Raw genomic sequence first — 101,450 nt, forward strand, 5'->3', positions numbered from 1 at the left:
AATCCTCCTCTGCAGTCCCTTCCACCTCCCTCCCCAGGCTTTAGCTGCCAGCATCGCAGACGAGCACTAACACACCACAGCTGGATAGCTTTTGTGAAAACGGGTAAGGGGGCGAAAATTCTCACCTGGGGCCTCGGCAGCTTCTGGCCCTGGGCGGGGAAGCTGGGTGTAGGCTCAGGCCCCTGCCCTTGCTCCTTCCTTAGTCCTTGCCTAAGAGCTCTGGTGGGGTGGCTGCATCCAGCCTTGTAGATCATGGCCTGGCCCTGCTGCTTTGTCCTGACTTTCAACCTGCCTCATTACTATAGACTCGACTGCTAATTACCAGGCTGTTGACCAAACTCTATTACCATCACTGGACTCACTCAGCTCTTCTTGTTGGGGTGCTGTGGGACTGCACCCCGGTGGGTCGTGTCATTGCCCCTGCCTGCCTTGCTGTCACACCTATCTCCTGGCTTGCCTAATTAAGGTCTGTATTTAACTTTCACGCATTGGAAGATGCTCAGTCATTTTACAGAGTTATAACGACTGATTAAGCGATGTATTTAGCATAGATTTCTCAAGTTGTGCTGTTCATAATCATCTTTGCTAATAAAATCAAAGCAGTACCTCCCTCAGCTGCTATCAAGACAGTCCAAGGTGACGATCATAATTCTCCTGCACATAAAAGCAGAGAAAGGCAGAACAAGCCTGATGAATGAGAATTTTTGTACTTTGAAGCCAGTTTGAAGACCCTGTCCTCATATTTCAAAAGCTCTATAAATTGCCATTAACAGGGTCAAATGCAGCACTGAACACAACTCTGTCAGGAATGAATTACGATAGTACTCAGAGAACAAGCACAGATGACAGGATCCTACTTTAGTTAGCCAGGTTTTAGCTCTACAAGAGTTTTTACTTGAGAAGTAAGGTGGTAAAGCCTTTGCTCAATGGCTAGTAATCAAGAGTCAACTGGATTAATTCACGGTAATAAAGAACGGGTCAGTACTGAGACCATCCATCTTTTCTCCTTTCCATTCTACATAATACAGTTATATGCACCCAGGGCTATACATAAATTCGGATTTTTTTTTAAAAGTGTGCCTTGTGGGGCTTCACTTATCCTGCAGGTCCTGAACTTTTATGCTTTCTCTGTGAACAGAGACTTCCCCCTGACCCTGAGGGGACTTAGCAATGTGTGCAGGAACCATGATAGGACTGTTGCAAACAAAAAAAAATTTGCTTTGTTAGAAGTAGTCATTTTGATTGCTCCAATAACCCATCAGGTAAGAAGGCTCTTTTCTACTTTGGACTTCTGTGTGCCTTCATATACAGCGTAAGATTTTATCACCAAGACCACCTAGAGCTGCTCCCTAGTGCAGAGCCCCAAATCCTGTAGCAGCAGCAGCAGCACCGTTCTCTCGCCACACCACAGCATGGAAGACACAGTGCACGTTCCCAGTAGGAAACATAAAATGAACTTGGGACTTCTAGTAGGAGCTTCCCGCCCACCCCCTTTCCCTGAGAGTTCTGGGTGAGAAGGGGACAGTTTCTTCTATTTGTTCACCTTTTTCCCCATCACTGTGCACCTGGAGGGAGAGTTTTTCTATCTAGCTTGTGAAGTGCTTCATCTCATAGCAATCACAGTTCCCCCCACTTCATTCACATCATGTGTCATGGCCACCTTGCTAAGCTGAGCTTGACTGACGTTTTCTGCAGCAGCAGAACATACTTTTCACAACAAATTGCATGGTGATAGAAAGTGAATTATAAGGCTATTATTACTTCTCATTTATAGTTTAAGCTTCTAACCTTACCAGCCTGAGCTGGGAGCCTAGTTTTTCTGCTTCCCACATACTAAGGGAGGAGACCGAATTCAGATCAGGAGCCTGTCTGTCTCCTCTGGCTTGGCATGAGAGTTAAACTCTTAAAATAAACAACGTGAACCCCTCTGTGTCAGATGTTTTGACAGCAAATGAGTATCACAGTGTAGACACTTTCCTAAGAAGCTGAATGTAAGGCATTACATGTTGCTGAAAACAAAACTCGGTGAGTTTAATTAATTAATGTGTTTTTATTGTTTATATATGAAAAACTTTAATGTTTAATAATTCACAACATCACGTCTATTCCAAATGGAGCACAAGAAGCAAAAGCATCACACGGTTATTAGGAACTGCATTCACTCCACGTTTTAGAATACAAAGATTTATTGTTTTGATTGTAATCCAATTTAATCTCTTTAATGCACCAGCAAATAACTTGCATATCTTGTGAAGGATCTTGAAGACTAGTCTATAGATAGTTTATGTAGAGTTACTATACTTAAAACAGTCTCCTCCGAGACACAGACTGACTTGCTGAGCAGTATGTATGTACTCTTGCTGCCTGTGCCATAGCTGTTGATGAGACAAACTACAAGGACTGTAGCTTTAATAAGTGTTAACCTACTTCAAAATTTAAGGATCATCATCTTTGATCCTGACAGCAATTTCAATATATAAATATACACATTCATTAATATTTCCATGTTTTGGGATGGGACCTGAATAAATGATCTATTTATTACATTTATAGAAGAAAAAAGGAAGAGAAAATACCAACAATATTAAGCAGAATTAAAAAAAAAGTAAATATAACTGTATTAATAACTGGTAAGTCTAATACGTATTACAATCACAGTTAAATATTTCATTTCTTTGTCTCAACCCTTAAAAGGAGAAAGGGCAGAAATGTTGAAAGTGTCACTGAAGGACTAATTATCTTCTAATGATATAAATACTGCTGCTGACAATTACATTTAATTAAATTATTAACTAGGTGTTGACTAATTAACTAGGGCTTTGTAAGCGTGGAACACTCCAAATAGCTATTATTATTGTACTGCTTGTAACTAAATCTTTGCTAGAGCACGTGTACACAGGATTCTGCTGCAATCTCTGTGAACTGATATCCCAATTATGCCATTGCCACTCATTGCTCATAAAACGCACAAAGACATATGCAGTGTTATTTCCCTCACAGAACTGTAAGAAAGATAAACGATATCCAATTACTAGCTGAGAACATGACATCAGATCCAGTTGTTTGATTCCCCCAGTAGGTAACTGCATAAATTCCCGTGTTAGTGAATATTTATTTTATCCCATTTCTTTTAAGTCTATATGGAAATTGAGACCTTCATACAGCAATAATAGCATGAAATGGAATATTTTGATGGCTCTCTGTTCTTATGACCTGTTTAATATGGACCAAATCCCAAACTGCTGAAGTCAACAGAAGATTGACTTGAATAGACTGTTGGAAAGAATATAAAGTGTCGAGATCGCATTTCCAAAAGAAATACTTTCATTTGATATCCAGGAGACAAGTGTACATAAACAATTCAGAAATATAACTTTAGGACTAAGATATATTGGGGCTTATTTTTACCCTCTTAATGTAAGTCTTGAGAATAATTCTTGGCTTCTGTTTTTCCTCAAAGGACAACCAGGTTTTATTCAATTCACTAGATCTACATGGGAATAATATTTCGGAATACCATTGGAAATAAAGATTTTTCATCAGATAAGACTTTTTTCATACATATGATAGGATATTAGCACATTTATCTGGATCTGACTATCTGTTGTATCACTAGTACAGTATTTAAATTTCCTGACAATGTTTAACTTCAAAAATTAGTTCCAAGATACTGTCTCCTTTTAAAGTCCAAATAAGTTCTGTATTCAGTTCCTGTATAATATAAAAGAATAGACTATATTACCATCTGTCACCAGTGTCAGTTCAACTTAGTTTCGTCAGCCTGGGAACGACTTTGAATAGATTCAGGACAAAAGTAAACCACCCATGTATACCATTACTCATATCACGTACTTTAATTCCATCAGGGAAATCACTTACGATCATCTGATTTTTACCTAACAGTTACAGCATCAAGATTAAAAAGCATTATCGAGAGATGCAGCTTTAAGGCAAAGCAGGATAAAGTCAGCAAAACTGAGCCCGTAAGAACCTCCCCAAGTAACCGAGTGTCGAAATGAACTTTTTGGGTCAAGTACGAGGTAGGCACCGCTCATTGACTGCCTTCACGGCCTCTTTCTGCAGCTGCCTGCAGGCTCGCTCTCCGCCCGTCGGAACAGGGAGGGCAGGCGGGAGCTGCCCCAGCAGCGAGGTGGCAGGAGTGGAAGACTGGAGCCGGCCCGCGTCACCTTCCCACTGCACGTAGCGCGCATCTTTGCAAAGCCATGGGCCTTTTTTTTTTTTTTTTTTTGTTCTCACTCATAGGTCAGCAAAAAGTGCAGTCTCGGTGATGGCAGTACAGATTCTAAGTGCTCCAATGGCTTATGATTACAGGCAATTAAAAAAATACCTATCGTCTTTGATATCTCGCTCAATGATAACTCACATTTCCATTAGTCATGTCTACATATTTCCAGTTTTAATTTGGCCTGCTCAGACTTCCATCCTTTCTTTATCATACCTGCTGTATTAGAGACCCTTATGGTAGCAGGAATTTGTTCACATAGATAGTAATATACATTAATGCTGCTCTTAATCTTCTGTTTAAACAGGCTAACTACAGTGAGCTCCTCCAGTATAAATCAGAAACCTCAGTAATGAAACCTTCTTCCCCCAGGAGTGCACAATAAAAGTCATCATTTCAGTGAGAGAGTTTCACTTCACCGATTTTATTGAGACAGGATTTCACTATCTTTTAATCTAATGAGAGGGATGAGGGGTTGCAATGCCACATCAAATACATACAGGCAATAATAAATAGTAATGATCAGGATTTTGCCCCTGTTTAAATCCTTGCAGTGGGCACACAGCATAGCACACATAGAGCAGAAGTAAGCTTTTTTCCTGGGATACAGGGGTCTTTTACTAAGGACATATATATATATATATATTATATATATCACTCTGCATATAGGACCCCTCTGAGCATTATTAAAAATATTTTTGGATTGATGTCCTGTAGATTTCAGCCAGATTGCTTTGAAACATGTAGTTTTACAAAGAAGTATTGGGATTTTTCCAGAAACTGAAAACTGGCACTGCAGAGTTTTCTTTGTTGATAATAGTTGACAAAGACTCCTGTTTCAAAGACTACTTATCACAGTAACTGCAGTAGAAATGGAGCCAGTATCTTCTGTGAATGCTAATAAGCAAAAGCAGATATAAAGTCTCTTTGGTGTGTTTCAACAAACTAAACAAAAAGCTTTTTCGTTCATTTCTGTTCAAATCAGCTCAACGCAATATGATCAAAAAGCACTTTTCCCCATGGTTAAGACGCAGCCCACCCCATGATTCTATGATCTCAGGTCATGTTGCAACCTGAGGAAAGCCTGGGCCACCACCTTCTAAGCTGGATCTTGAAGAAAGCTAGGAAGCCCATAGAATTGAAACCTACCCTGAAGTGATGGGTCAGCAGATTGAAGTTACGGGAAAACCTTTTCTCTGGAGCATCCATTTCTAAACTAAGGGTTCAACACGCATGTCCATGACAAAGGAAATCTCTCTTTGTTGGAAATGCAAGTATACACGGAGCTAGCAGTTAAGCAGAAAACAAAAGAAAATCCTATCATACTTAAAACAACTGGAAAAGAAGGGATACATGGATCTTTACATTTAGGTGGTAAAATCTCCCAGCTTCCCCATGCAAAACTCTTACTTTTATGACACTCACTGTTCCACAGAAGATGTCTTTAATATTGTGATCAGCAATATTCTTGCTTTGTATAGTTGGATTACAATGCCATTTCATACATGACAATACCTGCTCAAATAAGATAATGCTATTCTTTAAGCATATCACACTAGCTGTCTTGCTGAAACACAACTTCTTTTGTCACGACCTGCTGAAACATCACTGTTAAGCTGAAGGGGAAAAACTCAGCAAGAAACAAAGTGGAGACTAAAGTGCAAAGTCAGATGTCACATTTTTTTTTTCCCCCTTGTGATGAAAATACACCTCTTAGTAGTTTCTGTGGACTCCTAGCATGCATATTACTGAGGAAGTACATACTATAGCTTTAGTTTCAAGTATATCAATTATATTCAACATCATTGTCCTAAACAGAGGGAAATCTAATGCTATTTTAGATGCCTCAAATAATATATATATTCTAGGGCTTTGGCTAAACTTTCAGCTGAGTCCCTTCTACCTTTCCCTTTTTGTAAGTCCCTGCTGGCCCTAAGGAACGGGAATACTATAGGCATGAAATGTGTTAGGTAACATGCTAATTTATGGAAAGACAGGTCTCATTCTGCCAGTACAGAAAGTCCTCAGCCCCAAGACAAGTGTAATACACCAAGCAGGTTTCTTAATGCATGAAATCGTATCTAATCAATCCTTCCAAGTATGTAAGAAAAAGATTTGAACTGGTTCTCAAAAACAGGTGTGTTTTTCTCATTTCTAGTCCTTTGACTACTAAAATCTTCCATTGAAAGGCTGGATCCTTAGAAACTTCTTGAGAAAGAAATATGCATTGTATTAATCCCTGTATTTCATAATCCCAGCGAGAGGGACATGTCCATTAGGCAACACCGGTAAAGCCTCCCTGGAACTTTATTTCCTGTTTGAGATACTACACTTTAAGAAAAAAATGTGGCCTGTTCAGAGAGTCTTCAGGAGAAATTAAAAAGAATGTTCAGAGGCATGAAAAAAGACCTATAAAGAAAGAATGGAAACAATAAAGTTACTTATTTCAAACAAGTCAATAAAAAACAGTTAGATGGTAAGTCCATAAAAAAAATCCATTAAAAAAAAACCCTTTGCATGAATAAAGGGACCAATTCTTCCTTCTCTCTCATACTATAAGAGATAGGAGTCCACAAGTGAAATCAGTTGGTAAGTTCAAAATAAAAAGGAGATACATTTTCCCAAAGCAGGTAGGTAACCTGTGGATCCTATTGGCCCCAGATGCTATAAATTAAACAACAGAAAAGATTACCTAAAAGAGTACGTACCAGTTATTACCAGTCTGATCCAGTAAGATTCTTCTAATATTTCTAAAGGGATAAACTAACTGTTCTCTAGGTTCAGTGGATAAGACAAGAACAGATGTGTATTTCACCACAAAACAAAACAGTTTGAACTTTAGAAAAATCTTTTTAAAAAGTTTGAGAATAAGAAGCATTGAGCTGGATTGTCTGGAAAGATTAGAGAGGTCTTTAAGAGTCAGGAGTGCCGCAGGTTTACAAGAACCTGCCTGGAAGATCTTACTGTGTTAGATGTTCTCTTAAATGTTTCCCTTTCACCAAGCATCTGGTACAATAATGCTTGAATTGTTTAAGAATTGTCCCAAATTGTAGCTATTTCATTTAACAAGGCAGTACATTTAGCCAGGTATTCACTGTATTAACTGGCCATTAGTCAGGCAAATTGTCCAATCTTCGGTGAACAATAAAGAGCTCCAGAGTTTTGTTTAGTCTGTTCAGTGACCAGAGAGGGGTTTAGGAAGGCTGTGGCATCACAAACATATTTGGTAGAGCCACCTACCCATCTCTAAAGAGACAGAACTAAACTACATTTGTGTCCTTTTGACTATAATGTACAAGACAGGTTCAATCTTTTGTTCGATGTGCTACAAATTCCTCTTCCAAATTAAAAAAAATTTGTCAAGGACTCACGCCCTTATAAGCCAAAAAAAAATTTCTACCTAGCACAAGACACACCGTAAAATCGCAGTAACCACACAGTGCTTCCTAATAATTTTTGCATTGTAATTTAGCTAGCAAAAGAAGCAAAGAAACAGGTATTTTTGCTGGAAAAAAAGAACATATGACAAAGTTTACTTTTACTCGTTTGTAGGCAAGAACTTATTTCACACTCCTTAAATCTTGGGCTATAAAGCAGTACACCACCAATTAATGAAGGCCAAACAATGCTGTATCTAATAAGGGCAACAGAGAATGTCTTTTTGTGGTCCCATCTTCTGCTGGTAGTTTTTTACTCTAGTAGGGAAGCCAAGGCACAGGAATGGCTATGTTAACAAATAATGTAGTGGATCATCTTTAGGGTGAAACAGTTGCCAAGGACCTAGCACCCACACCATATGCAATTCAGGGGGTTTAATTTCATACTACCTTTAATTTGCTGCCACAGCCTGAATGCCCTTAAACAGTTAGAATGTATTTGGTGTATTGCTAACTTATGCTACTCAGTTCAGTCTTATCCAAATGAAATGTTCAGTTCATATGCTCTGTAACTGCTCGATTATGTGAGCCAAAACAACATTTAAGCAGGTGTGATCAAGCAATTCCATTCAAAAAGCACATTTCTGGTCTAAACTAAAACTGTAACATTAGTAGCATGTTTTCTGGTTTTGATTCCCTTCCCGGGCCTTGGCTTTTTACTGCCGTCCTGCCTTGGGAGCAGTCTCATTCCAGTACTCCACTCAGACAAGGACGGATGAGGAAGAAACATGCATCTAGCCTGCTTGTAACTTACTCAGGTATGATATGTAACTTACTCAATAGTATGAATTGTTCCAAAGGTAACGTCAAAACAAGCTGAAGAGACAAAGTGTTATACTAGTGAAACTAAGTGCAGCGAGCTGGAGGACAGAGAGCCAAAGATTCTCTAGACATTAATTTGCTATGCCACACACTACTGTATTTCATTGGTATGGTTTGTGTCGGCAATACCGCGTTCCAGCCCATAGCATTATTTAGTCTTTTTCTACGATTAGAAAGAGGGGAAAGTAATCCAACCAGATCTACTATTTGGCTCAACACCTGGGGACTGTTTAATCAAAACACGAGGCTTCTTTTATATTCCCGTTGACGGCCACGTCAGCGGGAGAAGCCGCGACCCACCGATCCCCACACGACCTGGCTCAGGTCTCCCAGACCCCCACCCGGTGCAGCCCCCGGGCAGCCCCGCTCCTTTGCTTCCCCCAGGCTTCCACAGCACTATTTCCTCAACAAAGAGCTTTTCAGGCATCAAAAAGTCAAAACCTGCGTACAAGAACCATATCAAATCCTATTTCTGATAACTAAATTCCATTTAATCTAGTCATAATCCCTCAAATACTGGAAATAGTTGTATTTGATTAAGAAAAAAACCAAAACAAAACTAAAAAACCCACGGGGTTTGGTTTAAGCCCTTTAAAGGACTCTCCCACCGGGCCCTCAAGCCCGAGAGCGGAGGGAAGGACGGAGGCCGAGCAGGCCGAGCGCTCGGAGCCGCTGGCAGGGCTGTCCCAGCGGGCCGCAGCCCCCGGGACCGGGCCTCCCCAGAGCCGCAGACACAAGGCTACATGGGGCAAGAGGCGCGGCGCGGTCCCGGCCCGGTTGCGAAGGGGCTGGAGCCGGCCCCGGCCCGGCCCGCCCCACCCGGGCCGCCCGCGGCCCCCAGCATCGATGGCTCGGTGCTCAAGCGCCCTGACTTCTCTTAGAAGCACGGCCGCATCGCTACCGCGGAAACCATCGAGGAGTCGGCGTTCGACTTCCAGTGGGGTCTCCGTGCCCGCGGCGCCATCTTGGCGCGGGGGCAGAGCGGTACCGGCGGGGGCCGGCCGGGCGCCCCGGGGCCTTGCCGCCGGCGGGAGGAGGCGGACGGCTGCGCGCTGCCGCCTGCCCGCGCCCGCTTTGTCGGCCGCTTGCGGCGGTGACCCAGTAAGTAGCGCATGCGCCCGGCCGCCGCTCCCTCCCCACCGGGTTGCGTCACGGCGCGCCTGCCCCGCGGCCGTTGCGGCGCTGGGTCCGGGCAGCGGCGCCGGGCATGGGCGGGCAGCCGCAGACCGTTGCTCGCCGTGGCGCATGCGCGCCCGCTCCCCCGCTCCCTCCCCCCTCCCTCCGCCGCTGTGCTGTGCCGTGCCGTGCCGCTCCATGGGACACGCGCTGTTGTTTTCTCCCTGCAGCCGGGGGGAGGCGGCGGCGGAAGATGCCGGGGAAGCTGAAGGTCAAAATCGTGGCGGGGCGCCATTTGCCGGTGATGGACCGCGCCAGCGACCTGACCGACGCCTTTGTGGAGGTTTGCGGGAGGGGCGCCGAGCACCGGGGCGGCGGGGGGGAGGAGGAGGAGGAGGGCGGCCCCGCCGGCTGACGCCTCGGGCCCGCGCACCTGCCGGACCCGCCGCGGCGCCCCCGGGGGCGGGCGCAGCTCCCGCGGCCGCGCCGCGGTGACAGGTGCCGCCGGCGGCCGGTAGGCTGCGGGGAAGCGGGCTGCCCGGGACCCTGCCGGCCGCGGCTCCCCTCCGCAGTCCCGCCCTGGGACGCGGCGTGCCTCCGGGCTCGGCCCGCAGCTCTTCGGGCGGGTGCGCCCCTCTGCGCGGGGAGGGCGGGCCGGCCCCGGCCAGGGCCAGGGGGGCGAGCGTGCCCCGCGGAGGGGCTGCAGAAATGGCGAGGAGCAGCCTGAGCCCGTGTCCGCGGGGGTGTTTTAAAAGCAGTTTCTGGTTTATCCGTGGGTGTGATTTTCAGCTGACAGCCACGTAGAATTTGAATGGCATTTTAGAAATACCCTGCTCTGTTTCAGCCTCTGTGGGCTGAAGGTTGTTAATGAATGGCCCTTGTTGATATCGCAGCCGAATGGAATCCATTTCAGGATTCGATAGATGCGTTGTAAGCAGGGTGGAGAAGTAGTAAAAGTGTGTTGAAGTCATTTGTATCTCTGAATATATGAAGTGCAGAGTGGTTTTACAGGCTGTACTTTTAAGGCCGGTATTCGGTTTTCTATTTAAAGTATTTGAAACACTAAAATATTTTCAAAGAGGATTTTCATTAAACAAATATTTAATGTTGTTTGCACGTTTAAATTACTTTATTGCACCAAAAGTATCTAACCTCAACCTTCTTTACTATCACATAGTTAACAGGCAACATATAAGACCTTTCTCAGGAAGGGGGTATAAAATAAGTTGACGTGATCCTTCCGGTTTATGATTCATTATTTCCAATATGAATAACTTGGAACGTTTCAGAAGCGTTCCACAGATTCAGAAATCATACTCGCAGAAAAAGCAAAGAGGTGTTTAAAAATGGAATGCTATGTAAATGCTTACTTGTACCACAGAGAGTAATTGAGGTTGGCACAATACTGGAATTAAGGTAGGAAGACAGAATGCCTTTCTAGAACTGTATAAATTGAAAAGTCTGATAATAGTAATATGAAAATAGAGTTTTGTATGCAAGTCCTGATTTGGTTTAGTGCTTAAAAATTTGATTGACATTAGACACTAAGTGCATTGCTTAGTGGGACAGTAAGTTGGTAATAAAGTGAAAATCTATTTCTCGTGTGCTTTTCAATGGAGCTGAAATAGTACACAGTTCTATTTTATTACATGAATGACAATAATTTAATATCTTAGCATTTGGTTTCAGATGTTTCATCAGTCAGTTTCAGATGTTTCATCAGTTTTTAGTTTATAAACATTTCTCTTGTAATTTTAAATTCGATTAATAGGCAGCCTACAATAACTTGATGCGTGCTACTAGGAGACAGGGAAAACAGGAATAGGAAACAGTTCTCTGATGAGTTTCATTTGGCCTGTCTTTATGCTGCCTTGAGGAGAAACAGCTCTCCTCTCCGTCACTTGTTCCCAACGCTGCTCCGTCTGTGCTAGCCCCACTGTCTGAGTAGCTGTGTAGCAAAATAGATTTGGAAGTTCATCTGGTTAAAGACTAGCTTAGGAAAAAAGGAAAATAAAATTTTTCAGAAACATCAATTAGCTTAGCTGGGCTAATGTGCACTTTCATGAATGTCTTGGCACAAATAAGGCTAAAGAAATACGGTGGGGCCTTGCTTTTAGGACTGTTCCTTAGAAAGGCTGTGGGAACTACCCTTTCCACATACGAAGTAGGCAAGGCAGCAGGTGAGACTTGTGTCAAAATAAATTGAGCTTGAAAATATAGTTTTATTTTTCAGTATAAAGTTGCAGAAAGTCTTTACAAAACATTTTCAATTAAATAAAAATGAAAAGCTGAAGTAATGTTAAGGCACTAGTTGATACACTAGCCTTTAACTTCCTTGTTAAATTTCCTAGTTAAATCTAGAATTAGAACAGAAAATGAGAAAAGACTTTAGAGCTCTTACCTATGCTCAGGTTATGCATAACTTGGACTTTGCCAGCGTGTGTGATCTGGAGCAAATTAGCACAATTTCTTCTGTAACCGTGCTTCTAAATTTGTACAGTGGACAGCAGTGTAGTGCTTGATGATCTCTACTAGCTTTAATGAACTAGCTTGACGACTGGAGAAGTTCAGTTACAGCTGCCTGGGGCTCCAAGGGAACTAATTTACTCCCTAGATAACATGTAAAAATAGGTTGGGTGGAGCTCTGGGCTGTTGCATCTTGGCAGCTCCGTTAAAACTAGCGTTAGTATCACTTTGTTATACTGCTTTGTGTGATGAACACACATTCTTAGTGGCAATGCTGTTAGTTTTCTGTGTGCGCCTGGGCTGCATCCACCTTTTGACAGCTAGATTATTTTTTACACTAAGATTGCTTAGTCCTGTGTTTTCATACCACTCTGGCTTTTAACTTTAAAGCTTATTTTGAGGTAACTTCTTTTTGAAAAGCATTACTGTTCACTGAATCAAGTAGAGGGCCCCACCGTTTTTTTTTTTTTTTATTATTTGTTTCTTTGGTCACAAATGCGGTGTAGAGTTCTGTTGACTGAGGTACGGTTATATGGATGAGTATGAACTCATAGTCCAGTTCTGCAGTGCTTTAGGCTTTTTAAATAAACTGGGTGTACTTAAGCAAGTGCAGAATCTCTTCAGAGTTGGGGTATGCACCTATGCAAAATAATCACCATATTACTGAAATGTGTAAAGTGTTTATTTAATACTTTCTTGAGCAAAAGTGTTTAAAAAATTACTATACAGTTTTCAAAAGCTAAGCCTAAACTTAGTCTCTGAAATCCATTTAGACTTTTAAAAAGAAAAAGGCTTTCAAAATCCATTACTGTCTTTGACTGCAGCATTTCTTTTGTATCAGCCCACTCATTATTTTCTTAAGAATCTTGAGTGAATTAAAAAACATAACTTTGGGTATTTGTAAGTAGCATCAGATAGCTGGTATGAGTTGAAGTACTAATTATTTTGAGGGGCAACATTAAGAGAATTACAAGTGTTTGTAAATGGTTTGGAATGAAAGCTGCAGTGAAATAAAGGCTCTTGCATTGTGCAGCACGGTTTCTTGATCTATGGTGCATCACAGAAATTCAGTTTCACTTTAAAAAAAAAAAAAAAAAAAAAAGGGGGTCATCCTGAAATAGACTCCTATGGAGTCCAAATGGAGATTCCTGAAATAGGCTACTATGTGGTTGAAGGTGCATTAATCAATAGAAGTATGGAGAATATTTAATCTTCAGTAACTGGAGGTTACAGGGATGTATATAGAGAGATATGTATGTCAATATGGAGTCCCTCTAACCTTTTTGTCTATATGCATTCTGGAATCTTCTATATTTTAAGAAAGGAGTAGAAACTGGTAAGGTGCTTACCCCTTGCTGCTCTGAATTTACTGACGTGTGTCCAGCATATCAAGATTGCAGTTGATGGAGATGGTTTCAGTTATTTTCTGGTGTGTATTTGGGGAGATTTCTTAAATTTAAGAAATAAATTTACCAATGTTACCAGTTTATTTCTATTTTTTTTTATAAATTGTCAATAAAACTGATGTAGAAACCCTAGAGAGAACAGTAATAGGACATAAACTATCAATATTTAGATAGAATACTTTTGCTCACAGTATTTCTAAACAGAAGGCAAAAGAGTGTACCAAGTGATTTTGAATAGCCAATATAAGTAACATTTTTACCTCTCAAGTGATTGAGGAAGAAAAGAAACGATGTTAATAGTGGAAAAGAGAGAGATTTATTGGAAGTCGTCTTGATATGTGGAAAGCTACTTACTGATACATGTGAATCAATTAAAAAAGCCACTCTAGCTGAAAAGGATTTGTTGATATTGTTGAAATACGTATTTGAAATTATTTGCATGTGTAGATTTAATGAGTTTCTGAATTTATTTGTTAATATTTATTATTGATAATGGAATGCTTGTATTTTTAGGTAAAATTTGGAAATACAACGTTTAAGACAGATGTGTATCCCAAATCGCTTAATCCTCAGTGGAATTCTGAGTGGTTCAAATTTGAAGTAAGTATTTTTTTAAGAGTTGGCCTGTATCTATATAGACACTCTGGTTTAGATGCCCTTAATGAAATAATTTCATTTTAGGCAGAAAATGAGTTTTGAGGAGTGAAGTGTATTTCTGTTTAAATACACACGAAGCCTTTTCAGCAAACCTATCTACAGTCAGACCTTGTTTGTTGTCTCATTGGCTTTTTAGGACTGTTTGTAAAGATAAAAGCTTGCCAGATTGGATCCAACTCAAATGTCATTCTGGGTAATAATAAAGACAAGACAGAGGTAAAAGGTGGGGGGGGAAATAGCACTATGGATTAGGCTTTCAGATATCAGTATGGGTATGCTTGTAATTTTTTTTTTTTTTAAAGCGGTAATTTTGAGTAAGGAAAGTTAATTGGGATTTGAAATGTTACTTTGGGTTGCAAAAATAACATACTTGACAAAGAAGAAAATGGAGAATTCCTATGAGAAAATTACAAAATAAAGAGCTTGGACAACAATTATTGGACACTTTCTTTTCCCATTTCCTTATATAATAATGAAGGCACTCACCATTCTTCTGTAATTGCTTGTTGCTTGCCAGGATCTGATTTGTTGATGTCCTTTGACATTATGCCCTGAACAAGTATTCTCGTTTGTTTTTTTTTAATTTTTTGTTTGGCTACTGCTTTTTTTATTACTTAAGAAAATGTAATGATATTTAGAATAAATTAATTGTTAAAACACTTTAATATATAATACTGTTTCATTTATAGTGTTCTAAGATAATATTGCAGTATAAACATGGTTGTATATATGTACGTGTAATGAGTGATGTAATAGCTGGTAATGTTAGACGTATTTCAGAGCAAATATAAAATAGTAAGGTTAGGCAGATGATTAATCAACATGGAATGCTTGATTAAGAGCATCCCTTAATCAGCAATCCATGTTGATTAAGAAAGTAGTACCGTGGTATTGAAATTCAGTTTTCTTTTCTTAGCTTCCTTTTCTTTTCTGAGCTTTCCTGGGGTTGTTTTTCTGGGGGAGCTGATCTGTGTGGAGGGTTAACTCTGTTCATACAGGAAGAGTTTTTTTGACAATAACAGGAGCCTCAAAATTCTATCTTTTCGCATGGAAAAATGGATTTGGGAAAGAGCCAAACAGCAACATTGAGGGGGGCGGGAAGAGAATTCCACATTTCAAGGAGTGGAAAAACACTTAAGTGCTTAAGACATTGTGTGTGCGTAGTTTGATCTTTTTGCAAGACTAAATGTTATAATTCTGCAAACGGTTACATGAGTCATCCCATTGCGTTTAGCAAACCTGATTCTTGGTTTGTGACGTTCAAGACAAAAAGTTGTTGAGTGTCTATCTTTGTACGTCCTAAAAAATGGTTGAGGTATCTGCAGATGGATTATTGCATTTATTTAGGAAAGTGCGTGTCTGAAATTACTGAATTTTTACGAGTTGTATAAAATGTCTTCTTTTAAGGCACTGGCCAGTTTGGAAGGGTGAGAACACCAATAATCATAACTTCAGAGTATAATAGTCCTCTGAGATGCTTTATCTTAAGTTTTCTTTTTTTAACGAAAAGTATGTTTTGTGGAGATGGGTAGACAGCCTAGGGAATGTGACTTAAAACAAATCATGTGGCATTTTGAAATGTGTAGTTGCTGTGTTCTTCTCCCAGTGATAACTCTCGCTCCAGGATCTCACCAGTCTGTGAAGGGTAAAATCAAAATAAGTGAATGCGTTGTTTAGATACAGAAAATTGAAATTACCGATTTATCTGTGTCAGGTCACTGTACATAACTAACTCTCCTCTTTTTTGCATTTGTTTTTCAGCAGTGTTTCCCTGCGGTTTTTTTTAAATACTGAGATTCCATGTTAATATTTGTTTCTAGGTAGATGATGAAGAGCTACAAGATGAGCCTCTCCAAATCACAGTTCTTGATCATGATACCTACAGTGCTAATGATGCCATTGGCAAAGTGTACATAGATATTGATCCTTTGCTCTACAGTGAAGCAGCTACAGTTATTTCAGGATGGTTTCCTATTTATGATACCATTCATGGTAAGAATTGCTAATTTAAAAGTAAAAAAATGTTGTTTGAGATGTAATGTGCTGCTTACAATCTTCACTTCTGTAAGCTGTCTTCAGAAATTTGTAATAATTTTAGCCTTGGGAGCTGGAAAGCTACTTTTCTGGCACTTTTTTCCTTATTTCTGGCATGAGAAAATTTCTGGCATAGTAGTTCAGACTAGTGCTTGGCAGAACGCCTTTCATAGAACTTGTGACAAGTGGAAGAAATCTTTATATGGTATTGAAAATAGTTACTGCAAAATTCAGATTAAAAAAAAGAGCCAAACATAGTTTTCCAATTACCACGTGTTTACTAAAAGAATATACTTTTGCTGAAGTCACTTGGGGTGTTCCTTCCTGGGATGCTGGATAAACTTCACTTGAGATGCAGGGACAGGATGTGTCCTATCTTCAACATAAAGTACAGGATGAAATTCCTTTTCCCTGCAGAAAATACTCTCAGTGCTAGGTAGATTTCATCAGAATACCTTGAGGTTATGAAAATGAAGTTAATCGTATTTTTGCCTTTGATTTTAATGAAACGCAGCTTTTGTCCCAGAAAGTCAAGGTCAGTTTACAGCAGTTAGCTTGCTTCTTGAATACCGTATTGCAGAACATCTGTGTCGTTGTGATTACCACCCTTGTTCATTATCCAGTGTGAATTAAATGACCTAACTATGTTAGAAGCTAATTATAAATCATTGTTGGGAAATAATTAATGGTAGTTATTGGATGATCATCATAGCTGATGCAGAGTATTTTTTACATTTAAAACAGTTATATTGAAAAGGGTTTTTCTGAGAAATATTGCATGTATTTTTCTTACTTATCCTATTATTCTATTCACATTTTCCTATCATACGTTTTCTTTTGAAGTTAAATTAGGTGAATGCTTATCTCAGGATGTGTACAACTTGTATGTCAGAGAGAATTTTCTAGATCTGTTAGTATTTCACAGCTTTTTTTCTATTTAAGTAAAATTAGAGTTCTTATATTTTCATGCTCATAGCAGTAGATTCTAGTTATCTTGATCCTTGGCAAACAGTAATTGAGGCTTCCTTAAAAAAATAATCAAGATAATGTTTATGAATTTTTATTAAAAAATTTTTTTTGCACCTTAACATGATTATTTGTGAAAATATATGAACCTGATGCACTTCCTGTTGTAGTAACTGAAGGCTTCTTCCTATTGGTGTTTTGGAAGATAGATCTAGGTGACTTTATTGCAGTAATGTCAGAGTCAATCTATGAACTTAATGCTTTTGTTTAAATGTCATATATTTATGTGATAAAGGCTTCTGAAGACACTAGAGATCAGACTCATAAAGAAGTTTAGTCCTCAATATGTCAGAACCTATAATATGTGAAATGATTTTGTTACTGGGTGGGGAAAAAGAAGAAAAAGCTCAGAATAGAAAAGCAGAAAAATCAAAAAGGAATGGCTGTGTGTTGAGGAAATACGTGATTATTAGCAAGGTTTAATTGTGGCCAAAAATTAAGCTTTATCTAAAAAGTGTGCAATACCTTATTTTTAATATATTTCTTTTCATAATCAAAGTATTTTACAAACTTTTACTGTGCCACTTTGTGGTTCTAGAAAGAACAATAAATTTTCTCATTGGATTGAACTTCAGAGGGTAGCTTTACTGTGATTTTGAAACTCTTTCAGGGAGAAAATGTAAAAGCTTTTTGCTGTTGGTCAGAGCTTTTTGATGTGGACAGGACTCCAGTTTCAAAGCACCTATACTCAAAGTTAGTACTTCTGACCTTTGTGCTAAGGATATCTTGGGACAGTCATGATACTTAGAAGCTGATTTTATACCCTTCCTGCCTTGATGGTACAGGGCAAAGGAGCAGAGAGAGCACTTGCTCACTGCAGCAGAGGCCACTGCAGTATTAGGAGGCTGATGGCTTCATTTTTCCCAATTCCATCTTTCTTCTAAAGTCCTATTCGGTGCAGCAAGTATTTTAGGACTGTTGCTTGCATAGCTTCAGCCTCAAAGGCTGGGCAGAACTAGAACCTTCCTCTGAGAGGGCATCTCTGCACCAGACCTGAGAGGCAAGGAAATGTCTTTCTGCTCCTCTGGCCCAGGCTAGAATTGACACATGAACTGCCAGTTGAACCGAGCGGTTGTCGCAGGGTTATAGTACATTCTTTGCAGAAAAACTAACTCACTGGTAATAGAAAGTGCATTAATTACTAATAACAGGGAAAAATTAACAGGGCTAGTTTTGTATTTGTTTCTGATACAGCTTCTAATTTTTCATGGTTTTTATTGATAGGTATACGTGGGGAGATCAATGTGGTGGTGAAAGTAGATCTCTTCAATGATTTAAACCGATTTAGGCAGTCATCCTGTGGAGTCAAGTTTTTTTGCAGTAAGTAGAGGAAAAAAGTTTATTTGAACAGAAAACTCCCCCCCCCCTCCTTCTTTTCTTTCTTTACCTATGCTGTCAGTTTCCCTTCTTTCACCAGCTCATTGCATAAGCCCAGTGGAGATTACATTGAAGCCAGTAGCAAATGTGGAAAAGTGTTTAGTTTTCTTTTTTTTAAAATAAATTTTTACTGTTCATATTTCAAAACAATAGAAGTAACTGATCCCCCCCCCCCCCTTATCTTTCCTAAGTTGCATTTCAGTGCGTGTGCATACGCATGTTGTGCTACTTTGGGTGCATATCCTGTTAAAGAGGCACAAAGTGAAAAGGTTTCATAATGGTACGTGTTGAAACTGATACACTGGACAGTTATCTTATCAGTGTTCCAGAGTCTCCCAGAACAAAACTGCTTAGAGTATGTCCACATTTTAAGAAAAAGTCACGTGGATTACTTTATGGAATTGTTCACATCACTCTTTACATGTAATTGTACGTTTTTGTTGGAATTCTTGACTTAGACTCATGCTTTACATCTTCTATTTTTTTTTTTTTGTTTTAACAGCTACATCTATTCCTAAGTGTTACAGAGCAGTAATAATTCATGGATTTGTAGAAGAACTTGTAGTTAATGAAGACCCAGAATACCAGTGGATAGACCGAATTCGTACACCAAGGGCATCGAATGAGGCTAGACAAAGACTTATTTCACTCATGTCAGGTATTAAACATGTAGGCTGTAATGGTTATTGCTGCTTTTAAAAATATTCACCATTTAAAGAAGTGACTTGCTTAAGACAATGTTGTATATGATTTTTGGTATTAATTATGTTTATTTTTTCAGTTAACAGTGTCTTCTGTTTCTGAAGATTCTATTGTCCTAACTGATGGCCAGTATGGCTGACTTTAATTCTCCCTTTCTCCCTCCCTCCCTCCCTTGTGAGGCAATGCTGCTGTCAAATTTGTTGATTGTTTTTAGCAAGGTCTTAGAAACCTGTGGAACTCTCTTAAAGATGTTCTTAACCCATATGGGGAGTATTACTAGAATTTTGATTCAAACAATTAAAATAATAAACTACTTCACTCTCTTTGAACTACTTTAAAGTATGTGAACAAATATACACCATCTCAGATACAGTGTGTATTAATACTTACCTTGCTCATCCCATGTTCTCAAAGTCAAGATTGGTTCATTGTTTCTCAAGCATACTTCTGTGTTGCCTTGCATCGATTCTGCAGGACATGCCTGCAATTCCTGGAGAGACCAGTGATTAGAGTCAGTTGATGTCTCTGCAGCTCCACAGTATCAAGTATCTTCACAGATTTTTTTTTTTTTTGTATTACTGATGCTTATGAACAGCAGTTGTGAACTAAGATCCTCCTGTTTCAGTGCTAGTAGAACAGAACAAAACACCCCTACTCTAGAGTACGTACACACTAAGACAAGAGACAACCATTTGATAGAGGTGTGATAATATTGAAGGTGTAACGAATACAAAGAGATGAGGAAAAATAGCCGCTAGCACGATAGGCAGTGGTTTCAGTTCTCTAATGGGCTCTTAATGTTGTCAGGTTTCTTGTAGATACAGCTGTGTTTTAAGGAAGACAGTAAAAGAAAAAGTGAGTTGGGTTTTGCAGGCACATATGGAGATCTTTAGTAAGTGGGGCAACATAAGAGATCATGGAGGTGTTACTCATTCACTACGAGAGCCATCATGTTTTGAGGAAAAATGTGAAAAAACAATATTGTAATAACTGACATGAATTCACTTTTTATGAAGTTCTTAATATAGCTTCCTGGTATGTCAGTTTACAGGATTAACATTTGCATATCTCTTGCCTTGCATAAATGGTGAAAGTGGATAAAGTAGCACATGTGGAAGTATTCTGCTAGATTTTATTAATATTTTTATTCATGGCAGTGGTTAAGAGGAAAAAAACCCAAAAGACCTCATAGCAATACTGTTTCATGTAATGTAAGATAAGGCTTCACATTGCAATCATTGTTACTGGTGGCCACACCTAAAGAACCCTGAAGAAATTTGTAGCTTCTGAGAATGACCCAGGCTGTGTCATAGTTCTCTGTCATATTGTGTGTTGTATCTGTAAAAAAGAATTCAGTCTCAACCTTGGCTTGAATGGAATCCATAGCAATTTTCACTCAGCTAGAAACTTGCATACTTTACCTCAATCTTAGAGATTTTTCAAGACCAGTACATGCATATTTTCAGCCTCAATTTTACTCAAATCAGTAACCAGTTTATAATAGGAAACTGTTCTGGTAGTGTTAAAACCAAGCTTCTAGAAAGCAGTAGTGATCATTTCATTCCACTTGATTTCTTAACATCATTGACATTGGGACTGTTAGGCTATCCTTTGTGATGGTGAGGCTTTTTCAGTTTGCTAACAGAGGATTTTGGAAATATTTTGATGAAAATGAAAGAGAGATAATATTTCGTACCTAGTATTACCAAGGCTATCTAGCTACATGGATCAATGAACTTTTTTTTTTTTTTTTTAAACTTCCTGCTAAGTAAGCATCTATAGCAGACCATTGTCTTACAGTTACAGTGTTTCAGTCTTTGTGTGCAGGTAATAGAGGAGAAGTGGCAGTCTTTTGTTTGCCGTGAGAGTGTGGCATATTTGGTATTGTGTTTTGTTTATTTCGTGTTACATTTTGTAGAGGAGGCTGTATACTAAACACTATTAATTTAAAAAGAGCAAAAAGTATGAATTAGGTTGAAATATGCTTAAATAAGTTTGAAAAAAAAAATTATAGATGCCCATCCACATGGATTACAAAGATGTTGCATTGTTCTGAACTGTATGAAGGAGTATTATGATACTTGTGTGTGTTCCAGCACACATCTTGACAATCTCTTTCTCTCACTAAAAAAGGGAAAAACCAATGAAAATAAAAAACAGAGAAAAACATTTCTGAAATAACATGTTGCAATCGGAGTAGATTTGGAGAAAAAAGGAAAAAGCTGTGCAAATCATGAACATCACACTATGTTATAGGAGGCAGAGATTGTGACCAGCTGCTTGGCATAATTATGTAAGATTGGATCTATTACCTGTTTTACTGACTTGGAAATTCCAAAAGCAGAGGCCAAAGACCACAAAAGAGAATAAGGAAAGTTCACTGCAATTATGAGCTCTTTACCTTTTGTTTTGTAGGTGAATTGCAAAGGAAGATTGGCTTGAAGGTGCTTGAAATGAGAGGAAATGCTGTTGTTGGTTATTTGCAGTGTTTTGATTTGGAGGGAGAGTCTGGACTAGTAGTACGAGCCATAGGAACAGCCTGCACGTTGGATAAATTAAGTAACACATCAGCATTTTTACCTGCATGTAACTCCCCATCCAAAGAAATGAAGGAGTAAGTATGAATTAATAATTTGTAGGGAAAAAAGTTTCATCTCTCTTCTTTTCATACTCATTCAGTTTTGCATAACCAATGTGATTTCTTTTTTTTCCCCAGAATTTGTTTTTCTTTTGTAGTTTTATTTGTCTGCAACTCAGTTTATATTCCACAATTTTGAAATGTTTTAGGTTGGATTACTGATGTTCTTTCTTTAGAAGCTGGAGTGGTAAACTTTAATATGACTTCTTTGAATTTATATAGCAATGTTATTATGTATCCTTGGGTTGTGATCAACCAGTTTCCTAATAATTAGTTCTGCCTTGACTCCGTGTTTGTACAATAAACGTTTTTGTGAGGGCTTCTTATGATATACGTTCTGGTCAAGATTTTCCAAGTTCAGTAAAATCAGGTTTGAGTGTTTATGCTGAGCGTATAAGACAAGATAAATTTTGAATTCAGACAGTTGCGTCAGTGATTTAGAGAATGATCCTGAAGTAGCCTCGTCTTTTCTTGTGTGCTTTGCTTTTTACTGTTGCAAAACAAGTAGGGCTATTGCAAAACAGGTAGGGTTACAGTGTACTTGCAGAGAAAACTTTTTATGATGAGAGGTAGAATTTCTTGATCTTTGTTATATCTACTGCAACACCAAACACAGTTTGAATGCAGTTTCTTAATGTGTATACAAATTAATAGAAAAATACTTGCAGTCTTCTTCGAATTGGTACTACTTTGTTGCTTGGAGTGATCCAATTTCTGAAAGGAAAAAACAGAACCAAAAAGTATACTACTTATGCTATGTTTCCAGAGGTATTATTTGAATTAGCCATTTTCATTAACTTGAACTGTTGTGTCATTACAATAGTAATTAGGTATTTCTGTCGTGCAGGCATCAGTATGCTCTGAGTTCTCAAAATTACGGGTTTCTATTTCAAATCATAGTTTGTTTAACTTGTTTTAGTTTTAAAAATTTGCCATCAAAAGAGCTTCTGGATACACTGCATCATAAAATAACAGTGGTGATTTAAAAAAAAAAAAAGGTGGATGTAGTAACTACCAACTTAAAAAGCATTCATAAATAAATCAGTAGCTTTCACTCTGGAGCAAAACATGGAAATTCCACCCCCCCAAATAATCCATGTTCAGCTTCGTGGTGGATATTGTCAGAATCATTTCCCATTTTTCGGACTGATGGGACATGTTTCTCAAAGCCAGCACAATCAACTAATGCTTCTTATTATTGGCTTTACTAACTTGATGCCCTGTTGCCAAAGAATCAATTACACATTCACAAGCTAGTGCTTAAGCTGTTCCTTTCTCTCTTTTTATTTCATCTGGACTCTTGCATGCTAGGAATTAAAATTCTTAGAGTCTGCTTAAAGTAAGAGATCTCCTCTAGCTAAACTTCCCTGAAATAATATATAACATAACTTTGCAACCTGTTTGTATGTATTGTTTTCTTTTCTTCCACCTTGGCTGCAAATTCTCTCAGGTCTCCGCTGGTTCATCCGCCAAGCCATGGATGCCGCTCGACTCACAACAGCCCAATTCACACTGCTACTGGCTCACGACTTACTCAGAACTTCTCTGTGTCTGTTCCCACTCTCATCTACACTGGTACGAGACTGCTCAGACTCAAGAGCTGGGGAGAGGCAGGCCACAGGCACAGTGGTCGCAAAGTGCAGGCAGGCAGGCAGTGTAGGCAGGTACCACCCATCTTTTCTCCCTCATTTTCTCATGGAGACACCTTCTATTGTCAGTGAAGAACTGCTCTGTGTGCAGCTGCTGAAACAAAGGCAATAGTTTCTTGAAAATGCATCAGTCTCTCTTCCACAAAGCCACACTCTTCATTTCTTTTTAACTTGCTTACTTCCTAAGAAATTAAGTAAAAATAAGTCGATATATCTGAGGAACATTCACTATTTTACAGTCATTGGAGGAAATAATGTTTTGATTGGAGTTCATAGTTGCTTTCAAGTGTAATTCAGATATGGTATTTAGGTTTTAAAATGGTTATAGGAAGGGTATGTGCCATTTGTGGAAGAGATGGTTTTGGAGAGCAGGTAAGTCAATCTGTGCATAAGTGAACGGTTTGTCAATATAGTTGTTCCCATAAAGATTCTCCTCTTTGCTCTGTTTTTAGCTGTGGCATGCTGCTGATGCTATAGGATAAGGAAACATTTTTTTTTTCCTTAAAACGCATATGTGTGTATATACATAAATGTATGAATATGTATAAACACAAATATAATTTGAAATCATTTTTTCTTTATTAAACTAACTCAAAGCATTGTGTATTTGACCAGATTTTTAAGCCATAAACTGTTTTCAATTTTTTCTTTTGCATATATATACTTTTTTTGTCACATCTCATGCCTTTCATTTGGCTTAATTGTTTCATTGTAGATTATCAGCATCTATCTGTAGAATGCTGAAAGGGTAAAACAGCATTTCTTTGCCTCTGGCCTCATCCCCAGTCTCGCACCTAAGGAATAGCTGCTGGCCCTGCCCCAGTCCCATCCTGGTGTTTGGATCATGCTGCTGTCAGCCAGGTCCTTTGGCACAGGATTACTGAATATGTTTCCACCTTCTTCTGGCAGGATTCCCTTCAATGAAGATCCCAATCCCAATACTCATTCATCAGGACCCTCCACCCCTCTGAAAAACCAAACCTATTCCTTTTCACCTTCCAAGTCCTACAGTCGACAGTCCTCTTCTTCTGACACAGATTTGAGTTTGACACCCAAAACTGGTAAGGCACTTCCACCCACTTTTTGTTTAATTTGTGTTTCTCTTTTTATATTTTCATTCAACCCCTTTTTGCTTTTTGGCATTTAAGTTATCAAAATGATGTGGAAATTGGAGAACTCAGATAGCACACCTCAAGCTTGAAAGGGTTTCTGTAGGGCGAACATTTAAATCCTGCCTAAACTTCCATTATTCTGGTTAACATTAAAATGGCATTTGTAACACAACTGTATTCAAGTCGAAATAAAACATCTCAGAGCATTAAGGGAGTCCTAAGTAATTGCCTTTTTCTTATTTCCTCCATTTCATATTACAAATCATGGGAGTACATTTCTCACCAGAATATGTTAAGGACAGTGTTACTAAAACTTTGTAGTCTTCAAGCCTCATGTGTTGTGCTCCAAGTATATTGTATACATTTCTCTGTGATTTTTAACTCCTTTTTGCAAATGTGATACTAGAAGTGTGGCAGCTGCTATCTTTTTATTCTCCTTGGTATATGGAAATGGCTTTACATACACAGAATACATTTTGAAAATAACTTAAATTGTACTCCAGCCATCTTCAAAAAGCATTTTTCTTTCTCCGTTGGTCTATCATCACTTCTTCAACTTGTTGTTTCCTCCCGCCTTATATTTTAGTCTGTGGTTAGAATCATGTCAGTAATAATGTCAGCACAACTCAAAGACTTATTGTCTGTTTATTCTCCATTATGTGACCAATGCCCTAAGTTTTGCTACTGTAGGGCAAAATATTTTGCAGAATTGTTTGGTTGCTTTTTAAATGGTGTTTTAAATTGTGGTATTTGAAGCTCAGAACATTCTTGTCTCCATCTAGTCTAGACAATTTTTAAGCATGTTAAAGTAGTTGATTCAGCTTTACTTGATAGCACTCCTTTCAAGAATTTTTCCATGCAGATAAGTTAAATGTTGCATTCAAATGCAGTTATATTAAATATTTTACCCATTTTATTCTCTAGATAACTGTTAAAAAATGTTCTCAATTACGAAGCTGTCTGTCTTAGTACTATCTTCACTGTCCTGTTTTCAAAACAAACAAAAGCACATTTTTTTTTTTTCAGTCCTTTGATGTAAATGATGACTATTTTGTGGATAACCTATGGTGGTCACTTGTTTAAAGGACCTACAAATATAAATGGATGCTTATTATGTAGGAGACCCACAAATTCATGTATTTGGTTTACTGAATATTTGAAAACCTCTTTGCTTTGATCAGATTTTTCCATTGTAAAGATCATGTCATGTAAAGGATTTAAATCTAATCTAGATGGTCATCTTTATAGATGTAAATGTTCTGAATTTATGAAGGTAGTAATTCACTGTGAATTTGTCAAGTTATTAAGGCAGCAACCTTATATAATTCCTGGCAATGTTACGTAGGTGGATGGGCCCTCTCGTCTTTAGTCAGTTCATTCAGAACTGAAACAGATTGTGTAATTGGTACCTCTTATTTTTAGGGATTTTTCAAGAGACTTTTTAGCTATCTTTTTAGTATTAAAGCTAACAATGGGCATACTTTTGCTTACTAGCACTGTCTTTTTAGCAGCTTTTAACTCTGCTACTGAAACTTGTCTTAAGAGGATTTCCTGGTTGCATTTAAAAATTCTGTATCTTGGTGTTATGTACTAGAGTTTGAATCTTAATAACTTAAAAGGACAGTATCTCGAGTCGTTTGTTTTACCTTTTACCAAAAATTTGATGATGTGCAGAAGATACTTCCATAACGTACTAAATTCAGTCTGTTGTTTTTAACAATTCACTGTATATGTTTAGACCTCTGTCTTCATTTCCTAAGACTGTTATTAGGTTGGAATATTTCAGCGTGAAAGTTGGTGGTGATAGTGTTTAAAAAAAAGCAAACATCTTGTGTGACACATTAAAGATTATCAGATTGGAGATACCCATTACTCCAATTGGCTGATGTGAAAAATGAAGTATTTTCTGATATTTGTGCAGTACACTATATTCCTCTCTGTTTCTCAGTCAGGTAGCTAGTGTGTTCACATGTCTGAGATGGAGACTAACGTGGAAAAAGAGTGCAGATACCACAATTTCACAATATGAATAACTAAATAGAGGAGTTTGAAACTTGGATCTGCTTAAACATCTAGTTTTCAGTAGCTCCAAATCAGGAGAATATTCCCTTAATGTCTTTTATAACATACAGTTGTGATTGCATTATCCATTCTGGTCTAAATATGAGGGGAAATTATTCTATGCTGAGAAAGCTTGTTTTGGTTTGAAGTTAGACTTCTGTGAATAGTGATATATTTTATGCCACCGCAAACTAACAATATCAGGCTGACAAAAAGCGTGACATATTTTAATTTGGTAATATATTTTGATGTGACATAGTATATGTTTGGAGGAAATTGAGAAGGTGGGAACTCCTTTTCTTTGTGGGAACTTAGAATTCTACAAGATTTACGACTCTAAAAATCATAAAACAAATCCATGGCTTCTCTGGAAAATAACTTTTTATACCTAAATAATAAAAGTAATCAGATTGTGCGAGAGGACTGTGTTATTTAGCCTTTACTCCATAGTATGTTATCAAATTTTGTATAAAATTTAAAATAAATGGTAGATTACCATGGCTTTTTAAAAAATTAATTTCAAAATACAATTAATCCGGTCATGATTTTTGAGATGCTTCTCATTCACATTGTGGAGCTGTATTGTCATTCCATTTCTTTGTATGTTGAGAAATAATTTAGCAATAAGTGCTGGTCATTTGGAGAAAAAAAAATTGCTTCATTTTGATTTCTTCCGTCTGTTTCTTTAGTCATCTTCTGAATCTACATCTCTTTGTCTCTATTACTTTCCTCCACAGCACCTTCCCCACAGGGACCTAGGATTTTCCTGTTTCCCAGCTCCCCTACACTCTCTTGTGATTCCCCACATCTTAAAAAGTCCTGTCTCCTCCTCTCGGGGTCTAGCCTTAACCCTCTACACACTAGCCATGTCAGCCCAGTTGTTCTGAGGAAAAGTGTTTCTTTCACTGAAGAGCTGCTTCTGGCTGCTTCTGGTAGGATCAATCTATTATGGCCTTTTAAACAAACTTCTAAGAAAATGTTGTTGTTGTTTGATATGGGGGCATTTAACACACAGCCTTCTATAACCCTATGTTTTTGTTCAGTTAGCCTCTGAAAACTGCTGGCTACATGACTATTCATACCATCTCTCACTTCTGCCCCAGAAGCTTGAAACAGCTTCAGAACTTCTTACAGGATTTGAAACATATGTAGTTTATGCTACAGAACTTTCTCCTTTTCCCTCGCAAGATTTCCTTTGGTAATTGGACTGAAATAATTTACTTTCTTTTTAATCCCCCTTAAGCCCTTCACTTTATTGTTCCTATATTTTGCATGGAACAAGCACTTGCTCATTAATTTATTCAGCCATTATTTCAATAAATTATATCAGATGGCTAGCAACTCTGCTCTTTAAATTACTCTTTTAAACAAAGCCCGTACAAACTTTTTATTTGTACTGCCTCCTTTTCCATTTCACTGACATGCATTATTTTCATAGATTTAAATTGAATAGTTGATATTGCTGCTTTTTTCTGTATAAACTATTTTGATTAGTTTGTATTTTTTGAGTTTGTTTCATGTCCAGTATTTATGCTATGTTTGTCTGTATTTAATATTGTATAGTCCCTGACAATGATGTTTAGAATCAATGCCAAATAGTAAAAGCAATTTAATCTTGTTTAATGGGACTATACAGATAGTAATCTTTTTGTTTCCTTATCCAAGAACAGCTAAAAATATTTGTTAAAAATTGTAGTATTTTTATATATAATTATATGGTAATGATAGCCTAGTAATTTTTGGAAATGTTATGAATGAATTAGCATACATTATTAAGTCCGGTATTATTTCCAGATCTCCCAGTCTTTGGTTAAAACAAATAACTGACCTTTGATGTATATGTACACTCTCATTCATGTTTATTAGATGCTTGATCAGAAGAAAAAGGAAACTAGCAAGGAATTGTTATGTTAATTCTGTGAAAGAAAATCTTGGCTTCGTTCATAACTGTTTGCACTGTGGTGTTTGTATTTCATCTTGCTCCTGACACTTCTTTTTGTTCTTTATCCTGTGCTTTCCTATACAATTTAGGTGTTTATTTTTACTTTGTCAAGTTAGCACTGATGGTTTTTAGATACAAGAAATACCAATAATAGAATGTTTTTAGGCATGAAATATTACCAAGAAAATCTGATTCACCAGCATTGTGTTTACTTTAGGAAAAACACAATCTTGGTATGTGCTTACTTTTTATTTTTGTGATTTCTAACCATAGAACGAATAACTTACTGTGATACATATAACCTGCATCTCGACACACTCAGTTAAGAGTACAGTTCCTTGATAGCAGATAATTCAATAGCAGAGATATTTGTGTATCTGGTAAACTTGCCATCTCTTCAGAAGAGCTCCTGTACTGGGGGGGGGGGGAGGTGGAGTAAAAATATACAAAAGAAGGAAAGAGACATTACACGTTATGCAAAATTGGAGTTTATTTCATATTTTCATTTTCAGATAATCTGCAGGTTATGTGTGTGCAAATGTAGTAATCAAATAAGTATAGCAGTTTTGAATGCTGAGCAGTAGTCCTTAGCTTATTTGAATGAATCAGATGAATGATTATTTCATTGAGTAGGTATTAAAGTAAATAAAAATAATTGGTCATTTTTTTCAGAGTTTATATTTCAAATCAAAGGCTGTGCATTGCTGTTGCAATTTTCTTTTCAGCCCCAATCATGCGTTATATAGCTCCTGCTGTAATTACGTGTACAGTCTCCTCCCAGTGGTTAGGAAAGGTGATTTAGTTACTCTGAAACTCTCAGAAAGCCAGATTTTTATTTATTTATTTATTTTTAAATTGATAACTATAGTAGAGAGATATGCTTGACTATAGAGTAGTCTGACAGAGGGGCATCGTTCAACAGTGTGGAATTAATGGTGACTTTGCAGCCCTTTTTGATAAGGGCTGAAAATCTAATTATGTAGAAACTTTCTGCAAAATGCAGAGAAGGTAGATCTATATTGAAATCATAAGACAAAACTCCCAATAGTAACAAAGAAGTTTTACGTCATAAGAAAGAATTGCAAGCCCAGGTCTTAAAGTCTTTGTGTCTTGAAAGCTTTTTTTAATTCAGGTTGACAGCAGAAAAAGATCTTAGATAGGAGTTTTTTGTCCAAATGCTAAAAACCAGCAGTGCCACTGCTAGTCATGTGAAAATCAAACCTGAAAAACAACACCCCCCGACGCCAAATTAAACTGTGATGCTCAGCATTTTTTTTCTGAAAATTAAAATTATGGGGATAATTTGACTGTTTTCAATTGCTGTTTTACATATTTTTAAAGCAAAGTTTGATTACAATTTATAATATATGTTTCTTTGAATGTCATTTGTACTGATACTCTTCAGGAATGGGCAGTGGGAGTGCTGGAAAAGAAGGGGGGCCATTTAAAACTCTTCTAAGACAACAGACTCAGTCAGCTCTGGAACAAAGGGTAAGGCATTTTATACTTATATTTCTGATCTACTAAAGTGAAAATTTAGCTTGTAGTAAGTTAAGTGTTTCCTGTTACTTTCTGTTTAAAAATATGTGTAATTTTTAGGTCTGAAATCTCACTGGAAATAATGAACGTGTAATAGCCCTTTCATACACAAATTATTTAAATTTTAATATATTACTAAAACATTAAGAGTGGAGGAAATAGCTGTAATGTGCACAGCACTCAAGTAATTACAGTTGGTGTTATAAGAAACAGTAATAGCAAAAATTACTGTTGTTTAGTCTCTGTAAGTTACTGATGCTTGTATAAGTTTAATACTTTACCATCATGTATTTAGTTAAGTTTTTACAGAAGCCAAATTCAGAAACATTGGAATAGCTTTAAACAAGGTGAAAATCCCATTTATAATTGCAAAAAATTTCAGTTTTGAAAAATAGATACGGTGCGTAATTTAGCCTTCGTTCTACTACATGAAATAGTGTGCCGGTAGCCTTTAAAAAATGGAAATTTAAACAAACCTCAACCACTTCCCAAGCAATAAAAGGGCTTTATCGATTTACAGGTTTTTTGAAGAACCTCTGTAGGACTAAAAATGCCATTGGTTATTGTACTGAATAGACTGTATAATAAAAATAGTGTTTTCAATTCTTTGTTTAAATTTTGGAATGAGTCCTTGCAACTTTTTTTAAATAGATTATCTGCTGCTTTTGTCAAAATGTTATTAGTGAGGTGTCTTGAAGGAAGAAATGTGTATGTTTTCCTATTCAGAAATAAATTCTAGTTTAATTACCATCTCTGACTACCCGAACTACTTACTTAGAACCATATATGTTTGTTGAAAACAAGATCAGCTACATCTGTGAAATATAAGTGAATAGCTACTATTTTGCATAAGTGGATGATTCTCTTCTCATTTTTTGTGTTATCCGTTGCTAAGGGAGGATCGCCTCATAGGTTCTGTAGAAGGCGGGTATGTTCCAAAACATTGACTCTTTTTGTAGCCCTTTTTTCTTGTATTGAGGATTTCTAAACAATTATTTGAAATTTTTGATTTTCTTTTTTGTGAGGTTTTCAGATTTCTTTGTAATCTTGTTTATGCAGGATTTTTTTTTATATTTGTTCTGGTTTTTTTTTTTTTTGAAGAGCATTTATCAGATTGGCATACTTTTGCTTAGTGTTTTGCATGTTGATACATTTCAGTTAAAATTTTAATTTCTCTTTAAATACAAATCCATGGCTTTTTGCTTTCAATGTTTTAGTTTGAAAAAAAAAAATGTTTTAAAAAGAGCCTTTTCTCTGTTTACCTTTGTTTCTGCCAGCATTTCTGACATTTCATGGCTGATCTGTTATTTCATTAGGAAACTTTTTAGAAACAATTAAAAATGTAAATTAAGAGCACGTAATGTATTGTTAGAGCTTGAATTATTTGCACATTGTTTTGATAAGACCTGTATATTGTCTAGTGGAAAAAAAATACTGTAAAATGGGATGGAAACATGTTAAATCTGTTATTAATGATGATGATGTAGCAAAGCATGCGGACTGTTAATTGATAGAAAGAAATATGTTCATACTGTCTTTCTGAAAATATCGTGTTGGATGTGTTTTTGCTACGGTTACATTTTTTCAGTTACCCAACTAGAATGAATAACCCTTATAAATTATTTTCTCTGTTTTAATATTGCACACATAGATAGTGCACTCTAGTTACTTGTCTGGATTAGTTAGGGTAGTGCTTATTTGGGAAAACAGAGAATAAATTCAGTATGTGTAATATATTTCCACATGTATTAGATATATAGCAAATTCTTTTGAGTCTTAGTTCAATTTATTTGAGTATATGGTAATACTAAGGCATATTAAAACCAGTTAATTTAACTGGATGTCTCCACAGTTTCTTCAATCAAATGTATTTTTAATGTGTCACTTAAAGAACCCTAATAGCAAACCAGAACAGATTTTGTTGGAAGGGTAATATTACTCTATTTCTTCCGGGAAAATACACCAGCTGTGGAAAACTCACATACGCGTTATGTTTTACATTAATATATTTTTAGCAATTCACAGGATGCGTGTTCGTAGCAGGTGTAACTATAGCATAGCTATCCTTGTGTATATTTTTATCTAAATGTATATGGTATATTTCTGTCAGTGGGAAAATTTGAGCTTACTTTACTCATAAAAAATTAGCCTATGTTTGTGTAGAAATGGCCAAATGCTGCTCATGATGGTATTTTGTATCTCTGTTGACCTCAACTCGGACAAATGCTGTTTTATTCCTCCACGTTTGCATTCTGCAAGTGCTTGAGAGATCTTTACTGCTGCCTTTTCAAAATGGAGATCTGTTGATCTTCATCTCTGAAGAGCACTGCTAGATAACTGTAGTGTTAGAGTGCAGTTCTCTGTGTGATTCTTTTGGCTGAAATGCTGACTTAAGCAACTTTTCTTTCCAGCAGCTTCTTGCTACTGTCCAGCTCATCCCCTCAGTTCAGTTGAAGAAAAATTGTAAGATTGTTTGGCCAACTTGGGAGATGGCACAGTAAATGTGCTTAGAATAAAAATAATTCAACCAGGAAATTAACAGTATTTTAATATGGACCAGTTCCCTACTCGTGTTCAGCCCAAAAAGCTCTATGAACATACCTGAGCATTACGGGCAGTATTTGAGGGAGTGATACAACGATGGGAATGAGTGAATGGCTGGAAGGGAATCTGAGAACTGCTTCAGCTGACGCTAACACCAAATGATACGACTGTGTAGCCTTGTTCCGTGTGCCTTTTCGTTACTTTGTGTGTCTTTGTATGACATGTAATTAAGAAAGAATACTAGCAATACATGTATGCGTATACACGAACATTTTAAAACATTGTATTAAACAAATATTGTGAGTATTTTATTGTAATCTTATCAAATTTTCCCCAAATTCCAACTATAAAATCTCTATGTAGTTGCAAGGATTAAACGAGTGACAGTTCTTTCGGGGTCTGTGCAGTCAATGACTGTGAAATGGTGTAGTGAATTAGTATTGGTAAAATGATGGACCATCTTCAGTTGTAGCTTGGAAACTTTAAGATCATCGTGTCTTCTCACACACAGGAATACTCTGTGCTTGCATCACCTTGATGTAAAGATAGTCCTTTGCAATTTGCAGTAATAGAGGAGATTTGTAATAAGGAAACACTGCATCTGGTGCTTATGGAATCTCTGTTTTCCATGCAATAAGTAGAGGTTTATAATTTTGAAGTATTACAGATTACCACATGTCATTCAGGCTGGAACTTATGTTTGAGTAATATAATAATAAAAAACTCCAAACCTTTAAATGAGCTTAAAAAAAGAAAAAAAAGGGAGGGGGGGAAAAGCCATCATACAAAGTGGTGGAATTCCATCGTGGTCAGAATGAATGAAACATTGTCAATGGATAAAGAGCATGTCAGAATGGTTCAGTTACCGAGATTTGGCTGTGGCTGAAATTAACTGATGGGGTGTAGGTCTAATTTTAGCATGTATCACAGTATAGACTCGCAAGTATTGATACGCCTGAGTGTATTGATTGAGACAAAACCATGTTATTACCTTAAAGTTTTATTCCTCGTTTGTAGTGTAGGGAATCAGGCAAACTGGAAGTCTAAACAAGTTAAAATTACTTGCAGTACACAGCCTTATAAAAATGAACGAAAAATTAAAGTAATTTCTGAATCTCCATATGGATTAAAAAGCATGAGATCTGCTTATGCTTTAGAGCATGGAATATCGTTCACTTCGTTCCTACATACTGCTTTAGCACAATGTAAGTGTGAGTATATATATGTATGTATACAATATAAATGTAGTATAGGCTTAATGGAATTTCATATAGGTGGCATATGCAGTAAACTTTTTAAATTGATTTCTGTAGTTCTGGGAAAGCTTGTTTTTAATGCCATTAATGTGGGATAACTATATTCAGGGGACAGCAAACATGTATCTTGATATATTTAAATATAGGTTATGCAGAATGAGTGTCATGGAATTATACAGGGACAAATATTATCAGTATACTTGTGAATCACTGAATAGTTGATACTACAGAGCCACAGTGAGAGAGTTCTAACAAAGTGTTGATGTACTGAGTTTTTTCCATTTTTCGGCATGAAAGATGTACAGAAAAGGAGTTCAGACTGTGTTGTAGTCACAGCTTTCTGTCTGTTCTGATAACCTGCAAAGCAGTTTGTGATCTGTTAGAACCTTCTGGGGGAGTCTTTTCCCTAGCCCTCTGTAGAGATGCATCGGTGCTCCTGAAGAGAGATTAGTCAAGCAGGTTTGCGGAGTCCTATGGTGAAATCTTCCTGCTTTTGCATCATAAAGCACGACTGCAGATTTTGGTATTTTGGGGGGTTGTTTGTTTTGTTTTGTTTTTTTTCTTCTGGTTGTTGATACTACGGTTGCTGATCTCAAAATTTGCCTCTTTATTTTGAAAGTCTAAGCCAAATGAAAATCCAGAAAACTTCAAGTTTGTAGGACCTTTTAAAAGTCGTAAGAGTTCTAATAACAAGGGTGGTAGTAATTCTGAAGTGCTAATTTTTAAATCTACATTGGGCTTTATTGTAAGAAGATTTTTCATGCCATGTATTGTTGGAAGAACCGTGGTCCTCATTTAATCTGCAGCATGTACACTGTTCAGGTTGAAGCTCAGTTGAACTGTACTGTTGCAAGTGCTTCAAGTATGTGAGAAAGGAATCTATACTGTACTTTCTCTCATATATAATTATGGTGTTTATATTTTCCATTTAACCAATCATCATGACTGTACAAACCATGATTGCATGACTTTTATTTTTCTTTTTTGCCTTTATGCATTTAAAATTGCTGAACATAAATGTAGTGCCTTTCCCCCGTAAGTGTGCTATCATGTGCATATTGGACATTCCATAGAATGTCTCTGTAGAAAATCAAATCTTTCAGTTTTGGGCTCACCTCCTTTGAATATGGCTGGTTTACTTCATCATGTGTGTCATGAAAAATTACAGTTGTCACTTACTTTGCTTCTTGTAAGAACTGCATTTTTGAGTAATGCTGAAACATACTAATTTTAATTATGAATTGGTAAAAACTAGTTTATGCAAATGAATTGGAAGTGAATTTCCTTAGTTTAAGAACTTACGGTTGTATTTCAAAGACTTATGCTTTAATCTAGAAGATGGATATTCACTAGCAGAGCAGTCCGTTAATATTTTTTTAGGTATGTTTTCCTGTAATAAGACATTTATTATTTTTGCAAGACTGCAGTTTGTTTTACCCTATGCTTCAGGATCAAACTGCAGTCAATTGTAACAATAAGACTTAAAAAAATGGAGAAAAACGTTCCTTTATTTTGTACCAACTAATGAGAGCAGAATTATGTTGTTTAGCAGCCATCCTAAAAGTGGACCAATAGAGGCTTTCCTAACACAAATGTGTAAAGTTTTGATTATTTATTAATATTGTGCTGAGATACAACTCTATGGGGGAAAAGTATTCTTACATTGTATAATACCTCTGCTTTTATTATACTATGGGTATATGAAGACTTATGGTTACAGAGTGCTTAGTAAGCCTGAAGGCCGTGTTTGGCCTAATGTAACTGCTTTGCTTGTATTTCAGGGAAATTATCAATTCACTGCATGTTTATTGGCAATCAGAAGTGGTTGGTAAGCAGTCATTTGATGTTTGTTTTTAATCGTAACAGGAATTTCCATTTTTTACCTTGACGACCTTTCCACCAGGCTTCCTTGTCCACGTCGGTGGTGTTGTCAGTGCACGGTCTGTGAAGCTCCTGGATCGCATTCACAATCCTGGTATGTTAAAACAATAACAACTTCATTGCCCAAGTCCAGTCGTCATGATCACATGCTTCTAATCGTTATAACTTCATAACGTATCAGTATTCGGATAGATAAAAACCTATTGTAACAATGTATATTAAAAGCAATATTTTTCAGACAATCATTTAAGCTTGAAAAATAATAGTCATTCAGAGGGTATGTTTTTAGTGAGAAACTTTTCAGCAAGTTAATGAAATAATAAAGTACTTTGAATCCAGTAACTTTGCACTAAAAACTGTCTTTGAATTATTGAGGGTTTAATTATTTTTTACCACTTCTTAATATTAAAACTTGATGCAAGTTTTCCATTTAAACAAAAATAAGATTAAATACTTGATCTTAACTATGAATGTTTTCTAATTTTCAGCTCCTTGAAATCCTTAAGGACTAATGACTACAGTTTAGCTCCATACATGTTTTTAGCCGTTTTGATAAAACCTTTACAGCTTTGTTTCTGTTCTTTAAAAACATATATTGAACAATCCTTTAAGATTTTTATTTAATATTTACCTGGGAACCCCAGTACTGGAATATGTGTATTTTGCATGTTCTAGTTCTGACATCAGAATTAAGTGACTTTTGACTCTGAAGACTTTGTTATGTTCACTGAGACGAGCCGAGGAATATTCTCTAAAAAGTTGGGAGTTAACAGCGCACTTAAAAACGCAGAGGAGAGTGAAAAATAGCACCTGTAGTGGTTTTGCATGCACTAGTCAGGAGTAATAAAACAAAGTTTGTGCAAGTGCATCTTTAAAAGCAATTCAAAAAAAAAAATAAAAATCTATTTTCCTTTTCTTTCTTCTTCCTGTGGCCCAAGGCAAGTAATTCTGCAAGCAGGTAGATTGTTGCTGATCTAAAGATGCAGTAAACTGATAACATGAAATAAAATCTGAGACTTAATTTGAATTTAAAAAAACTACTTTAAAGGATTTTTTAAAGCATATGAGTACACAATATTGTTCTTTTTTCCTATTTTTAAGACTTATTTATACAGTGGAGAGAAGATTAAAAGAAATGTCAAAGTATAATTTATATGTGGGTCTTCACTTTCTTTGCTGCAGTTATCTTCGGCTTCTGTACTTTGAACAGGTTTCTGATACAGGTCACTTACATGCAAAATTTCCTGTGTGATAAATTTATTTAAGACAAAATGGAAGTAAAAAAAATCAATTATACTCAGAAGTTCTAAAAACTAATTTCTTGCATTATGCACTCCTTTTATTTTTCCCAACTGACTGAAAGCAGGATAAGAAATAAGAGGAGATGCATGTTTGCACAACTAAGTGGCTCTTTGCGGTGTTTTTGTGGGACTTGTAGATTGCTCCTGACAAGTGAATGCAAGATGCATGATACTTTGAACTCAGTATATTGCAAAACAGTGAAAACAAAAGGGGGAATGAAGGCACCTGGCTATGGGAGGGAAGGTGAAGAATTGGAAAAAAAAAATTCTGATATAGGAATGATCATACTAAGCATTTGAGTCAAATAAGTCTGTAAAATATTAAAGGAAGCAAATGAACTGGTGAATGAACAGGAAAATGTAGAAGAGGAAAGAATAATTGACAGGGTGGATTGAGAACTTATCAATACGACAATAATTGCTATATACTGTACACTTTGATCACGCCTAGTGCTAGATTGCTATAGCATGCTCCTTTTCTCCCTTTCTATTTCAGCCTCTTATTAACTCTGCTGTCTGTGTCTTTCCAGTTCCTGTGGAGTGGTGTTGTCAATTGTGTTCTTGTTGGTAGTTTTTTTTTCACTATTCTGCTCCTATAACTGATCTACTAATTTGCTGTTTTGAACTCAGCCTTTGTCGGAATTATGGGTAACACAAGATCATACAAACTGCTAGACTGGAATAGTTTCAATTCAGGTATTTGATTAGTCATTCAGTACTACATATGCTGACAGAAATTATGGCAGCTCAGTGAAGTTCTTAGAAATGCTGTAGGATATTTAGGTTAATCCTTCAAATTTAAATCTGTTTAACCATCAAATGCCTAAATGTCTTGTTTTAATGTTGTTAAAGGCTTTCTTTAAAATTGCAAAACATTGTTTTAGTATAAAATAGTATTGCTAAGAATAATTTAATATCAATCTGGAAAGCTGAATGTTCAGATGATTATTTTGTAGTAGCTTTCAGCTCAGTGTCCGTCAAACAAATAATTTAGGGAAAGAGAATGGATTCTTATTTATACAGTTGGGATCATATGAGGTATGAGTTTTTTTTAATATAATTTTTTTTTTATTGGTTTGAATTTTTGTTTTTGGAGGGGCTGTTGGTTGGTTTTGTTTTGTTTCGCATGAGCTTGCACTTTCTTCAACAATGGCTGTACTTCTGTTGATTTCAGGAAACTGATGAACATATTTGTTCTAAATAATAGACATAAAAATTGTCCCAGAGAATGGAAAATAGATGAAGAGGATGATCTGTTTAAAGAGAAGGATAGAGTGCAGTCCAGAATTTGTTGGTTCATAAATTTTGTATTGTAAAATGCAATCAGCTTGCAGGACTTAAAGCATAATGGTTTGAACTTCTTAATCACTTTTAACACGTAACTTGAAAAAAGCCCTAATATGCTTTTTTATGCAGTTTTAGGGATCAAAGTATGTAACTCCTTTATACAGCTGCAGAGCGAATGGATGAGTTGATGCAGTCTACATAAAAGCTACATAGAGTACTGGCCTCTTGTGGGGAGAAATAAAGACTCTGAGCCTCTGCCCCCTCCTCCCCCCCCCCCCCTTTCTGGAAACGTAGCGTGCTTTGGAAAAAAGAAGGGCATAACTTCTCTGTGTATAATAGCCAAGCCAGCAGACCTTGCCAAACTTTCATGTTTTTAAAGCTGGCACAGTAGAAAGGTATAAAGCTGACCTCTGGGGGTTTGTTTCCCCCAGAAACAAACTTTCCTTCTTGGTACTTCACTGTTGCAGTGCAGCTCTGTGTCGTTTGTCTTTGGAAATGGCAGTGTCGTGCTCTAAACTTCAGCTTAAATTATCTATATGCATTTTTCATTTTAGAAATAGTTCAATAATAGGTAGTGCTGAAAACTATTGGCTCATTTTTGTAGCCTTGTTCCTTGCTACAGTGAGCATCTTGTAATACTATAATTATAAGGTTTTCTGGTTTTGTTGGTTTTATTTGCTTGTTCTAAAGTGAATATCTTTTAAATTAACTTTCCTTTCTGTATGAAAATAATATAATGAAATTCTCGGATCTATTACTGGTATAGCATAGTCTCATCCAAGGTGTTAAAAATGCATTGAAATTTTGTATCTTGTATGCTACCTTGAAAAGTTTTAATTAATTGTTGCTTCTTCGAGGTAGTGTTTAGTAGGATGTTACCATGGAAGAATTTTATTAGAATAATGGAGTAAATGAGTTATGCACAGACACTAAACATACATTGAGCTAGGCTAAAAAGTGATCCAGAAATGTAAGCCTAGGAAGTAATGAATTTGTTTCTTGACAGAATATCCAAAACAGTAGCATAAATTTTTTAGAGATAACAGGACAAAGAAAGCATATATATATCTCTATATCTATATCTATATATGCATTTTATACCCAGAGGTGGTTGTTACCCAGAAGTTTTGGAGTAGAGAGGTCTACACCAAACAGTAATGTTAGAGTTAATACCTCGCTGAGTACTGTCTATATTTCTGTTGCCTTGACATGTGTCAGCAGCTCTGTAGTAACAGTCTTGATTAATCTTACTGGTTAGGGACTGAACAGGTTATGCTCATATTCCTGGAAGTATGCTTGTTTGGCAGTGCTAGGTGTGTTGCTGAATGAAGAAGAAAGGAGGAAGAGAGTAGATCAATCGTTAAATATGATGTGTGATGGGTAGCAGAGTTGCAGATTACATACAAGCTAAATCTGTCTTAAACTGGAATAATGAATATGCTGCGCAGATCTGTTACCATTGAGAAAACAAAGAAGATGTCTATTCATCTGCCCCTTCCAGAGCTTTCTTGTCAACTCTATCATTGCTGGCTAATACTTGGCCTGAAGGAGAGCAAGGATTTATACAGCTTAAGGAAAACAATACTACATCTTTACATTACATTCACATTAGCAAAAATGTAATCACAGCTGTAAGTAGGCTAAAACTATTTTCCTTTTTGAAAATGCTCAGGCTTCATTTAAGCTTGCTAGTAACCTGCATAGCATAAAGGTGTTTTGTTTGGTTTTGTTGGTTTTTTTTTTTTTTTTTTCCCCAATGCCAGGGAGGCTTGTTTAATTAAGTGTGTAAGATATACACTGGGACCATCTCATGGTGGTGAAAGTCAGAGATTTGAAGATGCTTGAAAATCAAACATGGAAGTAAAGACTGACTTTATTTGATGAATGGAAAAGAAACTACTTAAATATCTGGGAATTGCATCTAGTTCAATGGCAAAATTGTTTAAATGTTTGTAAAATTATGAAAAGGTGATGATCAAGATGAATCTGCAAAACAAAAGTAGAGAGACAAGCACAAATTCATAGAAAAGAGGGCACATAATACCGTGGAAGAAATACTCTGGTGCTGTCTCTGAAAAAGGATGTTAAAGATACACTGTAAATATAAACACATGAAAGGAATCCTGGATCCAGAGGACTTGGATCTTTGTTAAAGTTTCTCCCTGAGGTTAAATACAGAGAAGAAAGCTTCCTTGGGAAGTGCAGGGAACTTTTTGAATAGAGACTGCTTTTGCATACGGGTGTTTCATAGCACTAACGTATACAGTGTCCTCATACAGTGACATTTTTAAACTTCTCATTCAGGGAGCTGCTTCAGCAGTGATTCTTCAGCTCCAGTAGTCAGAAACACGGAAGGAGAAAAGATTGTTAGTAAAATTCCTAAGGATCTCCTGAGCTCCTTGTTTGATATCCAGATTTGCTGTTGGAGTGAAATTCTCCAGAACGCTAGTTTTGTATATGAGGAAATGCAAGAGGAAAGCTTGAATATGTTTTGGTTCTGTAACTGAATGCTTTTCTTTCACAGAAATACAAACATACAGTGAATGTGCAAATTACATTTCATACTGCTATCTGGGTTATAAATACAGCATACTTGTAAGAACACAGTAGAAAATGTCAGAATGTTTTTGTTAGTGTCCGATGTGGCTATCATTCAGAACTAGTAGAAAAACAACATTTTAAGGTTGACCTCTTGCCTTTTCTTGGAGAATTTATAGGTTGACTTCTTGTACATCAGTGTGTGTTGCTATGATAAGGGAGGTTAAGGCAGTTGTCAGAGGCTTTTCTGAACAGAGTGAGAGGTGCAGCGTTTTTCAGTAATATTTTACTCTACTTTTCTGCAGCCTTTCCAGACCAGTGAATATTGCAGTTTTTATGGTTAATGTGAATGGTGTTTGAATATTCTTTTTTGAAGCAGATGCACCCTTATATTAATGAAATAATTTTCTTTGGGACTGTGCATTATTTTTCTTTTGGAGAGTTCTGAGTAGATATTTATGTAACTGAACAAAGGGTGGTCACTGTCAGTGAGTATAGTATAGTATTCTTGTGTTCTGTTAGAGGTTCATAAATAAATAAACTTGGCATTTAAAGTCTTTGTTTTAGAATTCTTTGCCTAATAGTAAGTAATGTTATTTAATCTGTTCGTATTGATTTAAAAGTCTCCCTGAAATTTGGCTAATGGTGTGAAAGCCGTCATAGACTTTTCACTGCACAAATGCTCCAATAAAGCTGTTGCTGATTGCACCACTACAGTTTGGTTTTTGAATTGATCGCACATAAGAGAGGGAACCTTGGTCTTGTGGAAAATTGTTATTCTTGCACGTAACTGTTCCTAATTCCAAAATACGGGGCTTGACTAAAACTCTTACCTTGATATAATTTCTTTCATGGATTGCAATGAGTTTTTTTTCAGCCTTATGGTGTGTTATTCTGTGGTTGCAAAGATACAGTTGTAGAACTTCTTGCCTGGCTCAAAATATATTATTGTTAGAAGAAAACTAGAATTATTCTAGGTGAAAGGACACCTTTCTAACTACTACATAATTATGGGTAAGCACGTCCTTATAAAATGTCTACAGACAGCATTGTAGGAAAATGGCAGATAACACAAGTTCTAACTGACCGTAACAGGATTACAGAAATAACTCTGGTTAAATGTTAATCGATAAGATCATTATCTGAGCTGAATTAGGCACAAGAGATTTTCCTTCTAAGTGCTAAGACTGAAGTTGCTCAATATGCCATGTTTCTTATAAAGAAATATCATAGGTATGGTTTTTTTGGTTCGGTTTTTACTTTGGATTCTGTTAGTGCAGTTTGTCTTTGATCTTTTGCACTAATATTTTCAGTGTTTTTTGTAAGCTTTGAGGTTTTGGTCTCTCTTAATGCAGTCTCATTAAGGTCCTGAACTCACTTCAAGAGGCACTGTAGCAAAGGCTCCTTGGATCCAGAAGTTTGGGGGCTTCTCCGACTAGTTTGGCTTAAAACAAAATAAACAGTTGTGAGTGTATACAACTAATGAATGCAGAGGTTTTGTGAATGTAACCAGTAAAAGCCCGAGGAGTGTAAACAATGGCTAGGAAATGCAGAGGCAGTATCTGTTCTTGCCAAATAATGCCATCCTGTTTCCGCAGTTTTGCGGCAAGGTGGATAGTCTGTCTGGCAGTCAGCAAGAAAGCGGCCATCTTGTCTGTGAACATCTATCTGTGTTTGTTGAGAGATTTTTTTTTTTTGTGTGTGTGTTTAAATTACTCTGTTTAAATTAATTCTGTATGTTTCTTTCAAGGACTGTGTTAGATAAATTAGTATTACTGTTGCTTCTTTTAATGTTCCAGCTAGTTTGGCTTGTTTATAGCTTTAAATCATACTTTTAGTTCATCTTGTGATACCAGTTATAAAATAGATGAAATGTGGTTTAAGAAGATCTATCTTGTTACAGCATAGGGTCTCCAGCTTTGGATAATAGCCTCTTTGCTGCTGTCATTTGAAGATGCCCTTTGAAGATCACTCATGTTTCAAAATAGGTTGTATTTATTGTGCCAAGATGACAAAGCAACAGAGAGATACAGGAGAGAATAAGTAGTTTCTTTAATACCTAGCAGCTCTTCAAAGTGTCAGAGCTTGCCCTTGTTACTGTAATAGGATCAATTAAAACAGATTCCTAGATCTTCTTTAGCATCCCACTCATCTTATGATTAGAGGAACCTTATGCACAGCTGTGAGGACTTCACTGTTATAGGATGAATAACTGATCAAAATAATAATTAAAAGCTGGAGTGACAAAGTTACATATTTAGGCCTGGCACACTGATTTTCCAGAGACAAATTAATTCCCGATGTTTAACATTTTGTTATGTCTGGGCAGTACTCTTGAACTTTTATAATTCTAAGGAAGTATGGTGAAGTTTAAACCTTTATTTTTAAGTGTTATCTTAATAGTTTAATTTTAGGTTTAATTTTTAATATGTACATATATAAATACCCTGAACATATTTTTTTTTCTTGAAATGCTGTATCTTTTTATTTTAGTTTTTTAAAATTTTATTTAAATTGTATCACATGGTGGTTTCCCTTAGCTATAAATTAAGTTATTCTGGCAGTTTTAGTGGTATTGCAGAATTCTTTTTTTTTTTTTAAAGATGATACTTTTTTGCAGCTTGTGCTGTTTCTATCAGACCTTCATCTATGATTAAAAGCCAAAGTTATAGGATGCATTACTGTTACGGCTGTGTAGTTAATGCCTGGTGGTATTTGCAGCAGATTTTGTTGAACCACTTTATGGAAAACTAACGCTTCAAGGATTACTTGTAATATTTAGAAAAGCTTAAATTGTGCTGTAGTCTGCCCAAGTGATTCTTGCATGTTTATTCCTAAGATGAATTACGTATGTAACTTGCAATGTATGACTGATAGACAAAGTGTAGAACAGTGGAGGTTTGCTTTTTTCAGTGTGAAAATCCAAGTAGTTACTCTGTTTTTTTAATCTGGGATATTCTGCTTAGGTTTACAAGGTTGGAATTAGTTTAGATCACAGATGTTGTTATCACAGTGGACTATATAAAATACTTGCGTTTAGTGATATCAGTCATAAGACTTACAAGATGCTAATCTTTAGGTATCTGAGCATTCAAACTCTTGCAAGGAATATTTACTTGAGATGAGGAACAAATGCAGGGAGACATCTCAAGGCTTGCTGTTCGGGATGTTGAGAATATAAAGTTGTTCAGGAATATATGGCTGAGAGCGTTAGCTGATTGGAAGTTAAGGTAGGATTCCAAAAGCCAAACTTTGAATTAGGATTTTTATAATTCCTATTCAGGGGTGAGATAGGTACAAACATCTCCTGATGCATTTTAAAATCCCTTAATGGAAGTATAATTACATATGTTTCTGTCTAAATTACAAATACATTCACGCACATCAGAGATACAGAAGCTATGGAGATTCTGTTAATTTTTTTTCTTTTGTAAGAAAAAACAGAGTATTCTCTAGCCTCCTAGCAGTGGTGTAGATTTTTTTTCATGGAATTTGGAATACAAGAAAAGAATTCAGGAGTTTTGATGGGAATGTTACTAAGAGGAACACTTTGTTGCTTCTCCATCTTGGGGTATATTTTGGTATTAAAGCTAACACTCCTCAATAGTGAGCTGCCACTAAAAGGAATGATGCTGCTTTTCTGTACAATTTCTGCCATGTGCTCTTGCAGTCTTCTGGTGATCATGTAGTGATTGGGCTTGACTGACCCAATAGAAAACTAGCCCTGCAAATGAATGGTTTTGTGTTCAGTCAGCCAGCTGAAATATCTCATCCTGTAAATGCATGAAAGCTGGATGCAGTTTTAATCCTAAATGTTCTTAAAATTGTTTCTTCATCCAAACTTAAACCTGCCTTTTTGCACATTCAGCAGTTTGGGATTGAGAAGTGAGATACGTGCTCTCTGACCTCATCTGGCAGAAGAGCACTGATTCAGCACTATTCTCCAGGCTGGATGTTTTGTCTGTAGTTTAAGCTTTGTAGGAGTAAGTCTACCTGTTCTCTTTGGTGGTGTGGTTGCATTGTTTTCTGCTGTTTTAGTGTATCTTAGTTTTCATTTGATAAATCCCAATTATCTACTTCCTTCAGTTTCCGTATCATAAGCAAAGTTTTCATGTTCACATCTTTTAAGTCTTAAAGAGGAATAAAGGGAGTAATTTTTAAAAAAGGATGGAATGGCTTTGAAAATCTTTTGAAAGTTTTAGGTTAATCTGTTGTAGGTCTAGTTTTTTGCTACCCAAGTTTTGTGTTTAAACTTTACAGACAAGAGAATTTAGCCTTTTTTACACTTACTTAATTGTTCAATATTTTAGAAAAATGATAGGAAATTTCAGTATTTATAGGATAACCAGAGAGAATTAAATTAAACTTCGAGGTTGAGGGAAGGCTGCTTGTAAACCTAACAAAGGTGTCTCTTAAAAAAACCAAACCAAACCAACCTACCAAAAAATCCCTCACTTTTTTCTGTATAAGCTGACTAACAGGTTTTAATGAAGAAGATACAAGAATAAGGGGATAAGGAAGGTGTGGATAATGGCTCTGCCTAGTGAAAGACTCAAAGATGGGATTTGAAAGAATATTATTGGTGTCTCCATTGCCATTTTTGAGACAACAGAACAATGAGTCGTTCGTAGATTGTGAAAACTGTCATAGTATGATTGTTCTCATTTGAAAATGTTATATGATAAATGTAAATATTTACTAAATTATGCAATATTAAAATAGGTTGAAAATGAATCTTACAGTTCCTACTTCAGACTAATTGTCTCAGGATGTCTAGGGATTCAGCCCTAATAGAATAACTCTTGAGTATGATCTGTGTAATCAAGAGACCATTCTTCTTAATTTTTCTTCAGTTTTTAAAAATCTGTATGGACCTAGCATAATGCAGATTCTGGCTAAATCATGAAAGACCCTCTACAAGTGAACCTCTAGCAAATTAACTTTGGAAAGGTGTTGCTTCTTATGAATCAGAAAGCATTGATAGTGTCTAGGGTTATCTCCAGGTGAAGGATGTTGTTCTGTCGACAACACAGCCTCATAGAAATCAACCTCATATTTTGAAGGAAAGACATAGATGAATTGGTGGTGGATGGAACCAACTCAAAGAACATTTAGGGCACAAAATGAATACAGTGCTGTTTGTATCTTCTGAAGCTGTTTAATAAAATAAGTTTGGGAAGTTTCAGTTGGAGGAGGTTTGAGTTGGCACGATTTTTATAGAATACTCTACTGTTAACAACATTGTTTCTCAAGTCTCCAACTCTAGAAACAGTGTACTTTGCTTCCACTTTGTCATAAATATCATGCCAATTTTGAAACATTAATAAAAGTAGGTTTAATATTCAGTCTTTGGTTTCCAATAAAGGGCGCATAATAGCAGTGTAATTTTTGCCAACTTTTTTGCTTGAAGTTGTAGATAAACCTTGCTACAAACTACTTAGTAGATTTGCTAGAAAAGCTTGTGATTGAGTGCTATGTATGCTTGCCTTTTTGCTTCCACCTAGAATCCAGGGCCATTACTTTCTGTAACCATTTCAGTGAGCTGCCATAGTTTTCAGTCTGTACTGTCACCTGATCCAAGCATGCGCCAAAATACCCACCGTTTCTGGCTACTGTCTGCTGAATCTGCTTTGCAAACCCTTAGTTCTTAAGCTTTTGCCTTAGCAAAAAACAACAACAGACACTCTTATGGAGTGTACTGGACACATGCCATCCTGCTTCCCTAACTCCTCTAATTGTTTATGTAAATCCTTAGCTTTACTAAACTTGTAAATGCTACAATGGCATCCCCATGTGAAATTGTGTGGCTCATGTGTCAAAAAAGGCTGCTTGTGGAAATATTTGTCAGAAGAATATGAATGCTACACATTGCACTGCATTCAGTGTTTTGTATCGATTTATTATTGCAATGTCATGGTGTTTGATTTTAATTGTAGACAATCATTTTGTGTTTTTAATATGCAAAGGTAAGTTCATGTAAATGGTGAATGTACAATATTTATATATAAACATACTAATTCGTATTTTTGGCCTCTTTCTGAAAGAAAAAAAAAATTAAATGTCTTCAGCAGAGGACCCAGACTTCTTTACAAACACTTGTTTATGCATGACTCGTATAGAAATTTTTGAACTTGTGCAATGAGAATTTGTTGGAATTTTTGAAAGATATTGGGCCTGATCCTGTTAACACTGAGGTCAATGGCTGGAAAATTGTTCTTATCTCTAATCAGAATTAATGTATTACTGTAGTTAATAGTTTTATTAATCCTGATATTGAACAGATGCTCAGAGTAAAGGGTTGAACGTTGCTTTAGCAAGACATAGTGTTGAGCAACCTCACAACAATATGTGCTTTCCATTACGATAAGGCGTTCTTGTAGATGAGTTAGGTGAGAAAATTGTGTTAACCCTTTTAGGACCTTGTTCCTAAACCTTAATTTAAGCTATAAATTTTTCTGGAGGAAAGTTAAATGTTTGCATACAGTTTGGGACCCGTCACTACTATTTCTACTGTTTCTGTTCCCCTTAAGCTTATCTGTTCCCTTTCAACGTTTCATTCTGTTTCAGTTTTTACTGTGGCTACATACCTTTTCAGTGTCATATTCCTGTTTGTAATCTTATTGTTTATTCCACAGCACTTTCCCTGTTCATCCCCAGTCGCTTCACCTGTTGCTCACTTTCAACTCCTTTGTCATAACTTGCCATTTTCTTGCACTTTTTGTCATAGAAAGGTCATTGGTGACAACTAGGAGCAGTTTTTGCTAAATGATACCTAAAGGCGTGAAGAGAAAAGTGATGATTTAGTAAAATTGGCTTTTTCGTCTTTGTTTATGTCTAGAAAAAGGTTACTTCTCCTTTGCAGGTGTTTTTCTGTGAAGCACAAAAATCTGTGTGGCTGTTTATAGCCAGCTGCCTGTGGTCAAATCTAATTGAGTAGGAGTTGTTCTGCATAGTCAGTGAACCATTTTTCCAACTACTTACGCTTTTCTGTTATAGAGAGAAACACACATTGGTAAGCAATCTTCCCGTCTGTGATTGGATGGGGAAGGAGAAATTGATCCCAAGATCCACATCCCTTCTACCATGAAGAGTTAGCGATAACATTTACAGAATGTGTTTGTGGTCTCCCATCTCCCATACAGCTAGCTGTCCATTTTGTCAGGTGTTGCAGCTTTTGCCGTAAAATGCATTTCCAAAGTTGCTCCGTTCACCTACCACTACTGTCATTAACTGGTGGCAGCAACAACAGCCTCTGTTCAGACAGAGGTGCACACGCAAAAGAGAAGACATTTTGCCTCCCACTTTCCTTTATGTTTACCACAAATGGTTCTCATAGCTGAGCGTGGGAACTCCAGCCCTATGATGTGACGGGTTATTTCTGCATGATTCTCTGCTTTTGAAAGCTGAAAAGTGTGAGACCTTGCTAGCAAGTACTCCAACCATCTGAGTCAGGATTACTGCATATCATCTCGAGCATTTGATTTTCCCAGTCAGTGAAAGTGTTTAAAAAGTGCAGTGCAGTGCCTCAAGATTCTAATAATAATGCACTGAAACCTGCTGAAGGTGAACTTGGATATAATGGAACATGATTGTTACAGTTCATGAAAATCCTTAGTCTGTTTTGTGTCTTAATGTGTATATTTTTGTCTTGATTGCGGAGAACCTTCCTGAGAACTGTCACTGTAGGGTTTTTTTTTGTTGTTGTTGTTCAGTGTTCATTTCTTAAAGCAAATGTTGGATAAACTTCAGTCTGCACACCCAAGGCTGCTGTTAGTCAGTACAGCACTATGAGTTACACAAGCATTGACATCTGAAGTTAGGTATAGTTGAATATACATACCTCTGTGCTCTTTTTTTTAATTAGAAAATGATGACTAATTTATTTTGGAAAGCTGAAAGCCTAGTTCTAAATGAAAAGTTGAAGTAAATTCATGAATTAATACATCTTGCTGTACAATATTTTTGTTTTCAGTAAATTTCAAAATATGTGTATATCTGCATCTTCTTCATTTTTGTTTGTCATGTTGTCAGAGAACCTAGTGTATGATATAGGGTTATCATACACTATATTTATAAATATTCCTGATAGTACAAAATTGGTTCCCAATTAATCTCAGGTTTTGACATTGATATTTTAAATTACTATTCAGCAAGGAGATCTCAATGGCTAGAAGTCTGTATCTGCGCAAAGTTCAGTTGATTTCAGGGAAATTGTATAAGAATCTATCTACTCAGAACCCTTTGTAGCATCTGAGTGCCTATTGTTTCTTCTTGTTTTTCCCCTTTTTTTAAATGTATCAACAATTAACATAGTTTTCAGCTAAGTTCATTGGTACAGGTAAGCCATTTTGAAAGAAGAAACAGTTGACAAGCTCTAATTGTAAATGACAGTACTTGTTTACTTCGTATGTAAAAAGTTTGTGAGCCAAGAGCTTTAGTACTGGGAAACTAATTGCTGAACAATTAAAATAAATGGATTGCATAAACTTATTCTAGTAGCACTCTTTTTTGCACTTTTAATGTGGTTTTCATGAAAAGCAGGTAGGATACATTTTAGCATATAACCTCAAAGGCAATAAAGGTAATTCGAATCTATTGAGGGGGCAGAAAAAAGGTGCGGTTGTCAGGATACTGAAACAAAAAAGCATTGACAAGTACATAGACAACATGTAGTAGTTATGTTGTTAATGTAGAAGTAGTTTCAGATACCTATGGCTTCTCAAAGTTAGAGGTGCTGAAATAAGGACCACAGACCTGTGTGATTCGTGATAGTCTTGAACAAATGTTTTTGAAACCTGCTTAACAGAGAGAACTGCTTGCAGTAGGAAAAACTATTGAGGTTATTTCAAAGATGTCAAGTGTATAACAAAGCAAAATATTACTTTATTACTACAAATACTGTTTCATTACTACTACTTCCAGTTTTTCAATATTACAGAGTATCTGTTATGCTTTGTTGCAAGTTACATCCTGCTCTCATGTTGTTGGAAACTGACAGTATGGTCTTCAAATGGGTAGAGATTGGAACAGTATCTACAGTATTTTGGTATTATATGGACAACAACAGGAATGCAGTAATTTGTCAGAACCTGTTCACGTGGGTGATAAGCAAGAAGATTAATGAAAAAGCCCCGTTAGTGTTTGCTTGAAGTGCGATAGCTAGGAAATAAAAAGTGTCCAGATGCAACAAAACACTTGAATATGAAAAAGTCGACTTTTCAGATTAATTGCATGAAGCTTTATGTTGACATAGCGCAGAATAGTGAACTGATTTATACTTTGTCTTTCAGATGAACCAGAGACACGAGATGCATGGTGGGCAGAAATCAGACAAGAAATAAAATCCCATGCCAAGGCATTGGGTTGTCATGCTGTAGTGGGCTACAGTGAATCAACTAGCATTTGGTAAATCACGATGATGATTTGATTTTCAAAATGCCACAGAAAATTTATTTCATCTTCAGAGGATTAAAAATGATGAACTGTTTCAGCACAGTTGTTGGTACTGTCTAGTATACGTACTTCAGAGAGTTTGTTAGTAACTTTCTGAGATTTCACTATTGTGCCTCTTTTTTTTTTTTTTCCATTTATATGTTTTGGTTTGTTTTTTTATTGGGTTTTAAGTTTTTTCTAATGAATATTACAATTTTTATTTAAAAAAAAAAATTTCAAACCTACCTCTTTGCTTTTGTAGTAACAATATTAATTTATCTCTGAAATTTTCTAAACCTAATCTACCTAAATAGTTGAGACTGTTCCTAAAAGTATATGTATTACAGTTTCATTATTGGGTAACAACTGGCAGACCAGTACTTAAAAGGTACACTTGAAACTTAAGGCACAAGTTCTTTACTAGGAATGTATTAGTTGTAAGTTAAAGGAGAATATGCTGCCCGATAGATATAGAATACTTTAGGTGCAAACATTCTGTATTTCTTTATGGAAAATGTGTGTCATCATTTTTATCTTTCAGTACTACAGTGGTGTTTAACATTAAACTGCAGCTCTGCAATAGTCTTTCTGACGTTGAATTCCCCAGCCCTGCATCCTATTCAGGCCAAAACTCCAGTGTCTTACTGTATTCCCTTTGGCTAAGAACATTCCAATCTTGTGTATTTTGGTGGCTTAATAACAAACTTTGTGAGAGGCTTCGAGATTGGGAGAAATGATTTGGGATTAATCTAATTACTTGTCCTTCTCTCTGGCCCAGGAAAGGTTTTGTCTCTTTATAGCTCCGGAAAGTAATCTATGAAGAGCTCCTCCTGGGGCCAAGTATGTATGGTTGGTATCAAACAGAAAAGTGCTCTGGCTCACTAGTTGTTTTGAATTGCTTTAGGAAAGTAACTGAAGCAAACTCAGACATCTGAATTTACTTTCTGTCAAGTTATTTTTGCCTAAATACTTTAAAAGAAAAGCACTGGGGATTTGCTTTTTTAAAGAGAGAAGTTGGAAAAAGAAGTTTAATTTTACTCTGCAATTGATAAGTTGAAGAAAGAAATACAGAGTTGTACAGTGCTTTCACGAGTGCACACGATCTGTTGGTAAAGTAGTAAGATAACCAGAAACGATGAGTCTGAAAGCCACAGCACTGATGGCTTCACATCTGTTGCTCCGTCACATTTCTTGCTTCGCTGCAGGTAAAAAAAAAAAAAAAACAAACCACCAAATATATTGATATTTCACAAAACTTGAAAACATTTTTTGGAAGTCAAGTGCTTGTGCTAGTAGAGTAGGAAAACAGGGGAGTTTACTTTACAGACAAGGCATACTTTGTATTCCTTATGCTGTCTTGTCTGGTTATGTCCTGTCTTGCTTGGTGTATTAAAGACCATTTTACCTTAGAATTCTGATGTGCAAGTTTCCATCGCTGAGGGATGATCTTGCACTAAAAACGGAAGGTTTATTCCTTTAGCTGTCAGTCTCCTTGTAAAAAGCATGAATATTTTGTATTTTTTTTTTTCTACCTTAACTATGGGGAAAGAATGTACACAATATAGATAGGCAGTGAGTTATTGGGTTATTTCACACTTTCATTTTTCTTAAAGAATTTAATGTGGTACTATTTGATCATTGATAAAATAGTTTATTAATAGAGTTCTCATGCTTACTCGCCAGTTCAGCTTTATTCCATGCTTAAAGAGCAAGGCTCTGTCTGTAAGTACTGGTCTGCCAGACATGTTATATATGAAAAAATATTCTGGAAAGAGAAACAACAAATAAAAAAGGCACATGTATCATTCTAGAAAATGTGGGAAAGCTTTTCTCTGTATTTTTTCCAATATAGTATTTTAAGTACTGAATGTTAGAGATTTTTTTCTTATTTAACAATTTCAGAAATAATAAAAGCTCTGTGATCATAGTTTGCACTTCTGAGAGCTTTAACTCTGCTGAATCATGAATATGGTCAGTTGCTTTACAAGCTGAATGTACCATTATTGTAGTTGTTCATGGTCAAATTTTACTGTTTTGCTGCTTTTTATCCTCCAAGAAGCACGCTTGTCAGTATTGTGTTGTAACTTCATTTTGAGAGTGAATGTTTATAAGATGATGAGGCTCTCAACTTCCATTTTATTTTGGTAAACAATTACTTTGGTGTTTTTTAAGGTTTCTTTGCTTATGTTTGGTTGACTGGATTTCTTTGCATTATTAACCATAGTATTGAAAGCCACACTTAAACCTGGTTAGCCTTTGTGGTGTTCTAGCATATTATTTATAACACAGGGCAAAGCTCTTCAGTCTTTCTGTTCAATCCTTCTGCATCTCGTACTTATACAATGGTTTAAATACCAGAAGAGGATTGTTTGTGAGATTTAATGGATAAAACTGCACAAATGCACAAAATTGGTAGTTATATTGAATTCATTGAGACTTTCATACCAGCCTTTTAATCTAGTAGTTTTAAATAAAAGTAGCACTAAGTAGTAGGAATTCACTTTGTTGTAATTCTTTTCTCTTTTATAGTGAAGAGGTCTGTATTTTGTCCGCGTCTGGCACAGCAGCTGTACTGAACCCTAGGTTTCTTCAGGATGGCACCGTGGAAGGCTGTTTGGAACAAAGGTTGTCATGGCAGCCTGGCTTCTTTTCCATAGGGTCAGAGAAGGGAGAGGTTGATTTTTTTCCTCAGAGCCAAGATAGTTCTTCTCTATTAGGGTAGGTTACAGTGTTACAGTGCAGGATGCGGGACCAACCACTTTACTGCTTTTCACTAACAACAACAACAACAGAAGTAATGGAACTCTGCACCAAATTAGATATTCTGTTTTTATTTCTAACAGTCTGAATAAGGTAACACATTTGACTACTAACCACAGATCGTAACTCAGTTTTTTTCTTTGCTGCTCTTCAGGTATCTTTCTCAACTTTATATCACACTATAAAAAACTTACAGATGTATGATAAATTACATAAGCCAAAAACTGCTGTGGCTGTAATATGTGTATATATGCTCTATAGGTACTCTTTTAAGAGCTGTATGGAAGATAAAATAGCTTGGTTGTAAAACAAAGATGGTGCCAGATTTTTACAAAAGATGTATGTTTTAGTTGAAGTTTATGAACGAAATCATGAAACTGAAGGAAAAACGTGAAGTTTCCCTTTGTTTTGTGCTCTTGCAAATAAAATTTGAAGAATGAGTATCGACAAACAGTTATTTTGAGGAAGAATAATTAGATTAACCTAATGCATATTGGCAATTTATTATGTGTTCATCAGGACAGTCATCAAATATTTCAAGGGATTATTGTAGTTGTAAGTAAGGCTATTTATTACACCTTAGCACTTGCATTATGTTTTCCATAAAAACCCTGCCAACATAGTATTATTTATTATCCTTTTACTTTGTTAGCAGGAGGCCATTACCTTCTTGTGTAGATACACTTTTGAAAACTGTAGCCAGAACAAAAATACTTGTTTCCGTATTCACTATGTGATGGAGAGAAAGAAATGTCATGTTCATAATATGAAGAAAATTGCATTTTTATCAAAATATGTATTTCAGCACTACTAAGAGCGTTGGCATAGATTAGAAATGCCAAAGGAAGGTAGAATAACTAAATGGAAAAAGCCCATGTTTGAGACAAAATATGTTTGTCGAAGTCTATGATAACTGATGTTCCAAATCTGTCAGATTTGCTTAAGCATCTCTTCAGAATTCACTGAGAAGAGTTGTTTATGTGAAACAGAATAAATTTGCAGTGATGCAGTTAGCCTTTGCTTTCCATGTTCATATTTTTATAGTGGTCATTCCTGGATATGGGGGAGTGGGACTAAGCGTTCTAAGTGAATAACAAGTTTCACCTGATGCCTTATCTTAGGAAATAATCTTGCTGTTGTTCTTACAATGTTAATATGTATTGTGCTGCTTCTCAGTAGGATGGTTGGTTTGTTGTTTATGTTCTGCTCATTAGGTTTGTGTAGGTTTTTGGACACAATCCATGTAAAAGAGACTTTGCATTGTATTTGGTACAGCAGATTCTCTGTACAGCTGTTGTACCATGGACTACATTTAGAAATCATAGTGCCTAAAGCCAGCTCAGTAACGTTAGGTTTATATAAATCGTTGGTCATTGTATGTACTTTTTCTTGATCCCTGCACAACAAGTTTCAATGCAAGTTTTATTTATAGCATTTTAGCTAGTAGTGTGCAGCCTAATTTTACTCTTCTAATTCATAAAATGCTATACATGTCACATTGGTGTAATGGAGCAGAGTATAGCTGCAGTGTATGATTTAAATAGGTATCTGTAGGTGTTTATACACATGTGCACGTATTGATCATTGTTAATAAGATGCAGATCTTTTAAGTATGTTCTCCATAATGTATTTTTAGGATTGAAGAAGCTTCACCACCAGGTTGTGGATTTTGCCATATACCATACGATGAATTGAACATGCCATTCCCTGCTCACCTCACTTATTGTTACAACTGCAGGAAGCAAAAAGTTCCTGATGTCCTTTTCACCACAATCGATCTTCCTGTAGAGGCAATAGTTATTGGAAAGGGATGTCTTATTCAAGCCAGGTATTTATCAAAATGTTTTCTTAGTAAAGTTTTGGAGATCTTTGAAACACTTCCTGTTGCTAAAGTCCAGTATGTCGTCAAACCTTAAATTTTTATGTTGAATTGCTAGGAGTTAATGGCAGTTTATTAGGGTACAGGAGGAGGAGGAGGACAGCTTTCTCCTCCCCCTGTGTTACGTGTCATGTCTGTTGATGGACATCTGGTATCTTATCCATGCTGATGGACATTTGGTTAACGTTCTGCCTTTTTTTTTTTAATGCCTATGGGAATTGCTGTATTTTGGCTGCCTGGATGTAGGAGTTTTCATGCTTTAACTTGCTGTTTAAGACTGCTGACGTGGTCAGATACAGCTATTGCACTGGAAACTCAATGAACTGTTTAAGTCAGTTTTGTTACTTCTGTGCTGATGTCCATAACTGAACATCATCTCTGTAGAATGATGTCTATGTCCATTTTATGCTGTGGTCTTTGAATTTGGAAAAGGGAGTAAGGTGGTTGACAGTGGGAAAGAAGGAAGGGTTAGCTATGTACAGTCTGTATGGGTGGCCAACTACATGGATAAATAACTGGTTGGATGGTTGGGCTGAGAGGGTAGTGGTTTATCGTTCATAACTTACCTGGATGGCTGTGACAGGTATAATAGAGTCTGCAGTGGGGCTTGTCCTGTTGAACATCTTAATGATGTGGAGGGGATGATGCATTCTCTTCAAGTTTACCAGTTACACCACAGTGAGTGGGACCAGACAATATGATACCTGTCCAGTTTTGTCCTCTGAGATTAAGACAGACATCAGAAACCTAGAGCAAGTTCAGTGGAGGGCCACCAAGGGAGTAAGGAGCATGTGCCTGATGAAGAGAAGCTGTGGGTGTTTGACTTGTTCAGTCTGGAGAGAGGATGGATTCAGGGGGATCTAAGAGCAGCCTGCCAGTACCTATAAGTAGGTTATGGAGCACATGTAGCCAGGGTCTTCACAGTGCTGCACAGTGGGAGAGTGAGAGACACTGGGCCTAAGTTGAAGCAAGAGAGATTCAGAGTGGATATAAGGAAAAACTACTTACTCATGAGGACAGTCAGGCAGTGGAGCAGATTGCCTAGGAGTTTCTGCTTACTCCATCTTTGGGGAGTTTTCAAAACCTGACTGGATAAAGCTCTGAGCATCCTGGTCCGAGCTCAGAGTTGACCCTGCTTTGTCTGTACAGGAGGTTGGACTGGAGATCTCCTGAGGTCCCTTCTCACCTGAGTTTTTTTTATGATCCTATGGTTATAATTTTCTGACTTCTGCTAGAGCAGAATTACTGGAGCTACTGTAGAGATGTGTTCTGTGCTCCTCCTTTGGTGCTTTCTGTATTATTAAACTGTGTTCAGCACCATTGTGGAAATTGACTTTTAGTGTCACACAGTGGTCCCCAGTCTGTCTCTGGAGTGTAGTAAAGATAAGGGCTGGCGACCGGAAGATCACGTGCTGTACGGAAAGAGTTAAGGGTCGACCCTCCCTTGTCTCCGCCCCTTATAACATGACACACCTACTGCTGGGGGTATAAAGCCCGGGTCGGCTGGAGATCTAGGGGGATAACCTTGATGTGTAGTGTTTGCTACACAGTGGTGACCCCGACGTGATCAGGCAACAGCGATGGAGCTCGCGGAACTCATAAAGGTACTAAAGTCGGTAACGACAAGGGTGCTCAAGCGGGGGTTTGCGGCAAGGCGGCGCCGACCTGCTGCACGTGGTGTGCTGATGGGGCAGGAATCTCCTGGGAACGAAAAGCCAACAAGTTTAGTTTCAGAGGGGACCCAGGCTGGCTGGGAAGGAGTGGCCTGTGGGACACAGACGGAACCGTTGTTACTGGGGGCTGAGCCAACGGAGGAAGGGGAGGTGCAGGGAGACTATGGTGCAGCGGGAACAAAGGAGTCGGGAAAGGTGTTCCCGATACAAGTGGGGAGTTTAGAGCGGCCGCCCACGGAACCTTCGGCACCTCCTGCACCGGCGGATCTGCCACTTCCTCAGTACCCCTGGGGCGAGTTGCAACAATGTGTGGAAAGGGAGCTGACTGATAGGTTGCTGGATTGGGTCCCGGGGGCTGATGTGGGATCCCAGCAGTATCGTGAACTACGTGAAGGAAGATGGCGGGAAGGAGAAAAAGAAGGCAAAACACCTGAGGACGCCCCATTGTATCCCAGTGATCGACGAGTGCTGGACACACAGAGAGCGGAGCGCAGGACATCGAGGGGGGGTGGTAGGGCTCCCCCGGCACTGCCAGTGATACCTGAGCCACCAGAGGGAACCCCTATCCCTAGGGCAATGGGAAATCAAACTGGTATTCCCTCACAGTGGAGGGAGCCTGTACACGATTACCCCATGAGCTCTGATAGCAGTGAGGGTGAAGGGGGTGACGAGGGATCCTCGATTGTTGCTCATCCGCCCCCGCTTCCGAGACGGACTAACGAGGTTTCAAGGGAACTCGAGGCATTGATCAGCCGATTGAGAGGGGTGGTGGCAAATGCGGAAAGTCTTATGCCAGGGGGAATGCCGAAAGAGAGGGCAAACGGGACAGATTGGCAGATGATTGCAAAAAATTGTGTCTTGGAAGGAGTGCGATTCCAGGCCCCTCCGATTCAAGCATTTCCTATCCGAGCAGCCCCAGGTGGAGGATATGAGTGGCAACCGTTAGATGCAAAGTTGGTGAAAGAATTGGTCACAACGGTGAAAAGTCATGGATTAAATTCCCCAGAGACCCAAGTCCTATTAGACTGTGTTTTTGCAACGCCGCTTGCACCTTTTGATATCATTCAGTTGATGCGGGCCGTATTGACCCCCTCGATGATGGTATTGTTTAGGGAGGAGTGGAGGAATCGGTGCACCCAAGTTGTTATTGAGGCGCAACAGGCCAACCATCCCATGGCAGGAGTGACTTTAGAGCAGCTGATGGGTGAAGGGCAGTTCGCAACTCCTCAGGCACAGGCTCAGCGAATGCGGGGGCGCGATTTTGCTGCATCTTCGAAAGCTGCCCAGGAAGCAATACGCATCATCGCAGCTCTTGATAAAAGGGAGCCTCCATGGGTCCAAATACGGCAATCGTTAAGTGAGCCCTTCACAAAGTTTTTAGACCGGCTGCAAGCGGCGCTCCAGGTTGCTCGACTTCCTGAGCAGGCTAAGGAGGCAATATTGCTTGACTGTGCACGTACGCAAGCAAACCCACAAACTGCAGTGTTGCTAAGACAGTTACCCATAGGGACCACGCTTTCACAGATGATTCGTTATGTGCTGGAACAGGAACAGGCGCAAAGTATGCAACCGGTAGTGGCCGCAGTCCATGCGGCCTGCCGCGGCGCACGACTTATGTGCCATAGGTGTGGGGGGCAAGGACACATGGCGCGACAATGCCCTTCAAAAATAAACACCCCCGGAACAGGGGAAGGAAAGAGAGACCTACGATGCTGGCGCTGTGGGCGACTAGGCCACAGAGCTCGACAGTGCAAATCGGGGAGTCAGCAAAGGAGACCGGGCTGGGGAAACGAGAAGAGGGGATGGCTGAGGGCCGTGCCATCCCCACCTGCCCCAGTGATCAGCTCAACAGGCCCGACGACAGCAGCGCAATGTATGGCACAGGGAGTCTCTCCTTCCCCGGGACCAGCACAGTCGCCTGCGGTCCCAATGATGCAATATCCAACTCAGCTGCCTTGGGGAGATGGGAGCGCGCAATAGAGGAGGCTGGGGATAGAGCCTCGCCGTATGTGGCACTCACCCTAAACATGACCACACGACCAGAAGTAGATATTATAGTTACCCCATGGCTCCCAGCGTTGGGGGGAACACCACGCCTCGTGTTAAGAGCCCTTTTAGATACAGGAGCGGATGTTACAGTAATCCCATCACATCTATGGCCAGATGATTGGCCACTCAAACCGAGAGGTTCGCTGCAAGGCGTGGGAGGCATGCAGACCTCGCATCAAAGCAGGAACCCAATGCAAATTATGTTGAAGGATCCGGAATCTGGACAAGCTAGGGTAGCATGGTGTAACCCTGTCATTGCTGAGTTACCCATTGTCATCTTGGGACGATGTTGCTTGCAGAAGATGAATATAGTGCTGCGTACAAATTTATCATAATGGCCACTGCCTGTGTCCGCCCATTAAAACTCACCTGGTTGACAGATAAGCCAGTGTGGGTAGAGCAGTGGCCATTGACAGAGGAAAAGAGGGCGGCTGTTCGACAATTGGTACAACGAGAACTTGACGCAGGACACATCGAACCCTCTACAAGTCCCTGGAACACCCCCATTTTCGTGATAAAGAAAAAATCGGGAGCGTGGCGACTGCTACATGATCTACGCGCAGTTAATGCATGTATACAAGACATGGGTCCGCTACAAGCGGGCCTCCCTTCTCCGGCCATGATTCCACCTGACTATCAAATAGTGGTTATAGATATTAGAGATTGCTTTTTTAGTGTTCCCTTGCATGAAGAAGATAGAGTACGCTTTGCCTTTACTGTTCCTGAGCCTAACAATCAACACCCGTGCGCCAGATATCAATGGAAGGTGTTACCCCAGGGCATGAAAAACTCACCAGTCTTGTGTCAAATTGCTGTAGCTGCTGCGATACGCCCTATTCGAGAAAATTTCCCTACGGTCATCATTTTCCATTACATGGATGACGTGTTACTGGCGTCCAACCAAGAGGAGTTACTGGAAAAGGCACGCGTGCAGCTGATAGTCAGTTTGGAGCGACATGGGTTACACATTGAGCCTCGGAAAACACAGGTAGGGCGTGCAGTAAAGTATTTAGGTACTCAACTGAGGCCACGAAGCGTGACAGCACAATCATTTGAAATTCGGACTACAGTGACAACACTCCATGAGGCACAAAAATTAATTGGACAACTATTGTGGCTTAGAAACTTTATTCCAATATCTGAGGCAGAAATGACTACCTTATATCAACTCCTGAAAGGAGGAGATTCCCCCCTAGCTCCAAGGACTCTTTCAAGAAACCATCAGGAGATTCTTAGGACAATTATGGAGCGAGCCCAGCATTGGGGTCTCGCTCGATTTACACCTGAACAACCGGTCACTGCCCTGATTTACATGACCGATACCGCTGGCCATGGTTTACTAATTCAAAATAATGGTGAAAAAGGCTGGCCTTTTGCTTGGTTGTATCAAGGCAAACCAAAGACGGCTTTAATTTCTTGGCCAACATTATTATCCCAGCTTATTCTCCGCTGTCGGAGGCAAACTCAACACTTAACAGGGAAGGACCCGGAGGTCATCGCATTGCCCTGTTCTTTGGCACAGTGGGAGTTGGTACTTCCACAAGTGGGGCTCCTGCAAGCGGCGATAGCTGAATTTACGGGTCGTATTGAAGGTCTAAGACCACACCCCTGTGGGGAGATAATCCAGGTACTCCATTTTTTGCCAGCTAGTGCCATAGTTGAACAACCCACCGGAGGCCGCACGGTTTTTACCGACGCGTCATCGATTACTGGGAAAGCTGTCGTTACATGGCAGGAGGATGGTCAGTGGACCCACATTAGTTATCAAGATCAAGGGCAATCCGTGCAGTATCTTGAGGCCAAGGCGGTATGGATGGCTCTCACTCAATGGCCCGAAGAGGCCTTGGATCTAATCACAGACTCTTGCTATGTATATAAGTTACTGAAGAAGTGCCGATGGGCACTTGGGGCAACGTCAGAGATTGCCGGAATGTTGCTCACCGCACTGCAAATGAGAACCGCTCCTGTCTGTCCTATCCATGTTAATAGTCATAGTTCCATACCGAGTTTTCTTTCTGCTGGGAATGAAATAGCGGACAGCTTAGCAAAGAGCGTACTGGCGGTTGAAGAAACTTCTAACCTAAGGCGAGCTTTCCGCCTGCATGAGCTCCTCCACTGTGGAGCTCGCGGTTTAGCTAGGCTCGCTGGCATTACGTTGCAAGATGCTCGCTCTGTGATTGCTGCTTGTCCTGTGTGTTCCAAAGGTCCCCTCTGGGAGGCAGGGGTAAACCCTCGAGGGTTGCAGCCCAACCAAATATGGCAGTCTGATGTTACGATTTATGAACCCTTTAATCCACGTAAGTATCTGCATGTCACAGTTGATACCTGCAGTGGAGTTATTTTAGCGACTATGCATGCTAAACAAAATGCTCTCTCAGTTATTTTACATTGGCAGGACTGTATGGCGCAACTTGGCATCCCACAAAAAATTAAAACAGATAATGGAGCGGCATATGTCAGCAAGAAGACAAAGGACTTTTGCGCGCGCTGGGATATTCAGTTGAGTCATGGCATTCCCTATAACAGTACGGGCCAAAGCATTGTAGAACGCGCGCACCGCACATTAAAAGAGTTACTCGACCGACTTAGGGAGGGGGAAAAGATAAGCCCAGGAACAGGGGTTCCCCCTCCCCTTGACCCTCCCTTATTTCGGGCACAGCGTCTGTTGACGACGGCACTAATTACCTTAAATCATACCATTCGAGGGAACACCTATAAAACCCAGACTGCAACCCAGGCACATTTCCGGCTCGATGAGAACGAAGGGCCTTACCCTTTGGTTCAAGTACGGGACCTGCAAACCCGTGAATGGGGGGCCCTTATTCCCTCCGTTGCTTGGGACGTGGGTATGCGTGTGTGCAAACCGAGAAAGGGACGCTAGAATGGGTACCCAGTCGAAATATTCGACCGTATAGACATTAATCAATCTATTGAGTCTTATCTTGACAGGTTACCATTTCCCTATGCATCCTGATGGTGTGGGGGAGTAATGAGGGAGCCGCGACGAACTACTGGCTGGACTGGGCAAAATCTATGAACGTAACGGATGCGTGTCTGTATAAGTCTTACCATATATCGATTATTTTACACGCAGCTTCCCCAGCAAGATCCAGAACTACTGGAGCTAAGGGAGGGGGAAATGTAGTAAAGATAAGGGCTGGCGACCGGAAGATCACGTGCTGTACGGAAAGAGTTAAGGGTCGACCCTCCCTTGTCTCCGCCCCTTATAACATGACACACCTACTGCTGGGGGTATAAAGCCCGGGTCGGCTGGAGATCTAGGGGGATAACCTTGATGTGTAGTGTTTGCTACACTGGAGCACTTGCAGATGTCCCCTTTTCTCTAGAATGATTCCTCAAACATTCCCACCCCCAAAAAAGCAATGAAAAATGAAAAAGACTGAAGCTATAGTTAGAAGGATTTTGAGGTGAACTTGTTACGATTGGGTGAATTACTGTGTTTTCCTGATCATGTAATAAATGTGGTGCTTAGAAGAAAGTGTTGTCTGTTCATATCACTAAAACGTGCACTTGTCATGTGCTGGTTTTGAACGAAAATTTGTCACTGAAAGTAGGCAGTCATTACGCTGGTGTGGGAGTTGAATTTCAGCTTATGGGACTAAGCCCAAAGAGTGGAATATGACTAAGATAATAGTCAGAGATGGGATTTCTATGCTTTTTCTTTTATTCTTTTAAGATAAGTATTTTTAGTCTGGTTAATGCTTGAGCTGTGAGGGCCCTTGGTTTTTTCTTTATTCTGAAGTGTGCCTTGAATAACTGTATTAATAGGAATTTTAAAAGTTCTACTAGTAGGTATAATTTCCTGCGCGTGCGCCTCAAGTGTTTAAGAGGCTTGCAGCAACAGAAATAGATGTTTGCGTTTGGGGTCTTACCAGAAGAAAAGCTGAAAATATAGATTTTCAAATAAGACGGTCTCAAGGAGTTCTTGTAAAGAACTGCCATTTTATTTTACAGTTGCAGCAATCTAGAAGAATACATCTCGTCAGTTCTGAGGCTCAGTTGAAAAGGGCTGCAGTAACTGTCCCTTGAAAGAATCTATTTTTGGAGGGGGAGGTGTTTAACAAATACCAGACAACTTGGAATAGCGAAGAAGTTGTGTTTGTCTTCAGTATTTGCTTTGACAGAAGTGAGCAGGGCAAATTTTTAACAGTTGCTGCTATATGATGAGTGTTAATATATTTAGCCAGACATCTAGTAGATGGTTATCTGGAATCTGTAGGAAACTTCTTTACATTGCATACTTATTTGGTGCTGTCAGACTATTAACGACAAAAACCGTGTGTGATGCATGTTGTTTCTGTCTGATAACAGTCCTTAAGTATATTTTAAGAAAGGAGACATGCCTTCATTCAGTGATTTACAAAAAGACAATATTTGTCATTTTTGTATTCTGCTTTAATAGGGAATATTTTGAATGTTGCTGCAAGTTATGTATTGTTTTATAAGTTTACTTTTTATGTTACCTATTTTTATTGTTAATATAAATATATGGTTTCCTATTAAAAATTAAAATCAAATCTTACTTATTGAGACTCAGTCCCTCGATCTGCCTTGATCTTCCTGGCGAGAATGTAGTATTTTACAGGATTTTAAAATACATTAAAAAGAAACTGATTGTATTAGGTTATACAATGAGGGGGAAAAAAAAATCAAACTACTCAGTGATCACTTTCAGTCTTCAACGTTCCATTAAAACTGTTTATCTGCTGATCTCATGTACTGTTTGTATTGTCAGGTTATGCCGTCTAAAGAAGAAAGCTCAAGCTGAAGCAAATGCAACATCTATCAGTAATCTCTTGCCATTTATGGAATATGAAGTGCACACCCAACTGATGAATAAACTTAAGCTGAGAGGAATGAATGCTTTGTTTGGCCTGAGAATTCAAATCACTGTGGGTGAAAATATGCTAATGGGGTTGGCAGTAAGTACAGTTTTAATCTTGGGATTCTTTTGCTTTCTTACAGTATTTTTTCAGGACACAAAGACATACAAGTGTTGTGGAATTCAGGGTAACTAAAGATATTAAAATGTCATTTTAAGAATAAATGAAATGATGGAAAGGAGTGAGCTGTCTAACTGTTGACAAATCAGGACAGACTGTCTTTCAGCACCAGAAAAAGAAAATTCAAATCTCTTGAAACTCTGTTAGAGGACAAGATTATTAGAAAGGGTATGAGAGGAAAAGAAACTTTGAATGATTTAATGGCATAAATTATAGAAAAATGATTGTGTTCTTTAAAGGTCCTGTCAAAGAGATGCCTGGTCCTCAAGTTGCGTTACAGTTCCACAACAAATAAGGTCAATTAAGTCTCTCAATAAATCCTTTGGTTAGTTGCCAACAAGAGAAAGGTCTGTTGCCTCATGTTTGATGGCACTGAAGAAATAAGTGATAGATTGGAAGTGTCTTAAAGATAATCAAGAAATGTTTTTTAACAATGTTTTCTAACCTCATTCTGTCATGGGGGGTTAGAATAGTGAAGTATGCTGCTTCTTCCTGCATCAGTGTAAGAGCATGCTTTGGTAATACTGACTGGCTTGTACATTCTTTTGTCTGAACTGATTATCTGTTTTCTGTAAATAGAAATGGGATTGGCACAACTTCAGTGATACTGTCAATGGTTTGGCTAAGTTTTAAATCCTTCAAACTATCACTTGCCTATGCAAAATATACTAGAACAGTGGTTTTAATTCACACTTTGTTTGGAACTTCTAGGTAAGTTAAGAGATCCACCATGGAAAAGACCCATGAGAAGGAGAGAGTTTATTAAAAGAATAGTGTTGGGTTTTTTTTTCATAGGCGTACAGGAGACGGAGATCCATTTACTATGGGAGGAGATGATGTTCTAACGTACATGTTACAATGCTGTCCATTATAGCATAAGCATTATGGGAAACTTCGTATGAAAATATTAGAAGTACATGCTTATGTAATTGTCATTTTTTCTTAATGACTTTATAAAAGTCTGCAACAGGTGTGTATCTAGCAGCTTTGCCAACACCTGGTGGTATTCAGATTGCTGGGAAGACTCCAAATGATGGCACCTATGAGCAGCATATATCCCATATGCAAAAGAAGATAAATGATACGATAGCAAAAAACAAGGAACTTTATGAGATTAATCCTCCAGTAAGTAAAGCTTTTATATTCTTAAAAATAAAGCATTCTGAGTCAAACAGATACACACCATGTATATCCATGAATTCTTATTGACTGAATTGTTCAGAACATGTTGTTTTTTAATAGAGCTATAGATTCTTTTCACTATGTTTTGGTAACCTACTGGAATTTTCAGATCTCTTAAGCCATATATCCAAATCAGTTAGTACTTATTCAGATTTATTTCTCAGTAAAATTATCTTGAGAATGTTCTGATTCTTAGAACTGTTAACAAATTGCTTATAACTGAAATTATTTCTAAGCTACATGGAACAACTGTTAATTTTCATATCTTTTTTAGGAGCTACCTGAAGAAATCATTGGGTCTCCTATTCCAGAGCCAAGACAACGTTCCAGGTTATTAAGGTCTCAATCAGAAAGCTCTGATGAAGTTACAGAGCTAGACCTTTCACATGGCAAAAAGGATGCTTTTGTCTTGGAGGTAATAAATGTTTTCGTTACTCATTTTCATACTTCTCTTTTCCTGAAATATATATAAAAAAATGGAGAAAAGTTTTCTTACTCATCTCCAAAGACAGTTCTTAAATTGTATATAAATATTTCCATTTTATATTGGTATAAAATGTTAAGTATTGGATTTTGCATTGTCTCTCTTATTCTGTTTGCTTAAAGCATAGCTATGTTATGCTTAGGGATAATATCTGAAAAAAGATTGCCCTGCTTTTCATGAACATGTAGCAATATCTAGAATAATAACTAAGAGCTGTTGAGAAATGCCCTTCTGCCTACTTCAAGCAGCAGTCATGACTGATCCAAAACTTGGGTATATTTTTATAAACATTGAGGTTCTGTGTTGTTACACTTTATATTTAGCAAAGAAAAAGCTTGTGTAGTCTTCCTGTTTCAAAGCTCTTATTGTTATGGTTGGATATTCAGAATTATTAGTTTCCAGACCTGGTAGTATTCAAAGCATTCAAAAAAACATGTGTCAGGGGAGGACATAAAAGAAGTCTTGCTTTTCTGAATTTCAGCTGATGCTTTTCAGAGTTCAAGGATTTACAGCTTCAGAGAATACCTTCCAATTCTTTCTACAGCTGCAACTAGAAACAAGAACAACACCTACAGATAAAGAACAAAGATTTCTTTTACCTCTCTATTCACTCAAATTCAAAGATGTGACTTTAACATTGCACAATTTTGAAGGAAAGGTGCCAAGTACTAAAGAATGCTAGAGTTTTGATCATCTTCCTGTAGATACAGGTATTACAAATACCTGTCCTGGAATAAGGGAGGAAAAAAAAATAATTAAATTACAGCCTGTAATTGCAGCCTAAGGTACATTCAAGACTTCCCTTTGTGTTAATCTTCACAAATCACTATCTTCATAGAAAATAATCTGGAAGAAAAGTTGTAGATAGGGAGAATGAGAGAGCGCTGTAACAGCAGTTCATTTGAAAACAGGGGTAAGAAAGGAGAGTGAAGAAAATAACGCGTTGGAAGATGTTGGTATAATAAATTGAGATTGGTTGGTGCTTCTGCTCTTTGAGTAAATTTTTGTTCTCCAGTGCATTACAGATATGCTAGGATCAAAGTAAGTAAATTGGGAAATCCTTAAAAGTAGCTTTGATGCTAGTTAAATCTCACATGAAAAAGAAACGAGGGCAGTTTTCATGAAATATTTTTTTTTGCAGCTGGTCTGAGCAAGCTCTTGGTTTTGTTTTAATATCATCATCTGTATAGACTGACAGGATTGGAATTGTGTCCTCAAAACAAAAGTTACGATAGATATTCTCTGAGACACTGTATTGAAATGGATGAGCCAATCAGAAAATAGTTTGATAATGCCAAAAGGGTCAAATGCCTTTGTGAAAAATAGAGGATTGTGTAAGGCATTAAAAAAAACCCAACCCAATGACTGTTATACTGCAAGAGACCCTTTGGACAAGTTATGAAAAATACGAAAAACATAAGCTCAGCCTCTATTTCACTTCTAAAGGCTGTCAGATAGAAGAGAGAGAGCAATAATAAAAGCTCAGCATACTTATTCTGTCCAGTTGCCTCATAAAGAAGCTTGATATGTTATAAGCAAAGATCAGCGTTATATACTGCAAGCAGAGTTCAGCTCTTTTTTTACGGTTTCAGAGAATTCTTCCTTCTACCTTGTTTATTAACTGTAGTATATGCACTTGTGGGGATAGGAGGAGATCTCCATGTGGAAGGGAAAAATCTAAGTATGCTGTAGGGTACTATAGCGTACATTATAAATAGTGCTAAAGTTAGCAAGAAAAACAAGATCAGATGTTTAAGGACCATCATTTACTAGTTTACATTATGCAAACGTGTTGGTCCTAGAATATGCGTCCCTGTGTTTTGGCAGTTCAGTCTTTATTTGTAGAAAAAAGGACTTTTCATCTGTGGAACCGCTTACTACTGTCTTTGTTAAGAAATTGGGTATCAGAAACAATATTCCAGGAGCTTTAGTGAAGCTCCTGAGTCTGACCTTTCAAGACTAAAATCATTGTTCACTGGAAATATGTAAGAAAAAGTGGTAAAAAAATTCACTGACATGAGGAAATGCTAAGAGATGCTGGGAAGGCAGTTATGAGAGGTAAGGCTGTCTGTATTTTTGTTTTGGAGGAAAAAAAAAAAAAAAAAAAAAAGACGACTCCTCTGACTTTGAGAGGGAGAAGGAGAAACAATACCTGACAGAGAACCCTTTAATACTGGAGTTAAAATATAAACCATTTCCGAAGTACTTGATAAGAAAGTGTTGGAAGTTAGAGGTAAACTGGGATCTCTTGCAGATCGATAAGGCAGAATGAGCCTAAGGACACGTGACACAGAAATATTTACAGAAGGTAGCAGGGCAGATACGCTGTCAGTGTGATCTAAAATAACAAAAGCCTTTCATTAAAGATTGGATGGAGTAGAGGTTATTTGTATAGGAAAAACTAATAATTGCCAAATACACCTTTCCCTATTTGATTTTCTTCTGTTCGCACTAAGCAAGGTTTTTAAAGTCCTTGAAAGATTTTTAGGTGTCATTGGAATAGGCAGAGAATGATCACGTCAGTATAATACAGACCTTATGAGAGCTTTAGTAGCGAAAGGTCCTTAGCTTGAAAAAGTTCGAAGTTGTTGTGTGGAACCTTGTTCAGCATTTTAAATTGTTTCAAAAATTCTCTTTTTATCATTCTTGTCTTACCTACTGCAGTTTCTGTGTGTTCTGTGCACATTGCTTTATTTTTAATACAATTTAATTAAGGGAATTATTTTTCAAGTGTTAAGCATATCATAGGCTGCTAGTTAAGATTCAGAGGTCTGATTGATGGTATCCTTTTTTAAAATCTCAACTTAGCTGCCAGATATAGATCTCTCGATGACAAAGTTTTTACTTATTTCTGACGCTTCTGACTGGAACAGCACATGATTTTTATCAATTATTCCTTTTTCCAGATTGATGATACAGATGCAATGGAAGACGTACATTCTTTACTGACAGATGTTCCACCCCCTTCTGGTATAGTTAAAAACGTATTTTTCTGATTTATGCTGTAGGCTGCAAAATGCCAAAATAGAACTGGTTTCATTTAAAAAAAAAAAAAAATATTCAAGAGTAACAGTGAAAATATTCTCAAAGTGTTTAGCTTATCAGATATACCTGTGAAAAACAAGACATTAAGCCTTTTATGGGGATTGTTGCTTATGGAAAACTGAAGTAAACACAGTATTTGTGTGGTATTTTGTAGTTCAGGGATTTGTACTGTTGCAAATTTGTTGTTACTTCATATAGGTATATCAATTGGATCTTTTCTACTAGTATACTGGTTTCTGAAGATTCTTAGACTGAATGGCTAATTTGTAGGTTTCAGGGTCAATGAAAGTAGAAGTACAGGGAACAGAATGTTAATGTGAGATATTGGTGGTGTATTCCAAGAACGTTATTTAAAGTGAACAATTTGCCCTTACAGTACTCTTGTTCAACAAGTGCATTTGTATTTTCCTTGCTTTGTGTTTGTGCCATACTGTCAATTTAAATCTTTGTGTTCACTGCATTTGTAGTCTTTGCTGTTAAAAGAAGCAAAATCCAAAATTATTTGGAATTCTTAAATCAACCACAGCATTTTTATCCAAGTCAGTATTGGTCATTTTCTGTAGAAGGCAGTAATGTCAAATAATAGAAATAGAGTAGTTTCTAATTTCTTCAGTGTTTTTTATAGATGTATTTTTAAAAAGTGTTGCAACTTGAGAACCTAAAACTGATTAAAGTGAATAATTTTCAAAATTAAATCATGAGACTTGAAATCAATATCTTTTTACTTCACGGTAAGAATACAAATGTTGGGACTGCATTGCTGACCATAGAACTTTGTGAGGTGTCCATTTAGTTGTCTGCGTTTAAAAATTAGTTAAGAACCCAACATAGGGGGAGGTGTACTGAATCACTCAATGTCTGCTTGCTGATAGGGATCAGGCAAGAATGCGTATTGCATTAATGTAAGAGCAAGGAAAAAAAAAAAAAACACAGAATAGTATGCTAACAGTTCGTAGTTCAACAGCATCCTGAAAGAAAGTTACTGTCTTTGTAAACAATAGCCTCTGTCAAACTTCTCTCTGCATTTAGCTGTTTGCATTTTGAGCCCATGCGTGCCTTCAGTGTTCATACAATTTTGCATCAGGATCTGTACTCATATAAGAGCCAGCTTCTTACGCTTGGTTTGTATCAGCCACTAATTTCCTTTGGTTTTTCCTCTTGCTTACATTGGGAAGAACAGTGAAGCATTGCTTTGTATCAGTCGTCTTTATATTCTTTGTGGTTGTATAGATATTTGTTACGTCCTCCTCAATGGAACTCCTGGATCTGGATAAGAGACTAATGTAGTTGTCTGTTATATGGAAGTTGCTCTGTTCATTTGGTTGTCCATGTCCTCCCTCTCTTATTTTTGTGAGTTCCTCCTGTTTTTTCTGAGCACATATCTGTTCCCTTCCGATTAATAATTGGTATCAGTGTTTATCATTTTGAGTACTGTTGAGGTCAGAACTGTCCGTGTCACACTTACCTATTATTATCACCAAATCTTTTATTCCTCTTCGATTATCCATTGTTAGATCCTGCTGCAGTTGATTTTACTACCCTAAAATAAGGCCATCAGCAGTCACCTCATTTTATCCTCTTTTGCGGATGAGTTATGAATATGTTTGAAGCATAAAACCCCAAGTTACAGATGTTTCCACTGTGAAAACTGAGCATTTATTTTGACCCTCTCTTTACAGTCTTATAATAATTGTATTTTCTTCAATGGTACTCCCTTCTACCCTTCAGCATATTAGTTTCTTAAAGAGTCCTTGGTGAAGGATCTTACCGAATGCTTTTTGATGTCCAAAGTAGACTGTATCAGTCAGATGCCTTTTGTCTACATGCTTGTTGGCAGCTTGTGAGCCGTGACTGTTACTTAGAAAAGTGGTAGCAGCTCCTCTGCAGTGTCTTGTTTTTCCATCAGCCCATGAACTCCATTTTCTGGAATAGCTTCTATGGCCCAGTAATACAGATACCCATACTAGGCAAATTAGTAGGTCCCAGTCACTAAAAGCACCTTACTACCCGAAGATTAAAGAATCTTCTCCTCTGGTAGTGGGGTAATTTTAAGTTAGAGTTATTTTCCATTTGCCTATTTGTTCAATGTCTCCAGCAGACACTTTTGTTTAAGACGGGTTCTCTGATGGAAAATAAACAAGGGACTGGTTTTCCACTCTTGTGGAAAGCTCCACTACCATGGTGAACATTGATGTTTAAAAAAAAAAAAAAAAAAAAAAAGGCATTTTCTGCTATCATGTTATCATCTGTGCATATTCTTTCTATATCTTACTTGACTCTTCAACAAGATTTCTGCTTTTGATGTTCTGAAGGAAAATCTATTAATATTTATACCTTCAGCAAGCTGCTACACAATTTCTTTTCTCGTTTATTTTGTGCATTTACATAGGCCCTACCAGATTTTTCTCTTTTGTGCTTATTTAGCTGTAGTTCTAGATTTTCAACATTGCCTATTTGCTATTTATAACTTTTCTTACCCTGCTGTTTAGTCGTAATACTTTTTTCTTTTTTTGTCTTTTCAAGTCTCTATTAGTAAGTGCTACGTATTTGCACTCAGTCTCTAGGTAGTATCTTTAAAGCATCTCTATGCTGTCTGTCAAAGGTTAGCTTTTTAGCTTTTCCTTTCACACCTTTTTAATAAGTTTCCTCATTTGTATGTAGTTTGTCTATTAGAAAGTAGGCAGAGCAGTAATGGATTTCGGGTGCTTGCCCTTCATACAAGAATGCTTAAGTATATCTTATTACGAGCTAAAAAACTTCTTTGAACACTTCTCCCTGCTCAGTCAGGAGTTTCTTGTTTTGTGGGTTCCACGAGGAGCGGTTCCGTGAAGCAGTTGGGGAGCGTGTCTCACCGGTTACTCTCAGCATCAGCTGACATGAGTTACCCAGTCTCCTTGGGGAGCAGCTGTCACTTTTGCATTGCATGCCATCGTAGCCTCTCTCATGTTCCTCAACATGATATTTCTGGCCTTGCTTTTTGGCACTTGAAGAAATATTCAGAATAAGAATTCTGTAGTGAATTACTGTTTTAGAAGTGGTGAGTTCCATCTTTCCTATCCATGTTTTCACTGCAGTATGAATGACAGAAAGCATGTGTTTCTTTTGTATGTTATATTGTGTTCTTCAGATGCTACGTTTAGTTTTTGAATGTTGGTCTTATTTCTGGTGTATTATTCAATATTCAAAAACACGTGAGGGAAAATACTTGCAAAACTCAAGTAAGGTCACATATATTTCTTGAAAAGCATTTTTATATTTCAGTGTGCAACATAAATTTCCCGAAATATTTTCTTTACAGGTTTTTACAGTTGCAACACAGAAATTATGCCTGGTATAAATAACTGGACACCAGAAATCCAAGTAAGGTTATTCAAAGAAAATTCAAACTTTTTTTCCAAATTGTGTTGAAATACGCTGTGGTAATTTAAATATATATTAGAAATAACTAATTTTAAAAGGTAAATTAAAAGGATACTCTTGTGTTAGAAATAAAGGTAGTATTTTGGTAAGAAAAATAGGGTATGTTTCTTTGTGGTTTTTTTCAATGCTGTTATGTAACAGAGAACTTGGTACAAAAATACAAAAATTAGTTCACGTTTACTGTAATTATTTTCTATCTTAAGTGAGCTTTTACACATAATTGGCACAATGCAAGACTGTGCTTTGCAGAGGCACAGCTCAAACCTGAAAACAATACGACTGCACCAGCAGCATACTCCGGGTTGATGGGATTGCCTGTGTATCTGTATATGACATTCCGTTATTGTCTACATTATTGTACATAATTAACATATAATTTTCAACAGCAGTTAACAAAATGTGTAGCAGGTAGAATGACTCCTTTATGAAGCATATACACAGAACAGAGTATTTCATGTCTTGCTTAACCACTTGTTTTACATATATTTGTATACATTAGTTCACAGAAAACTTGCTTTTTGTTTGTAAAACTTCATGAGCAATAAGCACTTTACTTGACTTACCGTTGCTACAGGTTTTTTCCTTTTCTTTCCATCCCCCTCCCCCTCCACGTTATGCATTATTTGCCTTCTTTATAAATTTGTTTTGTTTTTAATATAACATATAGGCATATATTGGAAAAAAATAAGTGTGTTTGTTTCTAATTCAGATGTTCACAGCAGTAAGAGTATCCAGATTAAGCAACATTAACCTAACAAATCAAACACTTAATAAGAACTTTAATGATCTCTGTGAGAATCTGTTGAAGGTAAGAACCTTGTTTCAAACATTTTTTTGAATTGTTCAAATGGAAGCAAAGTAAAATCAGGCTACACTGAAAATAACACTTTCTTCATAATTACTTTTCGGAATTAGACTACAAAGTGTGTGTAATTAGTTTGTAAGCTGCTGTAAAGATAGATTCAGCCTTCTTAGTATATTAAGGATTTCCAAAGCACTTTGAATCAGAATGGGTCCTTTGATTGGTAGTGTACTGTAGAAACAGAAATACAAAGACTGCTACACAGTAGATTGCATTCTATCCTGACTTTTCACACCTGTAATTTTTCTTCAAGAAAAAACTAATATGATTCGATGATTTCTACTATGAAAAGAGTTTTGATATTTAATTTCTCTGAAATAAACCATATATTTTTACAGTAACACAAACAATGCTTTGTCTTCAACAGAGCTTGTATTTTAAACTACGATCTATGGTTCCCTGCTGCCTTTGTCATGTAAATTTTACAGTTGCTCTACCAGAGGATGAATTAGTTCAGGTAAGTAAACTGCTTCTTTTGACTTTCAGCTTGTAGGCATGCCAGTTTTGGCATCAAATTAACATTTCCTGCTCAGAGTAAACTAGACCAGGATTTCATTTACTAGTATGTCTGGTGAATTCTGAAGTAAAACTTAAGGCCATGATCTTTGATGAAGGAAAAGATGACGTATGGAGTTCACCAGTTCTGAGAATCATGGGACTACATGGCATTTCAGTGTGTCTTAACAGTGTGTATCTTTTTAGTTAGGTAGGAAATGAAAAGTCCTGACGAGATATCCATTAAAAGGTGTTAGCCACATACAATACAAGAATATGGCACGCTAGTTTTCTAAATATGCTGTCATTATAATTGTCTGATTGTTTTCTTTCAGTTTCAAGATGACGCGATATGCTTCATTATTTTTAAATAAAATGTTTTCTTTAGAAGTATAGCATCATTCTTGTGATCCATTAAACATCTCTTTCTCTGTTACAAATGCAATGATAATGAGTTTTTATGATTGATTTTTATGTTGGTTCACCAAGAAAGCAGGAAGGAACTGATGAAAAAAATCATAAATGTGGGACAAACACTGTCAGGTGTATGTTCTAACAATGGACCTTAGTATTACCTTTTATGCTCTGCTGTGAAGGGTTTTTAATATGTCTACTTAGATGATTTCCCCCCCCCCCCCCCCCCCCCATTATTTTTCTATGGAAAAAGCTGGCTTTTTTGCAAAATTATTTTTGCAGGTTGCACGAGAGATTCAGTTACCTAATATACCATATATTTCTGATTTGCAGATTGCAGTTACAGCTGTTGCAATTACATTTGACAAAAACCAAGCACTACAAGCCAACAAAGCCCCTACAGAAAAATCACAGCAAAGAGGTAAAATGTAGTGAGGCCTGTAAAGATAAGAGATAATCTTTTTCTTTCCCTTTTTTTTTTTTCCCCCCAGTAGGTAATGAGTCTACATTTTAATTTCAGTTACGTATACACATTTCTATGGGGAAGTTCTATAAAATTGTAAAGTCATAACATAGAGGTTTTTAGAGTTACATATATGTGACCTCCAGCAGGATGACTTACTTATCAAGTATTAGGTATTTGCTTGTACATAATAAACAAACTTACAGTAACATGAAAAAAATGTTTGGTATTTCCTTATTCCATGTACCATCTTTCTTTAATTCTTTAGAGAAAATTATTCAGTGTAACAGATGACATTTCCATTGTATTTTGAATCGTGGTGTAAGTCATTAGAGAATACTTGTTCTTATAAGTAGCAAATTTTGTCCTTACTTCAAGAAGGCAGAAAATAAATTATTCATAGTAATGTAAAAAAACTCTCAAAAAACGCTTAAGTAGGTCAGTAATATTGTTGATCAGTGAAGCATATAGCATTATGGAGAGAATAGAAGAGACGACTGCAATCTGTGTATGTCATCTTAATTATGAAGCACCATCTTATGCTAGAAACGCACGTATGCAGTCTGGATATGGGAATTTAGACAGAACTTTGAAGTTACTCCATTCTGAAGAATTGAATTAGGTAGTAGAACAGAGCCATATGTTTCTAAAACAGTAGTTATACCTTACTTCTTAAATAGTAACAGTAAATTGTTTGTTTTCTTCTATGTGAAATAAATTATATGTTGCTTTTTACTGTAATGTATAGCTAACTCAGATCCAACTACAGAATCAAATCTTTAAAATACATGACTTGACTTAATGTTTTTTCCTGAAATACTAAGTCAAATCCTGTTCAATGGAACACAGGTTCTGTTCAGTTTTGCAGCTGGATTTATTGTCAGACATCTAACTGTTGATACAGAACTGCATCACTATATACATACGCTGAAAAAATCTGTTCCAGTCAGACCTGACTAAATTGAATCTGTAGTGCTTATTATTACTGGCGAATCTTTTTTTGGGGGTTAATTATCAATTGGTTATGTTTTCTTTGTTGAAGCATCTACAGACAATGAAGAGCAGCTACAGTTTCCATTGGAACTCTGCTCTGATCCCCTTGCTTCTCAACCATTTTCACCAGCTAAAGGTCAGTTAAATGGAAGAATGCTGAACTACTGTTTTTTGTACTGATTTTGAGTTCTGCTCTTTCATTGTTGCAGTAGCTTTAAAATATCTGTACTTTCACATGCTTTAAATATTCTTTGCTACCTAAGCGTAATGGATATGTTCACTCCTAAAGTCAAATTTTTTGAGTCGCATCAGATGCGTTGGCTAATCCTTCTGTTTATGTTCTTTTGTAGATTTCCCGTCTAGATAGATTTTGTCTATCTTTGCATTTAGAGTATTGAAAATGCTGCAATCCACTAGGTGTTGGGTGTCATTTGACCTAAAGAATTATAAATTACTTAATAATTAGGCTTGCCTCATAGTGCTTTGCTTCTGTAAATGGCCCATATAAAATAACTCCATGTATTGTTAGCCTTAAATAATTTCATAGTTTTCATGGTGGGAGATACTTTATCTAGCCAGTACTGGTTGTTCAGCTGAGCAAAATTGCATGCAATTTTTTTTTAAGTGAAAGGAGCCTAAACTTGCATAGTAAACAGTTTGTAGAGTGCAGCATGTTTTAGCTGTTAAACAGCTGCTTTATTTTACCTGAGGTAGAGCTGCATTTCAAGAATGGTTGTCACAATTCTTCTATGACTGAATTAAAAATTAGGTCGTCATTCATTGAAATCGGCTGTCTTCGCTTCCTTCTCCATTGTTGGATTATCTACCCACCAAAATGGAAATTTAGTATCTGTGAATTATTGTAAATGTTCTTTTACTAATGTTAAAGAGCTGCTTTTTTGCCCATTACATAAGTTGTATAAAGGAGGGTGCCTACTGCATTTACTTGTATTTTCGGAGGTCAGTTTAATTTCAGCAATAATATCCTTATTGCTTTGTGTTTGTTTTTTATTTTTATGCATTTGTGTGTGCTTAACTTTTAGTTGATCACATTATGATACTGTTAACCTTTCATTTTTCAAAAAGAGCAGCTATCCAGAAATTTCTGACGAGTGTCTTTTTTCACTGGTACTAGACAGTGCTACTTGTATAATGGGCACTGACCAGTAGAGGGTAGCCTGTTCATGTATATCACTTTTCCTGATGTTCTTCACATTCCATATTGTACTGTACATCACTTTGGAGGCTTTCAACTAGATAATTATTTCAGCTGTCATTTCTTCACAAGTAGACTTGAGGTTTCATTGTAGTTACATTTACTTAGCAGTTTAATATATTGATACCTTTTTTACGTACTTTTCTGTAAGATTGTTATTTTAATAATATTTGTATACAACCTTATACAGTAATGACCTTTAGTAAACGATCATATTATAATTTGAAAGATTTAGTAAAGTTAATTATTTATACCAATTTATTATGTGCTCTCAAAGTACATAGTATAGTATATGTAGAAGATTTTTTTTCTCTAAAAATGTTTTTATAAGAAGAAAGCTGTTGTCCTGTACTACATGACTCTGCTCATATATTATCTGAATGGAATTCATTTTGTCTTATTAGAAGTCCTGGAGGGTGCAAGTTCCCACACAGGTATTCCTGCTGCTCAGAGAGGTGAGTTTACTCAATTTAGCCATATGCCAGAACATTGAGCATTCTTGGGATATTGGTATACTCTTTTTGGATGTGTCTTAATCCAGGAAGTGTTTACTAGTTAACTGAGAATGCATGCTCTGGTGTGACTTAATGATATCATAATATTTTGATGTGTTTTTTAATTACAAAAGTCAGATTTGTTAATAATAATAGTGTGTCTCTGTCAGATATATTGATATCACTTTATCGGACAGAAAATTAGTCCCCTGAGAGAGAGCTTTTTTGCTTGTCTTAATTTGAAGTTAGCATGTGTTCCTTCCGTTTCTTCAGAATAATGAAGAAACGGTGTTTGCAAAACTTTTTTTTTTTTTAAAGATACGCAAGCACCCCTGCAACTAATACTAAAAGTCATAGCAGAAACAACTCTACTTCTCATTGCAGTGATAATGGGGGTGGGAGGGTAGGGGGTGGGTGTTGGAGAGGGGGATGTTGGGGGAAGGAGGACAGCATTTTGTAAGGAAAATTAATTTGTGTTTAAAACCGAGGTGTTGTTTCAGCTTGTGACTCTTATCATCACCAAAGCTTTTTTTCAGTCTGTAGGTTAGATATTGATAACGATAGTTAGGAAGTTTAAATCATGATCAGCAGCTCTTTGTGAAGAAAAGAAAAGCAATAAAAATTAAAATTAAACAAGGCTTAAATAAACTTAAAGAAGCCCGAACTGAATACCTAAAATGAGATTTAAAAAAGAAAAAAAAAATTAGCATAAGTCATTAATGACTGTATTTGCATGTTTTTTCAGTGATGAAGTCCCAGTCAGGCAGTTGGTTCACAGCTGGGACATCACCAGAAATCGGTACACTGGTTTGGACTAGTCCAAACCTATACTGTAACTTTTCCTTTAAACAGACCTGGAAAGGGATGTTTGTTCTCTCTCAGACACAGATAATTGCTTCCTCAAAAGGAGCATTGAGATGAGCAAGAGACATCATCCATATTTTTTTTCTTTGTTTTTTTCTTTTGTTTTTCTGTCTGTGTTTTCAGCAACGTCAATTGATTACAGTTCCTTTGCAGACAGATGCAACAGCTGGATAGAGCTCATTAAACTGAAAGCTCAGACCATAAGGCGCGGATCAATTAAGACAAGTAGGCGGCTGTTTCTACCACGTTATGATAATCTGAGACATATCTCTGATTTCCCAGTGGTGAATAGTGGAGTTTCCTGCCCAGCAATAGTATTGCAGATCACATGTAGAATGAATACCTGAGTGTCAAAACTGCTGACATTGTTAAAGTCTTTGTAAGCTAATATAGGGTTCATGAACCAGTAGCATAAAAAGCAAAATATAGTATTTCTGTTCACTTAGTAAAAATTAGTTATCAATAAATGTGTATGCCTACTAATTATATAACATACACTGCATGGATGTAGGTGTATGTATGATCTTGGAAAATTTTTGGTGAAAAACAGGAAGCAATCACCAAGGTGACAGTCAAGGCAATGGTCACTAAATTAGCCAGTGGTGAGTTATTTTTCAGTAGTTCTTTGGCCACAGGTCTGACTATCTTGCTTAAATTAGCAGAGATTAATATCTGTTTTAATGGAAAATGCTGCACTGGGGAAACACAACAACTTTCACACTTCCTATAATTTGTTCCTTCAGCAGAATACGTATTTCAAAATGTTGGCACTTTTTTCTTCACCTTCACTTTATAACTGATTGTTGTATGTGCAGCTACTCGCCTCAATGTTTTCCTTTGCAGGAATGCCACTCTTCCAAACAAATTCCATTTCAGCTTTTTGTCTCCTTTTGCATGCATTGCATGATAATTTCCTTTCTCACATGATATGGCTGAGCATCACAGGCAGCTGAATGTTGTCACCAAGCTATTTGGAAACCATAAAGAAGAGGTTTTGTGTTTTGAGAAACAGTAATTGATCTTACTTGATAGTTACTTTCTCTTCTTTTTTCCCATCTTTTTAGCTGCTTCACTTGATAAAGCAAGTCCATTGGCTGAGGGATATTTACGGCACCGTTCTGTTCCATCATGCACCAATTCTACTGTCTCAGTTGTTAAGATGACACCTCTTTCTTTTCTACCTGGGGCAAAAATAACCAAATATCTTGGGATAATCAACATGTTTTTTATACGAGAAACCACTTCTTTGCGTGAGGTGAGCTGTATATCAGGGGTTAGCACTTTTTGCTAATTATAATAATCAAAGGTAAATACCTGAAGTGGTTTGAGTTGAGGTATGGCACAGCAAGGGAATAGAGTTTTTGTCACTTGAGGGTAGGTGCTGAATGGGGAGTAAGTTGCGTTGCACTGCTCTTGTCATAGAGCTGCTTTGTGTTTGGCAATGTTAGGAAGGGGTTACTTAACCATGGTCATTGTTGTTGAATTTGGATATAACACTAAGCCAATGAGTTCTTAAACAGAACTATTTGGAAAAAAAAAAAAATAGGTCTTTGACCAACAATGGTAATTCGGATCATTTGAACCCAAACCATTCTTCTCTCATTTAGCAAGCTTAATGATGAACTTTCACAATGTATTTGGATTTTAGAATTCTTTGGTTAATACAAGGTTTCCCATATCATATATAACTATTATGCTGATTTTTTTTTGATATTACGTTCTGTGCATTCTCAGTAACATAGCTCTGTCTAAAAAGCATGCCGTAGAGTATATAACCACACAAGCAGCTTAGAGGGTGTAGCTATGATACTCAAACAAGGATCTCCAGTCTGGATCTGAACAACAGATACTCATCTGAGCCTGCAAAAATCCAAGACATGTTCTTTATCACTTTCGTGTCATTTTGGGAAGTAGCTACATCCTTCTGCTACAATTTCTGGTCACAAAACCGCAATATACCTCTTGCCTGGTTTGTCAGCGCTGAGGAGTATGCTGTTTCTTACTAATTACACATTGATAAAATTACATAGCAGATGTTAATAAAACTGATCAGCCTTCATAAAAACGAGTTGCGAGCTCTCTAGAGAAACTTTGATCAGCCAAACATCTTGTTTGGATCTTGGAAGTTATGACCCCTTTTAACTTGAGAAGTCTATGTGAAAAGGACATCATTTTCAAAAGGATGTATGTGGTATGACCATGGAAATGATTACATGACATTTCTGTGCTAACTGCAGCTTCTGTAGATAGAAATTAAATAGCTGATAAGCAGGCTTTGGTAACTGATAGCAGATATTAGCAGAGGTAGGTTGCTCAAGTATTTGATTCAGCTCCTCCATGAAGTTGGGATGGTTGTAGTTTCTGTGATACTGTCAGTGTGCTATTTGCAGCACGCAGGGCAGCTAATTTAAATCCATTTCAGTTGCCTAGGCTGAGTGACAAACCAGTTCTAATACTAGTTGCACAGTATTGCCCTGAGGCTGTAACAGAGTCAGAGTGGTCATTATATCCAACTCAAGCAATGTGTTTCAGATTCTACAGAAAAATAATTAGCAGCATTTGTGTTTGTATTGCTTTATATTTTGCTTATGGTAGTTTAGTTTACAGAATATTGAAGCCCTATGACTGCTTTCATAAACTGAAGTATATACCAGACACTGTGCTTCAAAAATTAATGATAATTTTAAGTCCAGTTTATCTATTGCTCTTAGGTTTTGCCATTTAGAGGTGTATATTTATGATCTTTTGTTATCTTTTGTCATCAGATTTTCTGTTAGGTTTATAATATTACAGATTATTTCCTATCAGTTGCTGTAACAACACTTGAACAAAATCAAAATTTCATGAGGAATGACAAACTAGTACTGAAATTTTGATTTCTGGCTGCAGTTGACATCATTCATGCTGTGTATGCTTGGATTGGTGAAATTTATATTTGCCTTTTGTTTGTTAATTTTCATCTGCAAGATATGTTTCCTTATGCCTTCATGAGGCTGTTCAGGGTAGATTATACTTTTTCCAGTAGATATGAGGGCAATCCATATTTGTTGAAATTTAGCTTAGTTAGCCTCTTCCACCTACCTCTTCCATTTTCTCCAGTGGCACACCCATATGTGGGAAGTCTAGTGGTCTTGCCTTTCACTTTCATTTTGAAATTTTATAGATATTTTGAACCATATTGAGCTCAGTTTCATCAGTTTCTTTCCTTAGTTTTTTTCTGTGGATTTTTATTTTTTTGGTCGGTTGCCTTGTTTTCGTGTATGGGGTTCCCCCTGCCAATGTAGTTGCTCACATTCTTTCATAAGGATTGTCTAGAAAAAAAACATACACCATTGTTTTCCTCCTTCTCCTTTCACAGCAATTTAAATTATTCAGCTTGGCACCAAAGTAGTAAAAATCCTCCACAAGCACCATCAGGTCAAAAAACTTCACTAAATGGCGTGACCAGAAGTTCTTTTGGACATCAAGGGAAAAAAAAGCTTTCATAGCTTGCTTGTCAAGTCTCTGCTCTGTCCCTTGTTTACTTTGTATTTTGAGGGATCGTTTCTTTAGTGAATGTTGAGAACTGATGACAGTTGTTAGCATGCATGAAGTTGCAGTGACCAAAGGTAATGGCCACTCTTTAGCAGTAGTTTCCAAGAAGTCTAAATCTCTTTTAGTCCTCAGTAGGAATTATTCTTTATCTGCTTCCCAGTTATCAAAAAAAGTGGGCAGTGTCCTTCCTGATGAAAGAAAAAAGTGATTATTCAACTGTCATTGGAATATTGAATGTTTCTGCAGAGGTGTAGGAATGTCTGAAAAGTATGAGTATACGTAATACACTGACTGTAAGAATAGCAGTCACAAATGGATAACCTACTTGTGATTCTTTTCTTCAAACAGTAAGTTCCATTGGTCTGCTTTTTAACTGTGACCCATTAAACAGTGAATAGCTTTTAAGTTCTGTACAATATACCATTTAGGATTCACTGAAACATTCAGCTGATAAAAATGTAAGAAAAGTAGCTGTACCTAACATAACATGTAATTTTTTTTTTTCCATTTTAGGAGGGTGGTGTCAGTGGTTTTCTCCATGCTTTTATTGCTGAAGTGTTTGCAATGGTGAGAGCTCATGTTGCAGCTTTAGGGGGGAATGCAGTTGTCTCATACATAATGAAGCAGTGTGTTTTCATGGAGAATCCAAACAAAAATCAGGTAAATGATGGTATGAAATAACAGTGCTATTGTGATTAGTATGACACAAACATACATTTTGTGCATTTAAAAAACAGCAACCCTGTAGAGCCATGTCTGCGTAACACTTCTGGACCTCTCATCATAATGTTTGTTTGAAGAAGCCAAGAGCATTCTTGAACACCCCAGTTAACAGAAAATTACGAATATGCTGATACGAAATGCTTCATTTTGGACATAAAGGGACAAAACTTTATTGGTAAAGATGAAAACAGAATATGGTTGTTTTGGTACATGAAATACGTTCAAAACAGTAGTGAAGGCCAGTACAGCTACCCAGATATTTCATTTGTGGTGGTCTTACGAGAATCTGGCTACATGTTTGATAGCACACAAGTGAGTGGATATAAAAGGAAATATGGCAGAGATTAGCTCACTAATAAATTCGAATAATTTGTTCTTTGATCTCTGTCAACTTTTCTATTATCTGTGTAGTTATATTTAGCAGATATAAGTAAACATAAAATATTTTATTATTAATGTTTGGTAACTGCAGATTCTCTTTATTTTTTTTCCCCCCCCTCAGGCTCAGTGTTTAATAAATGTCAGTGGTGATGCAGTCATCTTTGTACGTGAATCTGAGTTAGAAATGTTACCAGTACAACCCTCTACGGTTGTTTCTCAACCCACAAGTTCTGGAGGAGATGTCACAACGTGAAGACAGAAAAAGTTGAAATAGTCTCTGCCAAATATAAAGATTATTTAAAATGTGGGAACATTTAGGTTTGCATCTTCGAAATCAGCATCTCCCCATAACATTAACAGCCAAAATCCAAGACAATCACTATACTTTGTCAGTTAACTTCATGTAATAGTCAGGGCAGCATATTGGCAGGTATGCTCTGATTCTTTTCTTATAATTACAGGCCCCTGTGAAACCAAGACAGTAGGCGAAGCACTGATATGAGAGTATGGATTAAAATAGTAGCCATCGCATGGAACTGTGAAAGTAAACAAAAAATTCTGTTGCATTTTTCAGCTGTTCAACAGGACCATGATAAGTTGTAATTCAGAACCATTTCTGAGTTTGCATATTGTATTAGCTGATTCTCAGCTCAGTTTAAAAATTAAAAGAGGGGTCAGAGTGGGTGGGAGATAACTGAGAAGCCTGTATTAGCAACCTTTGCCAAAGGAACAAGAGATTTGTGCACAGACTAAGAAAATGTGGGCCGAAGCCTAAACTTATCTTAGATCATAGAGTGCGAAGAGGAAGAAGCAGCACCAAAAAGTCACAGTTTGAATTTCTGCACGCTAAAAATATTTTTCAACTGTTTGCAAACTGTTAATTTATTTTTTTAAAATTATTACTATACAGCATATGTGTTTGGTGGGTGTTCCGAGGTTTTTTTGTTTGTTCTTGTTTTTAAAAAGGTGCCAGACCATGATGCTGTGTTCCTAGTCATCCCTATAGTTAAAAAAGAACAAAAAGTTCCAAAGTGTGTTTGGTGCTATTATAAGATGTTAATTTCAATATTGACAAAACAGATCATCTTTTTTACATAAGATTCCGTGAAAGAGTTGTCCTGAGGCTCATTTTCTTAAGGCATGATCTCTTGCAAAGACGACATAAACAGTCCTCTGAAAGTCAGTATCCAGAGTATACTCCAGCCTCCTTTCCGTTTAACAAGGTGGAAATGCCTGGCTAATTATATTTGTGACGCTGATTTCGGCAAGTTGGTTTTGGGTTTTCTTTTTTTTCCCCCAGTACAGTAGCTGGGAAATGAGGGTACTGCAAAGAAAGGAAATCTGTCATTACCAGTAAATGTCTGAAAGGCAGTGATATTTTAATATAAAAAATGCAAACTTTGATCTGAAGATGCATTCCTACTTAATTCTGACAATACCATACATGGAACTTGAACAAACATGTAAACTTGAATGTAAATATTCTGCTTAGTGTTGAAATTAAGCAATGGCATGATTATTTGTTTAATTATTTCATTGTAAATGAGCATGAAAATCATTCTTGCAAAATAAATTTCTGTATAAAATTTATTGCCTTTTTATATATGTAATAGTTAAATGTGTATGCTGGATACATATTAAAGATGTCCCACCCCCATTCTCCTCAGAGGAACATTTTTTGTATAGAATGTTACAACCTGATTATTTAAAATTTGGAGAGTTAATTATCTTTAAAAATAAAGTGTTTGAATTGGGTGCTTACCAGAACACTTTACTCATACAGTTAATTGTCTTTCTAAATTCTGTAGCTGTTGCAGCCAAAGCTGCCATAAATTAAGTCGCCTGTAAATAGTTGCAGCTCTCTTGATTATTCTGCAAGGCAAATCTTGTTCCCTTTGAAGCTGATGGCAGAAGATTAATAACTTCAGAAGGTCTTGGATCTGGCACAAGAAGTTGTTTTCAGAGTAAGTGTTCAGCACGGAAATATTCTCTGAAGTAGCACATTAAAGTAGCTGTTCTTCATTTTTTTGTTTTGGAGGTTTTTTTGGTAGGTTCGATGAAAGTATTAATGCCATCTTTTCATTTCTAGCTGTTGAAAAGGTCACAATTTCTTCTAGTGCGCTTCATTAGATGTAGAGATTTCTCATATAGAAATTCTACTTCTTCTCTAATTATTATTCCAGAAATGACAAACATGTTTTCTAACTGTTACTAATTGGGATTTAGCTTTTCTTAATCGGTCCAGCTGGGTAAATTTAACGTGTAGGAAACTGTACACTTAAATTGCCTTGATTGCTCTTTTCTTCTTTCCAGTGTAAAAAAAGGGTTAAGTGTGTGCAAATCCATTGTCATTTGGAACATCAGACCTCATACATTTCTCGGAGGCAAAAAGAGGATCATATAAACATAAGGCAAACTTCATGGAATTATTAGAGTATGTAAGGAAAGGGGAACTAAAACGTGAGTTAAAAATTCAGATCACTGGTGCACAAAACAACAAGGAGCTGTGTGCCTACAACTTAAGTTGACTTATGTTCCTTGCTGGGTTCAGAATGGCTGAAAATCACACAAAGGTACTTTGTTAGTTAATGACTTTTCCCCCTTTAGTCAGGATATAACAACAGACAGTTTTCATTGTGGGAGAATCATTGAAGTTTCTGCCGAAATGGGCACAGTTAATGCAAGATGTCCTGCTCCTTACTCGAATGGAGCTTTGAAATGCAGGGATACAAACAGTATCATCGGAGGTTTTTCATGGCTCAAACAAACATTGCTTTGTCAGGAATTTACTCTGAATAGCTGTTTGGGGGTCAGAGCTAATGCAGCTTGCTTGTACTGGTTTTGGCTGGGATAGAGTTAATTTTCTTCCTAACGGTATGGTGCTGTGTTTTGGATTTGTGACCAAAACAGCGTTACCACAGGGATGTTTGAGCTGATGCTGGACAGTGCTTGCAGAGCGTCAAGGCTTTGTGTTGATCGTGCCGCCGCCTCCCCACAGGGATGGCAGGGAGGGGCCGCAGGGCTGGCCGGGCTGGCCACAGGGCTGGCCGGGCTGGCCGCAGCGATATCCCGCCCTCAGCAGCCCCCTCGGGGGCTCTGTGCCGGGGCTCGCAATTCCGTGGGGACTGGCATCGGTCAACTGGTGGTGAGCAGTTGCTTTTTGCATCACTACTTTTTCTTTGCTTTGTCTTTTTTTCCTCTTACTAAACTGTCTATCTCAACCCATGAGTTTTCTCACTTTCACCCTTCCAATTCTCTTCCCCATCCTGCAGGCAGGGAAGGCGTGAGCCAGCAGCGGTGCGGTGTCTGGCTGCCTGCTGGGGGTAACCCACAGCATTGCTGCTCTCTCTTGACTGGAGGAATCCAAATGACGGGGTAAAGTGAAAGCAGCCCTCAGTAGAGCCACTAAGCTTGCGTTTGAAACCTTCCCATCAATACTGTGAACAAACTGGGTGGTATTGCTCTTCGTTAGAAAGGAGTGGTAGCATCTGCTGTAAAAGACCACTTCTCCAGGCACTGCTTTACTTGCAGCAGTGAAGCTGGGTCTGTCAGGCCTTCAGGTGACCGGGCCGTGACCAGGGCCTGAACAACTGCCCCTCCTCCGGAGAACGGCAGCAGGCTAAGGAAGAGCATCTGCAGGGGATGCTGCTGCGCTGCTTGCTGATTCTTGCCACAGCTCTCTCCAGCCATCACTGTTTTGAGAGATGCATGGGGCTTGCTAAACCAGCCAGCTCAAGCTTGAAGGTAGGCAGGAATTAACTTGGAGGGAGATGCTGGCTTCATGTTGGAGTCCCAACTGGCTCAGTGCTTTAGGAATGTATCTTCTGGAATAACATCCCACTTTTTTTTTTTTTTCCCTTTTTTTCAAGGAGGAGCGTGCTTTCAGAGCTGGTTGAAAAGTCTTCAGCATTTTTCTTCTTTGTTAACTTTCTAGTTTGTGAGGGCACTCTGATAGGCACATATGAAAGGTGCAAAGGAAGAACAAATGTCTCTGGTGTGAAGAGAATTGTGGCTCTTTCTCCCCCCACCCTGAAGTGGAATCAAATTTTTTTTCTTGGCGTTTTGTTGAAATTAGAATTTCCTTGGAGGTGAAACCTGAGGGGCTGGTTCACTTTTGTCAGACTGAAAGACAGCCCTGCACCTATTTTGTGAGCAGCTTACTGAGGGGTGGATACAGGAAAATAGAAGCAAGACAGATGCAGGGAATTACAAACAGTCGTGACAAGTGAGGTGTCAGTGATGGTGAAGTTTCTGGAGAACTCTCGGTTCCCTTTCGATATTCAGATAAGGACAGACGGAAGCTTTGATGACTGATCCAAGTGAGTAACAGAGTTTTCTTGGCAAGCGAGTTATGAACAACTGTTCTGCTGCGGCATCTGCAGATCTTCTGTTGTGCCTTGGGCTGCGTGGCAAGAAAAGTTTTCTTGCCATGCAGTATTTGTAGTTTCGGTAGATAGGAGGAAGCTCAGTTTTGACTATACAAAGCGGAAACGAAGCAAAAAAGGATGAAGTGACTTGCCCTGCCTACAGAAGAGTGCCAGACCCTGGGAGCGCTAGCAGGTCTTGCAGTCCCTGCCTGGCCTCATCCCACCCTGCCCAGGGCCCCATGTCAGCCCCCGGGGCCGCCAGTCCCTGCCCCAGTGATGCTGCAGCAGGGCCGGTCTCCAGCTCCCGGCAGCCCTGCCCGGCCATGGGCCTGCCGAGCCGGGGCTGCCCCCGGTGCCGCCCGGCGCCCTGCCCTGCCCTGCTGCCCCAGGGAGCCCCCATCGCTCCTGGGGCCTGGGCAGCGGCATGACGCAGGGGTAAGAACCGGGTTTCAAGACACAGTAGCTTAAATATTGAAACATCATTCATTTTTAAACTTGCATAACTTACATTGGTCGTGACAAATCTGACACGCTGAAGGTTCCAGGTGGCAGGAAAGGGCTCTGTCTTTCTGGGGCTCACTCTTCCACGCACAGGGTACCTTTCTGCCCAGGTTTTCGAGAAGTCAGCTGTATAAACCTTGCCTGCTATGAGAGCAAGCTGGGCTTCTGCTCCTCATTGGTACAGATGACCCCATCAGGTAACACTTTTCATGGGTATACCTCGAGCGTTTCACAAAATGGGTTGGTATCGTTTCTCCACGGTTGAAGTACCTGAGACGGCGCGGTGTGAAGCAATGTGCCAAGGCCCTGCTGGGGGCCGGTGGGAGAAGCAGGGATCAGAACGCTGTGCTTGTGAGTACGGTGCGACAAACAAGAACGGGCTGAAGACAGACTGGTGTGGTGCTGGGTCGGTTGTAGCTGCGCGATGAATGCGTTGCCTGAAAAACAGAGCTTCGTCTGCACCAATATAGCTGGGGTTAATGATGTTAGGTAAGAATTTACTGTGTATGACAGTCAATGGACAAATTGGTGAGTAGAAGCTGGAGTTTGAAATAGTTGATTTCATTTTTGGAAACAGGAGTCACATTTCAATTGACTTGCAGGTTTTTAGCATAACCATATACATTCACATCAAATGATGCATATTTATTTTTGTTGCAAAAGCACTTCCATTAATGTGTACAGATATATCTCCTTAAATTGTAGGGAGGAGAGGAGCTAGGATGATTCCAATTTTGGTTTTATTTTCTTAAAATCAGATGTCTATAATGCTTCAATCAAGGAGAATCTTTGTCTGGAAACCTTGTGAGGTTTTGGAAACATCGGAGTAGTTACAACCTTGCAAGAGGAATATTCACCCCTGAAGAGCTCTTAAATTTTGAGGGAGTGCAACTGAGCCTGGTAAGCTTTGAAGAGATGCTCTTCTCTCCTGGCATGCACTCTAAAAGACAGAGGAGTAAGTGAAAGCCCTTGCAGACAGCAACCCTTCCTCTTCCTGCCTCCCTTCTTTGCCCCGGCCAGCCGTGCCCTCTCCAGAGCCGCGCGGCACCTTCCCTTTCTGGGATCCTGCCCTGGGCTGCGCTTCCCTCTTCCTTTTCTCCCTGCCCCATCTCTGGAGGGTTTGGTTAACCACAGGTCGGCAGCAGCACGGGCACTCCTCTGCACGGAGAAGAGGATGCCGCCACGTTTAAGTTTGGAAATTGCAGATTCTGTTCACACTTTGTGCAGGACAGCAGAGCTATCTGCATTGCAGAGCTGTAATTCAATTTTCAAGATTTACTGAAATTGATGATCTGTTTATACTGTGGCCTCAGTCCAAGGGTTGGTGCTGTTTGTGTGAGTGGAAATGTCTGAGAGAAAGTGAAATGGAAGAGTTGATTGTTATTAAATTGTCATAATGTCTCACCTCTGTCTTCCCCAGTGCTCCAGTCCTGCCCTTGCGCTGCATACCACATGCTTTGTTACCAATTTACTCTGTCAATTGAAGTTTGCGTGCAGGGTGATCAGAGTACTCTGGTCTGGAGGGATCTCTTGTTCATGCCAGAAACCTGCAAACAGGCTTTTAAATTGTCACTTTAATTTTACATATATCAACTGTTAAACTTACCCAGAGGCCACGTGAAGAGAATGAAACTTAGCAATAATGCGTTCACACTGTCATTTCTGTTGACAGTGTCAGAGCACTATTTGTTGAAGGTGAAATGCTCTTGTATTTCTCATACCATTGCTGATTTTGACTGTCTCCACAACTAGCAGCAGAGCACATCTGCGGGCCAGATAATTGCCCAGAAAGAGTTTGGTGTCTCCAGACTATTTCCCTATTGCCACTGCAGAAGAAGAGGGGCTGAGATAAAGAAGGGAAAGGCAAGAGATCGGGTAGATAAAAGAAGGTAATGTAGGCAGGAGAACCAAGGAAAGAGCTCAAAATGAAGCTGAGTGTCTACCAACAAAAAAATGATGGAAAGGAAAACAGCTTCAAGGGCTGTTTCCCACATCTGCAGCAGATGCCTGGGGAGGCTAGCGGTGTCCTCCACCAAATGACTTAGCTGGTTAGATGAGCATCTTTCAGGAATTCCATGCGTGCCTCTGAGCAGGGGATGAACTGGATGGCCTCCTGAGATCCTTCTTACTCCTAGGACTTCACGCTCTGTAGATTTACATGGATCCTTCTTACTCCTAGGACTTCACGCTCTGTAGATTTACATGGATTCAGTTTTGAACTGAGAAAAAGATCCTTCTTCCCAACTACTCAGATCTGGCCTGAGCTGCTCCCCCTAACCTGTGTTCTGGTAACTTTCTGGCAGGAAATAGCAAACTTAATTATATATGGGGAGAAACAGACATTGCTTTTTACAGTCGTCTTGCCTACAAATAAACTGACGTTCTTTTAATAACGTAATTAGAGTGGTACGAAACCCAATGTAGTTGTTGTTCCTTTCCTAGGAAAAAAGGTTTATTATGACTTGTCTGAAATCATTATAGAGTTTAGACTTAAAAAAAAACCAACTAGGCCTCTCTGAAATAAAAGCGTTTTGTACTACAGCAATTAAATCAGTGTCCAAATCACTGATGTTAAATTGGAATGTGGAAATAGCCTGGACGGAAGTTTGCTCAGATCTCGGCAATAATGTTATTTCAAATTCACGTGCATAAATTTAACCTGATATTCTGCAGTAAAACAATTACATTGTCTCATTTAATTTAACGAACCACAAAGTCGTTACTTCTTGCAATTAAAAAGGTGTATGGGACAAGCAGCTGATCTCCCAAGCACCCTGGCCGTACTTAAGAGAGAAATTTCTTTGACAGGAAACGATGTGAAACTCCTCAAAGCAGTTGCCCAAGCCATTAGGAAGTCTGACGTTAGAGGCTTCGAGTGATTAATGACTTTGGTGGGCTAACCATAGATTTGTTTGATATCAGACAGGCAGTCTGTGAAAAACACTAACGGTGTGTCATTAATTTCTCTGCAGCTCGTTCTATTAAAAACTGGCATGGCCAGCCGCTCTCAAATACCTGCTGTAAAGTGAGCCTGGTGCAGAATGTGTGTTTCTTTTTAAGTGGTAACAATCGGTTGCTATTGTAATCAGTTTGCTTCTGCCCTCAGTTGAGTTTTTTTTTGACAGCATTCAACAGCAAAGTTTAAGCCCAGTCAATGAAACATCAATATAAAAGCTATAGCACAGTGTAGACCTTTTAAGGAAATATGGGAGACCTTCATATGGTGGTGGAACACAAGAACATCAAGGTTTGGGCAAAATGGATATCGCAACTGGGCAAATACAAAAGAAGTTGTATATACTATTTCTAGTGTAGCCATGCACAAGGAAGTATCAGGCTCCTACTTTCCTTGGTTCCAGTACAAGACCGTGTGTCACTGCGGCATTTCCTAGCCCTGTGCTAGACGGCGGGGCTTTGCTGCAGGTGTCTCGGCAGTTAAGAGTTGGGGTATGTGGGTTTGCTACCTTGTTTTGTTTAGAAGTTTGTTCAAAATGAATGCTGTCACATTTTTCTGTAGGAGCTTCAAGGAAATCAGAGTAAATATTTCATGAGAAATAACAGGAAAGTTAAAAGATAGTACTTAAAAAGGAGAAGAGTTTGAGTGTTGCTCTTCCTTTGCGGAGTAATTGTCCTCGGAACATAACCACACAGGAGCAATGTTTCTACTGTCTTTTGATGCTACTTGAGGAAAAAAAACGTACACTCCAATGACAACCAAAGATATTTCTGGCTGACTAGACACAGATTTAATTCATGTGATTTGCTTGAATAGTATAATTATGATATTAATTTTCATCATGTTGCCTAAATACAAATCCAAGTGCCAGAAACAGAAGACTGAATTGGCAGCCAATGAAATACAGTTAGCACAGAGGAAATATCTCGGACTACAGTAATTTACAGATTATGAGAATGAGTGGGAGTGAAGCAGTAAGCGAAAAGGAAAATACAATCTATGAAGACGACAGGAAATCAAACTAAATACAAATTTCACTTCTATTGCATTTTACCAGCTATGCTTGCTTTTCCTCCAAGAAAAGATCATATTATATTAGCCCTGACTCCCTTAATGACAGGGAATTCAAATATTGCTGACCATTCTCTGGTGTAATGTCCAAAAAAATTCCTCAGTTGCTAAAAAAATCCTGCTGTTGTAGGTAAGTGGGGGCTGAAGACACCTGACGGCTCAGAACGGTCTTAAGACTGATGAACTGGTGAGAAGAATGCGGAGTCACGCAGAGGACGGATGGAAGTGTGTATGGCTGGAATAAAGAGGGGAAATACCCAAGCACTGATACAGCTTCTAAGAGTGGTGAGAACTTAGCTGTAAATTTTCAGACATCCAAGGACACAAAAGATTGGAGAATTAGCATTTTTGGCATTGAGGAAACTTCTGAAAATGTCATTCTTAGTCTCAGATTGATGAGGCAGTGAAATATTCATAAAACCTGTTTTCTTCCTTAGCTTTCCAGTTTATCAATGGCTATCAAATCTATATGTCTTATTTCTGGATGCATATAATCGTAACATGTACAAACATAACTAGGGATATGCAAACATATTGTAGCTGTGGGAATTCTTACCTAAAGATGAAAACACATCCATCTGACTTCATGGTTTTTAACTGTTAAAAAAAATCTAGCTAAGATTTGAAGATTATGCAGCAATCCTGTCGAGAGGCACAACTGGATGGCTTGCAGAGCAACCAGGACAAAACATGCTGCTCGTGAAAAACAGATTACAAAATTTAAGGAAGATATTGCAAATTAAATGCTGGTCTGTTACAGAGATAACACAGAAGGCAATAAAATAGTGAGTCACGGATATCTTGGTAGTTACTTTATTTTTGAAATGTTTAAACTTATGCTTGGATTAATTCCTATCATAGTAGAAAACTCAGATAAGTGAATAGGTTAGTATACCATTTTACAGTGCTTCAGAGCTCCTAAAGGAGCAAGAGGAATGTTCCTAAATGGATAGAACTGGCTGAACCTTGTTACTGGACAGGCTGTAAATATACAAAAAGCTGAATTTCTCACTGTGTTCTTCAAAGTCAGCAGTCAGGAGAAAGATTCTCTGAAGATTTTCTAACAGACACATTGAAAATCAATTTAAACTCTACAAGCTCCTCTATTTTTTTTTTTTCCGTGCTGTAAGATATGTTTCAGTTCCTTATGAAATTAGGTACTTGGTAGAATTTGGTCCACCAGATCCTTGTTTCATTAGAGGGGTTGATGGGTAGTCAGTTCAGAAATGTCTTGCTGAGTTTTTCTGGGTTTAATGTACTCTTCCTATGGTTTTGTAATTATATTTTAGAGCTACTATGAATCATTTGAGTTGTGAGTAATTAACCCCTCTGGAAATCTGACTCCAAAGGATGTCTCATGTTGAATAATCATAAAATGAGTCACTGAAATTAGACATATTGGGAATATTTTGAGTTGATCACCCAAAAATTGGGAGTCACTGTTCGAGCAGATAATGACTCAAAAGCCAAGTGTATCTGCTTCTCTGATCTGTGTCATGCAGGAAAATAAACAATATTTGAATTAATCCAGATGAGCATGGCACTCAAGGCAGAACAGCAAAGGCTATAGTTAAATCCTAGGATGGAAATTTTGCCAGACTGTAGCCCTTATTGGTGCTCCAAACTTAGCAATCATAAAGACTCTAACCCCAATGAATAGAGCATCCTCTGTTAAACCAGTTCTGTGCTGATGTAAAGTGTTACTTGAAGATGCACTTAGCTGTTCTTCTGCATCCATTTCCTCTTCAGCCTCCAACAACTAACTTATCTCTGTAAAACTACACACATATACAAACAAAACTTCCAACTTTCCATCTGAGGAATTACCTGCTTATTCAGCATTTATGGATTTTGAAAATCTGCAGAAGAAAAAAACACGCAGACTTTGCAAGATGTTTGACATTTATAATTATTGTAACTGCAAAACACAGCACATTATTTGTTCCAATAATAGGTCTCAGCAGCAATAAAGTGTATGCCTCTCCTCCAGGTTTCAGCTGTGGGAAGTATTTTGACAGTTGGATCCACAGTATGTAACTACATGTGGGCAGAGTTGTGTTTTCTTTATGCTGCTGAAGAGAGGCTTTCAAGTTTGCCACAAATCTCGGGTGTATGAGCACATTTTCCTACTAAAAGTCCGCTCTCCTTCACTTCAGAGGGAAGGAGGTGGTTGATATCCAGATTTGTACTTAGTTTTTTGGACCGGTTTGTGGTAACAGTTTTGGCGACCCAGATGGGACGCAGCTTCTGAGACTCGATGGACGCGGGAATCGAAGGACCTCCGGCCGGCGCCAAGATTTCTCGGGGAGACCTTGATCCCCGCTCCTCCAAGCTCACAAGCTAAGGTCCCGGGTAAGAAAATTTAAGGCATTCTTTAATTTATACCTGAGCTCAGAAAACTGTAACGTATCTGTAATGTATATGCCTACTTGTAGGTTCTGGTATCTGTCTGTAATCTGTCTGTGAAGCTCTGCCCGTCAGACTGAGGTGAAAGCAGGGTGGGAGCAAAGGATCCTTGAGGGGTTAAATCCTCTCCTGATAAGTCCTTTTAGGTGAAAGCCTTAAGGACAGCCAGGTTTAATTGGGGTTTGAATCCCCATCTGTTCTGATCTGTTTTGATTTTCTGGTATTGACTCGGTTTATGTCATTTGGTTACGAGTACGATAATTGTAATACTGAAAGTTGTTGATTTACTGTATAAGTGACACTAACAATATGGGAGGTGGACAGTCGGGAGGAATTTTAAAGAAATCTCCTTTAGGTTGTATTTTAGTACATTGGAAACAACTTGGTGGTGTTCCCGGCGGGAGTGTGCAGAAACAGGATTTGATTAAATATTGTAACCAGTGGTTGCCATTATATAAATTGGAAGATGGAGAGAAATGGCCTTATAATGGAACCCTGAATTATAACACCTTGTTGCAGTTAATGCTGGTTTTGAGGCGAGAAGGAAAGTGGGATGAAGTATTGTACGCAGATATGTTTTTCACTTTACGTTCACACCCTGAATGGCAGAAGTATTGCGGGATAAATTTGGCTCCCTCAGATCCTTTGGTGCTAGCTTTGGAAAAAGACAGCAAGAGCAATGGAAAAGGGAAAGGTTTGAAGAGATGTTGTTCTGCTTGTAGTATTGGACAGAGGTATTTAAAATTAGTTCAGGATAAGCCAGAGGATGACCTTGAAATGTTGGTAGCTCCCGGGTTGAGACAGAGATTGCAGAATGATATACCTGAGCCCCTTGAAGCGGGCGACTCTGAGAACAGCAAGAGAGGAGTGACTCCGGTAGCTGAGAGAACTTGTAGTCGGCAGGGAGCAGTGCTGCAAGCTCCATTGGGACAGGCTGTTGGAAATGAAGGACCGGTAATTGCGAGGGTGCTGTTTTCAATTGCTGATTTAAATAATTGGAAGCAGGCGGTGGGCAATTATAGAGATAATCCTGATAAGGTGGCTAAAGCCTTTGATACAATGATCAGAACTACAGACCCTGATTGGAAGGATACTGATGCTATTATGTCGGTATTGTTTGATAGCACAGAAAGTGAAATGATCTTTAGAACAGCAAGAACTCAAATAGAGGGACAAATTGCTACAGGACAATTGCAGGGTCGGTGGGAGCAACATTTACCTTCTACAGATCCGGATTGGGATCCTAATGACAGAACGGAAAGGGAATTAATGAAACTATACCAGAAACTGATTTTGTTCGGAGTTAGGAATGCTGTTCCCAAAGTGGTGAATTGGTCGAAATTGTATCAGATTAAGCAGAATAAGGAGGAGTCGCCGACTGAATTTTTAGATAGACTAAAAGAAACCGCACAAAAATATACCACTGTGGACCTGGAATTGGAAGAAGGGAAAAATCGGTTAGTGTCCCTCTTTATAGGACAGTCAACAGACGATATTCGGAGGAAGTTGCAAAAGTTGCAGGGCACAGATGCCAGAGACTTAGGGAAATTGTTGGAAGTTGCATGGATAGCTTTCAGAAATGGGGATCAGGTGAAAGAAAAATATGATGCTCGGTTGATAGCAGCTTTAGAAGGATTGCAAGAAAGTAGAGGAGGATTTCGAGGAGGTAGAAATGGAGTCCGAGGAACAGGACGAGTTAGAGGCACTTATTGTAGAAAGGAAGGACACTGGAAAGTGGGAAGTGGTTGAGTCTCCATCCCTGGAGGTATTTAAAGAATGGATAGATACGATGCTCGAAGACATGGTATAGATGGAGTTAGCAGTGACAGGTTAACGGTTGGACTCGATGATCTTAAGGGTCTTTTCCAACCTTGACGATTCTATGATTCTATGAAAGCGAATTGCCCTTCCCGACAGGGAATAGAAGGAGCCAATTCCGTTTTGACAACAATAAATGCAGTTAATGCTGAGGAATGAAGGGGAGCGGAGGAATCTTCCCCAGCAGAACCTCTGGTTAAACTACAGCTGGGAGAAGTTCAAACCGAAACAGAATTCCTGGTAGACACTGGAGCAGCTTATTCGGTTTTAAATGAAAAAGGTTTTGAGCTTAGTAATAAGAGAATCAAAGTTGTTGGTGCAACTGGTAATGCTGAAACTAGGCTATTCTTCAGGCCTTTAACATTTAAAATTGGAAAACAGTGGGTAACACATCAATTCCTGTATTTACCGGGGGCTCCAAAACCTTTGCTAGGGTGAGATTTATTAGAAAAATTGGAAGCGGAAATACGATTTAAAGATGGGGAGGTCGATGTGTTAATTCCTGAATCTAAACTTGTACAAGCGACTGTGTTCCTATTGCAGTAAGATAAAACTTTAGGAACCAGCATCCCAGTAGAAGTGGAAAATGCAGTGATACCCCTCGTATGGGCCAGAGAAGTCCCTGGTAAAGCGAAGAATGCTGAACTGGTAAAAATTGAACTCAAAGCAGGAGCATAATAATCTTGAAGCACTTCGCTAATATTAGCTGTTGGTGCATCCAAGAGTTTGAATTACAGCTGAATTTCTCTGGAATGTGTGTCCTACAGCACTGCACTGGGCTTGAAGAAGCCTCTGTTACAAATCTAGCTCAGTCATCAGTCAAAGCTTTTCAGGTCTCTGTCTCTGTTTCCCCTGTTAAATGGGGACAAGGGTAATGATAACTTTCTTCTGGAAAAGAAAACAGCTGAGACCTTAAAAATGCTAGAGGGGTACTGATTCTGGTTGCTGTGTATAAGTGTTACTGTATGCATATTGTTACTGCACACAAGTATGTTTCAATTAATATATTTGGAAAAACTCTTCTGAGGCCAGCATGTGAATTTTGCCCTAAATAAATGGGCTAATGGAAATCTGACACACAACCCTAACTCGACAATTTCTGCACTGTTTCTGCACCTGAAGTCTCATCTAGCCAGGCTCTTTCATTTCCCATCGCTGAAGCCTTGCCTTTTGCGCTGTTTTAAGTCAGGTTTCCATTTCTACTGTGCATGCTGGGTCTGTTTTTACCCATGATCCTGCACCCTTCAGAGCAACAGGTCATGCTCAGCGTCTAACTGCTTGCCAGAGGAGGCCACGGACAGCGAGAGTGTCTGTGAGGCTTCCTCTTGGATGCTCATCTGTCTAGGCTTTGAGGGTTGCAGCTGTCCTTGCTGAAACTTCTCTTTAAACACATTTCTGCGTCACCTTTTTCCCCCTTAGAGGTGGACAACCGAACAGATCACATAATCTAGATCTACCATCAATGCTCAGCTAGTCTCGGAAGCAGAGGGGGACTTCTGATACCTCACAAATTCATGTTTCTCCCTAACAATAGCTAAGGATCATTTGTTATAGGAAGAAAAGATACAGCAACGTCAACAAGCTTTTTCCTCTCCTCTGCTTTTCTTCCATACGCTTCATCCTAGTCTAGAGGGATTACTTCTTGTGAGACCAAATTTATTATGTCCCTCTCTATATCAGACATGACCTTCTCATGAACAGGCATCCTTAAACAATGCTAAATTATGAATGATGGTTTCCTGACGGCAACAGCTCAGATCGAAATTTCAGCAAATGTCAGACATGAGGTCAGAATCTGTTTGAGTCCCCAAGGAAAAGGAACTCCGCTAACAAGGGAAGTGCCTGCTTGCTTAAGAGATGCGCTTGGAGTCTGTGTGCATGTGTACGTGCGTGTTCCATTGTTACTTTTATACACCTTTTATTTCCTTTTTAAGTGGTGCATCATAAAATAGGACCCCTTCGGCCACAATATTTTTGGTGTGGCGGTTCTAATACGTAATTGATACTAATCCAGCAAGTCCCTTACTCTTCTGAGTAGCCCTTCTCTTTGTGACTACACCCCTGAGCATCAGCGCAGATTGGTCCCATTAGTAAGGACAACTTATAGAGCCACACAGGGGTTCAGGTTCACTGCAGCATGTTTACGGCTGGTTTTCCCTATGGGAGAATTCACAGAGGCTGCCAAACCCATCTATCTCCAGTAATGTATGTTCATGTGTTTATTGTAAATTTTTTTCTCTACAGCTTTACAGCTATTCTCTGTAATTGATTTCTCAGTTTAGAGGAAGTATGCTTTATAATCAGAGCTTTTCTAGGCTCCGATGCTTTTTGGTAATAAGTGTTGCAGTGGTCTGGGCTGGAAACAGATTTCTTTCCCTCTGTTACAACAGGCCAGACCTATTGAACCCAATTGTGCCTAAGGTCAAACCCTTTAAGGACTGCCATAAACGTAATGTGATTTATGGATGCATCTACTTCTGTTGGATAAAACTGTACCAGTTGTGTGAGTATCTATATTATGGATGCGAGAGGGTGATTTGGATGTGCCCTGTGAAAAGATATGTGCTGAGTTTGAACGGGAGCTTCTTGTAGTGCACATGGCAGGAATTTCACCCAGGATTTCACTGTACTTCCTTACCTTCACCTTACTGGTGCTCCTGCCCATCCATGTCTTTCATAGGCACTTTTACATATATTAAAACATTCTAAAGATGTATCCTGAAGCCAGTGCTGCACAACAGAAATCTGGTCTTTATGGCTTTCCCAGAGATACTGTAATGATGTACAGCGGTGATGGCAAAGTTGTCAAAAATTGCCTGTGCTCCTCCATTTTATGAGGGAAAACTTTTTTTTGTGCAAAATCAAAAGTGCCTGTGGCTAATGGCTTTATATGGTCCATGTTGCTTACACTTGTATGTTTTCACTTGTTCTTGTTTCACCTTGTTACCAGCTAACATCACCAGTCGCATAAAAAGATGTTCGGAAAGTCCTTTCAACACTGCTCATAAGAGAGGTTCTCTGTTTTAGAGAATGAACTCTGCCTTTGATCAGTGAGATCCTTTTTTCCCATTTTATGCTTCTTCCTTGTGCGTTCTGACTCCTCTCTGCAGCTGGAAAGATGACTGTCGATGTTGTCACAGCAATGATATTATTACAGATGTGGCACCCTCAGTAAGTTTGCAGATGACACCAAGCTGGGACAGAGTGTTGATCTGCTGGAGGGCAGGAAGGCTGGATCGACGGGCAAAGGTCAATTGTATGAGGTTCAACAAGGCTCAGTGCCGGGTCCTGCACTTGGGTCACAACAACCCCACGCAACGCTACAGGCTGGGGGAGGAGTGGCTGGAGAGCTGCCTGGCGGAAAAGGACCTGGGGGTGTTGGCTGACAGCTGCCTGAACATGAGCCAGCAGTGTGCCCAGGTGGCCAAGAGGGCCAATGGCATCCTGGCTTGTATCAGGAACAGAGTGGCCAGCAGGACCAGGGGGGTGATAGTGCCCCTGTACTCGGCACTGGTGAGTCCTGTGTTCGGTTTTGGGCCCCTCGCTCCAAGAAGGACATCGAGGTGCTGGAGCGTGTCCAGAGGAGGGCAACGAAGCTGGTGAAGTGTCTAGAGCACAAGTCTTATGAGGAGCGACTGAGGGAGCTGGGGTTGTTTAGCCTGGAGAAGAGGAGCCTCAGGGGAGACCTTATTGCTCTCTACAACTACCTGAAAGGAGGTTGTAGCGAGGTGGGGGTCGGTCTCTTCTCCCAAGTAACAAGTGATAGAACGAGAGCAAACGGCCTCAAGCTGCGCCAGGGGAAGTTTAGGTTGGATATTAGGAAAAACTTCTTCACCGAAAGGGTAGTCAGGCACTGGAACAGGCTGCCCAGGGCAGTGGTTGAGTCTCCATCCCTGGAGGTATTTAAAAGATGGGTAGACGTGGTGCTCAAGGACGTGGTTTAGTGGTGGATGTGGCAGTGCTAGGTTAACGGTTGGACTCGATGATCTTAAGGGTCTTTTCCAACCTTAACGATTCTATGATTCTAAAATTTGTAAGGCAAAGTAATATTTTTTTTTTTCGTTGGCCAGCTTGTACAGCCAGGTAAAAACAGATTAGCTTTTGGACACCATGCCTTTACAGGAATATTAATTCAATATTGTACTTGGTTGTAGTTATAATTCTCCCCCTCCAACAGGATTATATAAAACTGTCTGTCATATCAGGGGCTTAAAATGCTTTATCAGTGAGAATACACATTTGTCGGTGGTTTTAACAGAGCTACAAAGTAAATCCTGATAGGGAGAAGCAGTATGGGAATTTGCCAACAGGTCTTTGTATGTGCATCTGCGCATCCATTCATAGAGGCATTCACACTGTTTGCGTTATTTTTACAGAGTGAGATTCGGATGTCAGCTTTTCAAACCGTATCAATAGGAGGGGTGCAGAGAAATCAGCCTGTTCAAAGGCGACACCACACAAAAGCTGACCTACAATAATATCTCAGGCAGGCCACGATTTCTGAACGTTTTGCTGTTGCACACTTGGTCAAAACACAGACCGAAGGAGCGCACAGTATTTATAGCAGTGGGGAATAAGGGCTGCCATTCGACACTAAATACCGATTGGTTTTTTTTTTCTTCAGCTCCCTTCTCCCTTAGAAAACAAATCCACCCTTCACATAGACTCTACTAATGGAGCATGAAATACTTGCAGAACTGAGGGCACAGCGTAAAGCAAGGTATTTTAATCAGGTGGTACATGAGTGCATTCGGAAGGTAACAGATTTACCTTGTACGTATATGGCGTGATAACGTTTTCATCAACTGAAAGGATGTTGTAGCCTGAAAGCTGATTCCAATGCAACTCCTCTGCTAAATTCTGCAGAGCAGAAAGTGAGTGGGATGCTGAAGCGGAGGGGAAAAGCCCTGTTATTTTGGAAGTGAGAGGGCTTGAAAGGGAGCAACGACAGAGTACCACAGGATGCGTGTAGGAGTACAGGATTCTCTAAATGAAAGCTGGCAAAAATTGGATTTTTGGAAGGATACAGCTCAGGTCTTCTTGTGCGTTTTGGGCTTGGGGTAAGGGAAAGAGGAGGTTTGTATTGGGTTTGCGTGGCAAAGTTTTGGTAGCGGAGGGGCTGCAGGGGTGGCTTCTGTGAGGAGCTGCTAGAAGCTTCCCCAGTGTCTGATAGAGCCAACACCAGATGGCTCCAAGATGGACCTGCCACTGGCCAAGGCTGAGCCCATCAGCAACAGCGGTAGCGCCTCTGGGATAACATATTTAAGAAGGGGGAAAAAAAAAAACCAAACCCTGTGCAACTGCAGCAGAGAGGAGCGAGAATATGTGAGAGGAACAACGCTGCAGACACCCAGGTCAGTGAAGGAGGGGGAGGAGGTGCTCCAGGCACCAGAGCAGAGATTCCCCTGCAGCCTGTGGTGAAGACCATGGTGAGGCAGGCTGTCCCCCTGCAGCCCATGGAGGTCCACGGTGGAGCAGATCTCCACCTGCAGCCTGTGGAGGACCCCACACCAGAGCAGGTGGATGCCTGAAGGATGCTGTGACCCTGTGGGAAGCCTGCGCTGGAGCAGGCTCCTGGCAGCACCTGTGGACCCGTGAGCAGAGGAGCCCAGGCTGGAGCAGGTTTGCTGGCAGGACTTGTGACCCCGCAGGGACCCAGGCTGGAGCAGTCTGTTCCTGAAGGACTGCACCCTGTGGAAGGGACCCACGCTGGAGCAGTTCATGAAGAACTGCAGCCCCTGGGAAGGACTCATGTTGGAGATGTTTGTGGACTGTTTCCTGTGGGAGGACCCCACGCTGGAGCAGGGGAAGAGTGTGAGGAGTCCTCCCGCTGAGGAGGAAGGAGCGGCAGAGACAACGTGTCATGAACTGACTGTGAGCCCCATTCCCCATCCCCCACGCTGCTGGGGG

At 38.5% G+C, this 101,450-nt stretch overlaps 1 protein-coding gene across 11 annotated transcripts; it reads left to right on the top strand.

The window, feature by feature from the left end:
* Positions 1-9,648: 9,648 nt before the first annotated feature.
* C2CD5 (C2 calcium dependent domain containing 5) lies at positions 9,649-84,199 on the top strand. Of its 11 annotated transcripts, XM_087764124.1 has the most exons (28): positions 9,649-9,961; positions 14,004-14,090; positions 15,968-16,139; positions 18,432-18,527; positions 19,087-19,242; positions 21,702-21,900; positions 24,483-24,634; positions 27,484-27,678; positions 30,094-30,179; positions 35,894-36,002; positions 37,840-37,905; positions 50,325-50,439; positions 52,996-53,184; positions 54,863-55,054; positions 63,584-63,770; positions 64,812-64,976; positions 65,308-65,448; positions 68,424-68,487; positions 71,861-71,922; positions 72,692-72,790; positions 73,212-73,301; positions 74,087-74,174; positions 75,259-75,345; positions 76,830-76,880; positions 77,907-78,008; positions 78,848-79,038; positions 81,831-81,977; positions 82,543-84,199. In XM_087764124.1, the coding sequence occupies exons 1-28, from the start codon at positions 9,710-9,712 to the stop codon at positions 82,672-82,674; spliced, it is 3,672 nt and encodes a 1,223-aa protein (XP_087620250.1). In that variant the 5' UTR covers positions 9,649-9,709; the 3' UTR covers positions 82,675-84,199. The 11 variants fall into 11 exon arrangements, with proteins under 11 accessions (XP_087620250.1, XP_087620243.1, XP_087620244.1 ...); XM_087764117.1 differs by lacking the exons at positions 24,483-24,634; positions 27,484-27,678 and adding an exon at positions 23,375-23,499 and having other exon boundaries at positions 9,650-9,961; positions 52,996-53,091; XM_087764118.1 differs by lacking the exons at positions 24,483-24,634; positions 27,484-27,678 and adding an exon at positions 23,375-23,499 and having other exon boundaries at positions 9,650-9,961; positions 52,996-53,091; positions 77,937-78,008.
* Positions 84,200-101,450: the final 17,251 nt, after the last annotated feature.

The sequence above is a fragment of the Nipponia nippon genome, unplaced genomic scaffold, assembly GCF_047370975.1.
Source record: "Nipponia nippon isolate SJK-2023a ecotype South Korea unplaced genomic scaffold, ASM4737097v1 scaffold_3, whole genome shotgun sequence".
Lineage (NCBI taxonomy): Eukaryota > Metazoa > Chordata > Aves > Pelecaniformes > Threskiornithidae > Nipponia > Nipponia nippon.

Coding starts and splice junctions, on each gene's coding strand:
- C2CD5 (XM_087764124.1), top strand. CDS start 9,710: ATGGGCGGGCAGCCGCAGACCGTTGCTCGCCGTGGCGCATGCGCGCCC. Junction 50,440..52,995: donor AGTGAATCAACTAGCATTTG/GTAAATCACGAT, acceptor TCTCTTTTATAG/TGAAGAGGTCTGTATTTTGT. Junction 64,977..65,307: donor TTTATGAGATTAATCCTCCA/GTAAGTAAAGCT, acceptor TATCTTTTTTAG/GAGCTACCTGAAGAAATCAT.